The following is a 144,179-nucleotide window of genomic DNA, read 5'->3' as shown; positions in this document are numbered from 1 at the left end:
TCTTAGGAGTAGCCTTGTTCTACTTGCTGTCTCTTCTTGGTTGCAGGATCAAGGCTGCTGTTCCAAGCATCAAATACTGCTTGGACAGTGGAGCCAAGTCAGTTGTTCTTATGAGCCACCTGGGCCGGCCTGATGGTGTCCCCATGCCTGATAAGTACTCCTTGCAGCCAGTTGCTGTAGAACTGAAATCTCTGCTGGGCAAGTATGTTTCAGGCTCTTGTCAACTCTGTGACAGGAGATGTTGTCAAGTATGTTGTTGCTGATTCTTAACTTTCAGACTGTTCAAGTGTTTCTGTGTCATAATCTCTCCAGGGATGTTTTGTTCTTGAAGGACTGTGTGGGCCCAGAAGTGGAGAAGGCTTGTGCTGACCCAGCTGCTGGGTCTGTCATCCTGCTGGAGAACCTTCGTTTTCATGTGGAGGAAGAAGGGAAGGGAAAAGATGCTTCTGGGAACAAGGTAGGACCTGTGATTTTGACATTAGTAGGGTGAGGAGGGCTGAATATATGAGGCTGTGATTGAAGAATAGAAGAAGCTCATGTTTATTTTGACACCTTTTATTGAAATACATATAGAAATGCACAGCTTGATGAATTATCACAAAGTAAGCACACCTGTATAACCACCACCGAGGTCAGAGAATAAGATATTGCCAGCCCTGGAAGCCCTCCTCATCATGCTTAAGTGGTTTTTGAAATACCTTGGAAAGATGTGAACACCATTTGGGTGTAAGAGTATTTGGTGAACATGCTGCTTCTAATTGTCCCTTTGTTACACACCTGGCCTTTGATATATGAAGATGTATTTTTCTAATAGTATATGATAATATCCTATCAGAGTGTAGGCTGTCGTTCCCAAGTGCTGAGAGCAGACATTCACAGGTGATTGTGGGTAGTGAGTATCCATGATATACCAGGTGTTCCTCCAGCAGAGCCATTTCTAGATTTTTTTTTGTCAAGGCTAGAACAGTTTTTGTAAGCAGCAGGCCCTAGTGTATTATGGAAGAATAATCTGCATTCTTTTTAGAAGGGGAATTAACTTAAAGCTTGAGCTTGGTACTTTTAAGACAGTAAATTAAATTTGATATCATTGGGGTTTTCTTATAAAAGAATCATGTGACCAGAAAAAGTACTTTTCGTAAGTCAAGTGGAAAGGGACTATTTGGAACATTTGATTGAGTTAGGTAGATGATGGTCATGATGATATTACCTTGGGTTTAAGGCACTTTTCTTAAGTGTAAAGGATCTTTCTTTGAATTTCTTAAGATAAGGAATGACACGTACCTTAATTTTTTTTTTTTTTAAACCTAGGTCTCAGAAAGGTAGTTACTTGACTAAAGTTAGAAGTAGTAGTACTGTTGCTGGGCTTGATATATAGCTCAGTCCATCAATAAGCAAACTTTATGTAAAGGGTCAGACAACAAATATTTTAGGCTTTGTGGGTCAGACGGTCAGTCACAACCTTACATGGTCTCTGTTGGAACTGTTCAACTCTGCCATTGTTGTACAAAAGCAGCCATAGGGGAAAAAACCAAAAAAATTTTAAAAGGCAACCATAGATACCTACAAAGTAGATTACCGTGACCTGACAACCAGGATTTAAATATTAAATGATAGAGCTGGCTCTTTTGAGGATGATTTCGAATTTGCCTATTCATAGAAAGGAAGCTGGGCTTCTCACATGGCTCAGTGGTAAAGAACCCACCTGCCAGTGCAGGAACCTTGGGTTCGATCCCTGTGTGGGGAAGACCCCCTGGAGGAGGGCATGGCAACCTACTCCAGTATTCTTGCCTGGGAAATCCTGTGAACAGAGGTGCCTGGTGGGCTACAGTCCATAGGGTCACAAAGAATTGGATACAATTGGGCATGCATGCTACTGGAGATCAGTGGAGAAGTAACTCCAGAAATAACTGCCTTTCTGAGACCTAGGTTTTTTTTTTTTTTTTTTTTTTTTAAAATATGAAGGTACCTGTCATTCCTTATCTTAAGAAATAAGAAGGGGATCAGAAATCACCCTTTATACTTTCTACTCTTAATGTCTTTAGTATCTTGGGGAACAAGATGCTCTGAGGCAAGCATCTCAATCTTCTGTTACGCTTCTGACATTTCTTAAGGTCATCAGAGTGCCTGCTTTCAAGCAGTTTCTTTTCTTAGCACTGCAGGCTCAGGTCTTGCCATATCTTGCCTTTGGCATGGTCTTGCTACAGTAGTAGAAGTTAAATGCTGACCTAAAATTTGGTGCCCTTTTAGACTGAAACTCAAGCTGTTCAACACTTGGGCTTAGAAATGGCAGGAAGCAAGTTGAGGCAAAACATTATATACAGTAAGTGATGAACCAACTGTGCTAGTCTATGTCTTTGTGGGTAGTTTACTTTACATTTAGTGTTCAGTGGCTTTTCATGCTTGAAATTTTTGGAACCAGCCATAAGTTCAAAGTGAATAAAAAACAAAGTGAGGCATGAAATTTTTCCTTTATGCAGGATACCTGCATTATCTTTTAGGAGCATTCTCTTCCTTCTGGTTCCTGGCAGATAAAAAATGAGAAATAGGTTCTGATTATTATTAATTTTTATAATACCTTTTTCATAGATAGCTTTTAATTTGTGTCATTTTCCCATGAACAGTTCTTAAATAGAGAAGTTATCTTCCCTTTTTAATAGATAGGAAAGGGTAGAGAAAAACTTGACAAAGGTTACACAATAAATTAGTGTCAGACGTGGGCCTAGAACCCAGGTCTCCTGCCATTTGGGCAGTGTTTTCATGACTACACATCTTGCAGTCACCGTTGGCAGATAATATTCCATTCTAAAGAGATTATGGGGGCTCTACACTTTAGTTTTAGCATTAGTGCCCCTGTATTCTTTGGGCCACTAGAGGAAAGCCCATTCTTTGTGACAGCCTCCTTCACTTCAATGTATAGGAGAATGAGAGTGGACAGTGACTAAACATCTGCTTTGACACTTCTCTGCCATAATCCCCCTCATCTGGCTTTCTATGCATCTTTGCTTTGTTTCCTACTGGAGACTCATTGTTTATTCTGCTGTCCTCCTTTCTTTCCCCTATGAAAAGGGTAGTATCCCTGGATAGCTGACATTCAAAGCCGTATGTTTGACATCAACTTTCTATCCCTCTATCTTTTTTGTAGAAGTATATTGTTTTCTCAGATGCCTAACTTCCAGGGAAAGCTATATGAATTACCTCCTTTTTCTGAGGTGCTTTTCTGTTGTCAGGTTTCCATCTGCCTTCTCTGTCCCAGCTTGTCCTTGTTGCTTTCATGAGAAATATGTATGAGAACTTTTTTCCGTTTGCAGAAAGGTCTTGGCAGCTAGCAGCTTGACTCAAGTATAATCCTAAATTTTACAAGGAGAATGTGTTAAAATGAAGCAGTGAGTCAAAGAGAGAGAAGGATAATTTGTATTTTGTCCTAGGAGCTGGAGAGAGACCAGTGGGATGTGATTAGAGGTTAAGCTGTGATTCAGGAATCTTAGGCTTGCAATTTGAGGGAAGGCAAAGGAGAGCAAAAACATACAGAAATGAGCAAAAGGTCTGGAATATTTGGAAGAAAGAACAGATCCTGTTGCTAGTTTTGAAAACTGCTATCCTGCCAACTCAGGGTCTTTAGATATGTTGAAGAGGACTCTTGGTATGAAATGCTTTTACAGTTTCTTTGGAATCATCAATGTCTCCCTGTTTTGTTTTTCTCTTCAGGTTAAAGCTGAGCCAACCAAAATAGAAGCCTTCCGAGCTTCACTTTCTAAGCTAGGGGATGTTTATGTCAATGATGCTTTTGGCACTGCTCACCGAGCCCACAGGTACTAAAAGTTTTTTGTTCATTGTCAAACTGAGAGCGTTATTTCTCTGTTTACTTAAACAGCCAAAGCTCTGGAATGGTTTTGGAAATTTCTGTGTTGTATTGTGATCTTTTTGGATTCTATCTCTAATTGGAGCTACAAATAAAACTGTGGTTCTTGTTGGGTATCCCTGACCTAAAGATGAAATAAAAGTAAAAAATGTTTAGGATTGTGGAACCTTTTGTCGAGCTTTAGGAAGATGTTGTTCTGTCTTACTTCGGATATTTCATGGAGAGCTCTCTCCCTTTGTGATTGCTGTGGGAGCAGAGTCTTAGGCTATCAGTAGGAAGCAAACTGAGGAATCCTTCCCTGTTGTCATCGCCCAGCTGATAATTTATTGTGGTTAAACCCTTGGCCTGAAGACTATTAATTGGGTATCTTAAATTCTACTTAAGGTAATTGCTTTTCACTTGTTCTCCTTTATCCTGCATTATTAGCCAGAAACCTTATCTTGTACTTAGGTGTTATGTTGTAGTTTGGGGATGAAAACCATGGTGTCCTGGAGTCTCAAAAGTGAAAGTATTTTAGTGATAAGGAGAAGGCCTCTAGAATTGGGAGAATTGCTAAGGATTGACTAAAATTTGAATGTCTCTGTTCCTTTCTAGCTCCATGGTAGGAGTAAATCTGCCAAAGAAGGCTGGAGGTTTTTTGATGAAGAAGGAGCTGAACTACTTTGCCAAGGCCTTGGAGAGCCCCGAGCGACCCTTCCTGGCCATCCTGGGCGGGTACAGAGAACTCTTCAAGATCATGCTTTAAGTAGTGTTTTATGCCTGGTTCAGTTCAGTTCAGTTTAGTTACTCAGTTTTGTCCGACTCTTTGCAACCCCATGGAATGCAGCACGCCAGGCCTCCCTGTCCATCATCAACTCCTGGAGTATACCCAAACTCATGTCCATAGAGTCGGTGATGAAACCAACCATCTCATCCTTTGTCGTCCCCTTCTCCACCTGCCCTCAGTCTTTCCCAGCATCAGGGTCTTTTCAAATGAGTCAGCTTTTTGCATCAGGTGGCCAAAGTATTGGAGTTTCAGCTTCAATATCAGTCTTTCCAATGAACACCCAGGACTGATCTCCCTTAGGATGGACTGGTTGGATCTCCTCACATTCCAAGGGACTCTCAGGAGTCTTCTCCAACATCACAGTTCAAAAGCATCAATTCTTCAGTGCTCAGCTTTCTTTACAGTCCAACACTCAAAACCATACATGACTACTGGAAAGACCATAGCCTCGACTAGACAGAGCTTTGTTGGTAGAGTAACGTCTCAGTTTTTAAATATGGTATGTAGGTTGGTCATAACTTGCCTTCCAAGGAGCAAGTGTCTTTTAATTTCATGGCTGCAATCACCATCTGCAGTGATTTTGGAGCCCCTCCAAAATAAAGTTAGCCATTGTTTCCACTGTTTCCCCATCTATTTGCTCTGAAGTGATGGGACTGGATGCCATGATCTTCGTTTTCTGAATGTTGAGCTTTAAGCCAACTTTTTCACTCTCCTCTTTCACTTTCCTCAAGAGGCTTTTTAGTTCCTCTTCACTTCGTGCCATAAGGGTGGTGTCATCTGCATATCTGATGTTATTGATGTTTCTCCCAGCAATCTTGATTCCAGCTTGTGCTTCCTCCAGCCCAGCATTTCTCATGATGTACTCTGCATATAGGTTAAATAACCAGAGTGACAGTATATAGCCTTGACATATATATTCCTTTTCCTATTTGGAACCAGTCTGTTGTTCCATGTCCAGTTCTAACTGTTGCTTCCTGACCTGCATATAGGTTTCTCAAGAGGCAGGTCAGGTGGTCTGGTATTCCCATCTCTCTCAGAATTTCCCACAGTTTATTCGGATCCACACAGTCAAAGGCTTTGGCATAGTCAATAAAGCAGAAATAGATGTTTTTCTGGAACTCTCTTGCTTTTTCAGTGATCCAGCGGATGTTGGCGATTTGATCTCTGGTTCCTCTGCCTTTTCTAAAACCAGCTTGAACATCCGGAAGTTCACGGTTCATGTACTGTTGAAGCCTGGCTTGGAGAATTTTGAACATTACTTTGCTAGTGTGTGAGATGAGTGCATTGTGTGGTAGTTTGAGCATTCTTTGGCATTGCCCTTCTTTGGGATTGGAATGAAAACAGACCTTTTCCAGTCCTGTGGCCACTGCTGAGTTTTACAAATTTGCTGGCATATTGAGTGCAGCACTTTCAAGCATCATCTTTTAGGATTTGAAATAGCTCAACTGGAATTCCATCACTTCCACTAGCTTTGCTTGTAGTGATGCTTCCTAAGCCCTACTTGACTTCATATTCCAGGATGTCTAGCTCTAGGTGAGTGATCACACCATTGTGATTATCTGGGTTGTGAAGATCTTTTTCGTATAGTTCTTCTGTGTATTCTTGCTACCTCTTCTTAATATCTTCTGCTTCTGTTAGGTCCCTACCATTTCTGTCCTTTATTGAGCCCATCTTTGCATGAAATGTTCCCTTCGTAGCTCTAATTTTCTTGAGGAGATCTCTAGTCTTTCCCATTCTGTTCTTTTCCTCTATTTCTTTGCACTGATCCCTGAGGAAGGCTTTCTTATCTCTCCTTGCTATTCTTTGGAACTCTGCATTCAGATGCTTATATCTTTCCTTTTCTCCTTTGCTTTTCACTTCTCTTCTTTTCACAGCTATTTGTAAGGCCTCCCCAGACAGCCATTTTACTTTTTTGCAGTTCTTTTTCTTGGGAATGGTCTTGCTCTCTGTCTCCTGAACAATGACATGAACCTCCGTCCATAGTTCATCAGGCACTGTCTATCAGATCTAGTCCCTTAAATCTATTTCTCAGTTCCACTGTTTAATCATAAGGGATTTGATTTAGGTCATACCTGAATGGTCTAGGGGTTTTCCCCACTTTCTTCAATATCTGAGCCTACCTGCTAGTAAGGCCATAACTTGGGCTTCCTTGATGGCTCAGTGGTAAAGAATCTGCCTGCAATGCAGGAGCTGCAGGAAATGTGGGTTCAATCCCTGGGTGAAGAAGATCCCCTGGTGAACAGAATGGCTTAACCACTCCAGTATTCTTTCTTGGGAAATCCCATGGACAGAGGAGCCTGGTGGGCTACAGTCCATAGGGTCACAAAGTGTCAGACACAACTGAAGTGACTGAGCACAAGCATGAGGCCATAAATTGGGTGGTTTATTGTCATTAGCACAATCAAACTGGGTGACTGAGGAAAATTTAATAAAGGGAGTATCTGCAAAGGTGTGGTTGGGGTTTAGGGAAACACAAAAGGGATAGTACAGTCATCTGAGGAAACCATCATCACCATCCTTAGACCTGAAGGGCAAAAGGGAAGTGATGGTTACCAGAATCCAGAGAGGGTAGTTGTGTGGAGATGGACCTCTGATAAGAACAGTATAGCCTTTGGTCAAAGGATGGAGGATAGTCATCTAGCAGGGAAAGAGCCAGGGAAATAGATACTCTGATCTCATTTTAATGTCCTATTGATATATCCCCTCTTACCCACAATGGGCTGCAACCCAGCTGGATGTCAGAGGGCAAAGGACCTCCTTGATGCAGTCTATGCAGGTCAGCCTCCTGGGACAGAGAACAGGGCCAGAAAGGATAGAAAATGGTTCTGGGGGGAAGAATTGGAAAGATCCACTATTGCCCACTATTGCTCATCTAACAATTTTTTTGAAGCACTTGAGCCTTTCAGATATGAAAACCTCCTTATATGTGTTGAATATATTATTTGGAACTCATTTTTTCAGATCCCATACCTTTTTATATTTTTTCCTATGGGGAAAAGTACTCTGAATAGTGATATGCTACTGGCTTAGTTAAAAGTAGAAATTTCAGAAGTGTAGGTCAAGAGACTAGGAGGATACATTTTAGGTGATAAAGTAGGGACAGAGACCTGGGACTTCTTGGATAAGATCTTGTCACTTGGCATGACTATCTAGATAGCAGCCTCTTTATGGCTAGATGCTCCTGACCCTTTTATGAGCAGGGTATTTTTTTTCCCATGGGACTGAACACACTCAGCATTTCCCTATGAAAGCTGACTCTGGAGTTGGGTGTCAATTTCAGGTAGCATAGTTGCTCTCTAGGCTTCATGAGCCCAGTTTGAGGGTCCTAAAAATAGTTAAGGTAGGTAGTTGTATCTGTGTCCTGGAAGCATTGTCACTCTTGTGCACTGGATTATAAAGGTCAGCCTCTGATCTTTGCTTCTCTGGAGACTAGGACTTGCGTTTTGTTCTCAGTCCTTCCCTAGACCTGGAATATGGGAGTGAGTGCTACCTAGTGCTTATGATTAGGCTTTGGACTCTGCCTAAAATTGCTATTTGGGGGAAGTTTACACAGAGGGGTTTTTTTGGCCACCTTTCTTGCAATGTAGTGTCCCTGAGAACATTAACAATATAGGGGAAGAATTTACATCTCATTAAAAAAATTATTCTGTTGGGAATTCCCTGGTGGTCCAGTGGTTAGGACTCCTCGCTTTCACTGCCCAGATTCTACCCCTGGTAAGGGAACTAAGATTCCACAAGCCATGCAGTGTGGCCAAAAAAAGAAAAATCCCAAAACATTGTTGTAGAAACATTCAAACATTATAGAAGTTGAAAGAATAGTATAATAAACTCACAGGTACCTATTACCCTGTTCTAATAATTACTGGCATTTTTGCCAATCCAGTTTCATTGGTCCTCTAATCCTTTTTTTGTCAGCAGTATTTGAAAGCAAGCCTTAGAGATCATATAATTTCATTTCTGATACTTCTGTATACATCTCTTAACTTGAGATTTCTTTTAAATAACCACCTGTTACACCTAACAAAATTTAATAATCTTATTATTAATACTGTCATCTAATACCCAGTCTGTATTCAAAAATTCTCCATCATTTCAGAAATGCCTTTTATAGTCAGTTTGTTTGAATAAGGATCCAGATGAAGTCTATGCATTGTTGTTAGGTATATTTTATAATAGTTCCCTCTTATTATTTTCATTCTATTGATTTGTTGAAGAAACAGGGTATTTGATGTATAGAACATCCCATGTTCTTTAGATGTTGAATCTCTTCATCCTTTCTCTTTCCCTCTCACTCTCTGTGTGTGTATGTGTATGTTTTTGTATAAAGCAGTTAATCCATTTTTACCCTTGGTGGTGATCAGTCTTTACAAGTCAGAGATCAGTAGTCTCTTGCTAACCATTCTCCCACATCACTTGTTTTGAACCTACATTTCACAAATCCTAGCATAAGGCCTCTTACAGAGTAGATATCATCTTGTTTATTGAATGAAGAGGCAAATTAAGTCCAATGTGATTTGCTTATTTAAGTGGGATTTAGATATATAGGAATATTTGTGGAAGGCAAGCCATTACTTATGTGAAGGATTTTAAAGGTGCTTTAAGTGAGTTTGTTATTCTTCTGTTTAGATATGTATATTTCTCACAGGGAGGTGAAAGGTATATCTGTGTTTATTATCTTATTTCCCTTTTGTAGAATATAAGCTCCAAGGGGGTGGGGATCTTTGCTTTTGCCCAGTGATGTTTATGTTTCTTAAAGACCTAGAACAGTGCTTGGTACAGAGTAAGTACTCAGTGTTTTTTAAGATTTTTTTTGCTGTGGACCATTTTTAAAGTCTTTATTGAATTTATTACACCATTACTTCTGTTTTACATTCTGGTTTTTTTGGTAATGAGGCATGTGGGATATTAGATCCCTGACCAGGGATCAAACCCACACCCCCTGCATTGGAAGGCAAAGTCTTAGGCACTGGACTACCAGGGAAGTCCCACAACCAATATGTTGAATCAAGTGGTCCAATAGAATAATGAATGCCATAAAGCAAATGTTCCAGCAACTAAACATGGACCTAAGAGCGTGAATATCTTGTCTATTTTTGCTCAGTGTATATTTGTTTGGTATGTAATTTGATACCTGCTTTAGGGTTAGGACAGTTCTCAGTGAGCTTAGGGATCCCACAATTAGCAGCCTTTCTCAAGTATAATTACTAGTCTTGACCTTTGATTTGGGGGCATAAGAGGGACAAAACAGATCTGTTTGGAACTTGTGATTTCTTTGGATGATTGCAAGTCTTCTAAGCCCTTCCTGGCCAAAAGCCACACCTTAAAAAGATTTCTTAGTAATGGATTGGCTTTTTGGTGTTGGAGAAACGTAGGGCAAAGCTAGCCAGTACTTTTTAAAAATATTTTTTTTTTAAAAATTGGAGGATAATTGCATAACAGTGTTGGTTTCTGTTGTACAACAACATAAATCAGCTATTGCTGCTGCTAAGTCGCTTCAGTCGTGTCCGACTCTGCGACCCCATAGATGGCAGCCAACCAGGCTCCTCTGTCCCTGGGATTCTCCAGGCAAGAATGTTGGAGTGTGTTGCCATTTCCTTCTCCTGAATCAGCTATAAGTATTCATATATCCCCTCCCTCTTGAGACTTCCTCCCACCCCCCCCGCCCCATCCTATGCCTATAGGTCTTCACAGAGCACCAGGCTGAGAGCCAGTACTTTTGTCACTTTGTGGGACATTTCTCTGTTCCTGTCCCTTGATATAAAACCTCAGGCTTTGTGTAATACCAGTTCTTTAGTCCTTTGTTCTTTTGGTGATGATTCTTGCTTTCCCTTCCAGAGCTAAAGTTGCGGACAAGATCCAGCTGATCAGTAATATGCTAGACAAAGTCAATGAAATGATCATTGGTGGTGGAATGGCCTTTACCTTCCTTAAGGTGCTCAACAACATGGAGGTAGGAAACCGATGCCAAGTAGATGTGAAATAGCTCTCCATGAGAAATAGGTTATGTAAATTTAAAAAGGAAATTAGCTTATGGCATGAGCCCTAAAAACTCCCATTTTTATTTATTTTGCAAGTTGTTTTTCTGTTGTCTTAGAATTATTCCTTTATATTGTGCTGTATTTCATACTGTCTGCTTTGTGAGGTAACCACATTCTTAGTATATAGGCTGATCTTCATCATCTTGACTTCCCTATATAGATTGGCACTTCTCTGTTTGACGAAGAGGGATCCAAGATTGTCAAAGACCTGATGTCCAAAGCTGACAAGAATGGCGTGAAGATTACTTTGCCTGTTGACTTTGTCACTGCTGATAAGTTTGATGAGAATGCCAAGACTGGCCAAGCCACTGTGGCCTCTGGCATACCTGTTGGCTGGATGGTGAGTCACTTGGGTGGTTGGTAGTATGAGAGAACAAATACATTTTGGTATCATTCATTCAACCAATAAAAAATTAAAGGAAGTGCTCCAAATATGGCAGTGAGCCCTTCCTTCAGGGAGAGTCCATGGGGCAAAAGCAGTGGTATCAGATTGCTGCTAAGACTTTTCATTTGAAAAGTGAGGGCAAAACTGCTTTTTGTTTCTTCATCTATTTAATGTTTATTAAGTACTTAACTGATTGCTGTGAATGATGCTATGTACTTTCATAGTTCGGGCTGTTCTGTTGGATTAAATATTATTATTTCTGTCTAGAAACTTGTATAAGAAATTTTTTGTATATGAAAACATTAAGGTAGTACAATTATTATAAGCAGGGAAAATCTATGTGTATATTCAGGACTTATTTAAATAGCTGATTGTAGTACTCTCCATTTGTTATCGTTCTAATATCTGTAGAAAATTGTTAATGTTGACATACTACTTTGCTTAGTCATTGTTCTTTTGTTAGGCATGTGGCTTTAAGTGTGCTTCCAAGAACCGCAGCATCATTTTGAAGCTTGTTAAAAACTGAAAATTCCTGCCCCCTCTCCCAACCTGCTGAAGCAGAAACTCTGGGAGTAGGGCCCAGAAATTTGTGCTTTAACAAGCCATCCTGGTGATTTTGATGCACCACAAGGTTTGAGAACCACTGATCTAGTTTAGTGTTTTTCAACCTTGGAATTATTGACATCTCAGGTAGTTTTAGTTATGGAGGGCTGTTGTTGCATTGTAGAATGTCTAAGGACTGTTTGCCCACTAGATACCAAGTAGCAACTCCCTACCACCTCTAAATCATGACAGCCAAAAATGTTGAGATATTACCATATGTTCCCTAGGGAGGGGTGGAATTGACCCTAGTTGAAAACCACTGAACTAGTTAAAATCATAAAATAATGTGGCTAAAAATGTTTTTATCAAATAACTTTTGAGGTTTTCCCTTAGACTTGATCTTCCATAAAGGATATGAACAAGTTTGTAATTTTAAAGAATGAAATAAATCTTGCATCTTTTAGTTCTAGAAGACACTCTGGTATTCAGCCTTGAGTTCTGGTCTTGGTGGAGGTGTGGTATTTGTTCCTCTAAGTAGCTTTTCTTGGTAGCTCATCCTCTCTTTTTAAATCTGCCTCTTAGGGGTTGGACTGTGGTCCTGAGAGCAGTAAGAAGTATGCTGAGGCTGTTGCTCGGGCTAAGCAGATCGTGTGGAATGGACCTGTGGGTGTATTTGAATGGGAAGCTTTTGCTCGAGGAACCAAAGCCCTTATGGATGAGGTGGTGAAAGCCACTTCCAGGGGCTGCATCACCATCATAGGTAAAGGGTACAAAGCTAATGCCATGTGAGCTGGCAGAAGATCAGAGGAAAGTAGAGGAGAAATACTTAACTTCTCCTAGGTTCCTTGGTGCTGGGTGGATCTTGAGAGCTAAGTGGGTATATGATTCATGGAGAAACCTCTAAATGAGATGGAGTTGGGGGGTTATCAGCTAGCTACCTTTTGGGCTTGAGAGCACAGTGCCTCATAATTTTGGTGCCAGTCTTTTTTCTCTTCTCTCCCCTTTTTATTTGGCTTTCGTTAAACAGGTGGTGGAGACACTGCTACTTGCTGTGCCAAATGGAACACGGAGGATAAAGTCAGTCATGTGAGCACTGGGGGTGGTGCCAGTTTAGAGCTCCTGGAAGGTGAGGATCTTTAATGTTTTTGGCTTATTTGGAGGAATGACAGGGTTTATGCAGTAAGAGTTAAGTAGAATGGAGTGGAGACAGTAGGTGGTAGTGTTGTCATTAGAAGTCATGGGCAGTACAAATGGAGGAACGTCAAGTAAAGCTCCTGGGTTCCATTTGATGTGGGGAGGGCCAGATGGGAAGACCTTTATTCTCAAAGAGGTTACACACTAGTATACCTGGGGCCCAGAATGTAGAAGTTACTCAACTCCTGGCCATATATCCTAGAGAAGAACTGCTATGTTATTAGGAAGATGGGAGGGAACAGATCTGGCTTAGTGGATCTTATAGTAATGCTGACCGTGTGTGTGTTCTCTCAAAAACAGGTAAAGTCCTTCCTGGAGTGGATGCTCTCAGCAGTGTTTAGTGCTTTTCTGCCTTTTGGTTCCTGTGCATGGCCCCTAAGTCAACATAGCACTGTCTGCATCTCTGCTTGGCATTAGCTAATGTCTTCCCCTTTGTCAAGAATCAGCTAGTAGCCAAGGGATGTAGCGCCAGGAACCCTCAAACAGTTGCAGAACATCTCAGCTCATCTTTGCTGTACCTGGAAATTGCCTATATTCTTCAAGATCCCATTTGAATTTCTTAGAGACTAAACCGTTATGCATTCTTGAGTACATATATTTATATTATGCCTGTTAAAACAAAGTGGGCTGTGTTAGCTTAGTTCTCTTTCTGAAGTAGCTTATTCTGATTCGCTTTGTTATTGTTTCACCACTCAGCATGGAAACAAGATGAAATTCCAATTACTGGTACGGAGGGAGATGAAGTTGGTGATATATTAAATAAATAAAAAGATCCATTGAAACTGGATTTTTTTTCCTGTCATATTTTGTTATTTAGGATGAGAATAGCATCTCGAGGAAGGGATCAGGTCATCTATGTCCATGTTTCTAAGTAACATGCTTAAGCTGTTAACATCTCGATTTCCTAAACAAGGTATCTGTTAATTTCATACATGGGGAGATTTAGCACCCTTATAGCCTCTGTTCCATATATACTTCCCCTATTTGATTCTCCCAGTATAGTTTTGTCATAATTTGAGGTTTAATTAATAGAGCCTACATTGTGATTATAACTACAATTCACAGCTGAACTATGCCATGATTATATTTCCTTATAAAGCTTTTTGTTTGGAGTTAAAAAATAGTTTTAAAAATTGGTGTCTTTTTTTCTGTGTATCTATCACTGATTCATTCCCAACATACTCAAACATACCAGTTGGTTCTTTTTTTCTTTTGGCCGCACTGTGTGGCATGTGGAACTTCCTAAGCAGGGATCAAACCTGGGCCCCCTGCAGCCAGAAAAGTTCCAGTTGGTTCATTTTTATTAGAGATGTCCCTTCTGGAGTCCTTTGTGTTCCTGTTCCAGTTTGTCCTCGATGCCCCCTAGATTGGCTGTATAGCTGTTGCCCTGGGGTTTCTTCTTTCAGAGGAAATCTCTCTGGGGTAACTCTTGGGGATTCCTTTAAACTCCTGTGTTGGGCCTTCCCTTTCCTGGATCTCTTCCCCTCCCCACCCTTTCTTCTTTTACTCTTCCTTTTGTGAAACACAAGACTCCACTAGCTTTATGGGAAATTGAGTGCCTAGGAGGTAAAATTTTTATATTTCTAAAGATATCTTTATCTAACTCTTATATTTGCCTATTTGGTTATATGTAGAATTTCAGCCTACACAGCAGTTTCTCAGAATTAGAGGCTTTGATTCATTGTCATTGCTGAAAATCTAATGACACTGTATGAAAAGATCAAAGTAATTCCAATGATTCTTTTACTGTCCTTGTAATTGTCCCTCCTTTCTTGTTCTGTCATTTTAATGGAATTTCAGGAATTAGCAGAGGTAAACATGTATTTTCAACAGGTCGTGTTTAACCAGAATTTTTCTACTGGGCGTTTTACATAGTCGAGTATATATTTCACCTTTATGGATAAAGAGATAGTTAAAATATTGGCCACAATCACAGAGCCAGTAAGTAACAGTAGGGATTAAAATCCAGGTTTGTCTGACTCCAAAGGCTGGTGATTTTTCATTGTGCCTCTCTGAGATGATTACTGTAGACTATTTTATTAATATTAATAAATATTATTTATTCTACCTTTCGCTTAACTCTGGAGAAAACAGCAAAAGAACATTTTGGTGGCTGCTTTTAAACAAATTTTGAAGGCTTGAATTTTCTTCTAAAAGCTCATTTGTATTTTAATTAATACTGTTCTCATAGCTGTAGTTAATCTTAAAAAACACCATGTTTCTATATACCTCTAATAGTATGCTATAACCTTATTTGAAAAGCAGGAATTCTAGTACAATCTTTTTGTTGGTGAGGCCTAGTGATACTACCCATTGATCCAGTGAATTAATGTCATAGCAGGGCCAGAACTTCAGCCTACTGATGACTTTTTTCCCCTACTGATTACCTTTCCCCCAACATTTTATTTCAGATGTACAGAGGAACTGAAAGAATTGTAAATGCCCATAAACCTAAGACTCTACAACTGCCAATTCATCCATCCATCAACCCAATTGTATGAGTACTTTCTACTAGACTCTGTATCCAGGATCTTTCCCCATTTATTTCAGTCATTAATCCAGAAAATGAATGGGGAAATGCCAACAGCCAAATATTTCAGTACCTGCTATATGCTTAGGACATAATGGAGGCAATATAACACTTATGTCCTAAAGGAATTTACAACTGAGTTAAGGAAGGCAGTACATAACAACTTACGAGTACATAAGGTAGAATTGAACAAAGATGTGCTTCCTGGTTTAATATAGAGTTAGGAATTATTGATAAAATCACTGCAAAGGTTTAGGCTTAAGTGTAGCAAATTCACTTTTAACCTCCAGAAAACATGTAGGGTGGTATATAGAAAAAAAAAATTATGTCATAAATGAGTTTAGTCTTAGTTCAGTGTTTCCAGCTTCCCTTATTTTCCATTTTATGTGTAAAATTTCCTTCTAGTACATGATACAAAAGTCAAAAAGGGGCACACAATGAGAAGACCCCTTCCTACCCTAGCTGCCAGTTTCCCTTCTTAGAAACAATCAGTCACTGTTAAGACTGGTTTCCTTCAATCTAGAGCTACTTAATGCATATACAACAGGTGTGTATCTGTGGGTTATGTATGGTGGTATGTTACACACTGCTTTGCACCTCTCCTGACTAGTTTTTTTTTCCCTTACCTCTTGAGTACTTCTCTTCACTCTGGACCCCTTAGGCCACATCTTCCATTCCCTGAATTCTGACTGTATCCCTATATTCTTATTCCAATTAAAGATACTTGTTTCCTACTTGTAGAAGGAAGACTTAGGATGACAGTTACCTAATTTACTATAGTACATCTTCATCTTAAAAAAAATTCCACCTAGAAGTGCTTGTCTGATGTCATTCTTGATGCTGGAATGGGTGGATATAATTAGGAAAGGGAGATCTGCAAGATAAAGCAGTCTTTATCTGAAAGAGCAAACCACCCACTGGCTGGCTCAGTTAAATGTATAAATTCCCATTAAAGACAGCATGTGTAAATGGGAAGGATTAAAAAGGGAGATTCATTGCTGTGCAGCAGAAACACAACATTGTAAAGCAACTATATTTCAATAAAAGTAATTTAAAAAGAGCATGTTATGTTATTAACAGATTTAAACCCATATTTTCTTTCACATTTATTTTGCTTTCATTATGACAAGTCACATGCTGATTCCAAATAAAAGCAAGCTATTCCTTGATTTATAATTAACTCATCATTAAGCAAATCTTGTCTTTTGGATTTCAGAATTAATGGGCCTTGTTCAACCTCTTTGAATCCCTTCAATAAAATATGAGAAATAAGTTCAATTTTTTATTAATAATCTTAGAACAAATATGTTAACAATTCCTCAGAGTTATATAGCATTTTTACAATTTTGAAAGAACTTCAACATATACCAATTAAACCTTCACAACATCCCTGTGAGGTAGGCAGGGTTGGTGTCAGTTTCCTATTACTAGTGAGAACAAGGCTCATGGGTGAAATAAGGTCCCACAGTTGGTTAGTGATGGAGCCAGGACTAGAACCTAGGCCTTTGACATGCTGCCTCCCTGAGAACATTCAAGTAATGACATCCTATGCTACATAATGAACATTTCTCCTATGATGATCAGATCTAATTTTATAAGTTTGATATCACTTTTTCCTATTATCCAAAAATACTGAATCACAGTTTTGATGAGACATATCTTCCATGTTATTGGACTATTTATCTTTGATGTATCAAGCACCATCCTAAGATGAAATTTCACCTATGTCTTAAGTTTTGAGGATCTTTGGCTAAAAGTTCTAAATTGTGATATGAAAACTTACTGTAGAAGTTTTACAAAAGTATTCCTATGTTGAATATATCAACTTACTTAACAAAAACAACACAAGCCTGTTTATGTTTTTGAAAGCTTTGTAGTTTTTCCCAATAAGGTGTTTAGATGTGTACAAATGGAAAGCAGGGAAAGGTGTTTAGCAATGTTATTGGGAAGCCTATACAGAGTACACCTGAATGCAAGTCACATCACACTAATTTGTTTGCTTTGGCCTTCTATAGGAAGGAAAACCATTAGAAAATGTTCAGGTGTGATCCCATCTTATGTGTGACATTCTCAGCAACAAGCTGAAAATTGATCTGCATTATACACAACATTCAGAAAACTAAGATCATGGCATCTGGTCCCATCACTTCATGGCAAATAGATGGGGAAACAGTGGAAACAGTGTCAGACTTTAATTTTGGGGTCTCCAAAATTACTGTAGATGGTGACTGCAGCCATGAAATTAAAAGACGCTTATTCCTTGGAAGGAAAGTTATGACCAACCTCGATAGCATATTCAAAAGCAGAGACATTACTTTGCCAACAAAGGTCTGTCTAGTCAAGGCTATGGTTTTTCCAGTGGTCATGTATGGATGTGAGAGTTGGACTGTGAAGAAAGCGGAGTGCCGAAGAATTGATGCTGTTGAACTGTGGTGTTGGAGAAGACTCTTGAGAGTCCCTTGGACTGCAAGGAGATCCAACCAGTCCGTTCTAAAGGAGATCGGTCCTGGGTGTTCTTTGGAAGGAATGACGCTAAAGCTGAAACTCCAGTACTTTGGCCACCTCATGCGAAGAGTTGACTCATTGGAAAAGATTCTGATGCTGGGAGGGATTGGGGGCAGGAGGAGAAGGGGACGACAGAGGATGAGATGGCTGGATGGCATCACCGACTCGATGGACGTGAGTTTCAGTGAACTCCGGGAGTTGGTGATGGACAGGGAGGCCTGGCGTGCTGCGATTCATGGGGTCGCAAAGAGTTGGACACAACTGAGTGACTGAACTGAACTGAACTGATACCAATAGTAGGGTTCAAGCAGTAGTGATCAAAAAACCAATACAGTATTGTAAAGTAAAGTAAAAAAAACCAAACAAACATACATGCAAGTGGTAAAAAGGAAGAAAACACTTGCTCTTCAGTGGTTTTGCCTAGGTCCAGTGTAAATATACTTATCAAGGCAGATTTCATATTAAAAAAAAATACCATCTTCTGTGTTAAATTTTGAAATGTGAAATACGGTGGAGTTATCAACTTGGAATATATGGTTGAAACTGAATATAACTGACCCAGAAACTACCTGTCAAAAGCAGAGGAATGCTCAACAGGCATAAAAGGCAAGGGATAAAACAACTGCTCTGATATGGAGAGAAAAACAGCAAATGTAAACCTTCCAGTTAAAGTAAACCACAGACCATTAGGCATGTGAAGCAGGTTTTAAAAATGACACAACTATATTATCAGGAATTATATTCCTAACAGTCCAGTTTTAACCTTTTAAATTTAAGAGCAATAGGGAGAAACCTAAGCCTGTGGAGAGGAGGTAGTGCAGAAAACGAATAGGATGTAGAAATGGGGCTGAGGAGGTGAGAGGTTACAGTTTAAATATATTCAAAATGAATTCAGAATCCCTCTAAATCCATCCCCTCCAAAAAATGTTTGCTAAATTAAGAGATTTGGTCAAAAAAGCTGGTGACGACAGAAGCGACTATTTTATCTTCAAAAGAACTATTTAAATATAGATTAGAAATTAGGCTGTTAAAGATTAGTCCATTATCAGGCTTAGAAACTGACATTTAAGTGCTACATCAGATACATTGCAGAAAGCTGTTTCCAAAAATAGAATTACTGTGGCAGGAGTCGACATTAATGAAACCATTAAAAAACAAGCACTTAGCTTTTTATACTTTAAGCCTAGTGAAAAAACATTGGTACCCTTAAGAAATCTAACAGTTTAACGTGAAAAATACTGCAGTTACATTTAAGTTTTCTAAGATAAACTTGAGATCAAGAATGTTCTAGTTCGGTATATGGATTCAGAACCAACTACAAGTTTGAAATGCATAGAGACTACATTGTATTTCTTACATAGTATCATTGTCATCATCATCTTCATGTTTTCTCTTCAGTGGGTTTGATTCATTGGCCGTGTTCTGTGATGAAACCATGTTGGTGGTAATAAGAATATTTTTGGGCCCAATCATTGAAGGATTAAGCAGAACATTTTGAACTGCAGTTGTTGCAGGAACTGTAAACAGGAGAAAACACACCCAAACTATGAACTACATAGAAACATATGGTAAAAAGTATTCAACAAAGCTGAATGTAATTCTCATAATGATTTCTTTTTTAAAAAAGGTTTTAAAAATAACATTTCTTAAAAGTTAACGTGCATAAAAGAAAATAAAAAAAATGCAAGACACAAAAAACCAAAGTCATCCATAATCACAAGCAGTTTACTGTTTGTGTCCTAGGTCTCGTTTGTGTATCTACAAAATTAAGCATCCACTTTTATATAATTAAGATACTAAAATTATGTATATGTTTCTTCATATATCATGAATATTTACCATTTCAGCATCCAAAAGCTATGAGTATTTTGATAACCAGGAATATACTATACCAACTCAATCTGGAAGGAAAAAATGTAATCCTGCTTTTCTTGGTGACAAAAATTTCATAAAAGATAAAAATGGCAACAGGCCTCTAGATAAAAATATTGGCAGAGTTATGATTAAAATACTACATTCCCTTAATGTTCAATTAAAAAATGAAACACAGAGCAACAGAATACATTAAGTATAATGCTTTAAAGAGTAACAAGTATTCCACAAAGCTGAATGTAATTCTAATAATAATTTTAAAAGCATGAAGTAAAACTATCATAGAAGAAACTGAGGTGATATACTGCATTAAGAGTTAAACTACACTTTTTAATGTTTCAAAGTACTTAATATCTAGTATAAGGTTAAAGAAGTTCTGTGAGGTGTTTTTTTTTTAATTTACCTAAAATTTCAATTAGTACTTAGTCACGGGAAGCAGTAGACTGGATTCATCATGTAACATACTAAAGGCATGTGTTCAAGGTCAGGATACATCCTTCCCTTACAGACCAATATTTTATATAAGTAGTTTATGGTACATGGTTAGTTTCAGAAGATGTGAAATCTAAACTTATTCAAGAATAAACTATGTTAGAATTCTACTTATATTCAAACTTCCTATCTATACTTCCATGAATTGAATAAACATACAGTTTTCATTTGATATACACTAAGTTGTGTTATTTTCTTGAGATTAAATACTATGTTATTTGAGAATCTGAGGATCATGTTGAAATCTCTCCCTTCCCCCCCCAAAATGTTACATATGTAAAATTTCAATTTTAATGGGGTTACAGACCTCCTCTGATGAACCCTGATTTACCTGTTATGATAGTAAAACAATTCAATTATTGCTATGGGAATACAAACTGTTCAATAATGACAATCACTCACAAATTTTAAAATTCAGGAAAATTTAAAAGAACAACTTTCAACCCCCCATGCCCCACCCATCATGTTACCTGGTTTGACAGGTGTGGACTGAGAAGGTGGAATCTGCACCGTGAATCTCTGGCTTGTCACTGACACTGGAGGTACAACTTTATTTGGGACAGATGCTGTTTGTGGGGTTGCTATAGGTATAATTAACAGACCATGTTAGTTAGATGACTTATTACATAAGTTCAATTATTGCTTTCCTTTAACTTACTAGAAATTACCTTCAAAACACATGGAGTTAATGAAAAGTGAAAAAAAAAATCATTGGAAATAAGCAAAAAGTAACTTCAAAAATGTTTACAAGTTCAGTAGTTTAGATGCTAAAAATTCAGGATAGTATAGTGGTAAAGAATGTAGGCTCTGGAGCCTACCTGCTTGAGTTTGAATCCAGGCTTTATCACTGAGTGACCCTGGGCAAGTTATTTAATCTGTTTGTGCCTCAGTTTTCTTATCTGTCAAATGGGGATAACAATACTTATTTCATAGCATTCTTGTGAGAATTGAATAATCCATGTAAAACTCTTCACACAGCATTTGGCACTGAATTTTAGCTACAAGAATTTGTGAAATTGAGCATTTAAATAAACTGCAGAATTAAAGGCCCAAGTTTTCTATTAATTACCTTATATGGCACTTTAATCTCTGTCATTTGTTGGGTATAAGAAGGTGTCTATTATGCCCATGAAGCTAAATCAACATGCATCTAACAAAAGCCTAACATACCTCCATCTCTAGGCAAGTTTTCCCATATATTGAGGAGTGGCACAAAGACTTTGGTGATGGATAATGAAGCAATATTTCATTTTGTCAAGAAAATTCACAGCAGGTGAATGTTTCTTTGTTCGTTATAGATTATAAAATCTCTAAAACATGTACAATAAATGTCTAGGAATAAAAATCACAACTGATAACTAAAAGTGGTTAACTTGCCAACACATGTAACTGATAACCACAGCCTAGAGTTTTTAAAAAGTTCATATTCACTTTAGTAATATGAACCAACAGATAAACAGTATATGATCAAAAAGTTATAGAAATTATATATGCAAACTCCTGCCTATAAAGGACATGCATATAATTACAAGTGTACAATTAATACTGTACCAGGCTGGTTTTAAATGCCAAAATGTGAATTCACACCTTGAAAATATGAAAGACTGTCTACACATCTCAAAAATCAAATGCTGCTTACCCTACAGCTATACAACATCTATAGGATTCAAGTTATAAGCAATGAAAACCAAGAAATCACTACTGGTGAAAGAGAAGGGGATTTTTTTTCTGAAAAGACTGACTATGAAAGAAACCCAGCAGGAACATAGAACAAAAAAAACATGAAATCTAGATCCATTATTTATGTGTTTCTTATTATCTAAATAACAGTGACATTATGGTTTCTAAATACCATTCTATACTAAAAGGAATGAGGGTTCTTTGGAGAAAGGATGATTCTGGGACTGGCGTAAAGAAAATATAAGATGAGCTTGGAACATCTTGTGTCAGAAAGCAAGAAATGCTCAAAGAATGATGGAGACCTGTTAAAACTGACATAGGAGACAGTTTGAAGGGGTGCTCACTGACCAATACAGGATAATAGTACTATTTTTGAAAAGGTTACATTAAAAATGATTTTCTTTGATATTCTTAGGGCTTCCCTTGTGGCTCAGCTGGTAAAGAATCAGACTGTAATGTGGGAGACCTGGGTTTGATCCCTGGGTTGGGAAGATCCCTTGGAGAAGGGAAAGGCTACCCACTCCAGTATTCTGGCCTGGAGAATTCTATGGACTTTATAGTCCATGGGGTTGCAAAGAGTAGGACATGACTGAGCTTTGTGTATTTTAAACTTCTTTTGATTGCATCTCTTCCCAATTTACTCAGGAATTTAATTTCTAATAATAGGTAGGCTACTGCCATGAGTGAGTTTGGCAACTTCATTTGTATAAAAGCCAGAAAGAACACAGCTTAAACTTTTGTTTTTGGTACCACAGTTAGTACATACAGTAATGTTGAATAACATCCAATTCTATTCTCATTTGGGATCAGATATTCCTTGTAGCTGTCTCATTTTGAAATCTGATAAAATATATGTTTACAGCTATACCAGAGGATGAGTAAATGTATTAATGGCAACACATATGGGAATTTCTGACTCTATTTTTGACTTGGATTATAGTTCAAAATCAAGTGCTGGGGCACTTCTTTACCAGCCGAAAAGCCATTTTTCTCTCTCTCACTTACCTATGCTAGGAGTGGTAGGTCTGCTACTAACAGCTCCAACACTTAACCGTGGAACTAGTCGTCCTTGGTTAGGTCCCTAGGGGATTTAAAACACAAATTAGTTTTAATGTTGTTCAGACTTGACACCTAAACTTACCAGGAAATGAAATTAGGATTTTTGATGTGAATTATCAATGGATAACTGATGGCAAGAATGCCTTTTTGTTCAGTGTTCTAATGCAACATTTAAACTAGGGGTTTCATAAATACATATACACACACACACACACATACACACCCACACACTCACATATAAACACAAGTAATAGAAATAATACATATCTATATCAACATGGATATGAATATATATATAATATATAATGCTATATAGTTTTAAAGTTTGAAGTAGAGTCTATTTGGGTATAACAGCTAACTTCCTTATGATTTCTGAATCTTAACTAGTTAATATCTTAATCCAAAAAGAAAGAAACTCCTTATGGTGGAATTTCAGAGGTACAAATGTAGCCCAATGTGGGGAGAACTTTCTCAGTGGTGGGAAAGCCTTAGGTCATATTTTAGAAAGCAAGTCCAATGCCTGATGGTTTATCATTTACTCTATTATGGTGTAGTGTAAAGATTGGGAGTTATGAGACCTGGGAATAACCACAAAGTAACTTCAAAAATGTTTACAAGTTCAGTAGTTTAGATGCTAAAAATTCAGGATAGTATAGTGGTAAAGAATGTAGGCTCTGGAGCCTACCTGCTTGAGTTTGAATCCAGGCTTTATCACTGAGTGACCCTGGGCAAGTTATTTAATCTGTTTGTGCCTCAGTTTTCTTATCTGTCAAATGGAGATAACAATACTTATTTCATAGCATTCTTGTGAGAATTGAATAATCCATGTAAAACTCTTCACACAGCATTTGGCACTGAATTTTAGCTACAAGAATTTGTGAAGTTGAGCATTTAAATAAACTGCAGAATTAAAGGCCCAAGTTTTCTTTTAAAAAAATTTTTTATTTATTTATTATGTACCAAACATTTAATTTTCCTGTCTTTTAAAACTTAAGAGTTATGAAATTTATACAATATAGGCTTTTATTTTTATTATTTTTAAAGTATAAATTTATTTATTTTAATTGGAGGCTAATTACTTTACAATATTATAGTGGTTTTTAGCATACATTCACATGAATCAGCCATGGGTATACATGTGCTCCCCATCCTGAACCCCCCTCCCACCCTCCTCCCCATCCCATCCCTCTGGGTCATCCCAGTGATGACCCAAGTTTTCTATTAATTACCTTATATAGTATTTTATTCTCTATATATTATTTTCTATATTTTCTATTATATACCTTATAAAGTGCCATATATGACACTGTAATCTCTGTCATTTGTTAGGTGTAAGAAGGTGTCTATTATGCCCATGAAGCTAAATCAACATGCATCTAACAAAAGCCTAACATACCTCCATCTCTAGGCAAGTTTTCCCATGTATTGAGGAGTGGCACAAAGACTTTGGTGATGGATAATGAAGCAATATTTCATTTTGTTAGGAAAATTCACAGCAAGTGAATGTTTCCTTGTCCAGAAACATAAGGAAATTGTTAACATTTAACTAAGTATGAAGTTTAGACTTTAAAACTGAACGGAGTATATGCTTAGGTCTTACACTTTAGAAAACTCGTTTTACTTTTTAAAAAATTTTTAAAACTTCCATCTTTAATAATGGTTTTCAGCAGCTCCCTCACTCTAGATTATAAATTTAGTATTTAACTTATCTTAGCCTTTAATTTCCTGCACTATTTACAGGAATTTGATCTCTACAAATTCCCCTAACACATCTTATCCTTTTAAAAAACTAAAAAGACTAAAAATTCTTACCTTTTTAATTAAGGACTTTAGCCTATAGTTCGGAGCTGTCAAGCAGTATCTGTCAGGCGGCAGTCTGGGTCCTGCATATGGCTTAATCAGCGGTAAAGGGGTTTGATTTTTCTGCCTTGCAATATCCAGTAAGAACTAAAAAAAAATGCTTATTATAACAACAATTAAAAACTATAAGTAAAATGAACTTCAAATAAAAGTTTGCTCACATCTCTTGGGGGAGGGGAGGTAAAAGATTGGTCAGCCCGACACTGGATTGCCAGTCTCACATCATCTGCATCAACATTAGGTTTCTTAGCATGGCTTGAATAAATTTTTGCATCATCCAGAATTGAAGTCACGTATCCTTTAACAACAAAACATTATTTTTTAAACATATGAAAATAGCTTCATATTTATGGCCACTTTTCTTAATGAAAAGTTTCACTAATTTCCAGAAAGTTTATGAATTTTGGTTTTAATGTCTAATTGTCTTATCTATACAATCAACTTTAAACAGATGATCACAATATAAATACTGTTCCCTAGCCTGAGCTCCTTTTTATTGCTTTCTGAATTTTATGACATTTTTTTCACATACTTTAAAACTTAATTTTTGTTGAGTAGTTTTAGGTTCACAGGAAAATTTAGGATAATACAGAGATTTCCCATATACTACCTGCAGCCATACATGCAGCATAGCATCCCCTATTATCAATGTTCCCTGCAGAGTGGCACGTCTGTTACAACTGATAGACCTACACTGACCTATCATAATCACTTGTCTGTTGTTTAGTAGCCAAGTCATGTCCGACTCTTAATCAGTAGTTTATATTATGGTTCTCTCTTGGAACTCGACATTCTGTGGGTTTGGATAAGTGTATATAATGACATGTTATGACGTTAACTGTTAAAAGTAATTTTGTTGAAAATGTTCTTACAATGAACGATTTTTCAAATTCAAAATTTAGGCAAATTTTTGATGTTAACTTACGGAAAGCAAATTCCAACATTTGATTTATAACCCTTGGTTCGTACTCCGTAATTCCCATATCCTTCAGAATCTGTGCCATCACCTGTGAATTCAAATAAAAATGTCAGATGCTTAACTGGGGTATAGGAATCAAGACCGGACCGAAGGTAATAACTATATTTGTGATACAAGGTCCCCCCTCTCTGGGTTCCAAACTTGTACTCATCCTTTTCCTCTCAAGCAAGTGTCATGCATGCATGTTAAGTCGCTTCTGTCTGCGACCCCATGGACTGTAGCCCGCCAGGCTCCTCGGTCTGCGGGATTCTTCCGGCAACAATACGTGAGTCGTTTGCCATACCCTCCTCCAGTGATCTCTTAACTCCTGTCTCTTAAGTCTCATGCATTGGCAAGAGGGTTCTTTACCACTAGCGCCACCTGTGAAGCCCCACAAAGACCACACCAAATGCCCTCGGAGTCCTCTTTGCTGAAAACTTTTTTTTTTTTTTTTGGGTGGGGGTGGGGGCGGGGGCAAAGAGAAGAAAAAGTCCCGGGTTGGCGTTCCCTCCCTAGATAGGGGTGCCTACAGCTGGTTGTCACTTTCAGATGTGGCTACCGGGGAAACTTAGCATCAAAACCCTAGACGTACGAGTCAGGATTCGCAGACGGGGAGGGACGGCTAGGCGGCCGGGGCCCAAGGTCCAGGAGATAAAGCTGGGCGGCAGGCCTGCGCATTCGGAGGGCTCCAGCCTCCCTCCAGCCGGGCCGCCAGGGTGCCGGGAGAGAGCCCCGGGGTCCAGGGCACGCCAGTCTACTACTCCTGGCGTCCCTGGCAGGACTGAACTCGGCCTGCAAGCCCATCACCAGGTTCTCCGTACCGACCCATCTCTCGGGCCCTGGATATAGCCTCGCGGAGCCTCGCCCCCCGCCGCGCATCCTTCGCACTCACCAAGGCATCTCTCGGAGCGTTCTTGGGAGGCGCCATCTTCCCCGACTCCATGTTATCCTGCAGCTCGTCATCCGGGGGAGAGAAGGCTGCTCTCGGGTTCCTCGCTCAGGCCCCTCCCCTGCGGGCGCGGAAGGCGGAGTTACCGCGCGGGCCCTTGCTCTGCGGGCGGCCGTTCCCTCGCCTCCTCCCCTCCCGCGGAGGCTGAGGGCGGCCGGTCCTGCGGGGAGTCCATGGCGCAGGAGGCTTGAAGAGACGGGGAAGCCTCCCCTGAAGAGTCCTTGCCCAACGCTTGGACGAGCCGATAAGTTCGCCTTCCCAGAGCTGTTCCCCGGAAAAGTGCACAATATGGCCACCCTTGACTTTTCTGGGGCCCCTCGTTAGCTCCCCTGCCGCCACCCTGGCCCCTTAAGTCTTCTTGAAATGTCGGCAGACGCCCCGCCTCCACCTGCCTCTGGTAGGGCTGCCTGGTCAAATGCAGAAAACCCAGTTAAATTTGAATAAACGACGAACACATTTTTAGTCAGTTAGTTCAGTCGCTCAGTCGTGTCCGACTGTTTGCGACCCCATGAATCGCAGCACGCCAGGCCTCCCTGTCCATCACCAACTCCTGGAGTTCACTCAGACTCACGTCCAGCGATTCAGTGATGCCATCCAGCCATCTCATCCTCTGTCGTCCCCTTCTCCTCATGCCCCCAATCCCTCCCAGCATCAGAGTCTTTTCCAATGAGTCAACTCTTCACATGAGGTGGCCAAAGTACTGGAGTTTCAGCTTTAGCATCATTCCCTCCAAAGAAATCCCAGGGCTGATCTCTTTCAGAATGGACTGGTTGGATCTCCTTGCAGTCCAAGGGACTCTCAAGAGTCTTCTCCAACACCACAGCTCAAAAACATCAATTCTTCGGCGCTCAGCTTTCTTCACAGTCCAACTCTCACATCCATACATGACCACTGGAAAAACCATAGCCTTGACTAGACGGACCTTAGTCGGCAAAGTAATGTCTCTGCTTTTGAATATGCTATCTAGGTTGGTCATAACTTTTCTTCCAAGGAGTAAGCATCTTTTAATTTCATGGCTGCAGTCACCATCTGCAGTGATTTTGGAGCCCCTCCCCCCCCAAATAAAGTCTGACACTGTTTCCACTGTTTCCCCATCTATTTCCCATGAAGTGATGGGACCAGATGCCATGATCTTCGTTTTCTGAATGTTGAGCTTTAAGCCAACTTTTTCACTCTCCTCTTTCACTTTCATCAAGAGGCTTTGACTGTGTGGATTACAATAAACTGTGGAAAATTCTGAAAGAGATGGGAATATCAGACCACCTGACCTGCCTCTTGAGAAATCTGTATGCAAGTCAGGAAGCAACAGTTAGAACTGGACGTGGAACAACAGACTGGTTCCAAATAGGAAAAGGAATATGTCAAGGCTGTATATTGTCACCCTGCTTATTTAACTTATATGCAGAGTACATCATGAGAAACGCGGGACTGGAAGAAACACAAGCTGGAATCAAGATTGCTGGGAGAAATATCAATAACCTCAGATATGCAGATGACAACACCCTTATGGCAGAAAGTGAAGAGGAGCTAAAAAGCCTCTTGATGAAAGTGAAAGAGGAGAGTGAAAAAGTTGGCTTAAAACTCAACATTCAGAAAACGAAGATCATAGCATCTGGTCCCATCATTTCATGGGAAATAGATGGGGAAACAGTAGAAACAGTGTCAGACTTTATTTTGGGGGTCTCCAAAATCACTGCAGATGGTGACTGCAGCCATGAAATTAAAAGATGCTTACTCCTTGGAAGAAAAGTTATGACCAACCTAGATAGCATATTCAAAAGCAGAGACATTACTTTGCCGACTAAGGTCCGTCTAGTAAGGCTACGGTTTTTCCAGTGGTCATGTATGGATGTGAGAGTTGGACTGTGAAGAAGGCTGAGCACCGAAGAATTGATGCTTTTGAACTGTGGTGTTGGAGAAGACTCTTGAGGGTCCCTTGGACTGCAAGGAGATCCAACCAATCCATTCTGAAGGAGATCAGCCCTGGGATTTCTTTGGAGGGAATGATGCTAAAGCTGAAGCTCCAGTACTTTGGCCACCTCATGTGAAGAGTTGACTCATTGGAATAGACTCTGATGCTGGGAGAGATTAGGGGCGGGAGGAGAAAGGGATGACCCAGGATGAGATGGCTGGATGGCATCACGGACTCGATGGACGTGAGTCTGAATGAACTCCGGGAGATGGTGATGGACAGGGAGGTCTGGCGTGCTGTGATTCATGGGGTCGCAAAGAGTCGGACATGACTGAGCGATTGAGCTGAACTGAACTGAAGAGGCTTTTTAGTTCCTCTTCACTTTCTGCCATAAGGGTGGTGTCATCTGCATATCTGAGGTTATTGATATTTCTCCTGGCAATCTTGATTTCAGCTTGTGCTTCCTCCAGCCCAGCATTTCTCATGATATACTCTGCATATAAGTTAAATAAGTAGGGTGACAATATACAGCCTTGACGTACTCCTTTTCCTATTTGGAACCAGTCTGTTGTTCCATGTCCAGTTCTAACTGGTGCTTCCTAACCTGCATATAGGTTTCTCAAGAGGCAGGTCAGATGCTCTGGTATTCCCATCTCTTTCAGAATTTCGCACATTTTATTGTGATCCACACAGTCAAAGGCTTTGGCATAGTCAATAAAGCAGAAATAGATGTTTTTCTGGAACTCTCTTGCTTTTTCCATGATCCATCGGATGTTAGCGATTTGATCTCTGGTTCCTCTGCCATTTCTAAAACCAGCTTGAACATCTGGGAGTTTACATTTTTAGTGTTCCCTATTTTTATTTGCTAAATCTGGCAACTCTAACCTATAGCCTGCTCTCTACCAAGCGGGCATTTGGTCAGCTGTTCTCACACTCAAAGTCCTGTCATTTATTATTTTTTTATTTTAAAAATTAATTTATTTTAATTGGAGGCTAATTACAACATTGTGGTGGTTTTTGCCATACATCAACATGAATCAGCCATGGGTGCACACGTCCCCCATCCTAAACCTTCCTCCCACCTCCCTCTCCACCCCATCTCTCTGGGTTGTCCCAGAGCATCGGTTTTGAGTGCCCTGCTTCATGCATTGAACTTGCACTGGTCATCTATTTCACATATGATAATATACATGTTTCAATGGTATTCTTTCAAATCATCCCACCCTCGCCTTTTCCCACAGAGTCCAAAAGTCTGTTCTTAATTTACATTTATGTCTCTTTTGCTGTCTCACATATAGGGTCGTCATTGCTGTCTTTCTAAATTCCACATATATGCACTAATATACTGTATTGGTGTGTTTTTTTCCTGACTTACTTCACACTGTATAATAGGCTCCAGTTTCATCTACCTCGTTAGAACTGATTCAAATGCATTCTTTTTAATAGCTGAATAATATTCTATATTGTGAATATGTACCACAACTTTCTTATCCTTTGTCTGCCGATGGACATCTAGGTTGCTTCCATGTCCTGGCTCTTGTATACAGTACTGCGATGAACATTGGGGTACATGTGTCTCTTTCAGTTCTGGTTTCCTCAGTGTGTATGCCCAGCAGTGGGATTGCTGGGTCATATGGCAGTTCTATTTTCAGTTTTTTAAAGGAATCTCCACACTGTTCTCCATAGTGGCTGTACTAGTTTGCATTCCCACCGACAGTGTAAGCGGGTTCCCTTTTCTTCACACCCTCTCCAGCATTTATTGTTTGTAGACTTTTAAAATATAAATTTATTTATTTTAATTGGAGGTTAATTACTTTACAATATTGTATTGGTTTTTGCCATACGTCAACATGAATCTGCCACAGGTATACACGTGTTCCCCGTCCTGAACCCCCCTCCCTCAAAACATGTATAATATCATATATGAAATGAATCGCCAGTCCAGGTTCGATGTTTGTAGACTTTTTGATAGCAGCCATTCTGACCAGCGTGTGATGGTACCTCATTGTGGTTTTGATTTGCATTTCTCTGATAATGAGTGATGTTGAGCATCTTTTCATGTGTTTGTTAGCCATCTGTATATCTTCTTTGGAGAAATGTCCATTTAGTCCTTTGGCCCATTTTTTGATTGGGTCATTTATTTTTCTGGAAATGAGCTGCAGGAGCTGCTTGCATATTTTTGAGATTAATTCTTTGTCAGTTGCTTCATTTGCTATTATTTTCTCCCATTCGAAGGCTGTCTTTTCACTTTCCTTATAGTTTCCTTCGTTGTGCAAAAGCTTTTTTAAAAAAAATTTAAATTTATTTATTTTTATTTATTTTAAGTAGAGGCTAATTACAACATTGTAGTGGTTTTGCCATATAGAAATGCAAGAAATTTCTGTGTATTAATTTTATATCCTGCAACTTTACTATAGTCATTGATTAGCTCTAGTAATTTTCTGGTGGTATCTTTAGAGTTTTCTATGTAGAGAATTATGTCATCTGCAATGCAGACAGATTCTTTACTGTATGAGCCACCAGGGAAGCCCGGTCATATAGTAAGGTTGTTTGTAAATAACATTTTGAGGTGTAATTTACATAACATAAAATTAACTCATTTTAAGCATACAGTTCAATGTTTTTTAAGGTTTATTTTATTGAAGTATAGCTGATTTACAATGTTGTGTTAGTTTCTGATGTACATCAAAGTGATTCATTTATACATATATATATTCTTTTTCATATTCTTTTCCATTATGGTTTTTCATAGGATATTGAATCTAGTTCCCTGTGCTATACAGTAAGACCTTGTTGCTTATCCATTCTATATATAAGACTTTGCATCAGCTAATCTCAAACTCTCAATCCATCCCTACCGCATCCAATTCAGTAATTTTTAATAAACTTACCAAGTTATGCAGTTATCACCTTAATACAATTTTGGAACAGTTTCATCACCCTAGTAAGATCTGTTGTGCCTGTTTATAGTTAACCCAGAAAGTGGGTTTTAATCTAAATCTGGTACATGTATTAAAGGGGAAGCAATGCATATCTGTGGGACAAATGTGAGAACCCCCAAGGGGCATGAACATATGCTTGAGTTGGTTGTTGACATCATCTGATTTCTACCAAGAACTACTTTTCATGAGCTTTTCTTTGCTCACATCTTGGGCAATTATGTGCTTTAAGAAGAAAAACATTCACTGATGGGATCTCTTCACACTTCTACTTTCTCAGGTAGTGAGCAGTAAACAGTTCTTAGACAATCAAGAAGCAGTTATAGGTTTGCTGCATGGGTAAGAAAATAGCTGAAATGTTATGGAGATTTTTGGTTTTTCAGTGGTATAGAAGAAAGAAGATAAAAATAGGCAAGGCAAATCTGGGGTCCTCTAAAGAATAGGGACTCCAGTGAATTGGACCCAAGATGGTACCTACTAGGTGTCTACTGTTCTTCATGACTCTGCCTAATTGCTATTTGTCTACCTCTATGTGGAATTACTGACTTAATCTGCGTGAGTTTAGTATACCAGCCTTATAGTTGATGTATTAGGATAGACTCTTAGATGTGAAAAGAACTTTAAAGATCATCTACCTGTAAGTTTTATTTATTAATATTTTATACAGTTGATGCTTATAGAGGGGAAAGGGTTTTCTTTTTTCCCTTTTAAAAATCAATTATAGGGACTTCCCTGGTGGTCCAGTGGTTAAGACTTTGCCTTCCAATGCAGGGGGTGCAGGTTCGACCCTTGGTTAGGGAACTAAGATACCACATGCCTTGTGGCCAAAACACCAAAACACAAAACAGAAGCAGTGTTGTAACAAATTCAATAAAGACTTTAAAAATGGCCCACATCAAAAAACTTAAAAAAAAATTGATTATAGTTCCACTGGATCACAAAGAGTCGGACATGACTGAAGTGACTTAGCATGCATACATAGTTGAATTACATTGTTGTGTTATTTACCGCTGTACAGCAAAGTGACTTAGTTATACACATACATATGCATACTTTTTCATATTCTTTTCCATTATGGTTTATCAGAGGATATTGAATATAGTTCCCTGTGCTATACAGTAGGATCTTGTTGTTATTCCATTCTTTAAAAAAATTTAATTGGAGGATAATTGCTTTACAATGTTATGTTGGTTTCTGCTATACAACTGTGCAAATCAGGTTTAAGTATACATATATCCCCTCCCTCTTGAGTCTTCCTCCCAACTCCGCATCCCACCCCTCTAGGTCATCACAGAGTACCAAGCTGAGCTCCCCGTTTTATACAGAATCTTCTTACTAGTTATCTATTTTACACATGGTAGTGTATGTATGTCAGTGCTACTCTCTCAATTTATCCCACCCTCTCGTTCCCCTACTGTATCCACAAGTCCATTCTCTATGTCTGCGATTCTATTCCTGCCATGCAAATAAGTTAATCAGTACCACTACTCTAGATTCCATATATATGCATTAATATACAATATTTGTTTTTCTCTTTCTGACTTACTTCACTCTATAACAGGTTCTAGGTTCATCCACCTCAGTTCAACTGATTGAAATTCATTCCTTTTTATGGCTGAGTAATATTCCATTGTATATATGTACCATAACGTCTTTATCCATTCATCTGACGATGGACATCTAGGTTGCTTCCATGTCCTGGCTATTGTAAATAGTGATGCAGTGAACATTGGGATCAGCTCAGTTCAGTCACTCAGTCGTGTCCGACTCTTTGTGACCCCATGGACTGGAGCACACCACGCTTCTCTGTCCACCACCAACTCCCGGAGCTTGCTTAAACTCATGTCCATCTACTTGGTGATGCCATCCAACCATCTCATCCTCTATTGTCCCCTTCTCCTCCTGCCTTCAATCTTTCCCAGCATCAGGGTCTTTTCCAAGGAGTCAGTTGTTTGCATTAGGGCCTAAGTATTAGAGTGTGTCAAATAGACCCATTGGGATGTATGTGTCTTTTTGAATTATGGTTTTCTCAGGGTATATGCCAAGGAGTGGGATTGCTGGTCATATGGTAGCTTTATTCCCATTTAAAAATTTTTTTTGAAATTGGAGGACAGTTGCTTTATAATATTGTGTTGGCTTCTGCCATACATCAATATCCTAGTTTTTAAAGGAATCTCCATAGTGGTTTTATCACTTTACATTCCCACCAACAATGTAAGAGGGTTCCCTTTTCTCCACATCCTCTCCAGCATTTATGGTTTGTAGATATTTTGATGATGGTCATTCTGACCTGTGTGAGGTGATACCTCATTGTAGTTTTTATCTGTATTTCTCTAATAATGAGTGATGCTGAGCACTTTTTCATGTGTTTATTAGCCATCAGCATGTCTTCTTTGGAGAAATGTCTGTTTAGGTCTTCTGCCCTCTTTTTTATTGAGTTGTTCTTTTTTTATATTAAGCTGCATGAGCTGCTTGTGTATTTTGCAGATTAATCCACTGTCAGTTGCTTTATTTCCAAATATTTTATCCTATTTTGATTATTGTCTTTTCACCTTGTTTATAGTTTCCTTTGCTATGCAAAGCTTTTAAATTTAATTAGTTTTCATTTGTTTTTGTTTTCCATTACTCTAGGAGGTAGGTTAAAGAGGATCTTGCTGCCATTTATGTTAAAGAGTGTTCTGCCTATGTTTTCCTCTAAGAGTTTTATAGTTTCTGGCCCTACATTTAAGTCTTTAATCCATTTGAGTTTATTTTTGTGGGTTTTCTTGAGGTCATACAATTTTTTAGTAGCAGAGATGAGACTAGAACCTTATTCTTCTGATATTCAGAATATACAATGCCCTAGAATTAGAAAGAAGTCAGAAACAAGATTTATAAAACAATGTTGTAACAGCCAGTTAAAGACATCTAGATATATATGGACTCTAGAAAGATGGTACTGATGAACCTATCTGAAGGGCAGCAATGGAGATGCAGAGAAAGAGAACAGAGTTGTGGACACAAGGTGGAAAGGAGAGGGTGGGAAGACTTGAGAGAGTAGCATTGAACAATATACATTACCACATGTAAAATTAGATATCCAGTGGGATTTTGCTGTATGATGCAGGGAGCCCAAGTCCAGTGCTCTGTGACAACCTTGAGGGGTCAGGTGGGTGGGAGGTGGGAGGAGGTTCAAGAGGGAGGGGACATATTTATACCTATGGCTGATTGATGTTGATTTATAGCAGAAACCAACAGAATATTGTAAAGCAATTATCCTTCAATAAAAATAAATAAATTTTTAAAAAGACATCTTGAATTGGTTTTAATTTTTCTAGTTTCTTTGGGAGGAGATAAATATGTAATATCAAGGGGATAATTATTCCAAATAAATAAACTTGTACAAGTCCCATTTCAAAAATAGCAGGGGAATAATTTTGTTATTTTTTATTGGTATTTAAAATTTTTCTTATGATAGTAATACTTTAATAAGTGTAAATTTTAGGTTCTACATTAGTTTGATGAACGTAGGTATATGGAATATACAAGCTGCAAAACATTTACTTTTAGCAGTAAAAAGTGTATTCAGTTTAATTAAAGTGTATTCAGTTTAATTATCAATCTCACAGTTCAGTTCAGTTCAGTTCAGTTCAGTCACTCAGTCGTGTCTGACTCTTTGCGACCCCATGAATTGCAGCACGCCAGGCCTCCCTGTCCATCACCAACTCCCGGAGTTCACTCAGATTCACGTCCATCGAGTCAATGATGCCATCCAGCCATCTCATCCTCGGTCGTCCCCTTCTCCTCCTGCCCCCAATCCCTTTCAACATCAAAGTCTTTTCCAATGAGTCAACTCTTGGCATGAGGTGGCCAAAGTACTGGAGTTTCAGCTTTAACATCATTCCTTCCAAAGAAATCCCAGGGCTGATCTCCTTCAGAATGGACTGGTTGGATCTCTTTGCAGTCCAAGGGACTCTCACGAGTCTTCTCCAACACCACAGTTCAAAAGCATCAATTCTTCGGCTCTCAGCCTTCTTCACAGTCCAACTCTCACATCCATACATGACTACTGGAAAAACCTTGACTAGATGGACCTTAGTCGGCAAAGTAATGTCTCTGCTTTTGAATATGCTATCTAGGTTGGTCATAACTTTTCTTCCAAGGAGTAAGCATCTTTTAATTTCATGGCTGCAGTCACCATCTGCAGTGATTTTGGAGACCCCCAAAAAATAAAGTCTGACACTGTTTCTACTGTTTCCCCATCTATTTCCCATGAAGTGATGGGACCAGATGCCATGATCTTCGTTTTCTGAATGTTGAGCTTTAAGCCAACTTTTTCACTCTCCACTTTCCCTTTCATCAAGAGGCTTTTTAGCTCCTCTTCACTTTCTGCCATAAGGGCGGTGTCATCTGCATATCTGAGGTTATTGATATTTCTCCTGGCAATCTTGATTCCAGCTTGTGTTTCTTCCAGTCCCGCGTTTCTCATGATGTACTCTGCATAAAAGTTAAATAAGCAGGGTGACAATATACAGCCTTGATGTACTCCTTTTCCTATTTGGAACCAGTCTGTTGTTCCATGTCCAGTTCTAACTGTTGCTTCCTGACCTGCATACAGATTTCTCAAGAAATCAATCTCACAAGGTATTCTAAATTGAGAGAATTTTCCATTTTCCATTAAAAGCAAATTACTATATAGGTAAGATTTTAAATACACCTTTAAAATATTTTCCACTAGGTAAAACTTTAAGGAAATGTTTGCTTGTAGGCGAAGAAAGACTGATAAGATATATTTTTAAAATAGGCTTTAAATATTATTTCTGTGGTATATATAACAAGTTACTACATTAAAATTTTAATTTTTAGTATTCTTTAAAGTTAAAATATGAAGGTAATATTCTTTTAGAATGTGGATTAATATTGTATCACAATTTACTTTTGAAGAAAACTGTTTTATGTTTTTCATATTTAAACAATACATCAAGCTCTAAATTGAACAGCAACCACCTAAATAAATTTTCTGTAACATACCACATATCAGTGAAATGGGTATGCCAAAGTTAGCTGATGTGAAAATGGGCCAGCTTATGATTTTCATTTTTGAAACACAAAGAGCAAACTGAAATAGAGATAATGTTTAAACATTTTCAATAAAGGTAAGAAATATTCTTTGGAGAGGGTGGCATCTCCTTTGCAAGATGGCCAAAACAGCTCCTGAAAGATTGTGAGAATAGAGAGAGATGCTTCATTTATAACTAGAAATAAATATGAATGCATCAATTTTGAGAATAAATCATTTAAATATTCCATGTAAAATATGAATAATCATATGTATCATGTTTAATTATTCCAGTTACAGAATAATCAGCACTGGGTATATTTGAAAGAGCTTAGAATGGTATAAAATGGCTTCCTACTTCCCTACTTCTACTCCCAAAGTGCTGTAAATTACTACTTTCCCACTATCAAAGTAATTATCAGAGCACAAGCCAAACAGCTGAGTATCTTACCTTGAAAAAATTACAGTACAGTACATAAAGTTGGTAGATACTTTTTATTATTTCATATGAATGTAAGTTGACATGTAGAATTGATTTTTACAACTTGGTTCTGTATAAAATTCTGAAATGCTTTTATGCTCTCATAACTCTTAAAACTTTGCAAAATATTCATTTGAAAAATTAAGACGGAATAGTTTTCAAGAGAGGTTTTAGGTCATTTTACATAATAGTGGAGTGTTGCTAAAATTCTCAAATTTAAAGTATACTTGTTTTCTAAAAAAGTCTCTTCTACTGCCACAATGAATTTCTCTTTTTTTTTTAATTAAAAATGAATTTCTTGAAGGCAGTTCTTTTGATGTCAGAGAAAAGTTCATAAGGATTTCTACCCAATAAGATTTACTTTTAAGAACTGAGATGCATCTAGCAATTTCTATATTAGATGTAATTTGTTTTAGAACTTTCTAAAAAAGTAGAAAATGTGTAAAAATAGATTAGTTGATAAGGAGGTACTGAATCATAGTAGCACATTGAATGGCAATTAGTGCAAATCCTATCACAAGGATCAGAACAAAGGTATCATCACTCATCTCTATCTTGGGCTTTTCATGTTTCACTTCACTAGGGCTGCTTCCCTGCCTTCCTCTAACATCTTTGCCAGGCCCTGGCTGTTGCTTATAGGTTGAGAAAAGAGCACTTGGGCTACATTGTCCCCAGAGCTCTTGTATCCCAGCAGAATTCTGATATTGACGTCCAGCGCAGACTTTGAAGCGGTAATGTGAATTTGTGAGAAAGTTGGAAAAGGAGAACGATGTGTTTGGTCCTTTGTAAATCTAAATGAAAAAGACTCAAAATTAAAATTATATTTTCTTACCAAAAACAAAAAGTTTTTGACAACAGGAAACATTGCATGAATATGTTCACAACAAAATAAAAGTTTACTGTTACAGTCTCTAATATCTTGAGAACCCAGTACTATTTAGGTGTAATTTTCTTCAATGTAACAAATAACAAAGACTTGTAACTGTTAAACTTTAAATTGCAGTTGGTTTGAAATGGCTTGGGCTTATGGTCAGTGGAATCTAAAAATAACTACATCCAATAATATTAAGTTAAATACATAAACAAATTGTTACCAAGTAAGGAGAATGTACATAAATATTTAGGACCAGATAGGATTTTTGGATAAGATTTAGTTACTTTCAACATCATAAAAGAATATTGTACTCTTTGACAAGAGCTCAGTCTCCAGAAGGATGTAAATCTATAAATTACAAAGACAAAATTTATAAGAATTTACCAGGTCAGTTCCTCTTCCACTGATGAGCTGAAGACTGTAAACTATGGAATCTCCATTTATTGGCTTCAAAGATTCCCATTTGACCTCACAAGTATTGTTATTCAACTGGTGCAATTTAGGTGCTAGAAAAAGAGAATTTCAGCTTAGATGGTTCCACTTTCCCCAAGTGGTCTTGAAAACGTTGAAATCTCTCATACAGTTCTATATGGTCACCAGGGGCGGCAGCTGGGAGGAGCAACCCCACGACAAAGGAGCGGTGGCTGTACGGGCACAGGAGGGCCTAGAGGAGCTATTCCACGTTAAAGGTCAGGAGGGGTGGCAGTGAGGAGATACCCTTCTTCCAAGGTAAGAAGCAGTGGCTGCGCTTTGCTGGAGCAGCCGTGAAGAGATACCCCATGTCCAGGGTAAGAGATACCCAAGTAAGATGGTAGGTGTTGCAAGAGGGCATCAGAGGGCAGACACACTGAAACCATACTCACAGAAAACTAGTCAATCTAATCACACTAGGAACACAGCCTTGTCTAACTCAATGAAACTAAGCCATGCCCGTGAGGCCACCCAAGACAGGCGGGTCATGGTGGAGAGGTCTGACAGAATGTGGTCCACTGGAGAAGGGAATGGCAAACCACTTCAGTATTCTTGCCTTGAGAACCCCATGAACAGTATGAAAAGGCAAAATGATAGGATACTGAAAGAGGTACTCCCCAGGTCAGTAGGTGCCAAATATGCTACAGGAGATCAGTGGAGAAATAACTCTAGAAAGAATGAAAGGATGGAGCCAAAGCAAAAACAATACCCAGCTGTGGATGTGACTGGTAATAGAAGCAAGGTCCGATGCTATAAAGAGCAATATTGCATAGGAACCTGGAATGTCAGGTCCATGAATCAAGGCAAATTGGAAGTGGTCAAACAAGAGATGGCAAGCGTGAACGTCAACATTCTAGGAATCAGCGAACTAAAATGGACTGGAATGGGTGAATTTAACTCAGATGACCATTATATCTACTACTGCGGGCAGGAATCCCTCAGAAGAAATGGAGTGGTCATCATGGTCAACAAAAGAGTCTGAAATGCAGTACTTGGATGCAATCTCAAAAATGACAGAATGATCTCTGTTCGTTTCCAAGGCAAACCATTCAATATCACCGTAATCCAAGTCTATGCCCCAACGAGTAATGCTGAAGAAGCTGAAGTTGAATGGTTCTATGAAGACCTACAAGACCTTTTAGAACTAACACCCAAAAAAGATGTCCTTTTCATGATAGGGGACTGGAATGCAAAAGTAAGAAGTCAAGAAACACCTGGAGTAACAGGCAAATTTGGCCTAGGAATATGGAATGAAACAGGGCAAAGACTAATAGAGTTTTGCCAAGAAAATGCACTGGTCATAGCAAACACCCTCTTCCTACAACACAGGAGAAGACTGTACACATGGACATCACCAGATGGTCAACACCGAAATCAGATTGATTATATTCTTTGCAGCCAAAGATGGAGACGCTCTATACAGTCAGCAAAAACAAGACCAGGAGATGACTGTGGCTTAGTTCATGAACTTCTTATTGCCAAATTCAGACTTAAATTGAAGAAAGTAGGGAAAACTGCTTTCAGGTATGACCTAAATCAAATCCCTTATGATTATACATTGGAAGTGAGAAATAGATTTAAGGGACTAGATGTGATAGACAGAGTGCCTGATGAACTATGGACAGAGGTTCGTGACATTGTACAGGAGACAGGGATCAAGACCATCTCCATGGAAAAGAAATGCAAAAAAGCAAAATGGCTGTCTGGGGAGGCCTTACAAATAACTGTGAAAAGAAGAGAAGTGAAAAGCAAAGGAGAAAAGGAAAGATATAAGCATCCGAATGCAGAGTTCCAAAGAATAGCAAGAAGAGATACGAAAGCCTTCTTCAGCGATCAATGCAAAGAAATAGAGGAAAAGAACAGAATGGGAAAGACTAGAGATCTCGTCAAGAAAATGAGAGATACCAAGGGAATATTTCATGCAAAGATGGGCTGGATAAAGGACAGAAATGGTATGGACCTAATAGAAGCAGAAGATATTAAGAAGAGGTGGCAAGAATACACAGAAGAACTGTACAAAAAAGATCTTCATGACCAAGATAATCATGATGGTGTGATCACTCATCTAGAGCCAGACATCCTGGAATGTAAAATCAAGTGGGCCTTGGAAAGCATCACTACAAACAAAGTTAGTGGAGGTGATGGAATTCCAGTTGAGCTATTTCAAATCCTGAAAGATGATGCTGTGAAAGTGCTGCACTCAAAATGCCAGGAAATTTGGAAACTCAGCAGTGGCCACAGGGCTGGAAAAAGATCAGTTTTCATTCCAGTCCCAAAGAAAGGTAATGCCAAAGAAATGTTCAAACTACCACACAAGAGCACTCATCTCACATGCTAGCAAAGTAATTCTCATAATTCTTCAAGCCAAGCTTCAACAGTATGTGAACCATGAGCTTCCAAATGTTCAAGCCAGATTTAGAGAAGGCAGAGGAACCAGAGATCAAATTGGCAACATCCATTGGATCATCAAAAAAGCAAGAGAACTCCAGAAAAAACATCTACTTATGCTTTATTGACTATGCCAAAGCCTTTGACTATGTGGATCACAACAAACTGTGGAAAATTCTTAAAGAGATGGGAATACCAGACCACTTGACCTGTCTCCTGAGAAATCTATGCAGGTCAAGAAGCAACAGTTAGAACTGGACATGGAACAATAGACTAGTTCCAAATCAGGAAAAGAGTACGTCAAGGCTGTATATTGTCACCCTGCTTATTTAACTTATATGCAGAGTACATCATGTGAAATGCTGGGCTGGAGGAAGCACAAGCTGGAATCAAGATTGCCAGGAGAAATATCAATAACCTCAGATATGCAGATGACACCACCTTTATGACAGAAAGTGAAGAACTAAAGAGCCTCTTGATGAAAGTGAAAGAGGAGAGTGAAAAAGTTGGCTTAAAGCTCAACATTCAGAAAACTAAGATCATGGTATCCAGTTCCATCACTTCACGTCAAGTAGATGGGGGAAACAATGGAAACAGTGACAGATTTTATTTTCTTGGGCTCCAAAATCACTGCAGATGGTGACTGCAGCCATTAATTAAAAGACGCTTGCTCCTTGAAGAAAATCAATGACCAACCTAAACAGCATATTAGAAAGCAGAGACATTACTTTGCCAACAGAAGTCCATCTAGTCAAAGCTATGGTTTTTCCAGTAGTCATGTATGGATATGAGAGTTGAACTGTAAAGAAAGCTGAACACCGAAGAATTGATGCTTTTGAACTGTGGTGTTGTCAAAGACTCTTAATAGTCCCTTGGACTGCAAGGAGATCCAGCCTGTCAATCCTAAAGGAAGTCAGTCCTGAGTATTCATTGCAGGGACTGATTCTGAAGCTGAAGCTCCAATAGTTTCACCACCTGATGTGAAGAACTGACTCTTGGAAAAGACCTTGATGCTGGGAAAGATTGAAGGCAGGAGGAGAAGGGGGCAACAGAGGATGAAATGGTTGGATGGCATCACTGACTCAATGGACATGAGTTTGAATAAGCTCTGTCAGTTGGTGATGGATAGGGAACCCTGGCGTGCTGCAGTCCATGGGGTCAGAAAGAGATGGACATGACTGAGCAACTGAACTGAAGATTACAACTTTTATTACTCTGGTTGAATCCCTACTGATATAATCTCTTGCACTGTATTTACATGATGTATCATACATTTGGAAGAATCCTCACAGTCATTAATAATTTTAAGATCACAAAAGTGTGTGAGGAAAGTAGGATGGAAACTGACTTAGGAAAGAAAAACAGAAACTTAGTAGGAATGTAGCATCTTTATTCCATGTTCTTAATCTTTCTATATTTGAGGAAAATGGGGCTTAAATATATATAAAGAGAGCAAGGTATTGTTATCTAAATCATGTTTAATTGCAATATGTTCCAGTTAGTTTTACAGTGAAAACCATTTCATAACAGTGCTTGGACTCATGTGTGGATGGATTAAAGCAACTGAACTTCACAACTGGAAAGGAAAAAATCCTCAAAGCTTGAGCTTTCATGACTACTCGGCCTCGTTATGTATTACCGACAACACTTTATTTTACTCCTATAAGGAGAACTAAATTCAGAGTTTGAGAAATTATCAAATATGTTGTTGTGTTTGTTTAGTCATTAAGTTGTGTCTGACTCTTTTGCAACCTCGAGGATCGTAGAATGCCAGACTTCTCTGTCCATGGGATTCTCCAGGCAAGAATACTAGAGTGGGTTGCCATTTCTTTCTCCAGGGGATCTCCTACAGTGGCAGGCAGATTCTCTGCCACTGATCCATCAGGGAAGCCCTATCAAATATGTATTAATTACCAAATATGAAGCTAAAAAATTTGTACTAAATATGTACAAATATGTACCTAATACTAAATTTATGTGGGCTTTTCTCAGCTGTAATCAGTATAACCATGCCTATTAGTTGATGAACTTTGTGTACTAATCCATTTGAGAAAGTATAGATAAAATGGAAAGGAAACTATGATGGGAATCAGTAGCCTACAGTACTAATCTTGCCTTAGCCACTGGTTCATAGTGTTCTTTAGCTAAGTTACCATTTGGGGGACTCAGCTTCTTCCTCTCAAAATGGCACTAGTCGTAGTGTGATTGGCTGGATTAGTTTATCTCAAAATATTAAAAAAAATGTGATTCTGAAGAAGTAAAACTGTCACTGTTTGCAGATGACATGATACTATACATAAAAAATGCTGCTAGAAAACTACTAGAGCTCATCAATGTACTCAGTAAAGTTGTAGGATACAAAATTAATGCACAGGGGGTGGTCCTAAGATGGCAGAGGAATAGGACTGGGAGACCACTTTCTCCCCCACAAATTCATCGAAAGAACATTTGAACGCTGAGCAAAATCCACAAAACAATTTTTTAATGCTGGCAGAGTACATCAGGCACCCATAAAATCAACCCATTGTCTTTGAAAGGAGGTAGGAAAAATATAAAAGATAAAAAGAGAGACAAAAGAGTTAGGGTCAGAGATCCGTCCCGGGAAGGGAATCTTAAAAGAGGAGAAGTTTCCAAACACCAGGAAACCCTCTCACCGGCAGGTCTGTGGGGAGTTTTGGAATCTTGGAGGGCAACATAACCGAGAGGAAAAAAAACGAAGTAAAATAAACCCCACAGATTACATGCCTAAGGGCAACTCCCAGCAGAGAAGTACCCCAGACGCTCGCATCTGCCACCAGCAAGTGGGGGCTGAACAGGGAGGAGCGGGCTGCACTGCTTAGGGTAAGGATCAGACCTGAATTCCCTGAGGGCAATCTGAAGGAGCTAACATGAGATAGCAACCTAAACTGTGGGATAGCCAGAGAGAGAGAAAAAAAAAAGAAGGGAGAACTATCTTGCGAAAAGCCCTAACCTAAGACGCTGTTGGCCAGCTCACAGAACAAAGGACTGAGCAAATACCAAAGGAGAGCTAGAAGGCTGCGACCGGCCCATCCCCTGCCGGAGGCAGGGGGGAGGCGGTGCCAGCCAGAGCCGGAAAGGGGCAAATTTGGCCCCAGAGACAGCATCCCCTACCAAACCGGATGGGCTTGCAGTTTCTAACCAAGACTTCCTGGGATTCTGGATGGTTGACATCCGCTGGGAGGGTCACAGTCAGAGATCAGCTTCCAGGAAGAGACACACAGCACACCAGAGATGGGTGCGCCTGCTGCAACCCAGGAATATGAGCGGCTGGGACTAGGGAGATAATGAGATAATAAGACGCACTCGTTGCTTGCGCTTGCCAAGCACCTGGTTGCCTGAGCTGCTCGGACCAGGGAAGGGCACAAAACGCAGGCCCAACAGAGTCTGCACCTTTGCGGAGTACCCGATAACCTTAACCTGGGAGTGGCTTAGACCTCGGAAGTGCATGCAACCCAGGCGCCGCGCCCCCCCCCACCCCGCCCCCGAGAGCAACTTGGAGCCTGAGCAGTGTAGACTGGGAAAGCACACAGGCCATGAGCGGGGGCAAACCCAGTGTGGCCGAGACACTGCAAGCACTTCCCACACACGCCAGTGATATTTGTTTGCAGTGTTCCTCCCTCCCTACAGCACAACTGAATAACTGAGCCTAAACAAGAGGCCACTTTTGCCCCCTTGTGTCAGGGCGGAAATTAGACACTGCAGAGACTTGCAAACAGAGGAAGCCAAAACAAAGAGGGAACCGCTTTGGAAGTGACAGGTGCAAAAGGTTAAAATCCCTGTAGTTAACACCGACTACATTGGAAGGGGCCTATAGATCTTGAGAAGTATAAGCTGGAACAAGGAACTATCTGAAACTGAACTGACCCCACACTGCACACAACAGCTCCAGAGAAATTCCTAGATATATTTTTTACTATTATCTTTTTTTTAAATTAAAAAATATTTTTTCTTATTTAAAGTCCTTTATTACTCCTTTAATTTTCATTTTTATAACCTACTATTACCTGGCAAAAAACCCCCTATCTTTAAAGCAAACTTCATATATATTTCTTATATTTTTGTAATTTTTTTTTAATGTTGTATTTTTGAAATTCTAAACTCTACTCTAGATTTTTAATCCTTGATTTATGGTATTTGTTATCAATGTTGTACATTTAAGAATCCAACCTTCAGTACCCATTTTTACTTCGGAGTGTGATTACTGGCTTGATTACTCTCTTCCCCTTTTGACTCTCCTTATTCTCCCCCAGGCCACCTCTATCTCCTCCCTCCCCCTTCTCTTCTCTACCCAACTCTGTGAATCTCTGTGTGTGTTACAGGCTGTGGAGAACACTTAGGGAACAGAGTCCTGCCTAGATCTATCTCTCTGCTTTTGACCCCCCCTTCTCCTCCTGCTCACCTCTATCTCCTTCCTCCCTCTTCTCTTCTCTATGTAACTCTGTGAACCTCTCTGAGGGTTCCAGACTGTGGAGAGCACATAGGGAATTGTTTACTGAGATATGGAGGAGATAGCTAGATTGCTCTCTCCCCTTTTGATTCCCCCTCTTCTCCTCCTGGTCACCTCTATCTCCCTCCTCCCTCTTCTCTTCTCCATGTAACTCTGTGAACCTCTCTGGGTGTCCATCCCTGTGGAGAATCTTTTTACCATTAAGCTAGAAGTTTCATCATCAGTGCTGTATGGATGGAGAAGTCTTGAGGCTACTGTAAGAATAAGACTGCAAACAAGAAGCAGGAGGCTTAAGCCCCAAACCTGAGAACACCAGAGAACTCCTGACACCAGGGAACATTAATTGATAAGAGATCATCCAAAAGCCTCCATACCTACACTGAAAGCAAGCACTACCCAAGAGCCAACAAGTTCCAGAGAAAGATATACCACACAAATTCTCCAGCAATGCAGGAACATAGTCCTGAGCTTCAATATACAGGCTGCCCAAAGTCACACCAAACCCACAGACATCTCAAAACTCACTACTGGACACTTCATTGCACTCCAAGGAGAAGAAATCCGGCTCCACCCACCAGAACACCAATGCAAGCTTCCCTAACCAGGAAACCTTGACAAGCCACTCATCCAACCCCACCCACAGGGAGGAACTTCCACAATAAAGAGGAACCACAAACTGCTAGAATACGGAATAGCCACCCCAAACACAGCAATCTAAACAAGATGAAAAGGCAGAGAAATGCCCAGCAGGTAAAGGAACATGACAAATGCTCACCAAACCAAATAAAAGAGGAGGAGATAGGGAGTCTACCTGAAAAAGAATTCAGAATAATGATAGTAAAAATGATCCAAAATCTTGAAAACAAAATGGAGTTACAGATAAATAGCCTGGAGACAAGGATTGAGAAGATACAAGAAATGTTTAACAAGGATCTAGAAGAAATAAAAAAGAGTCAATATATAATGAATAATGCAATAAATGAGATAAAAAGCACTCTGGAGGGTTAGAGAATAATGGAGGCAGAAGATAGGATAAGTGAGGTAGAAGATAGATGGTAGAAATAAATGAATCAGAGAGGAAAAAAGAATTAAAAGAAATGAGGACAACCTCAGGGACATCTGGGACAATGTGAAATTCCCCAACGTTTGAATCATAGGAGTCCCAGAAGAAGAAGACAGGAAGGAAGGCCGTGAGAAAATACTTGAGGAGATAACAGGTGAAAACTTCCCTAAAAGGGGGTAGGAAATAGCGACCCAAGCCAAGAAACCCAGAGAGTTCCAAACAGGATAAACCCAAGGTGAAAAACCTGAAGACACATGTTAATCAAATTAACAAAGATCAAACACAAAGAACAAATATTAAAAGCAGCAAAGGGAAAACAACAAATAACATACAAGGGGATTCCCATAAGGATAACAGCTGATTTTTCAATAGAAACTCTTCAGGCCAGAAGGGAATGGCAGAACATACTTAAAGTGATGAAAAAGAAAAACCTACAGCCCAGATTACTGTACCCAGCAAGGATCTCATTCAAATATGAAGGAGAAATCAAAAGCTTTACAGACAAGCAAAAGCTGAGAGAATTCAGCACCACCAAACCAGCTCTCCAACAAATGCTAAAGAATCTTCTCTAGACAGGAAACACAGAAAGGGTGTATAAACTCAAACCCAAAACAACAAAGGAAATGGCAACAGGATCATACTTATCAATAATTACCTTAAATGTAAATGGGTTGAATGCCCCAACCAAAAGACAAAGACTGGCTGAATGGATACAAAAACAAGACCTGTATATATGCTGTCTACAAGAGAACCACCTCAAAACAAGGGACAATACAGACTGTAAGTGAAGGGCTAGGAAAAGATATTTCACACAAATGGAGATCAAAAAAAAAAAAAAAAAAAAAAGCAGGAGTAGCAATACTCATATCAGATAAAATAGACTTTAAAACAAAGGCTGTGAAAAGAGACAAAGATGGACACTACATAATGATCAAAGGATCAATCCAAGAAGAAGATATAACAATTATAAATATATATGCACCCAACATAGGAGCACCACAATATGTAAGACAAATGTTAACAAATATGAAAGGGGAAATTAACAATAACACAATAATAGTGGGAGACTTTAATACCCCACTCACACCTATGGATAGATCAACTAAACATAAAATTAACAAGGAAACACAAACTTCAAATGATACAATAGACCAGTTAGACCTAACTGATATCTGTAGGACATCTCACCCCAAAACAATGAATTTCACGTTTTTCTCAAGTGCACACGGAACCTTCTCCAGGATAGATCACATCCTGGGCCATAAATATAGCCTTGATAAATTCAAAAAAATTGAAATCATTCCAAGCATCTTTTCTGACCACAAGGCAGTAAGATTAGATGTCAATTACTACTTTGCCAACAAAGGTCCATCTAGTCAAGACTATGGTTTTACCAGTGGTCATGTATGGATGTGAGAGTTGGACTGTGAAGAAGGCTGAGCACTGAAGAATTGATGCTGTTGACTGTGGTGTTGGAGAAGACTCTTGAGAGTCCCTTGGACTGCAAGGAGATCCAACCAGTCCATTCTGAAGGAGATCAGCCCTGGGATTTCTTTGGAAGGAATGATGCTAAAGCTGAAACTCCAGTACTTTGGCCACCTCATGCGAAGAGTTGACTCATTGGAAAAGGCTCTGATGCTGGGAGAGATTGGGGGCATGAGGAGAAGGGGACGACTGAGGATGAGATGGCTGGATGGCATCACTGACTCGATGGATGTGAGTCTGAGTGAACTCTGGGAGTTGGTGATGGACAGGGAGGCCTGGCGTGCTGCAATTCATGGGGTCACGAAGAGTCAGACATGACTGAGCGATTGAACTGAACTGAACGGAACAGGAAAAAAACTATTAAAACTTCCAACTATGGAGGCTAAACAACACGCTTCTGAATAACAAACAAGTCATGGAAGAATTAAAAAAAGAAATCAAAATATGCATAGAAATGAATGAAAATGAAAACACAACAACCCCAAACCTATGGGACATTGTAAAAGCAGTGCTAAGGGGAAGGTTCATAGCAATACAGGCTTACCTCAAGAAACAACAACAACAACAACAAAAGTCAAATAAATAACCTAACTTGACACCTAAAGCAAATAGAAAAGGAAGAATTGAGGAACCCCAGGGTTAGTAGAAGGAAAGAACTCTTAAAAATTAGGGCAGAAATAAATGCAAAAGAAACAAAAGAGACCATAGCAAAAATCAACAAAGCCAAAAGCTGGTTCTCTGAGAGGATAAATAAAATTGACAAACCGTTAGCCAAACTCATCAAGAAACAAAGGGAGAAGAATCAAATCAGCAAAATTAGAAATGAAAACGGAGAAATCACAACAGACAACATGGAAATACAAAGGATCATAAGAGACTATTATCAGCAACTGTATGCCAATAAAATGGACAACTTGGAAGAAATGGACAAATTCATAGAAAAGTACAACTTTCCAAAACTTCTATGAGGCCATAATTACCCTAATACCAAAACCAGTCAAAGATGCCACAAAAAAAGAAAACTACAGGCGAATATTACTGATGGACATAGATGCAAAAATCATTAACAAATTGCTAGCAAACAGAATCCAACAACACATTAAAAAGATCATACATCATGACCAAGTGGGCTTTATCCCAGGAATGGAAGGATTCTTTGCTGCTGCTGCTAAGTCGCTTCAGTCGTGTCTGACTCTGTGCAACCCCAGAGACGGCAGCCCACCAGGCTCCCCCATCCCTGGGATTCTCTAGGCAAGAATACTGGAGTGGGTTGCCATTTCCTTCTCCAATGCATGCAAGTGAAAAGTGAAAGTGAAGTTGCTCAGTCGTGTCCAACTCTTAGCGACCCCATGGACTGCAGCCTACCAGGCTCCTCCATCCATGGGATTTTCCAGGCAAGAGTACTGGAGTGGGGTGCCATTGCCTTCTCCCAAGGATTCTTTAATATCCGCAAAACAAATACACCACATTAACAAATTGAAAGATAAAAACCATATAATTATCTCAATAGGTGCAGAGAAAGCCTTTGACAAAATTCAACATCCATTTATGATAAAAACCCTCCAGAAAGCAGGAATAGAAGGAACACATCTCAACATAATAAAAGCTATAGATTACAAACCCACAGCAAACATTATCCACAATAGTGAAAAATTGAAAGCATTTCTCCTAAAGTCAGGAACAAGACAAGGGCCCCCATTCTCACCACTACTATTCAACATAGTTTTGGAGGTTTTAGCCACAGCAATCAGAGCAGAAAAAGAAATTAAAGTAATCCAGATTGGAAAAGAAGAAGTAAAACTCTCACTGTTTGCAGATGACATGATCCTCTACATAGAAAACCCTAAAGACTCCACCAGAAAATTACTAGAGCTAATCAATGAATACAGTAAAGTTGCAGGATATAAAATCAACACACAGAAATCCCTTGCATTCCTATACACTAACAACGAGGAAACAGAAATAGAAATTAAGGAAACAATTCCATTCACAGTTGCAATGTAAAGAATAAAATGCTTAGGAATAAATCTACCTTAAGAAATAAAAGACCTGTATATAGAAAACTATAAAACACTGATGAAAGAAACCAAAGATGACACAAATAGATGGAGAAATATATCATGTTCATGGATTGGAAGAATCAATATAGTGAAAATGAGTATACTACCGAAAGCAATCGACAGATTCAGTGCAATCCCTATCAAGCTACCAATGGTAGTTTTCACAGAACTAGAACAAATAATTTTGCAATTTCATGGAAATACAAAAAACCTCGAATAGCCAAAGCAGTCTTGAGAAAGAAGAATGGAACTGGAGGAATCAACCTGCCTGACTTCAGCCTCTACTACAAAGCCACAGTCATCAAGACAGTATGGTACTGGCACAAAGACAGAAATATAGATCAATGGAACAAAATAGAAAGCCCAGAGATAAATCCATGCACCTGTTGTCACCTTATCTTTGACAAAGGAGGCAAAAATATACAATGGAGAAAAGACAATCTCTTTAACAAGTGCTGCTGGGAAGACTGGTCAACCACTTGTAAAAGAATGAAACTAGAACACTTTCTAACACCATACACAAAAATAACTCAAAATGGATTAAAGATCTAAACAAAAGACCAAAAACTCTAAAACTCCTAGAGGAGAACATAGGCAAAACGCTCTCGAACATAAATCAAAGCAGGATCCTCTATGACCCACCTCCCAGAGTAATGGAAATAAAAGCAAAAATAAACACATGGGACCTAATTAAACTTAAAAGCTTCTGCACAACAAAAGAAACTATAAGCTAAGTGAAAAGACAGCTTTCAGAATGGGAGAAAATAATAGCAAACAAAGCAACTGACAAAGGATTAATCTCAAAAATATACAAGCAACTCCAGCAGCTCAATTCTAGAAAAATGAATGACCCAATCAAAAAATGGGCCAAAGAACTAAACAGACATTTCTACAAAGAAGACATACAGATGGCTAACAAATAGATGAAAAGATGCTCAACATCACATCATTATCAGAAAAATGCCAATCAAAACCACAATGAGGTACCATCTCACGCTGGTCATAAGGGCTACTATCCAAAAATCTACAATAAATGCTGGAGAGGGTGTGGAGAAAAGAGAACCCCCTTACACTGTTGGTGGGAATGCAAACTAGTACAGCCACTATGGAGAACAGTGTGGAGATTCCTTAAAAAAAGAAATAGAACTGCCATATGACCCAGCAATCCCACTGCTGGGCATACACACCGAGGAAACCAGAACTGAAAGAAACACGTGTACCCCAATGTTCATTGCAGCACTGTTTATAATAGCCAGGCCATGGAAACAACCTAGATGTCCAACAGCAGATGAATGGATAAGAAAGCTGTGGTACATATACACAATGGAGTATTACTCAGCCATTAAAAAGAATACATTTGAATCAGTTCTAATGAAGTGGATGAAACTGGAGCCAATTATACAGAGTGAAGTAAGCCAGAAAGAAAAACACCAATACAGTATACTAACGCATATATATGGAATTTAGAAAGATAGTAACAATAACCCTGTATGTGAGACAGCAAAAGAGACAGAGATGTATAGAACAGTCTTTTGGACTCTGTGGGAGAGAGAGAGGGAGAGGGTGGGGTGATTTGGGAGAATGGCATTGCAACATGTATAATATCATGTAAGAAACGAATCACAAGTCTAGGTTTGATGCAGGATACAGGATGCTTGGGGCTGGTGCACTGGGATGACCCAGAGAGATGGTATGGGGAGGGAGGTGGGAGGGGGGTTCAGGATTGGGAACATGTGTATACCCATGGCGGATTCATGTTGATGTATGGCAAAACCAATACAATATTGTAAAGTAAAATAAAGTAAAAAAAAAAAAAAAAAGAAACATACATATCATGTGTGAAACAGTTCGCTAGTCCAGGTTCGATGCATGAGACAGGGTGTTCAGGGCTGGTGCACTGGGATGACCCAGATGGATGGGATGGGGAGGGAGGGGGGAAGGGGGTTCAGGATGGGGAACACACATACACCCATGGCCGATTCATGTCAATGTATGGCAAAAACCACTACAATATTGTAAAGTAATTAGTCTCCAATTAAAATAAATAAATTTTAAAAAAATTGAAAAAAGAAAGAAAATTAACTCAAAACAGCTCATGGATTTAAATGTATAACCTAAACCTATGAAACCTTTGGGAAAACAAAACAAAACAAAACAAAACACCATGGGAAAAATTCTTCAGGATTTAGAGTTTGGCAAAGAATTTAGACTTGACACCAAAAACACAATAAAGAAAAATAACTTCATCAAAATTAAAGTCTTTTGCTCAGCAAAAGACCCTGTGAAGAAAATGAAAAACTACAAAGTGAGAGAAGATATTATCAAGCCACATATCCAAAAAAGGACTAATATCTAGAATGTAAGTGCTCTCAAAACTCAATAGTAAACAAAAAATCCAATTGGAAAATAGGAGAAATTATGAAGACATATCACCCAAGAAGATACCCAGATGGTAAAGAAGCACATGAAAAGACGTTCAACATCATTAGCCATGAGGGAATGGCAAATTAAAATCAAAATTGAATACCAATACACACTTATCAAGCTGACCAAATAAAAAGTAATGACAATCCCAAATGCTGATGAGAAAGTGTAGAGACTGGCTTGCTCATACATCACTGGTGGGAATGTATAATAAATTGGCACAGCCTCCTTGAAAACAATTTGGCAGTTTCTTAAAAAAATTACATATGCAACTTCCAGCAATTGCATTCCTAGGCATTCATCCCAGAGAAATGAAAACTTGTGCTCAGACAAAAACCTATAAATGAATACTTATAGAAGCTTTATTCATAATAGCTAATAACTGGAAACAACCAGGTATCTTTCTTTGGGTGAGTGTTTAAAAAAATTATGGCTATTCTATATCATGGAATACTGCTCAGCTGCAAAAAGAAATGAACTACTGCTATATACACACCCAGCTGAATGAATTTCCAAAGAATTATGTTGAGTAAAAAAATTCCCAAAGACTAAAAAAAAAAAAAAAACCCAAACTTAATACACAGAAATCTCTTGTATTTCTATACACTGACAATGAAAAATCAGAAAGAGAAATTAAGGAAGCAATCCCATTCACTCTTGCAACAAAAAGAATAAAATATCCACTTAAGGAGACAAAAAACCTGTACTCTGAAAACTGTAAAATCAAAAAATCAAATTTTGATTTGAGAAAAATCAAAGGTTACACAAATAGATGGAGAAATATACTACATTCTTGGATTTGAAGAATCAGTATTATGAAAATGACTATACTACCCAAAGTAATTTACAAATTCAATGCAGCCTCAATCAAATTAAAATAGCATTTTCCACAGAATTAGAAGAAAAAAATTTACAATTTGTATGGAAATACAAAAGACCCTGAATAGCCAAAGCAAGCTTGAGAGAGAAAAATAGAGCTGGAAGAATCAGGGTCCCTGACTTCAGATTATGCTACAAAGCAACAGTAATCAAAATAGTATGGTACAGGCACAAAAACAAATATAGATTAATGGAACAGGATAGAAAATCTAAAGATAAACCCATACTCCTGTGGTCACCTAATCTATGACAAAGGAGACAAGAATATATAATGGAGAAAAGACAGTCTCTTCAGTAAGTGGTGTTGGGAAAACTGAACAGTTGCATGTAAAAGAATGAAATTAGAAATTCTCTAATACTATACACAAAAATAAACTCAAAATGGATTAAAGATCTAAATATAAGACTAGATATTATAAAACTCTTAGAAGAAAATATAGGCAGAACCTCTTGGATGCAAATGGCAGCAATATCTTTTTCAATCCATCTCCTATAATAATGAAAATAAAAACAAAAATAAGCAATGGGACCTCATTAAACTCAAAATATTTTGCATAGCAAAGGAAACCATAAACAATATGAAAAGACTACCCACAGAATGGGAGAAAATATTTGCAAACAAAGCATCCAACAAGGAACTAATCTCCAAAATACACAAACAGCTCATGCAGCTCAATTTCCAAAACAAACAAACAAACAAACAATAAAAAACCAATAAAAAATGGGCACAATATCTAAATACACATTTCTCTAAAGAACGCATACAGATGATCAAAAAGCATATGAAAAGATGCTCAACATCACTATTTGTTAGAGAAATGCAAATCAAAATTACAATGAGGTATCATGTCACACCAGTCAGAATGGCCATCATCAAAAAGTGTACAAACAAATGTTAGAGAGAGTGTGGAGAAAAGGGAACCCTCCTACACTGTTGGTGGGGATGTAAATTGGTACATCCACTATGGAGAACAGTATGGAGATTCCTTTAAAAACTAAAAACACAGCTACCATATGTTCCAGCAATCCCACTCCTGGGCATATATCTGGAGGAAACCATAATTTGAAAAGATATATGCACCCCAATGTTCATATCAGTGCTATTTACAGTGGCCAGGGCATGGAAACAACGTAAAAGTCCATCGACAGAGGAATGGATAAAGATGTAGTACATATACGATGGAATATTGTTTGTTGTTGTTTAGTCACTATGAGTTGTGTCCAACTCTTTTGTGACCCCATGGAGTGGGGCCTGCCAGGCTTCTCTGTCCATGGAATTTCCCAGGCAAGAATACTGGAGTGGGTTGCCATTTCCTTCTCTTCCTTCTCCAGGGGATCTTCCTGACCCAGGGATTGAACCTGAATCTCCTGCACTGGTGGGTGTGTTTTTTGACACTGAGCCACCAAGGAAGCTCATTCAGTCATAAAAAGAATAAAATAATGCCATTTGCAGCAACATGGATGGACCTAGAGACTGTCATGCTAAGTGAAGTCAGAAAGACAAATATTTTATAATATCACTCATATTATAAAAGACACAAATGAATTTATTTCAAAAACAGAAACAGACTTACAGATATGGAAAGCAGGCTTATGGATACCAAAGGGAAAACATGGGGGGAAGGGATAAATCAGGAACGTGAGATGAATACACACACACTACTACATATAAGATAGATACCCAACAAGGATCTGCTGAATAGCACAGGGAACTCTACTCAGTTTTCTGGGATAACCTATATGAGAAAAGAATCTAAAAAAAGAGTGGATGTATGTATATGTATAGCTGAATCACTTTGCTTTACACCCAAAACTAACACAACATTTTAAAAATCAACTATATGCCAATAAAATTAACATATAAAAAATCATGATTCTGGGACATCATTAACTTTTATCTTGCCCTTTTAATCTGTAATTAAGTAATTTTGGTGTTCTATTTTTGAATATTTAAAATAAACCTTACTGTGAAATTTTATATATGAGCTACTGGAACTCAAATTAACATAGTCTTCATTATCATGGCTTATAATATTTACCTTTAAGTGTGGCTGGTGGGGTTTTGGTTGTAGTGAAAGTATAGATACCAGACAGTGGCCCCTCACCAGCTTCATTACATGCTTGGATTTTAAAATTATATTGCGTATGTTCACTCAATCTTTGTACTTTGTGACTTTGACAAGGTCCATGATAAATAATAGAAAATCTGGAAGTGGGAATCAAGATGGAAGGAAGCAATATTATTAATCAACTGGCCTACAGGTACAAATAACTCTATATGACTGACTTAAAACTGTTTTTAAAACTACAATAAGCCTTAAATAAATAAACTTGAAGCCATAAAGGTAAAACACAAAAGAAAAAAAAATCAAATTGTAAATATCACAATGTGAAAGTGCAGGCTTTCATATTTCTTTGGTAACTCTATATTCCATAGTATTAATATCTGTTGTATAAGGGAAGAAATGTTTTGAAAGAGGCAAAAATAGAGAGCTGAATTATCACCAAGAATTTAAGAAAGTAATAAAGTATTGCTAGCATGTTAAAGGGCTGCTTTATTAGTTCATTGAAACCACTTTGGATTATGAATTAAAATAGGAAAATTTTAAATATCTTTATTATAATACATGCTAAATAGTAAAAAATAGTTTACCTGTCAGATCGATCTCCCATTAATAAATTATAGCTTGTAAGGTTAGAAAGTAATCTTTTGCTTGAAGAGTTACCCCATTTCAGTTTGAGGCTCTGGTGCCCATAGACCACACAGTCAAGTCGTGGAGGCTCAGGTGGCAGTGGCTTGGTTTTGGTTCTTATTGATTGGCTAAAAGGGCTTAGTCCATAATGATTGATAGCTTGAATTCTGATTCTAGTGGTGAGAAAAAAAATAAACTGTATTAATCTAGATTTAGAAAAGAAAATACATTTCTACATTTAAGTTAACCCCCTAGTAACTCTATGTAGGATATTAACTATTCAGTTCAGTTCAGTTCAGCTCTATTATACTAATTATTAGAGACAAATTTCTGAAACAAAAATCTTGAATTTGCATAGTCACTATTGACAATTATTAATGAGGAGGAGAAATTGACTTTTAGTAATGCCCAATGTTTCTAAAACAATAGAAATCCGTTTCAAAGAAAATGCTATGTAGATTGTATAAACCTACAAATGCAGAACTGCTCAAAAGTCTCAAAAAGCTTTCCATCTACCTAAGTAAGATATAAGCGACTTACCTGTATGTGGTATCAGGCTGTAGATTTTTCAGAAGACATTCTGTTACTCTACTAACAGTCACAATTTTTCTGTCTCCATATTCAATGTTATAGCCGGTGATTGCAGAACCATGGCAATCTGGTTCCTCCCATTGAATAGCGATGCAAGATGATGCCAATTTGGCAGGAACTTTGTTTTCAAATTCTTGTAACACTGTTACTGCTGCTGGTACAGTTGCTGGTGTGGTTACTATGCCAGTTTCTCCAAACATTCCAACTCCAACTATATTTACAGCCTGAAAAAGTATATTCTGTTAGAGATTCATTATTACTTTGGTTTTGTACATAAACCATTTTGTTGCATAGAAACAAATTTTCTTTTTTTTTGCGTGTGTATGTGGTTTGGATTTTGCTTGTGGCTTTATTTTCACATGTGAGATCTTCTCATACCCAAGAAACCAGGCCTTGCCTAAGTGACATCACATTTGCAAGAATGCATGCCATCTTGTCCTTCTTTACAGTTTTCATGGATCTCTCTTAAGAGGAAGCAGAGAGAACGTTGGGAATGGGAGTAACAGGTGATTAGTTTTTTCATTTCTTTATATATACAAATTCACAAAATAAACTTTCTTAAACTCCAGTTCTAACAATATGGAATAAAAATTCTCGATATAATTGACACATAACATTGTGTAAGTTTAAGGTGTATAACATTGATTTGATACATTTATATACTGCAATATGAAACAATATGGTTCTAAAATGCTGACATATACACGGAAATCTGTAGGTTGCGTATTTAAGAAGGTGAAGAGTCTAAAACTGGGAAGGTAAATGAAGAGTGCTAATATGGACAGTTCAGGAAAAATATACCAAAACCAAACTCATTTATCCCATCAAGTTCAGTTCAGTTCAGTTGCTCAGTTGTGTCCAACTCTTTGCGACCCCATGGCCTGCAGCACACCAGGCCTCCCTGTCCATCACCAACTCCCAGAGCTCACTCAAACTCACGTCCATTGAGTCAGTGATGCCATCCAGCCATCTCATCCTCTGTTGTCCCCTTCTTCTCCTGCCCCCAATCCCTCCCAGCATCAGAGTCTTTTCCAATGAGTCAACTCTTCACATGAGGTGGCCAAAGTACTGGAGTTTCAGCTTTTGCATCATTCCTTCCAAAGAACACCCAGGGCTGATCTCCTTTAGAATGGACACCCGTGGTGGATTCATGTCAATGTATGGCAAAACCAATACAGTATTGTAAAGTAAAATAAAGTAAAAAAAAAAAAAAAAAAAAAAAGAATGGACTGGCTGGATCTCCTTGCAGTCCAAGGGACTCTCAGGAGTCTTCTCCAACACCACAGTTCAACAGCATCAATTCTTCGGCGCTCAGCTTTCTTCACAGTCCAACTCTCACATCCATACATGACCACTGGAAAAACCATAGTCTTGACTAGATGGACCTTTGTTGGCAAAGTAATGTCTTTGCTTTTGAATATGCTACCAATCACCATCTTCAGTGATTTTGGAGACCCCCCCAAAATAAAGTCTGACACTGTTTCCACTGTTTCCCCATCTATTTTCCATGAAGTGATGGGACCAGATGCCATGATCTTCGTTTTCTGAATGTTGAGCTTTAAGCCAACTTTTTCACTCTCCTCTTTCACTTTCATCAAGAGGCTTTTTAGTTCCTCTTCACTTTCTGCCATAAGGGTGGTGTCATCAAACTTTCTTCCTTTTCTTCAACTTGTAGTTTCTACCTCTGTTGGTGGTAGCCCCAAGTCCACATCTATTCAAGTTTCACTGACTTTGTAAAAATTTTTATTTTGAGATCATTGTAGATTCTATTGTATCCTTTACCCACTTTCCCCAAAGGTAATATTTTGCATAACTATAGTAAAATATTATAATCAGGAAATTAACATTAATACATTCTATCGATGTTACTCAGATTCCACCAATTTTACATGTGCTCATTTGTGTGTATATTTATTTCTATGACATTTTATCACATGTTTAGCTTCATGTAATCATCAACCCAGTTAAGATAGAAGCTCCATCACAATTTACCCTTTTATAGCCTCAGTGATCTTTCCCTCCCCCCTTTTTCTAAGCCCTGACAACCAGTAATTTGTTCTTCATAACTATAATTATGTTTTTTCAAAAACATTATTTACAAAAATGTAAATAGAATAAAGCAGTATGTGAATTTTTCAGATAGGTATTTTTTGGTCAGCATAATTCTGTGATCCATCAAAGCTGTTGTGTGCATCAATAGTTTGATTCCTTTTATTTTCAAATAGTTAGCCATGGTATGGATGTAGTACAGTTACTTTAATCATTTACCTGTTGAAGGACATCTGATCTGTTTCTAATTGTTTATCCTTACAAATAAAAGTGCTATGAACATCCATGTACAGGTTTTTATTGTGGATATATATTTTTATTTGTCTAAGTGCCCAAGAATGTTGGAATATAGTTAAGTGTATGTTTAATTTTGTAAGAAACTGCCTTACTCTTTTACAGAGTGGATGTAATTCCCATCAGAAATATATGAGTAATCCAGTTTCTCCATGTCTTTGCCAGCATTTAGTGTTATCACTATATTTATTTATTTTACTATTTTTTATTTTAGCCATTCTGATAGGTGGGTCATGATATCTCATCATGCATTTCCCTAATGGCTAATGATGTTGAAAATCTTTTCATGTGCTTATTTACCCTCTGTATATTCTTTTCTGTGAATTGTATTTTCTAACTAGGTTGTTCAGGTTTAAAACTGTTGAGGTTTGAGAGTTCTTTATATATTCTAGATATTACTCCTTTGCTGGATATGTGTTTTGTAAAGATTCTCTCCCAGCCTGTAGCATAGCTTTATTATCTTCTCCACAGGGGATTATGCAGAGTAAGTTTTTAAGTTTAAGGAGCTCAAATTTATCAAATTTTCATTTTATGGCTTGTGCTTTTGATATCAAGTTTGAGAACTCTTTTCCTAGCTTCAGGAAATCCTGAAGATTTCCTCCTGTGAGTTTTTCTAAAAGTTTTGTGTTTTAATTTTCAGTTTTCTGTGGTCCATTTTGAGTTAGTTTTTATAAATATAAAGTGAGAGATTTATGTTTTTTTGGCTATATATTCAATTTCCCCAGCATAATTTTTTGAAAAGGGCATCCTTAACTTATTTGCATCTTGCCAAAAATCAGTTGGGCATATTTGTGTAGGTTGATTTCTTGGTTCTCTATTCTGTTCCATTGACTTATGTGTCCCTTCACTAATACTACACTGTCTTTATTACTATATCCATACAGTAAGTTTTTAACAGTAGATAGAGTGGTTTCTTCCACCTTAGTTTTGTTTTTCAAGATTGAGTGATCTATTTTAGATGCTGTGAATTTCCACATAAATTTTAGAATGAGATTGTATTTATCTATCAGTAATTTTGCTTAGATTTTGATAGGATTTGTATTAAACCTACACATCATTTTGGGGAAATTAAACATTAAACATCTTTACAGTGTCATGTATTCCAATTTTTTAACACAATATGTCTCTCTAGTTATTTGGGTCTTTGATTAATCAGCATTTTGTAAAGTTCAGCACATATGTACAGTACATGTTTTGTTGGAATTATACCTACATGTTTCATTTTCTCTAGAGTTATTGTAAACATTATTATGCTTTAAATTTCTGTTTTTACATATTTGTTGTTAGTATATAGAAATGTGATTGATTTGGGGGTGTTGATCTTGTGTCATGAAGATCTTGCTTATTTCACATATTGGTTCTACGAGGTTTTTTTGGTACTTTCCTTGGTATGGTCTGTGTAGATAAACATGTTATTTGCAGAATGTGATGGTTTTATTTATTCCTTTATAGCATGTATGTCTTTTATTTTCTTTACTCACCTTATTTCAGTGTCTGAAAATTTCTGGTTTTATGTTGGGTAAGAGTGCTGAGATTATCTTTGTCTTGTTCTTAATCTTGGGGGAATCATCTTTCACCATTAAATATGATGTCAGTTATAGGTTTTTTGTAGATGGCCTTTATCAAGTTGAGGAAGCCCCCATCCATTCTTAATTTTGAGATTTAAAAAAAGCATGAATGATTGTTGGATTTTGTCAGACATATTTTTGGTCAATTGATGTGATCATACGATTTTTTTCTTCTTCAACTTGTTTGTATAGTACATCACGTTGGTTGATTTACCAATTTTGAACCAGGCTTGCATACCTGGAATAAATTCCACTTGGTCAAGGTATACAATTCTTTTTATACAATGTCAGATTTGAAATGCCAACATTTTGTCAAGGGAGTTAAAAAAAATATGTTTCTAAATTAACAATCTATTAATAATCTGTCTGCAGATTTCTTTTTTTTTTGTATTATCTTTGATTTTGGTTTTGGGGTAATACTGTCCTCATAAAATGAAGTGGGAGCTCTCTCATTTTCCATTTTCTGTAAGAGATTTAAAATTAATGTTAATTTTTCTTTAAATGCTTTGTGGAATTCTCCAGTAGAACCATCTGGGCCTGGAGATTTCTTTTCCAGGGCTTCTTTATTTATGAATATTTCTTTGATGAAAACCTATAGGGGTATTCACATGGTCCATTTCATCTTGGCTCAGTTTTAGCAGATTGTGGTTTTCAAGAAATTGGTCCATTTATTCTATATTGTTGCACTTATGAGTGTTAAGTTGCTCAGTCATCCCTAATTATGCTTTTAATGACTGACAAGTCTGTAGTGACATCTGATGTTTTGTTCTTTTAGTGATTTGTATCTGCTCTTTTTATCTTTGTCTTGCAAGTGGTTTATCAACTTTATTGATTTTTTTTCAAAAACCAACTTCTTGTTTCACTGACTTTTCTCTATTGTTCTCCTGTTTTTTATTTCATTGACTTCTGATCATTTCCTTCTTTCTGCTTGCTTTTGGTTCATTTTACTCTTCTGTCTACTAATTAAGGTAGGAATTTAGATTATTGATTTGAGTCTCTTTTTTTCTTTTGCAAGATAAGTGTATAATGCTATAAATTTCTCTTTGGCACTGCTTTAGGTACATCCCACCTATTTTGGTATGCTGTATTTTCACTTTCATTCAATTCTATGTATTGAATTTTTTTCTTCTGACATTTCCTCTTTGGTAAATGGATTATTTAGAAGTGCATTGTTTAACTTCTGCCTCTTTTCAGTGACATTCCTGTTATTTTTCTGTTGCTGAGTTCTAGTTTGATTTCATTATGGTCAGAACACACACTTTGTGTGATTTCAATTATTTTACATTGTTATGGCTCAGGATATGGCCTATTTTGGGGAATGTGCTATGGATACTTGAAAAGAGTATGTAATCTGATGTTGAGTGGTGTGCTAAATATGTCTATTAGATCCTGTTGGTTGATTGTGTTGTTCAGTTGTTCACTATCCTTGATCATTTTCTACTTAGTAGTTTTATCAGTTGCTGAGAGAGGTGTTGAAGTTCCCTATTGTAAGTGTGTATTTGCCTAATTTCTCCTTTCTGGTTATCACTTTGTGCTTCATATATTTTAAGGCTCTGTTGCTTGATAATATACAAGTTTAGGATGCTTATGTGTTTTGGTGCATTGATCCTTTTAGCATTACTAATGTATCTTTTGGTCTCCAGTAATTCCTTTGTTTTGAAGTCTTCATTATCTATATACATGTAATCACTCCTGCTTTTTTGTTTTATTAATGTTTACATGATATATCTTTTTCCCTTTTACTTCCAACTTTCTTATGTTATTGTATTTGAAGTAAGTTTCTTATAGACAGACTATTGGTCTGTGATTTTTTTGAGTCATTATGCCATTTCTGCATTTAATAATAAGTATAATTAGGCTGTTTTACATTGAAGTTAATAATTAGTATGCTACAGCTTAAGTCTGCCTTTAATTTTCCTGTTTGTTACTTCTGTTTCTCTTTCCTCTATTTCTTACTTGGCAGGTGGTGACCTAATTCCTCAAAGGACACCTCCCCCTAGGCTGGGGGTATTTCAGCTGTGTCTCTGGCCTCAGCAGATTTTTTAATGGCAAGGAGTGGGGATAGGGACTTGTGTAACTGAAGCCTGGTTAACAGACCACTTCCCTCTTCCCTGAACATTTCTGGAGTTCAAGTCACAAGTTCCTTGGCCAATTTCTAACCTTTCTATGGGATAACTTGAATACTTTTTGGAAAACTAATTTCATTTCACTTATTTATACTATTTTTGTGTATGTTACTTTATAAAGTTTTCTTAGTAGTTTCCCAGGTATTAAAATATACATATGTAAGTTATTAAAGTCTGTGGGTATTAATGTTTTACCACTTTGAGTGAGGCCCAGAAACATTATTTCAACTTATGTACCTTTACCTTCCTCATTTAAAAAATATGATTTTCTCAAGTATTTCTTCCCTGTTTATTGAGCACCACAATAGATGATGTTATAATTTTTGCTTCAAAAATCAAATATATTTTAAGAACCTGTGAGTGGAAGGGTATTCTACTATATTTATCCCTGTTTTTAACCAATTACAATTTTACTTTTCAGGTTTATTGAGATATAAATGACAAAATTATTACAGTATTTAGATGGTATGCTGTGGTGATTTGATATAAATATACATTATGTGAGGATTCCTACACCTGCCACCTCACACTTTTTTCTTCTTTTCTGGAAAGGACATTTAAATTATACTGTTTTGGCAAATTTCAATTATATGATAGTGTTATCAAATATAGTCATTTTCATTTACATTCAGTTCAATTCAGTCAGAATCAGTTCAGTCGCTCAGTCATGTCCGACTCTTGCAACCCCATGAACAGCAGCATGCCAGGCTTCCCTGTCCATCACCAACTCCTGGAGTTTACCCAAACTCATGTCCATTGAGTCGGTGATGCCATCCAACCATCTCATTCTCTGTCGTCTCCTTCTCCTCTTGCCTTCAATCTTTTCCAACATTAGGGTCTTTTCAAGTGAGTCAGCTCTTCGCATCAGGTGGCCAAAATATTGGAGCTTCAGCTTCAACATCAGTCCTTCCAATGAACACCCAGGACTGATTTTCTTTAGGATGGACTGGTTGGATCTCCTTGCAGAGTCCCTTGGACTCTCAAGAGTCTTCTTCAACACCACAGTTCAAAAGCATCACTTCTTCTGTGCTCAGCTTTCTTTATAGTCCAACTCTCACATCCATACATGACTACTGGAAAAACCATAACCTTGACTAGATGGACCTTTGTTGGTAAAGAAATGTCTCTGCTTTTTAATATGCTGTGTAGGTTGGTCATAACTTTCCTTCCAAGGAGTAAGCGTCTTTTAATTTCATGGCTGCAGTCACCACCTGAAGTGATTTTTGAGCCCCCCAAAATAAAGTCAGCCACTGTTTCCACTGTTTCCCCATCTATTTGCCATGAAGTGATTGGACTGGATGCCATGACCTTAGTTTTCTGAATGTTGGCTTTAGAGAGATGCAAATTAAAACTATAATCACGTCACACCAGTCAGAATGGCCATCATAAAAAAAATCTACAAACAATAAATGCTGGAGAGGATTTGGAGAAAAGGGGACCCTCTTGCACTGTTGGTAGGTATGTAAATTGATATAGTCACTATGGAGAACACTATAGAGATTCCTTAAATAACTAGCAATAAAGCTATCATATGACCCAGCAATCCCACTCCTCAGCATATACCCTGAGAAAACCATAATTCAAAAAGACACATGGACACCAATGTTCACTGCAGCACTATTTACCCTAGCCAGGACATGGAAGCTACCCATATGTCTATTGACAGATGAACAGATAAAGATGTGGTACATATATAGAATGAAATATTAGCCATAAAAGGAATGAATTTGAGTCAGTTGAACTGAGGCTTCTGAACCTAGAGACTGTTATACAGAGTGAAGTAAGTCAGAAAGAGAAAAACAAATATTGTATATTAACACATGTATATGGAATCCAGAAAGTGCTACTGATGAACATATTTGCAGGGCAGGAATAGAGACACAGATGTAGAGAGTGGACTTGTAGACACTGTGGGGAAGGGGGAGAGTGGGATGAATTGAGAGAGTATCATTGAAACATATATGTTATCATGCATAAAATAGATAACTAGTGGGAAGTTGCTGTGTAACACAGGAAGCTCAGCCAGGTGATCTTTGATGACCTAGAGGAGTGGGATGAGGGGGTGGGAGGGAAGTTCAAGAGGGTGAGGATATATGTAAACTTATGACTGATTCATGTTGTTGTGTGGCAGAAACCAACATAACAGTGTATAGCAATTATTCTCCAAATAAAAATAAAATAAAAGCAAAATACATCATTGGAGTATAACTGATTTATAATGTTGTGTGTTAGTTTCAGGTGTACAGCAGAGTGATGCAATTATGCATATACTTATATTCATTGTTTTCCAGATTCTTTATCCATATAGGTTATTACAGAATATTGAGTAGAGTTCCCTATGTTATATAGTAGGTACTTGTTGGTTATCTATTTTAAATATGGTAGTATGTATATGTTAATCCCAACCTCCCAATTTATCCTTCTCTGCTTCCTTTCCCCTTTGGTACACATAGGTTTGTTTTCAGAATTTGTGAGTCTGTTTCTGTTCTGTAAATAAGGTCATTTGTATCATTTTTTTAGATGGCACATGTAGCTGTTATCATATGATATTTGTCTTTGTCTGACTTACTTTACTGTATGATAACTTCTAGGTCCATCCATGTTGTACAAATGTCATTACTTCATTTGTTTTGATGACTCAGTGTTAGTAATACTCCATTTTATCTATAGCTATATCTATCTATCTACCACATCTTGTTTATCTTATTCATCTGTTGACAGACATTTAGGTTGCTTCCATGTCTTGGCTATTGCAGTGAACATTGGTATCCATGTATCCTTTTGAATTATGGTTTTCTCTGGATATATGTCCAGAAATGGGATTGCTGGATCATATGGTAGCTCTGTTTTTAGTTTTTAAGGAACTTCCATACTGTTCTCCATAGTGGTTGTATCAGTTTGCATTCCCACCAACAGTGTAGTTTATTGCCTCTTCTTCACACTCTCTCCAGCATTTATTGTTTGTAGAGTTTTTGACAATGGCCATTCTGACCGGTGTGAGCTAATACCTCATTGTGGTTTTGATTTGCATGTCTCTAAGAATGAGCCACATTGAGCACCTTTTCAAGGGCTTGTTGGTTATCTGTATGTATTCTTTGGAGAAATGTCTATTGAGATCTGCCCATTTTTTTGATTGTGTTGTTTGCTTTTTTGATATTGAGCTGCATGAGCTGTTTGTATATTTTTGAGATTAATCGCTTGTCAATCCCTTGATTTACAAATATTTTTCCCATCCTGTGAGTTGTTGTTGTTTTTTTTTTTCCCCATGGAAAACTCTTGATCTTGCTTTCAGTTCTGAAGGATAACTTTGCTGGGTAAAATATTCCTGGACTTCTTTCAGGGAGAGTTGTTACTGTATAGCTATAGTTTTGGTGTGCCTGTGGGAGGAGGTGAGCTCAGGACTCATATGTCACCATCTTGAGTCAAAATCCCAATGTTATTTATTTCCTGAAGTTCTAAACCTTTTTCTGTCATCTTTTCCTTTTTATTTAGAGTACTTTCTGTAGATATTTTTTAGGGTAGTTTTGCTGGCAACAAATTCTTAGTTTTCCTTCATCTGAGAATGTCTTTATTTTCTTTTCATTCCTGAAGAATATTTTTGACTGGATATAGCTCGCAGTTGCCAATTCCTATCTACTTGAAAAATGTTGTGCCATTTCTTGCTGGTCTTCATGGTTTCAGGTGAGGTATCCTTTGTCATCTGGATTGATGTTCACCTATAAGTAGTGTACCATTTTTCTCTAGGTACTTTTAAGATATTTTTCTTTCTTTTTTGTTTCCAGAATTTAGTTAAGATGTGGCTTAGTTGTGTGGGTTTATTCAGGTTTATTTTGGATTTATCCAGCTTTTAAAAACTTTTGGATTATGTTTTTCCCCAAATTGTAATGCTTTTTATTGTTTTTTGAATAATTTTTCATTCCTTCTCTTTCTCTTCTCTCCTACTGGGGTTTAATGATATGGACATTAGGTATTTTGTTATTTCATATATCTCTGAAATCATTCTTTTTTTTTTTTCTAAATCCTTCCTGGTGTTGAGAATGGGTAAATTCTACTATCTGTCCTCAAGTTCACTAACTATCTTTTGTCATCTCAAGTTTACTATTAAGCCCATCCAATTAAGCTTTTATTTTGTTATTGTATTGTTAAGTTCTGTAATTTCCATTTGGTTTTTTTCTACAACTTCTATTTCTTTGTTTAGATTTTTAATATTTTTTTTATTTGTTTCAGGATAACTCACAATTACTGGTCAGAATATTTTTTTGATGGCTGCTTAAACCCTTTTCAGATAACTCAAACCTCTGACTTCACAGAGTCTGTTGTTTTTTGTCATTGGAGTTGAGATTTTCCTGGTTCTTGTTATGACAAATGATTACTTATTCTGGACATTTTGAGTATTATACTTTGAGACCTGGATCTCATTTAATCATATTTTAGTAGACTATTAAAAAAAAAACAAAAACAAAAACAAAAAACAGATGATGACTGCAGCCATGAAATTAAAAGAAGAAAAGCTATGACCAACCTAGATAGCATACTAAAAAGCAGAAACATTACCAACAAAGGTCCATCTAGTCAAAAGCTATGGTTTTTCCAGTGTCATGTATGGATGTGAGAGTTGGACTAGAAAGAAAGCTGAGCGCTGAACAATTGATGCTTTTGAATTGTGGTGTTGAAGAAGACTCTTGAGAGTCCCTTGGACTGCAAGGAAGTCCAACCAGTCCATCCTAAAGGAAATCAGCCCTGAATATTCATTGGAAGGACTGATGTTGAAGCTGAAACTCCAATACTTTGGCCACCTGATGCGAAGAACTGACTCATTTGAAAAGACCCTGATGCTCGGAAAGATTGAAGGCAGGAGGAGAAGTGGACAACAAAGGATGAGATGGTTGGATAACATCACCAACCCAATGGACATTAGTTTGAGTAGGCTCTGGGAGTTGGTGATGGACAGGGAAGCCTGCCATGTTGCAGTCCATGGGGTTACAAAGAGTCAGACATGACTGAGTGACTGAATTGAACTGAATTTAGTAGACTTTTTCCCTCCAGAGGTATAGTGCAAAAGTTGGGTAGGGTGGAAGTTCAGCTCTTGTCTAGACCCCTTTCATTTCTTTCTAGCAAAAGTAGGGCAACTATTTATACTGCATCACTGTCTCTGAGTGTGGGTGTAAACTCAACTCCTCACCGGGTTGTGCCGATACCATGGAGAAGGGAAGTGCAGGACTAACACCTCTATTTATTAACGGTGGAAGTTTAAACTTGGCTACCAGCTAGGTCTTAATGACACCAAGGGAAGAGAATGGGGAGAATGAGGCACCAAGTAGCATAACTTTCTCAACACCTAGATCCCTCTCTAATGGCTGAGAAGATATGGAGACTGAGCTCTCCACTGGAACCTACTGACAGCAGGTGAAGGCGGGTGGGCCTGAGTGCTGACTAGCTCTGCTTCCCATATTGTCTTTCGGTCTCAGGGCTGGTAGGTGCACATGTAAGTTGAGCTTCACTCTGGGTCTCACTGACACAGGGGCAGGAGGAAAGTAGAGAGCTAACTAGCCTGAATCATACCACTTTGTTCAGTACATTGCTGCTGGGTGGGGGTGGAGGCTGAGCTTGCCAACACTACCCTTACAGGGGAATTAGAGAGCTGCTGCCTGCTTCCATGAGAGAGGTGTGGAAGACTGGAAGCTCCCTGCTTGGCCATGCTGACACCAGTTAGCAGGGGAATGGAAGCAGAGTACTGTCTGCTTCTGCCAGGCAGAGGATGGAAGTTAATTACCTGCTTGGCCCTGCCAAAACTGATACCTCTGGCTAGGGAAATTAGAGCATGTTGCTTGCTTCTGGGGTAAATTGGATAGTCAGCTTCCTACTTGGCCTGTTGAAATTTCAGCGGTGGGGAAGGATAAGGATATGTGTAATTTTTCTGTTGATGTTTGGGTGGAGTAAAGTGGGTATTGTGAACAATATTTTCTTTTGTTAGGCCACCCTATTGCCAGTCATTTTGCTGGGGCTGAGGTGGAACAGGCTTTTCTTGGAGTTTTTGTTCTGTCTGTCCCTTTTGGAAATTTTGAGTTGGAGACTTCTCTCACACCCTTTTTGGGCTATATGAGAGATGATAAGGAAGTCCAGGGGCTCACCACTGTGTTATTCAAGTTGTGAGTTCCCCAGGATTTTTTTCCTTCCACATTTTTCTTTCTTTTCACCATTCAGAGTTTTCCTATGTTTGCTTGTTGTATTATGCTCAGGATTTTTTGGTTGTAAGAGGGAAGACCTGGGAATTATGGGGGTACTCTGTCTTGGCTAGAAGCTAGTCCATTGATTTTTACCTCTCTAATATCTTTTAAATTAATTAATGTCTCACCATTAATGTCTGACCCACTACAGCAACCTTAATGTTCATAAACTCCCCTATTCTTTGAACTATTGTGGTGGCTGTCTAATAAATGTATATCATGAGAGCATTTTTACAATACAAAAATAAGAGTATCCAAAAATATTACAAAGGATTCTTTTCTAAAAAAATAGTTAAACACCAACCCCCCCCCCCAACTTCCAGTTATGCAAGGCAATCTGGAACATGCAGCTCAGGTACCAGTATTAGGGTTCCTAGGATTTGATGGCTTAACACTATATGGACAACATATCAGGTAATTCTAAATGTAGGCTGTTTCCCCAAACTTTAAAGTTATAAATTTTCTAATTCTAGTAGAAGATGAAGGGATCACTTCTACCTGAGGTATTCAGGGAAGCATTCATGCAGAAGCTTGGCTTTATGGAACAAGATAGGCAAACAACCAATATGAACAAATGTACAAAACATACTTGGGGTGGCAGTAGACTTGTTTGGTATGGTTTGTGCAGTTTTTCCTAATTAACGATAATTATCACTTTGGATGCTTTTATAATATACAGATTAGTAGATCTCTGGATTAAAAAATTTGATTCAGTAGGTCTGAGTGGAGGTTCAGAATTCAGTATTTTATAAAAGCATTTCAAGTGAGTTCAGGGAAATTTGGGAAATATAGAACTGAAGAGAAAATAATGTCGGATCAAGTTGGAATAGAAAGTAGGTGCCATCATGTTGATGTTTGAAAGAAAACAACAAAATTATGTAAAGCAATTATCCTTCAATTAAAAAATAAATAAATTTAAAAAGAGAAAGTAGGTACCAGATTATGTGAGGCTTTAAAAGCAAGGTAAAGGAACCAAGAATGTTGTTGCTGGATATGATGAATATTTAAGATTTGGAAGTCTATGACTCCTTTCTGGTCTTTACACTGGAAATGGTATATTATGAATGTGAATAGCATAGCTTAATACTTTGCTTACATTGGAAGAACTGTTAGGATTACCTGAACTCTGCAAAAATACATAGTGGCAGGAATGAGACCTTTAACTTCATAGCTTAAACAAGGGCCAGTGTAAATCAAGTGCATTGAATCTTCAGTTTGTCCCCACTCTAGTCTGTAATCAGTGATTTCTGCAACATTACATACAGGAATCTGGAAAATGCAACAAAAACAAAAAATTTAGCTCTTTCTATAAAGAGTCACTATATTCAATACTATGGAAAGTAACAATATGATCCTTTCAGTGTCAAAACCTATAATCTATTAAATGGAATGAAATATAGACAAGTACAGAAATAAACATAATGTTGAACACTATAATTAACATTAAATGGCTCAAATAAAATTAAGAGGAATGATTGGATAATCCAACATACTAGTGGGATCAAACACAAAGCCCAGTACTGTCTGGCTTTTATACAGGGGTGTGAACAGATCAATCACTTATTATTATTTTAAAAAAATTTTATTGTAATACAGTTGATTTATAATGTTTCATTTCAGGTATACAGTAAAGTGATTCATATCTCTCTATATTTTTACATTCTCTTTCATTATAGGTAATCATTTATTATTATCAGACTAAAGGTTTTTTGTTAATGCTAAAAATTCTCTGCTAGAATTTGGGAAAAAGCGAAGAAAAAATCAAAGATACCTAGGGGGCTTGATAACTAGGCCAATTCTTTTTGAGTTTGATTAGTTTGAAGGGGAAGATATTCAAATGGATGTACATTAAAAAAAATCTTCATTACTTCACAGCCACATTTCTTACGTGTCATACTGTGGGTATATGCAAAAAGACTACCAGAGGTTTCCCAATGAAACTTTAAAAAAACTATAAATATATTTAATTTTACTATCTCTTATTTTAGTTTAAAAAATTCAATTGGTTGCATATTGATTGTCTCTTTGGTTTTCTAAATTTATTATCCTTCAAAAATATAAGATTTGGAAAGCAGGATTACCATAGCCTTAGCCTTTCTAATAGCACTAGCAACAGGTCTTAGGTGTGTTCTAAAACCATGGTCCAAGATTTATGGAACCCTAATCTAGACTCTGAATCCTTAGGGAGTTATAGACTTTAAAAGCAATTTCTAAACCAATTATTGTGCTTTTATATCACCAAAATTAATAAACTGATAACGTACTTCCCAACTAACAACAACACAGGTTGGACTCTTGCAGGTTAGCACAGGTATACCACATTGAGTAGGAGGGCTTGGGACTGGAGCAGTTTCACATGTCACCGAATGAGACCCAGACTACAAATAAACACAAACAAACAAATAAGCAGACATATAAATGATTGTGCAGGTATGTTTACTCCCCACCTTGATAAGAAGTAGAAGCATGTATTCATCCAAAGTGAAATGAACTACAAATGGTTAGCTGAACAATTTAGTTTCCCCAGATTTATTTGTTGCTTTTAACCAGAAACTGAATTCTCTAGGAAAGAATTTACTCACTGTGCCTCTCACTTCTGAGCCAGAGTGCCCTTGTGCATCATCTTGGTTACCATTTGCCTTTTTGATATTTGTAAGTGCTTCAGTGTTTCCTTTTGTAGGAGAATTGTCTGTAAAAATATACAATTTTTTTAATTTTTCTTTTTTAATGGATGAAAAACTACAATTTTGTGTTGATTTCTGCCACACAACAATGCAAATCAGTCATAATTATATGTTTTTCAGTTGCCAAGTCATGTCCAACTCTTCACGACCCCATGGACTGCAGCATGACAGGCTTCAGCATAATTATGCATGTACATATATATATATATATATATATATATATATATATATATATATACACACACACACACACACATATGTATGCCTTTCTGCTCTCTCCCCTCTCTCTTTTCCCCTCATTCCATCTCTCTGGGTCATCACAGAGTGCCAGACTGGGCTCCCTGTGTTATTTAGCAACTTCCTGCTATCTGAAAAATATACAAAATAGCTTAAAAATTGCAAATTTTAAGGATGGTACTTAAAAACACAATATAATTTAAGAAGATATGTTAAACATATAACAGTTACTTTATGCTAAAGTAACAAAAAGTTCAAATTATACCAATTTGTGTTAGTTAACTTTTAATTCCCAGACATTTAAATTTTTTCTGATCTTAATTACCAAGAAATAACTTTCTAGACATTATTTGATTTTACACTAAAAGAAAACCATTTATTCTGTTTTAATAGATTTAATATTGAGTTGGCCAAAATGCTCATTTATTTTCTGTAAGATGGCTCTAGTAGGGCTTCAGTTCAGTTCAGTTCAGTTCAGTCGCTCAGTTGTGTCCGACTCTTTGTGACCCCATGAATCACAGTATGCCAGGCCTCCCTGTCCATCACCAACTCCCGGAGTTCACTCAAACTCATGTCCATCGAGTCGGTGATGTCATCCAGCCATCTTATTCTCTGTCGTCCCCTTCTCCTCCTGCCACCAATCCCTCCCAGCATCAGAATCTTTTCAAATGAGTCAACTCTTCGCATGAGGTGACCAGAGTACTGGAGTTTCAGCTTCAGCATCATTCCTTCCAAAGAACACCCAGGGTTGATCTCCTTCAGAATGGACTGGTTGGATCTCCTTGCAGTCCAAGGGACTCTCAGGAGTCTTCTCCAACACCACAGTTCAAAAGCATCAATTCCTCGGCACTCAGCTTTCTTCACAGTCCAACTCTCACATCCATACACGACCACAGGAGAAACCATAGCCTTGACTAGATGGACCTTTGTTGAGAAAGTAATGTCTCTGCTTTTCAATATGTTATCTAGGTTGGTCATAACTTTCCTTCCAAGGAGTAAGCGTCTTTTAATTTCATCGCTGCAATCACCATCTGCAGTGATTTTGGAGCCCCACAAAATAAAGTCTGACACTGTTTCCACTGTTTCCCCATCTATTTCCCATGAAGTGATGGGACCAGATGCCATGATCTTCATTTTCTGAATGTTGAGCTTTAAGCCAACTTTTTCACTCTCCTCTTTCACTTTCATCAAGAGGCTTTTTAGTTCCTCTTCACTTTCTGCCATAAGGGTGGTGTCATCTGCACATCTGAGGTTATTGATATTTCTCCTGGCAATCTTGATTCTAGCTTGTGCTTCTTCCAGTCCAGTGTTTCTCATGATGTACTCTGCATATAAGTTAAATAAGCGGGGTGACAATATACAACCTTGACGTACTCCTTTTCTTATTTGGAACCAGGCTGTTGTTCCATGTCCAGTTCTAACTGTTGCTTCCTGACCTGCATATAGGTTTCTCAAGAGGCAGGTCAGGTGGTCTGGTATTCCCATCTCTTTCAGAATTTTGCACATTTTATTGTGATCCACATAGTCAAAGGCTTTGGCATAGTCAATAAAGCAGAAATAGATAGTTTTCTGGAACTCTCTTGCTTTTTTGATGATCCAGCGGGTGTTGGCAATTTGATCTCTGGTTCTTCTGCCTTTTCTAAAACCAGCTTCAACAAGAGCTTAGTTGCCTTTAATTTCATTGAAAACAATTTTGTAAGCTTGTATTGTAACAGCTATCATGTCAGCATGCATTTAAAAAGATTTAATGAAATTGGTGTTTTTGTAGCTATTTTAATGTTGAAGATGGAAGAAAAAAGCAACGTTTCAGCACATTATGATTTATTATTTCAAAAAAGGTAAAAACACCAAAAAAGATTTGTGAAGTATATGGAGAAGATGCTGTGGCTGATTGAACACATCAAAAGTGGTTTGTGAAGTTTCTCATTTGAGATTTCTTCCTCAATGATGCTCCATAGTTGGTAGATCAGCTGGAGTTGATAAGGATCAAATTGAAACATTAATTGAGAACAATCAATGTTATACCTTGTGGTATATAGCTGACATACTCCAAATATCCAAATGAAGTTTTGAAAATCATTCACACCAGCTTGGTTATGTTAATCGCTTTGATGTTTGGGGTCCACAAAAGTTAAGCGAAAAAAACCTTGATCATAATTCCTCACGTGATTCTGTATTTAAACATAGTGAAAACATTCTGTTTTAAAAACAGATTGTGATGGGTGATGAAAAGTGGATACTGTACAATAACGTGGAATGGAAGAGATCATGAGGTAAGTGAAATGAACCACCATCAACCACATCAAAGGCGTCTTCGTCCAAAGAAGGTGATGTTGCGTACATGGTGGGATTGGAAGGGAGTCCTGTATTATGAGCTCCTCTGGCAAGCCAAACGATTAATTCCTATAAGTACTGCTCCCAATTAGACCAACTAAAAGCCACACTTGATGAAAAGCACTGGAATTAATAAACAGAAAACATATAATCTTCCATCAGTATAACACAAGACTACATGTTTTTTGATGACCAGGCAAAAACAGTTACAGCTTGTCTGGGAAGTCCTAATTCATCTGCTATATTTACCAGATATTTCACCTTCAGATTTCCATTTATTTCAGTGTTTATAAAATTCTCTTAATGAAAAAATCTTCAATTCCTTGGAATACTGTAAAAGACACCTGGAACAGTCTTTTGCTCAAAAAGAAAGTTTTGGAAGATGGAGTTATGAAGTTGCCTGAACAATGGCAGAAGGCAGTAGAAGAAAACGGTGAACCTGTTGTTCAATTATGTGTCTTTAATTTTTACTTAAAACCAAAGAAACTTTTTGGCCAACTGAATATATCAATATAAAAATCAGAAGTTACAAAACAGGAAATTTAAGTCAGTAATTCAAATCACAGAAGAAGCCTTACTGCATTGGATGTTGGTTTCTTTGGACTGCACTTTACCATTCAAGGGTGGAGGACGGCAAGATGCAGGAGAAAGATTAGCTGTCTGAACAGTCAATATATCTGAAGGCTAAGAAAAATACAAAGTACCTTATGGCTACTGAATTCAAGTTTAGTTTTGTAAAACGTTTAGTAATATTACACAATTCATTTCAACACTCAATTTAAAAACTTTTCTTTCTCTCTTTTCTCACCTGGCTACGGCCTATAGGTGAAGTGCAAAAGACTCTTAATTTATATGTAGTACCAGGTTGCAGGTGATTGTATAGAAATTCCCTTGTGGTTCCATTGTAGATTATGTTCCAGAAATTCACTGAAGGGATAGAAGTAAATTTGTCCAATTATTATAGGTAGCTTATACATCTTTTCTCATGTATATACCATTTTGGAAGTTAACTACTGTCCAATCACCTATTTGCAGTAATTAATTATATTCCCCATAGAATTAACCATAAAATCATACTAGATCAGTTAGTAAATATGATTTGTTATCAAAAACTGGAGAAATCCAAGTAAGTTCTGGGGTTTAGTTAATAGTATTATACCAGTGGCAATTTCCTGGCTTTGATAATTGCTCTATGATATTGCACTAAGATATTAATATTAGAAGAAGCTAAGTGAAGGTTGCACATGGGAATTCTCTATACTATTTTTTGCAGCTTCTAGGAAAGTCAAAAATTATTTCAGAATGAAACGTTAAAAAATCATGATGCCTTACCATCCAAATTCTCCCTAACTTCTAAACTGTAACTTGAAATGTTTGTCCCACCATTATCTTCGGGTGGTTCTGAAAAAGAGAAATAAAATTAAAATTATTCTTAAGTAAACTTAAAAGTCTTTCATTGCAATGTTATCTCATAAATTAAGATTTTTCATGGAAGAAAAATGCAAACATCAAACTTAACAGGATATTAATATTCAGATATTAATAAAGATCATAAGAACATAATCAAATTACATTGTTAGAATGTTACTTTAGTAACATTTTAAAGTTATTTGCAAGAGACTGAAATGCTAATTATATGTACCTTAAAGTGGATTTTTCCAGTTTAGAGGCAAAATAATTTGCATAATATCCTGTCAAGTTGATATTTACCATCAGCGTGTCCTAATTACTGCGTTTATATTAGATATAATCTTACTTGTAATAACCATAATTTTAAAGGCTCATATAAAGTTCAGTAATTTGTTCATATATGAATTAATGAGATAGCAATAGAGAACTAGAAAAAAGAACATAGTTTATAATGGAACATTTATATGGTAAAATATTTAACATACAAATGATTAAGAGACTACTTTGTAAAGTTGAGGGCAATTAGAGGAAGATTTTTTTCTCAATAGTTAATATTTAGAGTAAGTTTTAAAATAGAAAAACATTACTTACCCCATCCAATTTTTACTCTATGTGCATGGATCTTTCCCTTTATATATGGTTTTTTAGGGGATCCAGGCTTATCTGGACAGGTAGCATATTTTACTTCTCTACTAGGGTTGCTTATTCCTTCTGTATTGCATGCAAAGATCTGCTTGAGTAAAAGAGAATACTTTGGTTGACGATTGGAAATAAACGTGTGATTTGAAAATGTGCAGTTTGCAAATAACACTGTAAAGCAAGTTACTTGAAAATTTCTGAGAACTAAATACAAAAAGGTTTCATTTCAACCCCCAAAGACACTCATTTTTATCTTTAGTGAAGTGTATACTTTTATATTAAAATATGATACAAGTTATAAATTATATCCACATACCCTGAACTTGTATGTAGTACTTCTCTGAAGGTTTCTTATAGTGCATGAAAGATCTTCTCCGTTGTATTGAGGTTTAAAACCCAACCCCTGGAAATGAAAGACAATGGATTTAGGAATGAGACAGGCCTGGGTTCAAGTTCCAACTTCAACTTATTTTCCATCTGGGTGGTCCTGACAAAGCCCCTTAGACTCTGAAATTCAGTTTCTCTGTATTAAAAAAATAGACATAATTTCTACTTTAAAGGGCTCCTTTTTTCAGGATGTAACGAGATAATGCATATGAAGGCACTTAACGTATTACACAAAAATCTAATTAGTTATTTTATTTAAAATGTGATAAAATATACATAACATAAAAGTTACAGTTGCTTTTTAAGCTGACTAGTCTATTCAGTATAGACTTGAAAGTTTGGAATGGAATGAAACAATTTGCCCTCCACCCACATCAAAGATTCAGGGAGATGAGGAAATGGCTTGCCCTGGTGAAGTATGTAGGAGAGCTGTGTGACCATGCAAGTTTGTCCAGGATAGGTGCAAAGTTGAAGAACTAACACACTTCTCTGAGTCTCTGTTTTGCTGTTATGGCTGTTGCTGCTTCTAACTTATTTGTAGGAACTTGGGTACCTTAAGATCTCCCTGTATAGGCTTGCTTAACCTTGGCTCTGCACTGGTCCCATCCAGAACACTGAGACTCAGGAATCATGTACTTTGATCAAAGTAAGTTAATTAAATTAATAAAATCTTATTTTTTTCAGAGTAAAATGCATATAAAATATACCTAAGACTGAAGTTGAAGATTAAAGGATATGAAAGAAAAACTTACCAATCCTGCTTCCTCCATTTCTAGTACATAAGTAAGACTGTCATTTGGATTTGTGTTAGTTGGGGCACACCATTCTAGTGACAAATTACAGATTCCCGCTTCTTTCAGCTTAGGGGGTGAAGGTGTTGGAGGCATAGTTCCTGATGTGTGGAAGACTGCTATTTCACTGAAATCACTGAAAAATAAATGAAGATGGAAAAATTAGTTTCAAGTTCTTATTGAAGTATAGACTTTTAAATATTGTAGTAGTTCAATGTACCTCAAGCCGAACTTATTTTTTTCAGCTAATCTGAATGAATATTTTGTAGAAGCATTCAGTTTAAGGATCTTGTGCTGTTTCATGGTACCTATATAGCAAGTTTTGAAGTCTTCACCTTTGCCCTTAATAATATACATAAAATATTAGAACATTATAAAATATTTCAAATAAAAATCATAATATTAATAATTTACAAATAAGTGCTTTAAAAAAGTAAAACTGCTTACCTCATCCCATTCCAAAAGGAAGCTGTTTATTTTGGAACCATTACCATTGGAACCCTAAAAGTATCAGAAAGATAAAATTATGATGAGCTATTTTTACACAGTATACCCACCCACCCACAGACACGTATACATGACTAAAGTAAAAGAAATCACTGTAAAAGTAATCTGTTTGCATTTTATTTTTGAAGTAATTCAGATATTAAAGTTAAAATGTACTTTTTACAGTCTATAGGACATGCCAAATTTTATGTTTTATTGTGCTTCCTAAATTTTATGCAAGGAAGAAAGTTAGTACTCAAAGTAAATTGAGAGGAAGACTTATTGGTAGCCACAATTACAAATGTATTTAGGTTATAGAAATTGACATTTCAACTTTCATTAGTTATTGAAATTCTGATTGACATTTATCATTTACTTGATGCTCTATATAGACAGAAAGAGAAAGATGATTATGGAGATGGAAAAGTGCTAGGGAAATAGGTCAGATGAAACATGCAAAATTTCATATTTAACATTCAAGACAAAGTAGAAAGAATGTTTTTAAATTAAAAAACATTTTGAGGTAGTTTTGGCAATAAAATTCTTACTTTCCACTGTAAATTCAGGCTGCTCTTGGATCGGTTAATCAGTTTGGGTGCAAGTGGAGGGTCTGGTTTGCAACCTGGAGTTGTGAAGCTAACCACTTTAGACACAGTTCTGTGTGCTGAGCCTCTTACAGCTGTAATTCTAAAAATGTAATGACAATTGTTGTAAGCATTCAAATATTTATCCTAACATATGTACTAAATTGCATACTTGAGTTTCCAGATACATTTCTTAGGAGCTAATTATAAAAAATTTTCCAATTGAACAAAGCTATGTCCTTGCAAAGAAACCACCCTCTTACTTGTTTTAAACGAAAGACAGTGAACTAATGGTGGATTTGTAGGGGCTTGTTTTGAAACTTGAACGAAAGACCACTCTGTTAGCAAGTAGCAAGGCTGACTATAGGAATCATAGGTAGTGAACTGATACAGACTCAGGAGTGGGACTGGCTATATGATGGAGGGAGATTGTGTAGGGTGGAGTGCTTACCTTACAAAATACACCATGAATGGCTGTAGATCAAGTAGTGTAAATGTAAATTCATCACCGCTGTGGAGATAACCTTTGATTATAACAGATCTCACACACATTTAAAAGCTAAGTAACAATCTTAATCTTATATATTCAACTGATAATGAAGCACAATTCTCCTTGAAGTTTAGATAATTTTAACAGATCTTATAAGAATGCAGAATATGTGATATTAATAATTCAAAATTCTTTATTTGCATGCCAAGTTAATATATCTCTAGAAAGTGGAATTTTATTTTATTGCTACAGCTTCTTCACACTGTAATAATACAGATTTGTCTTTAGCTTATTTTAAATTATGTTCACATGAAAAGCCTCAAAGACACCATGCATCATGCAATTTATTTGTTCACACAGAGCAGTCTTTTCGGGGTGGCCATCTATCTGCTACAGTGGATAGAGTGGCTGTGCTCCTATAGCTACATCTTCCTGAGCAAATACTCATAAGAACTTTGGTGTACTCTACCACCTCAAGGAGCTTCCTGAGCTTCTAAACCCTGAAATAGCCTCTGAAAAGAGCTAAAAGATTATTACTTCTAAGCAAAGACCTATGCTTCTAAGTGAAGGTCTCTCAAGGTTGTAGGGTGATAAGAGGAATAGACAAAGTATATTTTTATAAAAAACAATGACTTTTGTGGAATACATAATATCAGAAAAAGACTATTATGTAAATTCATTCAAAACAATTTTATACATAGCTTTTCATCACATTTTACATCTTTTCATCACTCTACTCAATATAGAAGATTGTGTATTATAATTTTTAAATTAAAATTTCTAGTTGTTAATTATAAAAGAAATAAAACTTTACATAATTACATTTAAATTTTCACTTTGAGTCTCTGAATAAAGATGACAAATTCTAGCAAGTAAAATTTAAGATGTTTATGATTTTTAAAGTGCTGTAAGACAGCTCGAGATCTCTGACTTATTTCTTGCCTAGTTGTTTAGTAGGCAGAAGAACTTCTCTTTCTTTCCTGTGTAGGATTTCCTTTTCATTGTGCCTCTCTCATCTTGTTCTCTTTCAGACTTCATGTCCCTATCCAGTTGAGAAGGTGTTGGAAGTGTTTGGTTATGCTCTTGCTGTATCCTCCATTGTATTCTCTCTAGTCCTGGCTCTGTCTTCTAAGCACTTTCCTAAACTCGTTCTCCTGTTATCATGTGCTGAGTGCTCAGTTGCTCAGTCATATCTGACTCTTTGCGACCCCATGAACTGTAGCCCATCAGACTCCTCTGTCTAAGGGATTTCCCAGGCGAGAAGACTGGAGTGGGTTGCCATTTCCTTCTCCTTATGCTACCATAGTTCCACATTATAATGAGCGCCTGTAATGAAATTCCCGGGAAAGCTCGAGTCTTATATTTCCATTGCAATGCAAATTCCTCCCTTGTGTACACAAAGGCCTACCATCATGCTTCCTTAAGTGAAAAAAGAGAAGGGAGAATTAGAGGAAATCTTTTCTTCCCCAAGTCTAAACTTGTCATATAAGACATCTGTAAACTGAAGAGAATGCAGCAGTTGATACCTGATTCCCTTCAGCTCTAAAATACCTATGATTCAACGAATTTTGTGAACTGACGCGGCAACCTACCACCACTTATAAAACTATTTCTGTAGAAAATTACACCCAAAGCTTGAAAAAAAACCTGCAGAAAAATCTTTAGTACTTAGCTTAGGTATAAGCTAAGGTTTAGAGAGCATATTTGAATTGAATTATGAGAAACGAGAGATGATTAAAAAGAGACTTACGTATATACATTTATATATTCTCCATTTTTACCACTGTTAGATATTGCTAATTCAAATGTTACAGGGGATTTAGTATGATTGCATTTCTCAGAACCATGTGTCTTCCATGAAATAACAGCAGAGCTTGTCTGAATATCAGAAACCTAAAACAAATAACAAGAATTCAAGTAGGATACTTAAAAATTATAATTTGTAATTTATGGTGTAATCTTTCCATAAACCTTGTTTGATGCTAAGTATATCATTCTTTTCATATTAGGTGCTTAAATACTGTGACTAAACAATGAGCTATTAATATTATCTTTAACAATGCCACACTGGATCTTTATGTACTTAACAGCTAAAGAAGATTATGAAATTATATCCAGGTAAAGGCTTCAAATTAAAATTGTGCTAGGGAAGAATATCAGTGAATTTTCATGTTTTACAGTGACAAAGCAAATGAAAATAAATACTTAAATAGTCTCTTTAGTTACTTACTACAGGTTTCTCAATGCTGAAACAGCAAGACTTTCCACGTTCTGTTCTGCATTCTAAAAGAAAAACAACCCCCCAAAAATATTACATTGGCAAAAACAAGATAAAGGTAGATGCCCATTACCCAACTACAAATATATCATCACCAAGAGATCTACTAACACCTATTAGCAATCTACATTAAAAGTTTTAAAAAAAGAAAGCAGTCTAAAACGTATGCAATTAAATAAACTCTAACAAAAGGTGAACTGAAGTTCTCAATTTAAATAAAATCATGTGAACTTTTTAGGATGATAGAGTAATTTTCAATGTTTTACTGGCAGATAACTAGAAACGATTATGTGATATGTATATAAGATACCTGACATGTTTTGCATGAAGATGGTCATTTCTCCATAATTTAAAAAGGCAGCCTAATTGTGGTTTTATTAAGAATTGGGAAGTAAGGGTACAAAAAAGGCAACCGGAAATGGAAGCAGAAAATGGCACCTAGATATTTAAAATGCCCTGAGACTCCTAACATTAGGATGTCTGTTCACTGGTGACAGAACCAAAATCCTCACCTTACCTTTTTCTGCAGTATTTGATGATGGACTCTTGCTTCGTTTTCCACCTGGTTTCTGCTTGATGTCTTCGCTTCCCGGGTTGATGCATTTGTTTCCATGACTAATTTCAACATGAGCACTAGCAGTGTTGGAAGTGCTGGTCGCATTGGCTGTATTGAGAGCAACATCAATGGCAGAAGTACTTGGAGCACTTTCAGAGATGGGAGGGTTGGGAGCACTGTCAGAAATGGAAGAGCTTGGAGTACTGTCAATAGGTGGTGGTGTGGGAGTGCTGTCAGAGGTGGAAGTCTTGGAGGCATAATTAGTGCTGGAAGGGCTCTGAACATTATTTTCACTGGTGGAAGGGTGCAGATCAGTGTCTGTGGTGGAAATATTAGAAGCATGGTCAATGGAAAAATTCAAGGGAGTATTGTCAGTAATATAAGTGCTTGGAGGGTGGTCAACAGTGTCAGTACTGGGAGTATTGTCAGCAGTGTAAATGTTCAGAGCATTGTTCACAGTGCAGGTACTCAAGGTGTCTTTGGTAGTATAAGTGCATGGAACATTGTCTACAGTGTAAGTGCTGGAAGTATTGTCCACAGTGTAGGTGCTTGAAGTATTGTCCACAGTGTAGGTGCTTGAAGTATTGTCCACAGTGTAGGTGCTTGAAGTATTGTCAACAGTGCAGGTGCTTGGAGCATAGTCCACAGTGTAAGTGCTCAGAGTACCAGGAATATTGGAAAAATCATTAGCTTGGTTCAAAAGCAGTGAGGTGTTGGTAATCATACAGCTATTTTTGTGTCCATCAATCTGGCTTTCTTGCAGTTCTTTCTTCATATGTTCTTCCATTTCACCAGCCCTTTCATCAAGTTGGTTATAATTTGCTCTCCCATGGGAATAGGTTTCTAAAAGAATAATGAATACTGCTTAATAATTACAATAATTACATATCTCAAAATCTTTTAAATCTTTTTCAAACCACCAAAAGCACTCATAAACCATGCTTTACTTAAAAAAAGTCTACTTTGCTTTAATACAGATGTTAATGTGTGTATTTATTATGTACTGAAGTATACAGAAAGAAAACATGAGCAAATACAGATAGTATTTTCCTAGGGAGTAACTCTACTTCCAAATTTTAAGGTTTTAAGATGATTATAATGTGTCTTTTATAATACCACTCTATGCCATTAATAATGAAAACATTCCTTTATGATTTGTCAATATGATTCTATAGATCCAGTCAGTAAAATAAATATCATAAATTACATGCTAAGTCAAAGTACAAAAAATTTATAGAAAATTCTTTTTATGGGCATTTTGCATAAGACATAAACCAATGCCTCTTATTATCCATCATAATATATATGCATGAAATGCAATTTATTGAAATATGTCTTCTACTTTAAAAATTTTAATAGTTGCCCACAGCTGTTAATTTTAACAAACTAAAAAATCTCCTGTTTAAGAATATTATATACTACCATGCTGCTCATGATATATAAATGCTGCTGGTGGTGGTGGCAGTGGTGGTGGTGGTGGCAATGGTGGTGGTGGCAGCAGTGGTGGTGGTGGCAGTTGCTGTGGCACAGGCTCTTGAATGTAAGGTGGCAGAAATTCCCCTTGAGATGTGGGATATATCAGTTGAGTGGCTTGTGGATACATAAAAGTTGGTGCTGTGAGGTGTGATAATTGTGTAGGAGCAGACGTGGTCGTGTAGTAGTCGATTGTCTGAGGCACAATAATAATTTTTCGAATCCCATTTTCTTCCACCACCTAAGATGGAAAACAGAGTCATAAACATATTAGAATCCATAAAAATCAGAATTTTCCTACTATGTTTTAAATTTTTATTCTATGCTCTAAAACCATAAAGGATCAAACACCAATAATGAAGTAAAACTGTGTCAAGCGGGAGGCAAGATATTTCTTCCTTTTCCGTACATTTTTTAAAAATGTAACTTTTGACAATAGATAATATATTGTCATGGTTCAAAACCATAATGTATTAAAAATACATGAAAAGTTTCCCTCCTAAACCTTATTTCCCTCCAGTAGATTACTACTGTTCTTGGTTTCTTATGAAAACTTCCAGAATTTCTTTATGCCTTACAAGCAAATAAGGATACAGATTCTTGCTTTTCCTCCTTAAATTACATACAAGTAGCATTATTTGCACATTCTGTAGTTTGTTTTTTACACATAGAAATATAACTTGAAGATCTTTCTATATCATACATAGGGCTTCCCCCTCCCTTTTTTGTTTTTTGCATTGCTGCTTATTTGCTTAGTGGTCCATTATCTCGTTAGATGGATATACTTCAACAGTCCTCCAATGACAGGCTTGTGGGTTGTTTCCAGCCTTTTGTGATTACAAACAGTATTATAACAAATAATTCTTTTATTTGCTATTTATTTGTTACATTTTACATTTTATTTGTTACATTTATTATTCCACATTTATAAAAATACATCTTTGGATAAATTCCACAATGTAGAACTGCTGGATGAAAGGGTACATACATTTATATTTTTGTTAGACATTGCCTAAATAGATAATTCCATTTAGAATTAAACCATATTATATTGACTTTTGGGCTTCCCTGTTAGCTCCGCTGGTAAAGAATCTGCCTGCAATGCAGGAGACCCCCAGTTCGATTCCTGGGTAAGGAAGTTCCCCTGGAGAAGGGATAGGCTAACCACTCCAGTCAGTATTCTTGGGCTTCCCTGGTGGCTCAGATGGTAAAGAATCCACCTGCAATGTGGGAAACCTGGGTGCTATCCCTGGGTTGGGAGGATCCCCTGGAGGAGGGCATGGCAACCCACTCCAGTATTCCTGCCTGGAGAATCCCCATGGACAGAGGAGCCTGCAAAGCTATAGTCCATGGGGTTGCAAAGAGTCGGACATGACTGAGTGACTAAGCACACATACACATATTGACTTTACTATGTTCTTGATCTCCACAGCCAAGCAATAGAAAAAGACATATTCTCAATTGTAAAATTTCTGAGGCCATGTAATATCCTATTAATCTCTATAGGAGCCAAAGCCCTCTGCCCATTTTAGGTACTTGATAAACATTTGAGGAAGTTTTAAAAAGTGCCCATTGTAGGCTGCCATCACAAAGTCTACAAGCAATAAATGCTGGAGAGTGTGTGGAGAAAAGGGAACCCTCTTACACTGTTGGTGGGAATGAAAACTAGTACAGTCACTATGGAGAACAATGTGGAGATTTCTTAAAAAAAACTGGAAATAGAACTGCCATACGACCCAGCAATCCCACTGCTGGGCATACACACTGAGGAAACCAGAACTGAAAGAGACACATGTACCCCAATGTTCATTGAAGCACTGTTTACAACAGCTAGGATATGGAAGCAACTTAGATGTTCATTGGCAGACTAATGGATAAGCAAGTTGTGGTACATATACACAATGGACTATTACTCAGCTATAAAAAAGAATGCATTTGAGTCAGTTCTAATAAGGTGGATGAAACTGGAGCCTATTATACAGAGTGAAATAAGTCAGAAAGAAAAACACCAATACAGTATATTAAAGCATATATGTGGAATTTAGACAGATGGCAATGACAACCCTATATGCAAGACAGCAAAAGAGACATAGATGTAAAGAACAGACTTTTGGACTCTGGCGGAAAAGGCAAGGGTGGGATGATATGAGAGAATGGAATTGAAAGGTATATTACCATATGTAAAATAGATGACCAGTGCAAGTTTAATGCATGAAGCAAGGCGCACAAAGCTGGTGCTCTGGGACAACCCAGAAGAATGGGGTGGGGAGGGAGGAGGGAGGGCGGTTCAGGATGGTGGGACACATGACATATACACCCATGGTTGATTCATGTCAATCAATGTATGGCAAAACCCACCACAATATTGTAAAGTAATTAGCCTCCATATAAAATAAATAAATGAATTTTTAAAAAAGTGCCCTTGTAGTCTGACAACTGACAATGAAATACTACTGAACTAAAAATACTAAGTAATTTTAGGATAATGCCCACAACTGTCAGAAGCCTTTACAGTAGCAATTGTAATAGATAATTAAGACTGGTTAAAATATATAGAAACAAACAAAAACAATGAAGTATTAACGAATATGAAGAGATCCAAGTTTATTAGATGAATAAGGCATTATTTACAAGACAGTCTAGAGAGCGGTCATGGTCAGGAGTGGTGGCTGAGAGGAGCTACCACATGTCCAAGGTCAGGAGTGGCAGCCGAGAGGAGCTACCCCACATCCAGGGTCAGGAGCGGCGGCCGTGAGGAGATATCCAACGTCCAAGGTAAGGAACAGTGGTTGTGCTTTGCTAGAGCAGCTGTGAAGAGATACCCCATGTCCAAGGTAAGAGAAACCCAAGTAAGACTGTAGGCTCTGAGAGAGGGCTTCAGAGGGCAGATAGACTGAAACCACAGTCACAGACAACTAGCCAATCTGATCACATGGACCACAGCCTTGTCTAACTCAATGAAACTAAGCCATGCTGTGTAGGGTCACCCAAGACAGATGGGTCATGGTGGAGAGGTCTGACAGAAAGTGGTCCACTGGAGAAGGGAATGGGAATGGCAAACCACTTCAGTATTCTTTCCTTGAGAATCCCATAAACAGTATGAAAAGGCAAAAAGGTAGGGCACTGAAAGATGAACTCCCCAGGTCGGTAGGTGCCCAATATGCTACTGGAGATCAGTGGAGAAATAACTCCAGAAAGAATGAAGGGATGGAGCCAAAGCAAAAACCACATCCAGCTGTGGATGTGACTGGTGATAGAAGCAAGGTCCGATGCTGTAAAGAGCAATATTGCATAGGAACCTGGAATGTCAGGTCCATGAATCAAGGCGAATTGGCAGTGGTCAAACAGGAGATGGCAAGAATGAACATCGGCATCCTAGGAATCAGCGAACTAAGATGGACTGGAATGGGTGAATTTAACTCAGATGATGGTTATATCTACTACAGTGGGCAAGAATCCCTTAGAAGAAATGGACTAGCCACCATAGTCAACAAAAGAGTCTGAAATGCAGTACTTGGATGCAATCTCAAAAATGACAGAATGATCTCTGTTCGTTTCTAAGAGCAGCAAACCATTCAATATCACAGTAATCCAAGTCTATGCTCTGACCAGTAACGCTGAAGAAGCTGAAGTTGAACAGTTCTGTGAAGACTTACAAGACCTTTTAGAACTAACACCCAAAAAAGATGTCTTTTTCATTATAGGGGACTGGAATGCAAAAGTAGGAAGTCAAGAAACACCTGGAGTAAAAGGCAAATTTGACTTTGGAGTACAGAATGAAGCAGGGCAAAGGCTAATCGAGTTCTGCCAAGAGAACACACTGGTCATAGCAAACACCCTCTTCCAAGAACACAAGAGAAGACTCTACACATGGACATCACCAGATGGCCAACACTGAAATCAGATTGATTATATTCTTTGCAGCCAAAGATGGAGATGCTCTATACAGTCAGCAAAAACAAGACTAGGAACTGATTGTGGCTCAGATCTGCTGCTGCTGCTAAGTCACTTCAGTCGTGTCCGACTCTGTGTGACCCCATAGATGACAGCCCACCAGGCTCCCCCGTCCCTGGGATTCTCCAGGCAAGAACACTGGAGTGGGTTGCCATTTCCTTCTCTAATGCATGAAAGTGAAAAGGGAAAGGGAAGTTGCTCAGTCGTGTCTGACTGTTAGCAACCCCATGGACTGCAGCCCACCAGGCTCCTCCATCCATGGGATTTGCCAGGCGAGAGTACTGGAAGTGCGGTGCCATTGCCTTCTCCAGTGGCTCAGATCATGAACTCCTTATTACCAAATTCAGACATAAATTGAAGAAAGTTGGGAAAACCACTATACCATTCAGGTATGACCTAAATCAAATGCCTTTTGATTATACAGTGGAAGTGAGAAATAGATTTAAGGGACTAGATCTGATATACAGAATGCCTGATGAACTATGGACAGAGGTTCATGACATTGTACAGGAGACTGGGATCAAGACCATCCCCAAGAAGAAGAAATGCAAAAAAGCAAAATGGATGTCTGAGGAGGCCTTACAAATAGCTGTGAGAAGAAGAGACGTGAAAAGCAAAGGAGAAAAGGAAAGCTATATCCATTTGAATGCAGAGTTCCAAAGAATAGCAAGGAGAGATAAGAAAGCCTTCCTCAGTGACCAGTGCAAAGAAATAGAATGGGAAAGACTAGAGATCTCTTCAAGAAAATTAGAGATACCAAGGGAATATTTCATGCAAAGATGGGCTCAGTAAAGGACAGAAATGGTAGGGGCGTAACAGAAGCAGAAGATATTGAGAAGAGATGGCAAGAATACACAGAAAACTGTACAAGAAAGATCTTCATGGCCCAGATAATCACGATGGTGTGATCACACACCTAGAGCCAGACATCCTGGAATATGAAGTCAAGTGGGCCTTAGGAAGCATCACTACGAACAAAGCTAGTGGAGGTGATGGAATTCCAGTTGAAATCTTTCAAATCCTAAAAGATGATGCTGTGAAAGTTCTGCACTCAAAATGTCAGCAAATTTGTCAAACTCAGCAGTGGCCACAGGACTGGAAAAGGTCAGTTTTCATTCCAATCCCAAAGAAAGGCAATGCCAAAGAATGCTCAAACTACCACACAATTGCATTCATCTCACATGCTAGCAAAGTAATGCTTAAAATTCTCCAAGCGAGGCTTCAGAAATACATGAACGGTGAACTTCCTGATGTTCAAGCTGGTTTTAGAAAAGGAAGAGAAACCAGAGATCAAATTGTCAACATCTGCTGGATCATGGAAAAAGCAAGAGAGTTCCAGAAAAACATCTATTTCTGCTTTATTGACTATGCCAAAGCCTTTGACTGTATGGATTCTAATAAACTCTGGAAAATTCTGGAAGAGATGGGAATACCAGACCCCCTGACCTGCCTCCTGAGAAACCTGTATGCAGGTCAGGAAGTAACAGTTAGAACTGAATATGGAACAACAGACTGGTTCCAAATAGGAAAAGGAGTACGTTAAGGCTGTATATTGTCACCCTGCTTATTTAACTTATATGTAGAGTACATCATGTGAAATGCTGGCCTGAAGGAAGGTCAAGCTGGAATGAAGATTGCCGGGAGAAATATCAATAACCTTAGATATGCAGATGACACCACCCTTATGGCAGAAAGTGAAGAAGAAATAAAGAGCCTCTTGATAAAAGTGAAAGAGGAGAGTGAAAAATTTGGCTAAATGCTCAATATTCAGAAAACGAAGATCATGGCATCTGGTCCCATCACTTCATGGCAAATATACTGGGAAACAGTGGAAACAGTGTCAGACTTTATTTTGGGGGGCTCCAAAATCACTGCAGATGGTGGTTGCATCCATAAAAGCTTACTCCTTGGAAGGAAGTTTATGATGAACCTAAACAACATATTAAAAATCAGAGACATTTCTTTACCAACAAAGGTCTGTCTAGTCAAGGCTATGCTTTTTCCAGCGGTCATGTATGGATGTGAGTGTTGGACTATAAAGAAAGCTTAGTGCAGAATAATTGATGCTTTTGAACTGTGGTGTTGGAGAAGACTCTTGAGAGTCCCTTGGACTGCAAGGAGGTCCAATCTGTCCATCCTAAAGGAGATCAGTCCCTGGTGTTCATTGGAAGGAATGATTTTGAAGCTGAAATTCCAATAGTTTGGCCACCTGATGCGAAGAGCTGACTCACTTGAAAAGACCCTGATGCTGGGAAAGATTGAGGGCCGAAGTAGAAGGGGACGACAGAGGATGAGATGGTTGGATGGCATATCTGACTCACAGGACTTGAGTTTGGGTAAACTCCGGGAGTTGGTGATGGATAGGGAGGCCTGGAGTGCTGTAGTTCATGGGGTCACAAAGAGTCAGACATGACTGAGCAACTGAACTGAACTGAGCTAGGGAGGTTTGGTTAAACATCACTGCAATTGCTTTTTAGCATTCATGATAACAATAAATTGAATAAATAAATGGTATTCTAGAATTTCTCTTATCATACAGTAATGTACAAAGAACTGTTAAATGATGGCCTAGTGCTAAATACCAAAGAAAGCTACAGTAGTATACCTGAGACATGTAACCAGGAGGAAGATATATTGGTGGCAAAGTACCACTTGGTGACATCAAAGGTACATCAGCAGGTCCTAAAAGAGAATTATTATTAATAAAATTTTAAATAAATTTTAAAAAATCCATTTAACTTTGCACAGTGGAAACTAGTTCCAAGTGTTAACAAGTCAGCCATTTTGAAAGTGTATTTTGTTTACTTACATAGGAGACTAGGTAGGAATGCAGATAAGTCAATACAAATTCATCACAATGATGAAAAATAACCAAGGCACATAATGGGGATTGGGTGAAATTTATATCATAAAAATTTTGGCCAAATACACAGCTAGTATGTTTACCTCCAGTATAATTGTTTTTGCACTTTTCAGGTGGTGCCAGTGGTAAAGAATCTGCCTGCCAATGTAGGAGACACAGGAGACATGGGTTTGATCCCTGGGTTGGGAAGATCCCATGGAGGAGGCCATGGCAATCCACTCCAGTATTCTTGCCTGGAGAAACCCATGGACGGAAGAGCCTGGTGGGTTACAGTTCATAGGGTCGCAAAGAGTCGGACATGATTGAAGTGACTTAGCACATACACATAACTGTCTTTTACTTACCCATTTTACTCACCTATCATAGTTGTATGTTGAATAATAGAAGTTTTACTCTGTATCATAAAATATATTTTATAGTGATATTATATAAAAAACTTAAATCAATTTTAACATGAAGGCTTTTAACTAATATTAGCAAAGTGAAATAATTTGGGAGGAACAACATAACATAAAGGACCCAATGCTACTTATGTGATGCCTTATATTTATACTAGGTAGTCTTACTATCTTAAAGACACACTACATAGGAAATAAAAATATAACACAGAATATGTCATCATTCTTTTGTTTATCTGAAATTATTATAATTAGTGCTTAGTTGTAAAAGTATATGTGGCTTTTTTTCAAGGCCTAGAATGGTAATTAGCTGTTAATAAGGGGGAAAATAATAAAGATGAGTTTATGGTAAACTGTATATAGCAGCCATATGGAACCCAATGCTAAATGATGTTTCAAAGCATTTTGAGACATAGCTCAAAATCACCTTCAGATGCAAAATAATTGGCATAAAAACAGAAACAATCACTGCACTTTGAAATAATTAGTAGTAAATCTTTTAAAAAAGTTATTATTATTATTTATTTATTTATTTTATCTGTGCTGGGTCTTTGTTGCTGTGCAGGCTTTTCTCTAGTTATAGCAAGCAAGGACTACTCTCTAATTGAGGTGTGTGGGCTTCTCATTGTGATTGCTTCTCTTGAGCACAAGGTCTAGGGTGTGCAGACTTCAGTAGTTGCAGCACACGAGCTCTAGAGCACAGGTTCAGTAGTTGTGGTGCATGGGCTTAGTTGCCCTGTGGCATGTGGGATCCTCTGGGGCCAGGGATCGAATCTGTCTCCAGCATTGGCAGGCAGACTCATTACCACTGAGCCACCAGGGAATCCCCAGTAATAAATCTTAAATGAAGTAAATATTTATTAACTTTGTACTACTACTGAAATAATTCTGTATGCTGCACATTTGCTATATACACATGTATATAGATATCAAACTTTTAATAGTTATATATAAATAATTTCCTCATTTTTATACATTTTTCTATCTTAAATGTTTAGTGTAGTGCTGGAATGGGCTTCCTAGGTGGCTCAGTAGTGAACAATCTGCCTGTAATGCAGGAGTCGCAGAAGCAGGTTCGATCCCTGGTTAGGGAAGATCCCCTGGAAGAGGGTATGGCAACTCACTCCAGTACTCTTGCCTGGAGAATCTCATGGACAGAGGAGCCTGGTGGGCTACAATCCATAAGGTCACAAAGAGTCGGACATGACTGAAGCAACTTAGCTTAGTGCTGGAATAGGCTAGGCATTAATGAAATACTTGTTGAATGTATGAATGAATGAGTTGTCTGAAGCACTCACCAGTCTCCTATCAGAGGATAGTCTAAAACTACCAGTGGTTGTTCAATTCAGTTCAATCACTGAGTCATGTCCGACTCTTTGCGACCCCATGAATCACAGCACGCCAGGCCTCCCTGTCCATCACCAACTCCCGGAGTTCACTCAAACTCATGTCCATCGAGTCGGTGATGCCATCCAGCCATCTCATCCTCTGCCGTCCGCTTCTCCTCCTGTCCCCAATCCCTCCCAGCATCAGAGGCTTTTCCAATGAGTCAACTCTTCGCATGAGGTGGCCAAAGTATTGCAGTTTCAGCTTCAGCATCAGTCTTCCAAAGAACACCCAGGACCGATCTCCTTTAAGATGGACTAGTTGGATCTCCTTGCAGTCCAAGGGACTCTCAAGAGTCTTCTCCAACACCACAGTTCAAAAGCATCAATTATTCTGCACTAAGCTTTCGTCATAGTCCAACTCTCACATCCATACATGACCCCTGGAAAAACCATAGCCTTGACTAGACGGACCTTTTTTGGCAAAGTAATATCTCTGCTTTTCAATATGCTATCTAGGTTGGTCATAACTTTTCTTCCAAGGAGTAGATGTCTTTTAATTTCATGGCTGCAATCACCATCTGCAGTGATTTTCAGTTCAATTCAGTTGCTCAGTTGTGTCTGACTCTGCGACCCCATGAATCACAGCACGCCAGGCCTCTCTGTCCATCACCAACTCCCGGAGTTCACTCAGACTCACGTCCATCGAGTCAGTGATGCCATCCAGCCATCTCATCCTCTGTCATCCCTTTCTTCTCCTGCCCCCAATCCCTCCCAGCATCAGAGTCTTTTCCAAAGAATCAACTCTTCGCATGAGGTGGCCAAAGTACTGGAGTTTCAGCTTTAGCATCATTCCTTCCAAAGAAATACCAGGGCTGATCTCAGTGATTTTGGAGCCCCCCAAAATAAAGTCTGACACTGTTTCCACAGTTTCCCCATCTATTTCCCATGAAGTGATGGGACCAGATGCCATGATCTTAGTTTTCTGAATGTTGAGCTTTAAGCCAACTTTTTCATCAAGAGGCTTTTTAGTTCCTCTTCACTTTCTGTCATAAGGGTGGTATCATCTGCATATCTGATGTTATTGATATTTCTCCCAGCAATCTTGATTCCAACTTGTGACAATATACAACCTTGATGTACTCCTTTTCCTATTTGGAACCAGTGTGTTGTTCCATGTCCAGTTCTAACTGTTGCTTCCTGACCTGCACACAGGTTTCTCAAGAGGCAGGTCAGGGGGTCTGGTATTCCCATCTCTTTCAGAATTTTCTACAGTTTATTGTGGTTCATACAGTCAAAGGCTTTGAATAGTTCCAAAATCTGGACCTTTTCAAATGGAATTCTTCAATTAATTGTTAATTTTTATAAATACTTTACATGAAGGTTTGTAGTAACACTAGCAAGATGAGTCCTGGTTGTTCTTGTGATATTATGCTCCTATGAGAAGATCCAGCCAGTCCATTCTGAAGGAGATTAGCCCTGGGATTTCTTTGGAGGGAATGATGCTGAAGCTGAAACTCCAGTACTTTGGCCACCTCATGTGAAGAGTTGACTCATTGGAAAAGACTCTGATGCTGGGAGGGATTGGGGGCAGGAGGAGAAGGGGATGACAGAGGATGAGATGGCTGGATGGCATCACTGACTCAATGGACGTGAGTCTTAGTGAACTCTGGGTGTTGGTGATGGACAGGGAGGCCTGCTGTGCTATGATTCATGGGGTCGCAAAGAGTTGGACATGTCTGAGTGACTGAACTGAACTGAACTGAACTGATGAGGAGTATATAAACTTAAGAGCACTCAATATGGCTCAAGCAAAAAAGGATATTAGGGAATTAGATTACTAGTAAAATCATCTCACACCAATATTTAAATTCACCTCTATTTGATATCAAACAACATACATACTTTTACTGACCTTGAATATTTTGAATGCTCCCATCATTGGACTTGATGGTGAGGATCTCCCCAGGGTTAACGTGCACCAATATAATCTAGAAACAAACCATTCTTTAATGGCATATTTTCTATTAATCTATGAACAAATCATTATTACCTTTTTGAAAAAATATTCAAAATCACTAATTGGGGTCGAAAATGCTCAAGGAGTAGAGTACAACTAGGCACTATGTAAGAGCAGGTCCTCCCTCACCCAAGTAAAACTTAATATAATAGGATAATAAGAAATAGGTATATTGAGATGGAGGAACCAAATTCCACCCCTCAAAAAAAAATCTGCAAAAAAAAATAAAAAAAAACAGAAAACTAAGCTTATCTGAAGGAAAAATTCAGACATACTTGTTGTACCCAGTATTGAGGACAAGAAGGCCATCTGGTATATCTCTTGGGATGAGTCATCATTTGTGAATAATTAGTAGTACACTGTGTTCCAACAGTGGTATCCAGATAACTCTCCATCTAGTAAAAAAGTAATTTTAATTTTAATAAGGTCATTTTTATACTGGCTGCTTTTGAAATGGTGATGTCAAAATGATAAGCTAGAAGTACAATATTTGCTCATTTTTTTTAAGCTCTGAAGAAAAACAGAAACCTTTTCACATTCAGTTCAGTTCAGTTCCGTCGCTCAGTCATGTCCAACTCTCTGCGACACCATGGACTGCAGCACGCCAGGCTGCCCTGTCCATCACCAACCCCCAGAGTTTACTCAAACTCATGTTTGTCGGGTCAGTGATCCAACCATCTTATCCTCTGTCGTCCCTTCCTCCTCCCGCCTTTAATCTTTCCTGGCATCAGGGTCTTTTCCAGTGAGTCAGTTCTTCCCATCACGTGGCCAAAGTCAGGTAGTCTGGTATTCCCATCTCTTGAAGAATTTCCCACTGTTTATTGTGATCCACACAAAGGCTTTGGCATAGTCAATAAAGCAGAAATAGAAATTTTTCTGGAGCTCTCTTGCTTTTTTGATCCAGTGGATGTTGGCAATTTGATCTCTGGTTCCTCTGGCTTTTCTAAAACCAGCTTGAACATCTGAAAGTTCACAGTTCACATATTTCTGAAGCCTGGATTGGAGAATTTTGAGCATTACTTTGCTAGTGTGTGAGATGAGTGAATTTGTGCAGTAGTTTGTGCATTCTTTGGCATTGCCTTTCTTTGGAATTGGAATGAAAACTGACCTTTTCCAGTCTTGTGGCTACTGCTGAGTTTTCCAAATTTGCTGACATATTGAGTCAGCACTTTCACAGCATCATCTTTTAGGATTTGAAATAGCTCAACTGGAATTCCATCACCTCCACTAGCTTTGTTCATAGTGATGCTTCCTAAGGCCCACTTGACTTCACATTCCAGGATGCCTGGCTCTAGGTGAGTGATTACACCATTGTGATTATCTGGGTCGTGAAGATCTTTCTTGTACAGTTCTTCTGTATATTCTTGCCATCTCTTCTCATATCTTCTGCTTCTGCTAGGTCCATAGTATTTCTGTCCTTTATTGAGCCCATCTTTGCATGAAATGTTCCCTTGGTATCCCTAATTTTCTTGAAGAGATCTCTAGTCTTTCCCATTCTATTGTTTTCCTTTATTTCTTTGCACTGGTCACTAAGGAGGACTTTCTTATCTCTCCTTGCTATTCTTTGGAACTCTGCATTCAAATGGGTATAGCTTTCCTTTTCTCCTTTGCTTTTCACTTCTCTGCTTTTCACAGCTACTTGTAAGGCCTCCTCAGACAGCCATTTTGCTTTTTTACATTTCTTCTTCTTGGGGATGGTCTTGATCCCTGTCTCCTGTACAATGTCACGGACCTCTGTCCATAGTTCATCAGGCACTCTGTCTATCAGATCTAGGCCCTTAAATCTATTTCTCACTTCCACTGTATAATCAAAAGGGATTTGATTTAGGTCATACCTGAATGGTGTAGTGGTTTTCCCTACTTTCTTAAATTTAAGTCTGAAATTAGATTACATATGTAGATAAGACTTTTCTTCAATAGATTATCTTAAATGGGTAAATGCTAAATCTAAATCACGCCCTCTTTCTTTCTGGAGACCAAGTCTGTGGGTAGATGTCATTGTTGCTCAAAATGATACTTTTAAATATTAGCAAGTTGAACTTACAGCTATGAATGAGTATGAAGGAAATTGAATCTACTTTAGAGTCATATTTAAAATCATTCAACAGAATAAACTCTGGGCCGTATAACTTTCAGACACATTGCCAGGACTTCTGAGCCTGCCAGTGGAGGCTACAAAAGAATCTAAATCCACTCAAAAGGAGGTTAAATATCACTCAAGCAGTTTTAAGAAGACGATAAGTAGATGTTGATAAAAAGACTAAAAACTTACAAGATAAGTGACCAATCATTAAAAGTGACACAGTTTTTCTAAATAAAAGCTAATACTGAATTCAACAAAAATTTGAACAGTTTTAATGAAAAAAAAAAAAAGCAAAACCACCCTTACCTGATGTATAGGATCTCCATTGATCAGTGGAGTTAAAAGAGGCATTTCAGTAAGAGTAGATGCAAGCCCATGTTCAGTCATGTCTAAAAAGTTTGGCTTTCACAGAAAGTGATGTTTCTAAAAAGGGAGTGAAAACTTAGATTAATCAAATTAAATCACAGTGATTTTATTTTATTTTTAATATAAATTTATTTATTTTAATTGGAGGTTAATTACTTTACAATATTGTATTGGTTTTGCCATACATCAACATGAATCCACCACAGGTATACACGTGTTCCCCATCCTGAACCCCCTCTCTCCTTCCTCCCTGTACCATCCCTCTGGGTTGTCTCAGTGCACCAGCCCCAAGCATCCAGTATCATGCATCGAACCTGGACTGGTGATTCATTTCATATATGATATTATACATGTTTCAATGCCATTCTCCCAAATCATCCCACGCTCGCCCTCTCCCACAGAGTCCATAAGACTGTTCTATACATCTGTGTCTCTTTTGCTGTCTCGCATACAGGGTTATCATTACCATCTTTCTAAATTCCATATATATTCCTTAGTATACTGTATTGGCATTTTTCTTTCTGGCTTACTTCACTCTGTATAATAGGCTCCAGTTTCATCCACGTCATTGGAACTGATTCAAATGTATTCTTTCTAATGGCTGAGTGATTTTAAATGACAAAACCTGATGAAATATTCCTAGGAAAATCCATCAAATAATTTTTCCCTCCAGAAATATTTACTTAACTGAAATTGTTTTATGGCTACATTTCAAAATAATCATTTGTTTTCATAAATGAAAAAATCGAAAGTTAAGAGTAGAGCTTTGAGTGTTCACTCCTCACTCATTAAATAAAGATAGCTTCATTTTACAGTGTGAAGAATGATTTAAACAAGTTATTGGTCATTTGATTCACTCAGATCAAGTTCAGTTAATTTCCAATCTATGATAACTGCCAAATAAGACTTCATATTGCTTAGAAGGCTTTAAAAATTAACTAGATCCCTTTTAAAATGATAGGACCACAGATATTTATCTTAACTGTTTCAGATACTAAAATCAAGTATCTTAAATATAGCTCAAATCTTTAAATCCAAACCTTTAAACTTAGAATACTTTCCAGGTTCAAATACTGCATGTGTAGATGGAATCAAGTGATAAAATATGGTGTAACAGTCCAGATCCTTGGGTCCATATACACCTGGACAAAAATCAGAAAGAAAAATATGATGTTTTTGAAGGTGGAGAAAGAGGATACTCAAGAAGAAACCACTTGGAGCTAGGCAGGTCTCCAAATGAAGTGTGTTGCTGTGGTTCTACATCTCCGTGGTAACTACTGATGCAAAAGAATTTTCACTATGTCATAATTCTAGTCACTGCTTACATCATTTCCTTACCAAGTTTTTTTTTTTTTTAATGCAGTCTTTGGAGACTTTTTACTTGTGAATATAGCTTTTCAAAAATGAAAGATTTAAAGAAGTATGGAATGCATCTAGCAGGAAAATGCATATATTCTCTTAGCTTAGGATTATAAGAAATAGTTACAAACTTAATGTTTTAAATACTATTCAACTGTGAAAAGCACCTTAGACTAATTTATTGTTTTTTTTTTTTTTTCATGTTAGCTATGATATCATTGTATTCATGTAACATGTCAAAATCTGGATCGGTTTGACTTTTTAAAACAATTTATTTTTAATTGAAGGGTAATTTTTTTTACAATATTGTGTTGGTTTCTGCCATACATCAACATGTATAGCCAAAACTTTGTTTCATTCATGACTAGTAATTGTTTTCTTAGGCTATTTTAATGATGGAATTGATCAAGATTTAAAACAACCTACAATGACATTTAAAAAATGGAGACTGGCAACAAACTATTTATGTGTGTGTGTGTATGTGTGTGTGTATGTGTGTGTGTGTATATGTATATATATATATATCCTCCCATTCCTACTGTTCATTTCCACTAGAACTTACAATTATTGGTGCCCATGGTATGTCATATTAATAGAGTTTGTTATTCACTTCTTTATCTTTGCTATAGCTCTGCACCAACTTAGACCTAGGATTAATTTAATCATTGAGTCAATCTTGGGTGACATCCATTCATTAACAGATTCTAAGCAGACGGATAACTATCTCTCAGTAAAAATTGAGAAGGGAGTTTTAATTACTTTGAAACTAAAATTTATTGGAATTAGATTCCCTAACGTATAAGTGTTTTAAATATTCTTATTTGTTAATAAGTCAATGTTACAGATGATTAAATGCCCCATTTAGATAGATTGTTTCAAGTATTTCAGTATTTCAGTTTCCACTGTTTCCCCATCTATTTCCCATGAAGTGATGGGACCAGATGCCATGATCTTCATTTTCTGAATGCTGAGCTTTAAGCCAACTTTTTCACTCTCCACTTTCACTTTCATCAAGAGGCTTTTTAGTTCCTCTTCACTTTCTGCCATAAGGGTGTTGTCATGTGCATATCTGAGGTTATTGATATTTCTCCTGGCAATCTTGATTCCAGCTTGTGTTTCTTCCAGTCCAGCATTTCTCATGATGTACCCTGCATATAAGTTAAATAAGCAGGGTGACAATATACAGCCTTGACGTACTCCTTTTCCTATTTGGAACCAGTCTGCTGTTCCATGTCCAGTTCTAACTGTTGCTTCCTGACCTGCATATAGGTTTCTCAAGAGGCAGGTCAGGTGGTCTGGTATTCCCATCTCTTTCAGAATTTCCCACAGTTTATTGGGACCCACACAGTCAAAGGCTTTGGCATAATCAATAAAGCAGAAAGAGATAGTTTTCTGGAACTCTCTTGCTTTTTCCATGATCCAGCAGATGTTGGCAATTTGATCTCAGGTTCCTCTGCCTTTTCTAAAACCAACATAACCAGGAGTAAAAATAAATAAATAATTACAACCCACAGATTACGTGCCCAACAATAACTCCCAGCAGAGAAACAGTGCAGACACCAGCATCTGCCAAGAGCAAGTGGGGACTGGGCAGGAAGGCTCAGGCTGCCTTGCTTAGGGTAAGAACTGGGCCTGAATGCCCCAAGGGCAATCTGAGGGAACTAACTTGAGATAGCAAACCAGACTGTGGGATAGCTATCCCGTGAAAAGCCCCAACCTAAGACACCACCAGGCCTGCTCACAGAACAAAGGACTGAGCAGAGCTAGCTGGCTGCGGACTGGCCCATCCCCTGCCTGAGACAGGCAGGCAAGGGCAGCCAGAGCCAGAAGGGAGCAATCACTGCCACAGAGAGGCATCATCTACCAAACTGTAAACAGGCTTTGTTGCTAACCAAGACTTGAGATTCTGGATGGTTGACATCTGCCGGGAGGGTCTCAGACAGAGATTAGCTCCCCAGAAGAGACACACGGCACACCTGAGAAGGCGCACCAGTTGTACACCCAGAAAACCGAGCAGCAGGGACGGGGGAAGTGATAAGTTGCAGTGACCGCACTCGCCAAGGTCCTGGTCACCTGAGCTGCTTGGACCTGGGAAGGACACAAAATGCAGGCCCAACCAAGTCTGCATCTTTGTGGAGTACCTGAGTACCTGAATCTGAGCAGCATAGACCTGGGAAGTGCATACAACCGAGAACTGGCCTCAGACATTTCCTGGCAAAGCAACCTAGAGCCTAAGCAGTGTAGACAGGGAAAGCGCACATGCTGTGAGTAGGGGCAAACCCAGTGTGGTGAAGACACTGCGCGCATACACCAGTGTTATTTATTTGCAGTGTTCCTCCCTCCCCACTGAACAAGTGAGCCTAAAGAAATGTCCACCACCGCCCCCTTGTATCAGGGCAGAAATTAGACACTGAAGAGACCAGCAAACAGAAGAAGCTAAAACAAACAGAGGGAACCCCTTGGAAGTGACAGGCGCAATAGACTAAAACCCTGTAGTTAGCACCGACTGCATAGGAAGGGGCCTATAGATCTTGAGAAGTATAAGCTGGATCAAGGAACTATCTGAAAATGAACTGACCCCACACTCTCCACAACAACACCGGAGGAAGTCCTAGATATATTTTTACTATTATCATTTTTTAAATTAAAAAAAAAAACTATTTTGAAGTCCTCTATTACTCCTTTAATTTTCACTTTTATTACTTACTATTACTGTGCAAAAAAGAATCATTTTTTTAAAGAAAATTCATATATATATTTTATAATTTTTGTTACTTTTTTCTTTAATATTGTATTTTTGAGAATCCAACCTCTACTCTAGATTTTTAATCTTTGCTTTTTCATATTTGTTATCAATTTTGTACCTTTAAGAATCCAATCTTCAGTACCTATTTCTACTTGGGAGTGAGATTACTGGCTTGACTGCTCCCTCCCACTTTGGACTCTTTTTCCTCCACCAGGTCACCTCTATCTCCTTCCTCCCCCTTCTCTTCTCTACCCAACTCTGTGAATCTCTGTGTGTGTTCTGGACGGTGGAGAACACTTAGGAAACTGATTACTGGCTGGATCTGTCTCTCTCCTTTTGATTCCCCCCTTTATCCTCCTGGCCACCTTTGTCTCCCTCCTCCCTATTCTCTTCTCTATGTCACTCTGTGAACCTCTCTGAGTGTTCCTGACTGTAAAGAGTACACAGGGAATTGATTACTGGCTAGCTTGCTCTCTCCTCTTTTGATTCCACCTCACCTCATCCTGGTCACCTCTATCTCCCTCCTCCCTCTTCTCTTCTCCATGTAATTCTGTGTACCTCTCCAGGTGTCCCTCACTGTGGAGAAACTTTTCATCTTTAACCTAGATGTTTTATCAACGGTGCTGTATAGATGGAGAAGTCTTGAGGCTACCGTAAGAATAAGACTGAAAATTAGAGTCAGGAGGCTTAAGTCCAAAACCTGAGGACACCAGAGAACTCCTGACTCCAGGGAACATTAATTGACAGGAACTCATCAAACGCCTCCATACCTACACTGAAACCAAGCACCACCAAAGGGCCAGCAAGTTTCAGAGCAAGACATACCATGCAAATTCTCCAGCAACACAGGAATATAGCCCTGAACTTCAATATTCAGGCTGCCCAAAGCCACACCAAACCCACTGACATCTCATAATTCATTACTGGACACTTGATTACAGTCCAGAAAGAAGAAATCCAGCTCCACTCACCAGAACACAGACACAAGCTTCCCTAACCAGAAAACCTTGACAAGCCACCCATCCAACCCCACCCACAGTGAGGAAACTCCACAATAAAGAGAACTCCACAAACTGCCAGAATACAGAAAGGCCACCCCAAACACACCAATATAAACATGATGAAAAGGCAGAGAAATACCCATCAGATAAAAGAACAAGATAAATGCCCACCAAACCAAACAAAAGAGGAAGAGATAGGGAATCTACCTGATAAAGAATCCTGAATAATGATAGTGAAAATGATCCAAAATCTTGAAAACTAACTGGAGTTACAGATAAAGAGCCTGGAGACAAGGATTGAGAAGATGCAAGAAAGATTTAACAAGGACCTAGAAGAAATAAAAAAGAGTCAATATATAATGAATAATGCAATAAATGAGATAAAAAACACTCTGGAGGGAACCAATAGTAGAATAACAGAGGTAGAAGATAGGATAAGTGAGGTAGAAGATAGAATGGTAGAAATAAATGAAACAAAGAAGAAAAAAGAAAAATGAATTAAAAGAAATGAGGACAATCTCAGAGACCTCTGACAATGTTAAATGCCCCAACATTCGAATCATAGGAATCCCAGAAGAAGACAAAAAGAAAGAACATGAGAAAATACTTGAGGAGATAATAGTTGAAAACTTCCCTAAAATGGGGAAGGAAATAATCACCCAAGTCCAAGAAACCCAGAGAATCCCAAACAAGATAAAGAAAGAAAGAAAGAAAATGAAGTCACTCAGTGGTTTCTGACTCTTTGTGACCCCATGGACTGTAGCCCACCAGGCTCCACCGTCCATGGGATTCTCCAGGCAAGATACTGGAGTGGGCTGCCATTTCCTTCTCCAGGGGATCTTTCAGACCCAGGGATCAAACCCAGGTCTCCCACATTGCAGGCAGAGGGTTTAATCTCTGAGCCACCAGGGCAGACCCCAACCCAAGGCAAAACACCCCAAGACACATATTAATCAAATTAACAGAGATCAACACAAAGAACAAAGATTAAAAGCTGCAAGGGAAAAGCAACAAATAACACACAAGCGGATTCCCATAAGGATAAGAGCTGATCTTTCAATAGAAACTCTTCAGGCCAGGAGGGAATGGCAAGACATACTTAAAGTGATGAAAGAAAATAACCTACAGCCCGGATTACTGTACCCAATGCCCCAAGCAAAAGACACAGACTGGCTGAATGGATTAAAAAAAAAAAAAAGACCTCTATATATGTTGCCTACAGGAGACCCACCTCGAAACAAGGGACACTTATAGCCTGAAAGTGAAGGGCTGGGAAAAGATATTCCATGCAAATAGATGCCAAAAGAAACCAGGAGTAGTAATACTCATACCAGATAAAATACTTTAAAGCAAAGGCTGTGAAAAGAGATAAAGAAGGACACTACATAATGATCAAAGGATCAATCCAAGAAGAAGATATAACAATTATAAATATATATGCACCCAACATAGGAGCACTGTAATATGTAAGACAAATGCTAACAAGTATGAAAGGGGAAATTAACAATAACACAATAATACTGGGAGACTTTAATACCCCACCCACACCTATGGATAGATCAAACTAAACAGGAAATCAAGAAGGAAACACAAACTTTAAATGATACAATAGACCAGCTAGATCTAATTGATATCTATAGGACATTTCACCCCAAAACAATGAATTTTACCTTTTTCTCAAGTGCATGCAGAACCGTCTCCAGGATAGATCACATCCTGGGCCATAAATCTAGCCTTGGCAAATTCAAGGAAATCAAGAGATACCTGGAGAAACAGGCAAGTTTGGCCTTAGAGTAAAAAATGAAGCAGGGCAAAGGCTAACAGAGTTTTGCCAAGAGAACACACTGGTCATACCAAACACTCTCTTCTAATAACACAAGAGATGACTCTACACATGGACATCACCAGATGGTCAATATGGAAGTCAGACTGATTATATTCTTTGCAGCTGAGATGCTCTATACAGTCAGCAAAAATAAGACCTAGAGCTGACTGGCTCAGTTCATGAGCTGCTTACTGAAAAATTCAGACTTACATTGAAGAAAATAGAGGAAACCACTAGGCCATTCAGATATGACCTAAATAAAATCCCATATGATTATACAGTGGAAGTGATAAATAGATTAAAATGATTAGATCTGGAAGACAGAGTGCTAGAGAACTATGATGGAGGTTCAAAACATTGTACAGGAGGTGGTTAGCAAAACAATCCCCAAGAAAAAGAAATGCAAAAAGGCAAAATGGTTGTCTGAGGAGGCCTTACAAAAAAAAGAAGAGAAGGAAAAGGCAAAGGAGGAAAGGAAAGATATATTCTTCTGAATGCAGAGTTCCAAAGAATAGCAAGGAGAGATATGAAAGACTTCTTCAGTGAACAATGCAAAGAAATAGAGGAATGCAATAGAATGGGAAAGACTAGAGAGCTCTTCAAGATTAGAGGTACCAAGGGACCATTTCATGCAAAGATGGACACAATAAAGGACAGAAATGGTATAGACCTAACAGAAGCAGAGGATATTGAAAAGAGGTGTCAAGAATACACAGAAGAACTGTACAAAAAAGATCTTAATGACTGAGGAAAACACAATATTGTGGTCCCTCACTTAGAGCCAGACACTCTGGAGTGTGAAGTCAAGTGGGCCTTAGGAAGCATTACTATGGACAAAGCTAGTGGAGGTGATGGAATTGCAGCTGAGTTCTTTCAAATCCTTAAAAATGATGCTGTGAAAGTGCTACACTCATTATGCAAGCGAATTTGGAAAACTCAGCAGTGCCACAAGACTAGAAAAGGTCAGTTTTCATTTTAATCCCAAAGAAGGCAATGCCAAAGATTGTTAAAAGTACCACACAATTGTGCTCTTATCACACGCTATCAAGGTAATGCTCAAAATCCTTCAAGCCAGGCTTCAACAGTATATGAACCAAGAGCTTCCAGATGTACAGGGTGGATTTAGAAAAGGCTGAGGAGCCAGAGATCAAGTTGCCAACATCCGTTGGATCATAGACAAAACAAGGGAATTCCAGAAAAACATCTACTTCTGCTTCATTGACTACACTAAAGCCTTTGACTGTGTGGATCATGACAAATGGTGGAAGATTCTTAAAGAGATGAGAATATCAGATGGCCTTACCTGCCTCCTGTGAAACCCATATGCAGGTCAAGAAGCAACAGTTAGAACCCTACATGTTACAATGGACTGGTTCAAAATTGGGAAAGGAATACATCAAGGTGGTATATTTTCACCTTGCTTATTTAACTTATATGCAGAGTACATCATGCAAAATGCTGGGCTGGAAGAAGCACAAGCTGGAATCAAGATTGCAGGGAGAAATATCAATAACCTCAGATATGCAGATAACACCACCCTTATTGCAGAAAGTGAAGAGGAACTAAAGAGCCTCTTGATGAAGGTGAAAGAGGAGAGTGAAAAAGCTGGCTTAAGACTCAACATTCAAAAAACTAAGATCATGACATCTGGTCCCATCACTCCATCACAAATGGTTGGGGAAACAATGGAAACAGTGAGAGACTTTATTTTCTTGGGCTCCAAAATCACTGCAGATTGACTGCAGCCATGAAATTATTATTATTATTATTTTTTTAGTCATTTCAAAACATCAAGTTTATTGTCTCATCTAAATTACTGCTAGTTTATACCCAGCTTGGGTATAGTCTTTTTTTTTTTTTTTAAGATGATCAAATTTGTGTTTTATTATTATTATTATTATTATTTTTAATTTTAAAATCTTTAATTCTTACATGTGTTCCCAAACATGAACCCCCCTCCCACCTCCCTCCCCATAACATCTCTGTGGGTCATCCCCATGCACCAGCCCCAAGCATGCTGTATCCTGCGTCAGACATAGACTAGCGATTCAATTCTTACATGATAGTATACATGATAGAATGCCATTCTCCCATATCATCCCACCCTCTCCCTCCCCCTCTGAGTCCAAAAGTCCGTTATAGACAGCTGCGTCTTTTTTCCTGTCTTGCATACAGGGTCGTCATTGCCATCTTTCTAAATTCCATATATATGTGTTAGTATACTGTATTGGTGTTTTTCTTTCTGGCTTACTTCACTCTGTATAATCAGCTCCAGTTTCGTCCATCTCATCAGAACTGATTCAAATGAATTCTTTTTAACGGCTGAGTAATACTCCATTGTGTATATGTACCACAGCTTTCTTATCCATTCATCTGCTGATGGACATCTAGGTTGCTTCCATGTCCTGGCTATTGTAGACAGTGCTGCGATGAACATTGGGGTACATGTGTCTCTTTCAATTCTGGTTTCCTCGGTGTGTATGCCCAGCAGTGGGATTGCTGGGTCATAAGGGAGTTCTATTTGCAATTTTTTAAGGAATCTCCACACTGTTCTCCATAGTTGCAGCCATGAAATTAAAAGACACTTGCTCCTTGGAAGAAAAGCTATGAGAAAGCTTGACAGCATATTAAAAAACAGAAACATCACTTTACAGACAAAAATTCATATTCAAAGATATGGTTATTCCAGTAGTCATGTACAGATGTGAGAGTTGGACCTTAAAGAAGTCTGAAAGCCAAAGAATTGATGCTTTCCAACTGTGGTGCTGGGGGAAGCTCTTGAGAGTCCCTTGGACTGCAAGATCTACCCAGTCAATCCTAAAGGAAATCAACCCTAAATATTAACTGGAAAGACTGATGCTGAAGCTGATGCTCCAATACTTTGGCCACCTGATATTAAGAGGGTAACAGGCAGGAAGGTCAGGGGTCTCCAAAGAGAGGAAATAGGCTGCAAGTGTCAGACATTTTCCTCTCTCTTAAATTTAAAAGAAGGTTTCTCTTAAAATACTGTGTTGCCATAATGACACCTGGTTCCACCTGAAGTTAACTATTCTCAAACCTTGAGTTAACCAATGCATTTTTCTTATGGAAATGTTTGTCTTAAGCTATGTTAATGTACTGTGTATTTACCCCAGACTCTGTCTTCAAGTCAGTTGCACCTAATGGCTCAGAACCTACTTGACAAACCATTATGTTATACTCAGACATTGTTCCCCTAATCTATGTAAACGAAACTATTTGTATATTAATCTGCCCTTCTACAAGATTCAAGTCAATCATTTTATGGCCTGGGATGACTCGTCTGGTGCAAGGTTATCCCCAAATACATCTTATGGATGAGGGGCCTGGTGCCATTTTGAGTTTTAAGACATTCCTTTCTTTCATTAACAAACTGCTAGTGACTATATAACATCCAGCTGAAGACTAGCAGGGGGGTACTCTTTCTGCCCCCTTCTGATGCCTATGTCAGAAGCTTTCTCTATCTCCTTTATACTTTAATAAAACTTTATTACACAAAAGCTCTGAGCGATCAAGCCTTGTCTTCGGCCCCAGATTGAATTCCTCTCCTCCAGAGGCCAAGAATCCCGGCATCATTTCGTGGTTCAGCAACAACCTTTCATCTTGGGGGCTCACCCGGGATCCTTCAGGACAAGGTAAGAATGCTTGGAGCTCTAGTTCTTTGTTCTAGCGAACACATTTTCTGCTGTACTTTACGAACTCTATGGTGTGGTTGTGTGAGTGAATGACATGCCCTGTGCGAAGCAAGTGAGGAGCCCTGCTCTGCGGTTCCACAGTGATCTCATATGGCTTATGGCAAAAACTTGTAGAGGTTTTATACCGACCTGCCAATGCCAAGAGGCACCCAATGTCTCCTTCAGGGACAGACCAGAAATGGACAAAGCGTGTGGACCGAACTCTCCTTTCTCAGTCAAACTTTTTGATCTCTTTGACCATTTCATAACTCCTTGGGAATTAGAAGTACTAACCTAATCTATCAGATCATAGGCTTTCGAGGGACTTGTGATCTATGCTGTTACTGTGTACTGTGACTTAGGTCCCAAACTTAGATTGGTAGTTAGGAAGTGCCTAGCTTTGCTAGGAATCAAAAGTTCAGAAGCTAGATGGAGCTCTAGCTCCAAGAGCATCTCTGAGGTTAAAGGTTTCTCAGATTGGAACTACAATGTTTTTTTTTTTTTTTTTTCCTTTGGTAATGCTGGCTCTTAGTGGACCAGAGGAGGCTCTTATACTGATGTGATGATGCTTGAAAGAAACATCTCAGTTTTATGTTTGTATTGGTCTTATTGTGGTCAAGAATATACTCAGGGTCATGCACAGGCACTCAGGTGACAAATGTTTCCCTCAGTGGTCTTAGCATGAGAGGTATTCTGGAAGGTTACTCTGATTGCACCTCGGGTGGCATCAGAGACAAACAAGGTTTTAATGGTGAGGAGCTGGACGTCAGTCAGGGATGCCATCAGGTCTGCCCCTGGTGCATCCCCACCCTGTCTTGGTGATAAAACCAAGAGGGATGAGTATGACGCCTGCATTGGTAAGAGATGGACTAAGTCTGACCAGAAAAGAAAAGCTTTGGTGTAAAGTCTGTCTACACCCCTATCTAAAACAGGGAGGGACACCTCTGATAAACAAATGGCGCTGGTCACTTTTTTCCTCTCTTACAGATGGGAGCTAACAATTCCAGCCTCACTCCTTTGAACTGTATCCTGAAAAGCTGGGATATATTTGATCCCCAGGGCTTAAAGAAGACTCACCTGGTTTTCCTATGTGATACTACATGGCCGTGGTAGCCACTGGAAGATGGTGAATGGTGGCCAGTTGGAGGGTCTCTTAAGTATAATACTGTTTTACAATTAGACCGGTTCTGTAGAAAACATGGGAAATGGGTAAAAGTAACATATGTGTTGCCCTTTTTCTCTCTGTGAAATATGCCAGACTTATGTTCTAAGGGTACAGATTTGGGTGTGACACCTTCAGCTCACTCCTGTCCTCCTACTTTGCCCTTGTACCCGGGGCTCCCAACTGAACAAACTAAAAGCCAGAACCACCCCCCCCCCACCAAAAAAAAAAAAAAAAAAAAAGGATTGCCTTGGTCTCAGTGGAAACCCAAACTGAGATTCAAACTGCCCAAGTAGGGGTCCCAACAACTCCTGTCTCAGTACGACCTCAGAATTCTCTGGTTTTGATAGAGACTCAGACCATTAAAGTAAGAGAGGAGATGGAGGACAGGAGACAAAGAGATAAACAAACAAACAAACAAACAAACAGGTTTCTCCAATCTATCCCCGAGATCATATGTGCAGAGCAGCCAGAGAGACTGAGGAACAGCCACACAGGCTGTTGCTTCTTCATGAAGCACCCACTGAGAGAAATAATCAGTCTATGAGAATTAATAAACATTTTTCTTATCAAAAAATACAAAGAATCAAGGAAGATCTGGGAGACTATTTAGAAGACCCCAAAAAATACATTAGAGCTTTTAAAGGTGTTATTCTGCTTTATGACCTTACTTAGAAAGATGTGATGTATATATTGGGACAAACGCTGACTCCTGACTCAAAAAGTCGAGTTTTGGGAAAAGTGGTTGCCTACGGAGATAAATGGCTTGGTAATGAATCAGGAAGAAAGAGAGAGGATGAGATAACCACCCTCCCACTGGAAATCAGGCGGTCCAAATTACAGAACCAGATTGGGACAACAACACAGCTAAGGGAAGACGAGATCAGAGTCATTTTGTCAGATGTATTCTTGAAGGACTCAGGCAGGTGCATGCTAAGCCTTTCAGTTCAGTTCAGTAGCTCAGTTGTGTCTGACTCTTTGTGCCTCCATGAATTGCAGCTGGCCAGGCCTCCCTGTCCATCACCAACTCCCGGAGTTCACTCAAACTCATGTCCATCGAGTCGGTGATGCCATCCAGCCATCTCATCCTCTGTCGTCCCCTTCTCCTCCTGCCCCCAATCCCTCCCAGCATCAGATCTTTTCCAATGAGTCAACTCTTCGCATGAGGTGACCAAAGTACTGGAGTTTCAGCTTTAGCATCATTCCTTCCAAAGAAATCCCAGGGCTGATCTCCTTTAGAATGGACTGGTTGGATCTCCTTGCAGTTTAAGGGACTCTCAAGAGTCTTCTCCAACACCACAGTTCAAAAGCATCAATTCTTCAGTGCTCAGCCTTCTTCACAGTTCAACTCTCACATCCACACATGACCACTGAAAAAACTATAGCCTTGACTAGACGGACCTTTGTTGGCAAAGTAATGTCTCTGCTTTTGAATATGCTATCTAGGTTGGTCAGAACTTTTCTTCCAAGGAGTAAGCGTCTTTTAATTTCATGGCTGCAGTTACCATCTGCAGTGATTTTGGAGCCCAAAAAATAGTCTGACACTGTTTCCACTGTTTCTCCGTCTATTTCCCATGAAGTGATGGGACCAGATGCCATGATCTTCGCTTTCTGAATGTTGAACTTTAAGCCAACTTTTTCACTCTCCTCTTTCCCTTTCATGAAGAGGCTTTTTAGTTCCTCTTCACTTTCTGCCATAAGGGTGTTGTCATCTGCATACCTGAGGTTATTGATATTTCTCCTGGCCATCTTGACTCCAGCTTATGCTTCTTCCAGTCCAGCGTTTCTCATGATGTACCCTGCATATAAGTTAATTAAGCAGGGTGACAATATACAGCCTTGACGTACTACTTTTGCTATTTGGAACCAGTCTGTTGTTCCATGTCCAGTTCTAACTGTTGCTTCCTGACCTGCATACAGATTTCTCAAGAGGTGGGTAACGTGGTCTGGTATTCCCATCTCTTTCAGAATTTCCCACAGTTTATTCAGATCCACACAGTCAAAGGCTTTGGCATAGTCAATAAAGCAGAAATAGATGTTTTTCTGGAACTCTCTTGCTTATTCCATGATTCAGCAGATGTTGGCAATTTGATCTCTGGTTTCTCTGCCTTTTCTAAAACCAACTTGAACGTCTGGAAGTTCATGGTTCACATATTGCTGAAGCCTGGCTTGAAGAATTTTGAGCATTACTTTACTAGTGTGTGAGATGAGTGAAATTGTGCAGTAGTCTGAGCATTCTTTGGCATTGCCTTTCTTTGGGATTGGAATGAAAACTGACCTTTTCCAGTCCTGTGGCCACTGCTGAGTTTTCCAAATTTCCTGGGATATTGAGTGCAGCACTTTCACAGCATCATCTTTCAGGATTTGAAATAGCTCAACTGGAATTCCATCACCTTCACTAGCTTTGTTTGTAGTGATGCTTTCTAAGGCCCACTTGACTTCACAGTCTACTATGGCAAATTGACAAACATAGAGCAGGAGGAAAAGGAAGCTCCTGGTAAATTCCTAGATAAACTGAGAGAAGCCCTTCGCAGATTCCCTGAATTTGATCCCGAAAGTGAAGAGAAAAAAGTGATCTTAAAAGATAGATTTCTCACTTAGTCTGCTCCAGATATCCGCTGTAAGCTATTAAAATGGGCATATGGACCAAATCAGCCTTTAGATACTCTGTTACAACTGGCTCAGACAGTCTATTATGGTAGGGAATATGAAAAAAAAGAAAAAAAGACAAAAAAAGACAAAGAAACACATGGAAGCCTTCACAATGGCTGTGAAAACTGTTCTTAAAGAGCCTGAAAAAAGTGCCCAGTGGGACCCAGGTAAAAAGAGATGGGCTTGCTATTACTGTAGAAAGCAGGGACACCTCAAGTGGGATTGTCCTCAGGCATCCAAGCCACCCCTGGCTTCATGTCTGGTGTACAAGGGACCACACTGAAGGAGAGACTGCCTCCAGAGACGTAGGTTTCAGGGGTCAGAATCTCAAGACAATCAGGAATGAAGGTGCCTGGGGGTCCCCACACAAGCTCCCATCCTAATTACACCTGAAGAACCCTGGGTATTAATAACTGTGGGGAGCCAATCTGTCGATTTCTTTTTAGATACTAGGACAACTTACTCTGTGCTTACTGAAGCCCCTAGCCCACTTTCTTCCTGATCTGCTTCTGTAATGAGACTGTCTAGGTGAGCCAAAAGATATTATTTCAGTTATTCTTTAAGTTGTAACAGATTCTGTGCTATTTTCACACGAGTTTCTGATTGTTCTAGAGTCTCCCTCACCCCTTTTGGGGAGGGATTTACTGAACAAGGTCCATGCCTCTGTTTTCATGAATATGGGGCCCTCCCTTTCTCTCCCTTTAATTGAACAAAATGTAAATCCTAGAGTGTGGGCTGATCAAAAGTCTGTGGGTCAAAGACAAAATGCTATTCCTGTAGTTGTCAAGCTCAACGACCCACACATTTCCTTATAAGAAACAGTATCCACTAAAACTTGAGATTAAAAAAGAGTTAAAACCCATCATCAAAAATTTAAAGGAACAGAGACTATTAATTCCCTTTAACAGTCCATGCAACACTCCTATTTTAGATATAAAAAATGAAATGATAAATAGAGACTAGTTCAAGATTTACAAATAATAAATGAGGCTGTATGTCCTTTACACCCTGTCTAATCCTTATACTCTATTGTCCAAAATTCCTGAACGAGCCAAATATTTCTCAGTTATTGATTTGAAAGATGTCTTTTATTCAGTGCCTTTGGCTGAAAAAAGTCAATTTCTATTTGCCTTTAAAGACCCTACACAGCCAGCTTCTCAGTTAACCTGGATAGTTTTGCCCCAGAGATTTCGTGACAGTCCTCATTTATTTGGACAAAGTTTGTCATGAGATCTATAAAACTTTAATGATTGTGAAATAGTGGTGTTACAATATGTAGATGATATTCTGCACTGTGCTGAGACAGAAAAAGCTTGTTCACGAGCCTCAAAAGATTTCTTAAACTTTCCGACAGGCTGCGATTACAAGACATCAAGAGAAAAGGCTTAGCTTTGTCAACAATCTGCTAGATATTTGGGCCTAATCATATCAAAAGAGACTAGGGCCATAGGCTCTGAGAAAATTAAACCTAAACTAAATCACTCCCTACTTATAACTTTGGCTTCCCTGGTGGCTCAGACGGAAAAAGCGTTTGCCTGCAATGCAGGAGACCTGGGTTCGATTCCTGGGTCGGGAAGATCCCCTGGAAAAGGAAATGGCAATCCACTCCAGCACTCTTGCCTGGAGAATCCCATGGATGGAGGAGCCTGATAGGCTACAGTCCATGGGGTCGCAAAGAGTCGGACACAACTGAGCGACTTCACTTCACTTCACTTCACTTCACTTATAACATTAAGACAACTGAGAAGATTTTTGGAAATCAGACTGCTGTCACATTTGGATTCCGGGTTATGGGGAACTTGCCCAGCCTTTATATAAACTTATAGCTGAGACTCAGCAGGCCCAAACCAACAAACTGGTTTGGTCTCCAGATACTCAAAAGGCTTTTAAGGTTCTTCAGACTGTTCTCCTACAAGCTCCCACTTTGAGCTTGCCCACAGGGTCAAAATTTAATTTGTTTGTCACTGAAAGGAAAGGTATGGCCTTGGGAGTTTTGACACAACCCTGAGGGCCTCACCAGCAGCCTATTGCTTATCTAAGCAGAGAATTAGATGTAATTTCACATGGGTGGCCCCACTGCCTAAGGGTAATTGGGGCAGCGGCTTAATTAGCACCTGAAGCTTTAAAAATAATTAATGGACGAAACCTCACTGTACTGACTTCTCATGATGTGAGTGGAATCTTAAATTTTAAGGTTAATATTTGGATGACAGACAGTAGGCTTCTTATATCAGTCATTGTTGTTAGAAAGACCAATAACTAATCTTAAAGTTTGTGGAAATTTAAATCCTGCCACTTTCCTTCCTGAGAAAGGAAAATGAAACATCCAATCACGACTGTTCCCAATTTCTAACTTTAAACTATGCAGCTTGGGAAGATCTAATGGATACCCCATTAGACAATCCTGACATGGAAATATTTACAGATGGCAGTTATTTTGTTCGGGATGTAAAGCGTAAAGCAGTTTACACCGTGGTGACTGCTGAACAGGTTTTAGAAGCAAAATCTCTCCCCCAGGGAACCAGTGCTCTCAGTTAGCGGAGCCTGTGGCTCTGACCCGAGCTCTAGAGTTAAGCAAAGGGCAGTGAGTAAATATCTACACTGATTCTAAGTATGCTTATTTGACTTCACATGCTCATACTGCAATATGGAAAGAAAGATAGTTTAAAACAGCAACAGGAGAACCTATTAAGCATTTCAGAGAGATGAGAGACTTTTAACTGCTATATATTGTCCTAAAGAAGTAGCTGTTATGCATTGCAAAGGACACAGCAGGGATAGGAGTAGAGTAGCTGAAGGTAATCAGCTGGCTGACTGTCAAGCCAGAAAAGCAGCACTTTACGAAACCCCTTTACTACAGATGCCTTTGATTTGGACAGATCCTGTGGAACAGGAAAAACCACAATATACTGAGGAAGAATTAGAAAGATATAAGAAAAGAAGAGCAAAGATTACTGATAAAGGATGGTTACAGTCTGAGGATGGACAATTAATAATTCCTGAAAATGCTCAGTGGAAAATTCTTAAGGGTTTACATCAGAGTTTCATTTGGGTGCAGAGAGTACTTACCAGATGGCTTCTCATTTGTTTGAAGGTAAAAATGTAATAAATACTTTAAAGAACATTATCAAAAGGTGTGAGGTTTGTTAGAAAAATAACCCAAAGACAAAAGCTAGCAAAATCTGGATTACAAGGAAGTGGGAAGTATCCTGGATAGGACTGGGAAATTGATTTTACTCATATGCCAAAAGCTAATGGATATTCTTGCTTACATGTTTGGGTGGATACTTTTACTGGATGGATTGAGGCTTTTCCCTGTCGTAGTCAACAGGCTAAGGAGGTTATAAAGATTTTAATCCATGAAATTATCCCCAGGTTTGGGCTGCCACAGAGCCTTCAGTGTGACAATGGCTCCGCCTTTAAAGCTAATGTAACTCAGGGTGTGTCTAAAGCTCTAGGAATAGAATATCACTTACACTGTTCTTGGAGATCCCAATCCTCAGGGAAGGTTGAAAAAGCTAATGACATCAAAAGACATCTACGCCAATTAACTCAAGAGACGCAGGACAATTGGATTAAAGTCCTACCCATAGCTTTAATGAGGGCTCGAACTGCCCCCCAAAGGGAGGGACTGTCCCCCTTTGAATGTATTTATGGAAGGCCTTTCTTATACACAGACATTGTTATAGACCCCGAAGCCTTGGGATTAATTAGTTATGTAACTCAGCTCTCAGCTTTTCAACAGGCATTAACAGAACTCTGGGAGACGACTCCTGACCCAGCCTCTGAGTAAAGCAAGACTCTATTTGAGCCAGGAACCAAGGTCCTCATAAAAACACTGGGGTCTGGGGGCCCATCCCTCAAGCCCCTCTGGGAAGGCCCTTACCAGGATATTCTTTCTTCTCCCACAGTTGTCAAAGTGCCAGGAATTGATTCGTGGGCACATCACACTCAAGTTAAGAGGTGGCACCCTGACCAGAACTAAGTGACGTCATTTATGTCTTTACTTTCTCTGCTTTGATTTTGTACTTTTCAGATGGGCCTGATAATCTATGTGAGCCTACTTCTGCTGACTCCAAAATTCTGAATCTACCATTTGATCCTCAAGACAATGCCTTCCTGTCCTGGGCTCACTCCTACGCTGCATTCCACAATCAGTCTAACTGCTGGGTCTGCGGAGCACTCCCCTCTTCATCAGTGGAAGGCTTCCCATGGTGGACATCTCCACTTCAAGGAAAAGACTTTCTCCAAGTCTGCGAATACCTTTGACAGCAATCATATGTGATGCCTCTTCTTCATCTGATGACATCTAACAACCCTAAAATGGGCTGGTGCAACACTTTGTACTTTAACGATGGACATAATGTGACTTTTAATTTTGATAATACATTGTCTTGGTTTAATGACCATTTTGCTACACATACGGCAAATAGTTCTAGATCTAATGGTTTTTTACCTGACGTTTATCAAATATGGGATGAGGTTATATGGCTAACTCCTGAAAAAGGACGTCTAATATCTACTGCTCCTATATGCTGGGAACAGAGCCATCCCCAAAAGTTAGCCAACAACTTAATTACAATGACTGGAAACAATTGGGATTTTTGCCTCAGGAAATATGCAACATAATCATTCCCCTGTTTTCCAACCCCAGTTCAGGTCCTCCCTTTGTCTGGCCAGGCACTAATTGGGACTGGATATCTCAGTCACACTGGCTTGGTCCAAACGGGACTTATTGGATATGTGGCTGTTGCCTATGAACATGGCTTCTCCCTGGTTGGATAGGGAGATGCACCCTGGGTCTAGCCTTTACTCATGGCTTTATATTTTCAGAGCTTCCAGAAAAGCCTGCTAATTTACCCCACCTTAAAATTCAGTGGGCAAGGTCGGTATTTCACTGATATGATTATTTGGCTGCAGTGTTTGTTCCCTCTTTGGGAACTACAGGTGTTATGTTATGAGTGGATGCTTTGACTAATTTTACTCAACAGGCATTACAAGATTCTCAAAAAGCTATTTCAGCTCTAATGCTGAACAATCACAAATTAGAAAGGTGGTTTTACAAAACAGATTGGATTTAGATATTCTGACAGCTGTACAAGGAGGAACTTGTGCCATTGTTCATACCCGATGCTGTACATATATACCTGATATGAGCACTAATGTTACTCATTTTACTAAACACATGAACAAGATGATTGGGGCTATGGATACTTTTGAAGCCTTGTTATGCCTGCAGTCCAAGTCCCCACAGCTGAGAAAACAAGACATCCACGGCAATGCAAATGCAAAAAGGGAATTTATTGCTAGCTCGAGCCAGGGCCCTGGCCACATCCAACACAGTGGAATAAAGCCAGAGCCCAGAGCCCTGTATTACAGTAGTATTTATAGGTTTAGGACAAAGACAGGGAATTGGCAAGGTTGGATTGGTTACAAGGGTTTCTTTGCATCTACTAATTGGCTAGATTCTCGCACGCGTGGGCTTTCTTAGGAGATTTCTATCCCCGTCCCGATTGGCACAGACCAGGCTATGGGGAGCATGCTGACAGGCTGAGTCCTCCCGTCAGGGGTAATTAATTTTGATCCCGCCTGGGCAGTGTCTCAGCTGTTTCTGGGATGCTTGCTCCAGCCTATTTTAGTCATGGCCTCTATCAGGCCTCAACAGCCTCAATTGCCTCACTTTGGGAGACATTAACTAGTTCCCCATGGTGGAAAATCATCTTAATAACAATAATTCTGATTGTTTTGTTTTTGCTGTTTGCTCCGTGCATCTGTAACTGTGTAACTGATTTGTTTCTAGTCACATGAAAGCTTTTAAGTTACAAATGGTTGCTCAAACTCCTGCTACTGCTACAGCTTCTTCCAACTACTACTTGGGGCCCCTGGATCAGAAATCCTCGGTATCCTCAGTATGAGGGTTAGGAGAAGATGTTGCCTCACCAATTTAGGGACAATGCCCCTTGTCAGCTCAGAAATAATTATGGAATGAGAACAATGCCCCTTTTCCCTAGGCAATAATTTCTCCTAAAAGAAAAGGGGGTAATGAGAGGGTAATAGGTAGGAAGGCCAAGGCTCTCCAAACAGAGGAAATAGGCTGCAAGTGTCAGACATTTTTCTCTCTTTTAAATTTAAAAGGAGGTTTCTCTTAAAATACTGTGTTGCCATAATGACACCTGGTTCCACCTGAAGTTAACTATTCTCAAACCTTGAGTTAACCAATGCATTTTTCTTATGGAAATGTTTGTCTTAAGCTATGTTAATGTACTATGCATTTACCCCAGACTCTGTCTTCAAGTCAGTTCCGCCTAATGGCTCAGAACCTACTTGACAAACCATTATGTTATACTCAGACATTGTTCCCCTAATCTATGTAAACAAAATTATTTGTATGTTAATCTGCCCTTCTACAAGATTCAAGTCAATCATTTTATGGCCTGGGATGACTGTCTGGTGCCAAGATTATCCCCAAATACATCTTATGGATGAGGGGCCTGGTGCCATTCTGAGTTTTAAGACATTCCTTTCTTTCATTAACAAACTGCTAGTGACTATATAACATCCAGCTGAAGACTAGCAGGGTAGTACTCTTTCTGCCCCCTTTTGATACCTATGTCAGAAGCTTTCTCCATCTCCTTTATACTTTAATGAGATTTTATTACACAAAAGCTCTGAGCGATCAAGCCTCGTCTCTGGCCCCAGATTGAATTCCTCTCCTCCAGAGGCCAAGAATTCTGGCGTCGTTTCATGGTTCAACAACAACCTTTCAATATGAAGGGCCAACTCTTTGGAAAAGACATTAATACTGAGAAAGATTGAAGACAGGAGGAGATGGCGTTGAAAGAGGATGCAATGGTTAGATGGCATCACTGACTCAATGGACATGAATTTGAGCAAATTCCAGGAGATAGTGAAGGATAGGGAAGCCTGGCATGCTGCAGTCCATGGGATCACATAGAGTCAGACATGGCTGAACAACTGAAAAACTACAGCCTTTTAAAAGTCCAATTTCAAAGTCACAAATATTTTTAAAACTGGAAATAAGTTATTAAAAGTCTTCTACAATATACTCTTGCCAAGAGCTGCTTTTTAAAATTAACTTCTACCTTGATAAAGGTATATTCTTTATTCCCTTGAAATAAATATTAATTGGGTAAGCCACCAATAAGGCAAACTGAATATTTCTGCAAGAAAACATGTGATCTTATTATCATTATTTTAGTTTTCTAAATAATGTAAAATTGCATTGTTTCATAGCAATAAGTCTGAGTCTAAGGACCTGAGGTCAAAGTCCTGCTTTACCCCTGATTATGCAAGTCTTCCTGTTTTTGTATTCTGCATTGGTGAACACACAGTAGGCACTTTAGAAATGTTAGATTGAGTGATGCCACCAACATGGCAGACTTAGAGTTTTTTTACTATCCTTCCCCTGCCCCTGGTGGCTCAGAAGGTAAAGCATCTGCCTGCAATGTGGGAGACCTGGGTTTGATTCCTGGGTTGGGAAGATCCCCTGGAGAAGGAAATGGCAACCCACTACAGTACTCTGGCCTGGAAAATTCCATGGATGGAGGAGCCTGGTAGGCTATAGTCCATGGGGTTGCAGAGTCAGACACGACTGAGACACTTCACTATTTCACTTCCCCTGACCCAAAGAGCACCCATTTTGACAATCACTCACAGTCAAGTGTGCCATTATGGAAGTCTGGGAGGCATCACTTCACACTTGTTAGCATGGTTATTATTGAAAAGACGAGATTTAAAAAGTTTTGGATGACATTGAAAAAAAAGTTTTGGTGAGGATATGGAGAAAAGGGAACATACACACATACACACAGAATGGAATATTATTTAGCCATAAAAACAAAAGAAATTCTGTCATTTGTGGCAACATGGATGGATCTTGAGGCCATTATGCTATGTGAAATAAGCCAGAAAGAGAAAGACAAAAATTTATGATCTCACTTACATGGAATCTAAAAAAAGTCAAATTAATAGAAACAAGGAGTAAATTGGTGGCAAGAAACTGGGGAAATATTGATCAAAGGTTACAACCTTCCAGCCTTAAAATGCATGAATTCTGGGAATCTAATGTACTGCATGGTCACTACAGTTAACAATACTGTATTATATACAGAAAAGTTTCTATGAGATTAACTCTTAAATGTTCTTACCACTAAAAAAAGGTAATTATGTAAGGCGATGAATATGTTAATTACCCTTATTGTGGTAATCATTTCTCAATATATACATGTATCAATTATGTTGTACACTTTAAACTGGATCTTTCTGAGCCAGGGATCAAACCCAGGTCTCCCGCATTGCAGGCAGACACTTTACCTTCTGAGCCACCAGGGATAGGGAAAAGATAGTAAAAAACTCTAAGTCTGCCATGTTGGTGTCACAATGTATGTGACAATTATATCTCAGTAAAGCTGAAAAGAATAAATTTTGAATAAATGACAAATATTTTACCTGAAAACATCACACTCCAGTAGGCAATCATTAAACAATATTCCTACTTACAAACTATTCAAAATCCAATATTTAATTTTCAAGGAAGGGAGAACACTAAAAAATAAAAATACCTTACTATCTAAAGGAGTCATTGTTTCTAAAATACCCAATTTATTGGTGTCTAAGATTAATGGATGTGTGTTTTTCAAAGATAAGAATTAAATATTATAATTTTGGAGATGAGTAGTTGTATAAAAACCATCCAGTGTATTTAATGTGCATTTTAAAATTGATAAATGGCTTATTTCAGATAAATCTATTTTATTTAAATGACAACATTAAAAAATAAAGTTGTCTACTATTGTCTATTAGAGGCACACTCCCGGTAAAATTTTTCATGAGTAAATGATTGGATTGGGGTCATAGAAATGTGTTGTGAGAGATGCAACCATGAAACCAAAGTTTTTCAATCTTTCTTGCTTTTCACTAAATAAGAGGGCACAGAGAGGTCAGTCAACCTTAGACAATGTAGTCTGAGCTTACCTCTATGCTTCTTTCAGCCCAACCTCAGTCCCTCCTTCAAAACACCAGTTTAATTCTGAGGTCAAGGCTGGAGTCTACTCCTATTGTATGGTAACTTCTAAAGGGATTGGCCAGCCAAATTTCATCATCTTTGTAACTATCAGGGATGTGTGTAAGAGGTTGAATGAAAGAAAGCTAATAATAGTAGTTACTAATAGTAAAGACAGTAGTAAACACACATTGCTCTTTTACCATGTGCCAGGCACTCTTCTAAGCATTATACATACATTAACTCTTTTAATCCCCATAATAAGGATATGAAATAATGTTGGTCCTGCATGTTTATCATCGGTTATGTATTGGCTGGTATATTCTTTTGTGTGGAACACAAAAGAAAGACACTATATGCTTCCTGACCTCAAGGTAAGTTCTCCTTTTGTGGAAGGGCGTTCAGAAATAAAACAAGACAATTCAGTATAGTCATTTTCTGAGTCCTGTCTGTCTCCTGGACTGCCCACACCCCTTCAACCTAACTCGGGCCTGATCATAATCTGGTAGCCAAAATAGATAACTGACCTAAGATAATTTTCCTTGCACTTTAACACTGACTAGTATCTATAGCCTATAGTTTCCCTACTTAGTTAATTATATTACAGACAATATTTTCCTCACATGTCTTATTTCCTTGGTCTTTTAACTCTTGCACAATTCCCACAGAAAATTCCTCTGTAATTTGTGAGCCTAAGGAGGAAAAAAAGCTTTCCATAGTCCATTAATAAAGAATAGAGCTGGTAATAAATATAAAGCAAAGTGTTAAGTTTAAAAGTGAAATTATATATGACCAACAAATAGCATCCACTTGCTTGCCCAGAAGTTTCTTAAGAATTCCCATGACTTTACCAATTATGTTTTCACTGTCTTTTAATTTAGTCTCGTTCCTTCCTCAAGTACGAGTGCTAAATTTTCAAAGAGAAAGGATTTTTTAAAATTTAAATTTATTTATTTTAATTGGAGGCTAATTACTTTATAATATTGTATTGGTTTTGCCATACATCAACATGAAGCCGCCATGGGGGTACACATGTTCCCCATCCTGAACACCCCTCCTACCTCCCTCCCTATACCACCCCTCTGTGTCATCCCAGTGCACCAGCCCTGAGCATCCTGTATCATGCATAGAACCTGAAGTGGTGATTCATTTCATATATGATATTATACATGTTTCAATGCCATTCTCCCAAATCACCCCACGCTCGCCCTCTCCCACAGAGTCCATAAGACTGTTCTATACATCTGTGTCTCTATTGCTGTCTTGCATACACGGTTATCATTACCATCTTTCTAAATTCCATATATATGCCTTAGTATACTGTATTGGTGTATTTCTTTCTGGCTTACTTCACTCTGTATAACAGGCTCCAGTTTCATCCACCTTATTAGAACTGTTTCAAATGTATTCTTTTGAATGGCTGAATAATACTCCATTGTGTATATGTACCACAGCTTTCTTATCCATTCATCTGCTGATGGACATGTAGGTTGCTTCCATGTCCTGGCTATTATAAACAGTGCTGCGACGAATATTGGGGTACACGTGTCTCTTTAAATTTTGGTTTCCTCAGTGTGTATGCCCAGCAGTGGGATTGCTGGGTCATAAGGCAGTTCTATTTCCAGTTTTTTAAGGAATTGCCACACTGTTCTCCATAGTGGCTATTCATTTCATTTCAGTTCAGTTCAGTCGCTCAGTCATGTCCGACTCTTTGCGACCCCATGAATCGCAGCATGCCTGGCCTCCCTGTCCGTCACCAACTCCCTGAGTTCACCCAGATTCACGTCCAACAAGTCAGTGATGCCATCCAGCCATCTCATCCTCTGTCGTCCCCTTCTCCTCCTGCCCCCAATCCCTCCCAACATCAAAGTCTTTTCCAATCAGTCAACTCTTCACATGAGGTGGCCAAAGTACTGGAGTTTCAGCTTCAGCATCATTCCTTCCAAAGAAATCCCAGGGCTGATCTCCTTCAGAATGGACTGGTTGGATCTCCTTGCAGTCCAAGGGACTCTCAAGAGTCTTCTCCAACACCACAGTTCAAAAGCATCAATTCTTCGGCGCTCAGCCTTCTTCACAGTCCAACTCTCACATCCATACATGACTACTGAAAAAACCATAGCCTTGACTGGACGGGCCTTAGTCCACAAAGTAATGTCTCTGCTTTTGAATATGCTGTCTGGGTTGGTCAAAACTTTTCTTCCAAGGAGTAAGCGTCTTTTAATTTCATGGCTGCAGTCACCATCTGCCATGATTTTGGAGCACACACAAAAAAAGTCTGACACTGTTTCTACTGTTTCCCCATCTATTTCTCATGAAGTGAATGGACCAGATGCCATGATCTTCATTTTCTGAATGTTGAGCTTTAAGCCAACTTTTTCACTCTCCTCTTTCACTTTCATCAAGAGGCTTTTTAGTTCCTCTTCACTTTCTGCCTTAAGAATGGTGTCATCTGCACATCTGAGGTTATTGATATTTCTCCCAGCAATCTTGATTCCAGCTTGTGTTTCTTCCAGTCCAGCGTTTCTCATGATGTACTCTGCATATAAGTTAAATAAGCATGGTGACAATATACAGCCTTGATGTACTCCTTTTCCTATTGGGAATCAGTCTCTTGTTCCATGTCCAGTTCTAACTGTTGCTTCCTGACCTGTATACAGATTTCTCAAGAGGCAGGTCAGGTGGTCTGGTATTCCCAGCTCTTTCAGAATTTCCCACAGTTTATTGTGATCCACACAGTCAAAGGCTTTGGCATAATCAATAAAGCAGAAGTAGATGTTTTTCTGGAACTCTCTTGCGTTTTCCATGATCCAGCGGATGTTGGCAATTTGATCTCTGGTTCCTCTGCCTTTTCTAAAACCAACTTGAACATCAGGAAGTTCACGGTTCACGTATTGCTGAAGCCTGGCTTGGAGATTTTTAAGCATTACTTTACTAGCATGTGAGATGAGTGCAATTGTGCGGTAGTTTGAGCATTCTTTGGCATTGCCTTTCTTTGGGATTGGAATGATAACTGACCTTTTCCAGTCCTGTGGCCACTGCTGAGTTTTCCAAATTTGCTGGCATATTGAGTGTAGCACTTTCACAGCATCATCTTTCAGGATTTGAAATAGCTCAACTGGAATTCCATCACCTCCACTAGCTTTGTTCATAGTGATGCTTTCTAAGGCCCACTTGACTTCACATTCCAGGATGTCTGGTTCTAGCTGAGTGATCACACCATCGTGATTATCTTGGTTGTGAAGATCTTTTTTGTACAGTTCTTCTGTGTATTCTTGCCACCTCTTCTTAATATCTTCTGCTTCTGTTAGGTCCATACCATTTCTGTCCTTTATTGAGCCCATCTTTGCATGAAATCTTCCCTTGGTATCTCTCATTTTCTTGACGAGATCTCTAGTCTTTCCCATTCTGTTCTTTCCCTCTATTTCTTTGCAATGATCGCTGAAGAAGGCTTTCTTATCTCTTCTTGCTATTCTTTGGAACTCTGCATTCGGATGCTTGTATCTTTCCTTTTCTCCTTTGCTTTTCACTTCTCTTCTTTTCACAGTTATTTGTAAGGCCTCCCCAGACAGCCATTTTGCTTTTTTGCATTTCTTTTCCATGGAGATGGTCTTGATCCCTGTCTCCTGTACAATGTCACGAACCTCTGTCCATAGTTCATCAGGCACTCTATCTATCAGATCTAGGCCCTTAAATCTATTTCTCACTTCCACTGTATAATCATAAGGGATTTGATTTAGGTCATACCTGAATGGTCTAGCGGTTTTCCCTACTTTCTTCAATTTAAGTCTGAATTTGGTAATAAGGAGTTCATGATCTGAGCCACAGTCAGCTCCTGGTCTTGTTTTTGTTGACTGTATAGAGCTTCTCCATCTTTGGCTGCAAGGAATATAATCAATCTGATTTCGGTGTTGACCATCTGGTGATGTCCATGTGTAGAGTCTTCTCTTGTGTTGTTGGAAGAGGGTGTTTGCTATGACCAGTGCATTTTCTTGGCAAAACTGTATTAGTCTTTGCCCTGCTTGATTGCGCATTCCAAGGCCAAATTTGCCTGTTACTCCAGGTGTTTCTTGACTTCCTATTTTTTCGTTCCAGTCTCCTATAATGAAAAGGACATCTTTTTTGGGTGTTAGTTCTAAAAGGTCTTGTAGGTCTTCATAAAACCATTCAACTTCAGCTTCTTCAGCATTACTGGTTGGGGCATAGACTTGGATTACTGTGATAATGAATGGTTTGCCTTGGAAACGAACAGAGATCATTCTGTCGTTTTCGAGATTGCATCCAAGTACTGCATTTCGGACTCTTTTCTTGATCATGATGGCTACTCCATTTCTTCTGAGGGATTCCTGCCCACAGTAGTAGATATAATGACCATCTCAGTTAAATTCACCCATTCCAGTCCATTTTTGTTCGCTGATTCCTAGAATGCCGACGTTCACTCTTGCCATCTCTTGTTTGACCACTTCCAATTTGCCTTGATTCATGGACTTGACATTCCAGGTTCCTATGCAATATTGGTCTTTACAGCATTGGACCTTGCTTCTATCCGCAACTGGGTATTTTTTTTGCTTTGGCTCCATTCCTTCATTCTTTCTAGAGTTATGTCTCCACTGATCTCCAGTAGCATATTTGGCACCTACTGACCTGGGGAGTACCTCTTTCAGTATCCTATCCTTTTGCCTTTTCATACTGTTCATTGTGTTCTCAAGGCAAGAATACTGAAGTGGTTTGCCATTCCCTTCTCCAGTGGACCACATTCTGTCAGGCCTCTCCACCATGACCCGCCCATCTTGGGTTACCCCACAGGGCATGGCTTAGTTTCATTGAGTTAGACAAGGCTGTGGTCCTAGTGTGATTAGATTGACTATTTTTCTGTGAGTATAGTTTCATTTTGTCTGACCTTTGATGCCCTCTTGCAACACCTACCATCTTACTTGGGTTTCTCTTACCCTGGGCGTGGGGTATCTCTTCACGGCTGCTCCAGCAAAGCACAGCCGCTGCTCCTTACTTTGATGAGGGGTGTCTCCTCACTGCCACCCTTCCTGACCTTTAACGTGGGATGGCTCCTCTAGGCCCTCCTGCGCCCAGGCAACCACGGCTCCTTGGACATGGGGTTGATCCTCCTGGCCACTGCCCCTGGCCTCGGGCACGGGGTGGCTCCTCCCAGCTGCTGCCCCTGGCCTTGGACATGGGGTGGCTCCTCCTGGCTGCTCCCCTTGGCCTTGGTCGCCGGGTGGCTCCTCTGGAAGTCACCCCTGACCTCAGACGCAGGGTAGCTCCTCTTGGACGTCGCCCCTGACCTCAGCCGCGGGGTAACTCTTCTTGGCCGTTCCTGTGCTGTCGCAGCCTGGCACGCTCGGCTTCTTCTCCTGACCTCGGACGTGGGGTAGCTCCTCTTGGCCACACAGTGCACTGGCCGGGCCCAGCTGCCTGTGCTTAGTGTGCTGGCCAGTTGCAGCCGCCTGCTTGCATTCCCACCAACAGTGTAAGAGGGTTCCTTTTTCTCCACACCCTCTCCAGCTTTTATTGCTTGTAGACTTTTGGGTCACAGACATTCTGACTGGCGTGAAATGGTGCCTCATTGAGGTTTTGATTTGCATTTCTCTGATAATGAGTGATGTTGAGCATCTTTTCATGTGTTTGTTAGCCATCTGTATGTCTTTGGAGAAATGTCTATTTAGTTGTTTGACCCATTTTTTGATTTGGTTGTTTATTTTTCTGGATTTGAGCTGCAGGAGTTGCTTGTATATTTTTGAGATTAGTTGTTTGTCAGTTGCTTCATTTGCTATTATTTTCTCCCATTCCGAAGGCTGTCTTTTCACCTTGCTTAGAGTTTCCTTTGTTGTGCAGAAGCTTTTAATTTTAATTAGGTCCAATTTGTTTATTTTTGCTTTTATTTCCAATATTCTGGGAGGTGGGTATAGAGGGTCCTGCTGTGATTTATGTCCGAGAGTGTTTTGCCTATGTTCTCCTCTAGGAGTTTTATAGTTTCTGGTCTTATGTTTAGATCTTTAATCCATTTTGAGTTATTTTTGTGTATGGTGTTAGAAAGTGTTCTAGTTTCATTCTTTTACAAGTGGTTGACCAGTTTTCCTAGCACCACTTGTTAAAGAGATTGTCTTTAATCCACTGTATATTCTTGCCTCCTTTGTCAAAGATAAGGTGTCCATAGGTGTGTGGATTTATCTCTGGACTTTCTATTTTGTTCCATTGATCTATATTTCTGTCTTTGTGCCAGTACCATACTGTCTTGATGACTGTGGCTTTGTAGTAGAGACTGAAGTCAGGCAGGTTGATTCCTCCAGTTGTATTCTTTCTCAAGATTGCTTTGGCTATTCGAGGTTTTTTTATATTTCCATACAAATTGTGAAATTATTTGTTCTAGCTCTGTGAAAAATACCATTGGTAGCTTGATAGGGATTGCATTGAATCTGTAGATTGCTTTGGGTAGTATACTCATTTTCAGTATATTGATTCTTCTGATCCATGAACATGGTGTATTTCTCCATCTATTAGTGTCCTCTTTGATTTCATTCATCAGTGTTTTATAGTTTTCTATATGTAGGTCCTTAGTTTGTTTAGGTAGATGTATTCCTAAGTATTTTCTTCTTTTCGTTGCAATGGTGAATAGAATTGTTTCCTTGATTTCTTTTTCTATTTTCTCATTATTAGTTTATAGGGATGCAAGGGATTTCTGTGTGTTGATTTTATATCCTGCCACTTTACTATAATCATTGATTAGCTCTAGTACTTTTCTGGTGGAGTCTTTAGGGTTTTCTATGTAGAGGATCATGTCATCTGCAGACAGTGAGAGTTTTACTTCTTCTTTTCCAATCTGGATTCCTGTTATTTTTTTTTCTGCTCTGATTGCTGTGGCCAAAACTTCCAAAACTATGTTGAATAGTAGTGTTAAGAGTGGGCACCCTTTCCGTGCTTGTGATGGGTCTGTTAAGATTTTCTATTTCTTCCTGGTTCAGTTTTGGAAAATTGTACTTTTCTAAGAATTTGTCCATTTCTTCCACGTTGTCCATTTTATTGGCATACAACTGCTGATAGTAGTCTCTTATGATCCTTTGTATTTCTGTGTTGTCTGTTGTGATCTCTCCATTTTCATTTCTAATTTTATTGATTTGATTTTTCTCTCTTTGCTTCTTGATGAGTCTGGCTAGTGGTTTGTCAATTTTATTTATCCTTTCAAAGAACCAGCTTTTGGCTTTGTTGATTTTTGCTATGGTCTCTTTTGTTTCTTTAGCATTTATTTCTGCCCTGATTTTTAAGATTTCTTTCCTCCTACTAACCCTGGGGTTATCCGTTTCTTCCTTTTCTAGTTGCTTTAGGTGTAGAGTTAGGTTATTTATTTGACTTTTTTCTTGTGTCTTGAGGTATGCCTGTATTGCTATGAACTTTCCTCTTAGCACTGCTTTTACAGTGTCCCACAGGTTTTGGCTTGTTGTGTTTTCATTTTCATTCATTTCTATGCATATTTTGATTTCTTTCATGATTTGTTGGTTATTCCACAGTGTGTTGTTCAGCCTCCATATGTTGGAACTTTTAACGGTTTTTCTCCTGTAATTGAGATCTAATCTTATTGCATTGTGGTCAGGAAAGATGCTTGGAATGATTTCAATTTTCTTGAATTTACCAAGGATAGATTTGTGGCCCAGGATGTGATCTATCCTCGAGATGCTTCCGTGTGCACTTAAGAAAAAGTTGAAATTCATTGTTTTGCTGTGCAATGTCCTATAGATATCAATTAGGTCTAACTGATGTATTGTATCATTTAAAGTTTGTGTTTCCTTCTTGATTTCCTGTTTAGTTGATCTATCCATAGGTTTGAGTGGGGTATTAAAGTCTCCCACTATTATTGTGTTATTGTTAATTTCCCCTTTCATACTTGTTAATATTTGTCTTATATATTGCAGTGCTCCTATGTTGGGTGCATATATATTTATAATTGTTATATCTTCTTCTTGTACTGATCCTTTGATCATTATGTAGTGTCCTTCTGTGTCTCTTTTCACAGTCTTTGTTTTAAAGTCTATTTTATCGGATATGAGCATTGCCACTCCTGCTTTCTTTTGGTCTCTATTTGTGTGGAATATCTTTTTCCAGCCCTTCACTTTCAGTCTGTATGTGTCCCTTGTTTTGAGGTGGGTCTCTTGTAGACAACATACATGGGGTCTTGTTTTTGTATCCATTCAGCCAGTCTTTGTCTTTTTATTGGGGCATTCAATCCATTTATGTTTTGTTGGGACCTGACCTGAGCCATGACAGGCTCAACAGGCCACACTAGGCCTAAGTCTCAGGTTCTTGTAAGCATGAGTCATAATTCTGGGAAGCCCCACCAAGGTCCCCGAAGACACCAAGGTCCTCGATAACACCAAGGTCCCCGGTGACACCAAGGTCCCCCCCGATGATGCCAAGGTTAAATCAATCACCACGATGACCCAAGGTTGAGTCAATCACCACATGCCAACTACACTATTGCTGAGACAAAAGACTGCCTGTATATAAGCAGCTGTGATTCAGAGCTCAGAGCTCTCGTCAAGACTCCACTGCACTGGATGAGACTTGAGCCCTAGTTCGAGCTAGCAATAAACCCCTTTATGCTTTTGCATTGCTGTGGAAGTCTTATTCTCTCAGTTTTGGGGACTCAGACACTGGGCATAACATTTGGGGGCTCGTCTGGTATTCCTTTTAACTGAGGGGAATAACACCCTTCCGGCAGAAGGGGTTCCTTAACCTGAAAGAGGTCGACCTAGCTGGCATAAGGCCGAGGCCCGGCATCATGCTGGGAAGGCGGCTGGCTCTGTGGACACCTTGTTGGTAAGATAACCTCAAGGGAAAGAAGTTTCAGGGGGGCCCAGGTAGACCTAGTGCTGTGTTCTCGGCCGATGTGTATTTGTTATCTGTTTGTCGTGTCTATGTGAGTGCCGGCATTGTCTCTGCTCTTTGTGTGTTCATTTTGTCTCCTGTGTTCTTCTCTGTAATCATGGGGCAAGCAACTTCTACTCCTTTGTCCCTTATGACTGACCACTTTTCTGATTTTAAGTCTAGAGCATGAAATCTATCGGTGTTGGTGAAGAAGAACAAACTAATGATTTTTTATTCCGCTGAGTGGCCTGCCTCTAATGTCGGCTGGCCACAAGAGGGAACCTTCAGCCTGCCAATTATTCAAGCAGTTAGAGAGAAAGTACTTGCTCCTGGCCTGTCTGGACACCCAGACCAAACTCCCTATATTTTGGTCTGGCAGGATTTGGTAGAAAATCCACTGGCTTGGCTGAGACCTTTTATTCCCCAGCCCTTTACTTCCCCTTCCCCCACTTCATCTATCCCACAGGTACTTGTTGTGGAAACATCCAAAGAGGAAGAACACAAAGAGCGCAACGGCCAAATAAAGCCAGTATTCCAGGAATCCTCAGTGTATCCTAACCTAATTGACCTAGAAACCGATCTCTTCCCACTCCGCTATGCACATCCACCTTTGCCCCCTCAGGTACCTCAGATTTCGTCTGGAGGAACACGAAGGGATACCAAACCTTCAGCCCCAACCCAGGAAGGGGGCCCCACCGAGGGAAATCGAGGAAGAACTAGGGGAGTCCCCAATATGGTGGACGAAAATAACCCAAAAGCTCCCACCTCCACGGTCTGGGCACTTCCTGTTCGGGCGGGGCCAGCCCGCCTGGACGGGGAACGAGCGTACCAATACTGGCCCTTTTCCACTAGTGATTGATATAATTGAAAAACTCAAACCCCTTTGTTCTCGGAAAAGCCTCAGGGCTTCATTGACCTTTTAGAATCCATTCTTTTCACCCATAACCCCACTTGGGATGATTGTCAGCAGCTATTACAAGTGCTTTTCACCACAGAGGAACGTGAATGGATATTGTCGGAAGCACAGAAGAATGTTCCAGGGGTAGGTGGGAGACCTACAATGCAACCTAATCTGATTGATGAGGGATTCCCCCTGATGCGCTGAAGGTAGGGAGCATCTCCGAGTGCACTGCCAGACTCTTATGGCTGGATTCTGCGCAGCTGCCAGGAAACCAACGAATTTGGCAAAGGTAAATCTGGTTAGACAGGAGCCAAATGAGAGCCCAGCAGCCTTCCTTGAGAGATTAATGGAAGCTTTTAGGCAGTATACCCCCATGGATCCACAGGCCGATGAGTCATGCATGGCAGTTATGCTAGCATTTGTAAATCAAACAGCCCCAGATATCAGGAGGAAACTGCAGAAAATAGAGAGATTAGGGGAACAATCCATACAAGACCTGGTGAGGGCAGCAAAGAGGGTTTTTAAACATAGGGAAACTCCAGAAGTGCCGGGGTCCAGCCCCGGTGGATCCAGGGAATTCGAAGGGTGGATGGCGTTGGCGTGGAAAGACTTGTTTATTTATTAATATAAGATTAGATTAAGAAACTATAGTGCAGTAAGAAGATTAAGTGGAGGAAGAGGGCTGAATAGCTTGGTTTACGCGGAAGACCAATAAATTTCCAGACAAGGAATTTGCACCATCTACGTTGGGCCACCGGCGCCTGCTTGAATATCTAAGGGTGCCTTGCCTTAAGCTCCCTTTCGCGCGGGTCTTAACAGCCAGGGCAAATAAGTAGACCTGGCGAGGCTCCGTGCCCCAGATGGAAATTCAGCCTGAAATAAAAGTAAAGAGCAGAGGGAGGGAAAGGGAGAGAAAAGGAGAGAGAGAGAGACACGGGGGGAGCCAGATTCCCAAGAAACCAGGCCGAGACTAGTCCAAGAAGCTGGTCCGAGAAACTGGTCCCATCCTTTATTGTTCAGCAGGCCTTTTATACTTTTGATAAAACATGGAGATCAATGGGTAACACAAAGTTATGCAGCGTTAGCAGTCCAGACTCTTATCAAAACCAGGCTTTTCTCTCTGCATACCTAATTGTATACACAAGTCTTAGGTAATTTACATCATCTTCCAGCCAAAAGGGCCAATTAACATTTTACAGCCTTTTTTTCTGATAAGGGTTTGTCAACCACAAGACTTATTTGTGTTGATCTTCCCAAGGTCTGGTGCCACTCTCAGAAAGCACTAAATAAAGTTACATTTTTACATAGCAAGGATACAGCAACTTATAACAAGTAGAGGGAGTACAGTGATTTACAGCAAAAGAGAAGCAATTAACTCAAAAGTCTAGTGTTGCTAACATCAAAACTACTATGTATCTTTTTCTACATCCTGCTTACATCAGCATCCTTCCAGGTGCCTAAAAGATAAAGAATATGGAGGTCTGGCAGCAATCCTTGAATCAACAGTGAAAACCCTCTACCAATATAATTTTTAACTCTTTAGAAAAGGCTCTGTATCTTTAAGATGCTTTTAAGCTTTGTGCCTCCCGCGGTTGGGGGGCTGTAAGCAATTCACAAGCTCTAAGAGGTCTGGGGAACCTGTTAGGCAGCCTAGAGAGCTATCAGAGGGGTTTAACTGAAACATCCCTTTCAAATGCAGAAGACTAAAACCCTGAATTGGCTTTTTTCCAGAGAATATCAGAAAAGTGGAGAAGCAGAGCACAAAAGCCAGCAGATTTTTGTTGGGGTACATGCTTAGGAATTTCCAGAGGGGTCCCTGAAGTCTGAGCACGCCTTGCATATGTCAGCTTCCTTCCTCATGACCTTGTCATGGGCGGGATTCCTCACACTGGCTCCCAGCACCAGAAGAAAGAAAAGAACGTGTTAGATGGGAAGAGAGAGAGTTCAGGGCCAAGGAAAACCACAGGAATCAGAAAGAATTAGCCCAGATATTCTTTGCAGGGGTAAGACAGGGAGCTAATTCTCAGGGAACTAGTAAAGTCAGGCCGAGAGACGAAGGAAAGCAAGTTGGACAAAGACTAAGAAAGGACCAATGTGCATATTGTCAGGAGCGAGAACACTGGAGAAGAGAGTGCCCTAAAAGAAAACCGGGGGAAAAGCCCACCAGGGAAAGAAGCACCTTCCCCACATCTTATATGCAGGAGATGATAGCGATTAGGGGGTCAGGGCTCAGCCCCCCTCCCTGAGTCCTGGGTAACTATATATGTGGAGGGGAAACCAGTTGGCTTCATGGTGGACACAGGGGCCCAATACTCAGTCCTTAACCAGAAAGATGGACCAATGTCCGAGAAAACCAGCTGGGTACAAGGGGCCACCAGAACTAAACGATATGGATGGACTACTAAGCGTCAGGTGGACTTGGGGGCCCAACGAGAGTCCCACTCATTTCTTGTGATACCAGAATGCCCGGCTCCCTTACTAGGGAGGGATTTATTATCTAAGGTCAATGCTCAAATCCACTTTGACCACGGAGGGATATCAGTTATGGATGGGACCGGGCACCTTACACAGGTTTTGTCCTTGGCACTGAGGGACGAATATAGACTGTACCAGCCGAGGCCTCCCATGGCTATTGACCCTAATGTGCAGCCTTGTGTCCAAAAATACCCTATGGCTTGGGCAGAAACAGCAGGAGTAGGACTAGCCAAACAGAGACCCCCCATCATTGTTGAACTGAAAGCAGATGCCACCCCTGTATGGGTGAAACAGTACCCCCTGAGTCTGGAGGCCCAACGAGGAATCACACCACATATTCAGTGGCTCTTGAAGGTAGGGATTCTCAGAAGGTGTCGATCTCCATGGAATGCTCCCCTGTTACCTGTGAAAAGGCCTGGGGGAATGGACTTTAGACTGGTCCACGATCTTCGTGAAGTCAACATATGGATGAGTGACATTCATCCCACCGTCCCTAACCCGTACACCCTCTTGAGTGGCCTGCCACCAGACTATGTCTGGTATACAGTCCTGGACTTGAAGGATGCCTTTTTCAGTTTGCCACTGGCCCATTTGAGCCAAGATATCTTCACTTTTAAGTGGGCTGAGGAGGGCAGCCAGACCACAGGACAACTAACCTGGACTCACCTCCCGCAGGGCTTCAAAAACTCACCAATGCTATTTAATGAGGCTCTGGGTGAAGACCTCCGTGAGTACCGGGCTGATCACCCCAACGTTGTCTTGTTGCAGTATGTGGATGATCTTATGCTAGCCACTGCTACCGAGGAGGCATGCCTAGAGGCGACAGGCAACCTCCTCCAAACTTTGGGGACATTGGGATACTGGACTAGTCCAAAGAAAGCCCAAATTGCTAGACAGGAGGCCACCTATTTAGGATATAAGATAAAGCGGGGGGCAGAGACAGGCTATGAAAGAGACTATTTTGCAGATCCCTGAGCCAGCAACTCCTCATCAAGTGAAAGAATTTCTTGGGACTGTTGGATATTGCAGACTGTGGATCTTGGGGTTTGCTGAAAAGGCCCGGCCATTGTATGAAGGGAGCAAAGAGAATAAAAACTGGACTTGGACTGAGCCAATGAGACAGGCATTTCAAGAACTTCCGCAGGCTCTGCTGAAAGCCCCGGCCCTTGCTCTCCCTAACCCATCTAAGCCCTTCCAACTGTTTGTGGACAAAAAACAGGGAATAAGAAAGGGAGTCTTGATGCAGCAATAGGGGCCCTGGAAGCGACCTATAGCCTACCTCTCTAAAAGACTGGACCCAGTGGCCGTGGGGTAACCACCCTGCCTCCGAATCATTGCAGCCACTGCTCTCCTGGTCCATGATGCCGACAAGTTAACATAAGGACAACAGCTCCTGGTCTACACTCCCCATGCCATTGAAGGGATTCTCAAGCAGCCTTCGGAGACTGTAAAACCCCCATATTGACTGTGGGATTGCCACCCCCGGGAATGGGAACCCTGCCCCTAACCTCTGAGTATTCCTCTTCCGATCTAAGTTGGATCCAAGAGAATACCAACTGTCCGGAGGGCAAAGACAGATGGTATCGAGACCAAAATGACAACTTGTTGCTTCTGGCTTACTTGGGTCGACACCTTTGCACGCACCTACATCAGACCACCCATTTGGGAGAAAAAAAAGACTCTAGCACTCTTACAGACAGTGCGTCTGCGATTTCCCAGACAAAAGGCAACTATACAAGACATAGTCTGTGCCTGTAAGGCGTGCCAGATGATGAGACCAGGAAAGAGACAGCACACGGGTATAAGGTACCTGGGAGAAAGGCCGGGACAACACCGGGAGATAGATTTTACAGAGGTAAGACCAGGCAAGTATGAGTACCGTCATCTGTTAGTTCTGGTCGATACTTTATCTGGGTGGGTGGAAGCATATCCCACTAAAAAGGAAACAGCAACAATGGTAGTTAAAAAACTCCTAGAAGAGATAGTGCCTAGGTTTGGGCTGCCAGTAACCATTGGCTCTGATAATGGACCTGCTTTTGTGAGTCAAATTGTTCAGGGACTGGCCTTAGCTCTGGGGACCAAATGGAAACTACATTGCGAATAAAATCCCCAGAGCTCAGGACAGGTAGAAAGAATGAATCGGACTTTAAAAGACACTTTGGCAAAACTGGCAATAGAGACTGGTGGGGACTGGGTGATTCTCCTTCCCTTCGCCCTCTTCTGAGCGCATAATACCCCCTACAAGTTGAACCTGACCCCCTTTAAAATTGTTTATGGGGGGCCCCCTCCAGTGTGTCCTATCTTCGAAGGAAGAATCCAGCCGCCTCCTTCATTGTGGCAGTTCCAAAAAGCTCTATTGGCCTTAAGCAAGGTGCATGTGCACATCTGGACTTTACTCAAAGAAATCCATAAAGGCCAAGAGAAGGGAACAATTCCTTCACACAACATTGGTCCGGGGGACTGGGTTTGGGTCAAACGGCATCAAGTCAAGACATTAGAGCCTAGATGGAAGGGCCTTTATGTTGTTCTTCTTACTACCCCTACTGCCCTGAAGGTCGACGGCATTGGACCTTGGGTGCACTGTAACCATGTGCGCTGTGCCACTCAGGAGGAACAGGAAAAGGCCCAGAGAGAATGGAAGGTGACACCACATCCCTCCAACCCTTTAAAGATAAAGCTCACCCGTCAACAGGACTCAGACGAATCACCCTGACCCTCCTGTTGGTGACCATCCTCCTCGACCTGGGAGCCACCAATGGAAACCCGCACTAGCCAGCCAGGATCACCTGGAAACTTCAAAACGGACTGATGCGAGAGGTACTTAACTTAACCTCAGGAACACACCCCCCGAACACCTGGTGGCCAGATCTGTACTTTGACCTAAAAAAGGTGGTGGGTGTACCCTGGGCAAAGGGTCTCCTCTGACTTTACGGGTTCTGGGCATGTCCTGGCCACCAAAGGAGCAACCGGAAGACTTGTGGGGGTCTACAGGACTACTTCTGTAAGTCCTGGAGTTGTGTAACTTCTAATGATGGAAAATGGCTTTGGGAGGTAGGAAACCGAGACCTACTCAACTTCTCGTTTGCAGGGCCCTTGGCCCAAGCCCTCGGAGACCCATACCATCACTGTGTTGACTATTCACAAGTTAAAATAAGGTTCAATCAAGAGGCTGTGAAAAAAGAGAGGTCTTGGGTTTCCAGTCTGTCCTGGGGAATACAAACTAGCCCCCAGTGGACCCATGGGTATTTTGGAGGAATTATAATTGTCAGCCAGATCATAGAGCCAACACAGGTGCATAGTATAGGTCCCAACCCTGTCGAAAAGATTGATTTACTAAAAATAGCTGAGACATACCCAACACCGAGCCTTGCTACACTGGATTCCACATCCTCCAGTTCCCTCGGTTCCCCAGTCCACATCCCCAAACTCGGGAAATCAGACCCATTATGGAAATTAGTTAGGGCAGCCTATACAACCCTAAACCAAACCAACCCAGAAGCAACTGAATCCTGTTGGCTCTGCTACACTCTATACCCTCCCTATTATGAAGCAATAGGCTTAAATGCTTCTTACAGCCTGACCACTAGCATAGATCCACCTAAATGCCACTAGGGAGAACAAAAGGTGAGCCTCACGATGAGAGAAGTATGGGGAAAAGGACTTTGTGTAGGTAAAGTCCCACCAGAGAAATCTCCCTTGTGCACTCGATCAGCTGAACTCACAGAGTTAGATAAGACAAAATGGATTGTGCCAGAGGCAGGGGGTTGATGGGTCTGCTCTCATGCTGGACTGACTCCATGCTTACATGTCTCAGTTTTTAATCAAAATAGAGAGTTTTGCATATTGGTGGCTGTCGTGCCCAAAATCTTATACCACCTTGAAGAAGTTATGTATAGCTATTGGACTGGAGAAATATCAAATCAGATGGCAGGAAACAGAATTAAGAGAGAGCCCATTATGGCCATCACATTAGCAACCATGTTCAGCCTTGGGGTTGCCGGAGCGGGAACCGGGATAATGGCCTTGTCCCTCCAAGGCCAAGGGTTTACGTCGTTGTGGGCAGCTGTAGATGAAGACATTACCCACACAGAAGAGTCAATTAGTCACCTAGAAAGGTCATTGACTTTCCTGTCCGAGGTAGTCTTGCAGAACAGAAGGGGGTTAGATCTGGTTTTCTTGCAACAAGGGAGGCTCTGCGCAGCTCTGGGAGAAGAATGTTGTTTTTACACAGACCACACCGGGGTAGTGAGAGAATCTATGGCCAAAGTAAGGGAAGGACTAGCTCAACGGAAAAGAAAACGAGAAGCCCAACAGGGATGGCTTGAGTCTTGGTTCCAACAATCTCCATGGCTAACAACACTGATTTCCACCCTGGTGGGGCCTCTTATGGTGCTATTATTAATACTCACTTTTGGCCCATATATCCTAAACAAGCTTGTAACTTTTGTAAAGGAACGTATTAATACAGTTCAACTACTCGTACTCAGGCAACAATACCAGGCCTTGCCCCAAAACAAAGAGAAAGATTCCTCTATATGATCAAAAGACAAGGGGGAATGTTGGGACCTGACCTGAGCCATGACAGGCTCAACAGGCCACACTGGGCCTAAGCCTCAGATTCTTGTAAGCATGAGTCATAATTCTGGGAAGCCCCACCAAGGTCCCCGATGACACCAAGTTCCCCCCCGATGATGCCAAGGTTAAGTTAATCACCACGATGACCCAAGGTTGAGTCAATCACCACACGCCAACTACACTATTGCTGAGACAAAAGACTGCCTGTATATAAGCAGCTGTGATTCAGAGCTCAGGGCTCTTGTCAAGACTCCACTGTGCTGGATGAGACTTGAGCCCTAGCTTGAGCTAGCAATAAACCCCTTTATGCTTTTGTATTGCTGTGGACGTCTTATTCTCTCAAGTTTTGGGGACTTGGACACTGGGCATAACAGTTTAAGGTAATTATTGATAAGTATGATCCTGTTGCCATTTACTTTATTGTTTTGGGTTTGAGTTTATATACCCTTTTTGTGTTTCCAGATGAAAGGTGCTAGCGACGGAATGAAACACCAACACTGCAGAGTGGTTTGAATTTTTCTGCTGCTTCTTGCAGCTGCTTTATTTTATATCTTTTGCACAACAATCTACAGGGCAAGTTGCCAAGCACTATGATTCAGTGACTATACAGTGCGCAGGCACGGGGCGAGATAACCTTTTCCTTAACTTATTTACTGCAGCTAAGACTTTGTTTTGAGAACTTCCTTATCAACTTAGAATCCGTTTTGTCCCTGGGTCTGTTCCTTTTGAGGAATCAGAGAAACATCCTTGTGTGCAAGAAATGTTCTTTTCCCACGGGAACAAACAGAGGATTCTGGGCAGAACATCTCGTTTGCAAGAATATTCAGCCCTGGTTGAGAGTCTTGTTTGCAAGCACTTCCCAACCTTCCTTATACCTTGTTCCCTACATTTCCCCCTTTCTTTTCTTGCAGTTGCTGAATAAGCGCTTGAATACCCAAAGCTTTTTCTTTCGATTGTTTCCCTTTTCGCCAGCGTCGGTAGACTATAAAAGCAATGAAACATAAAGCAACAATTAACAAAGTATTCACAAAGGATGTTGTTAACAATGTAGATACATGCCCTAAAGTATTGAGGTTATCTAATCCTTCTTGAAGACTCTTCAGTATATCAGAACCAATAAGACCAGGCAGTGTCTTACTAAAAGTTGACAATATAGTTTGTTCCAGTTCCATAATTTCAGCAGTTAAATTCTGATGTCCCACCAAAGATCTTTTCACCTTTTCCCAACCCTCACTCATATTAAAGGGAACAGGGGTTACACATAGGTGGGATGAATTCCAATCACATTTTAACAGACTCCTTGTAGCTAACACAGTCACTTGATCTCCTAACCAGAAAACAGTGTGTTGTAAATTCAATACATCAGTAGCCAATTGAGAGTCCAAATCATGCTGTTGTTGCCATAATAAATAAGCATCCTTATGCCACTCCCTGACAAAATCAGCAGTCTGTATGCCCTGATGCAAAGCAAGACCTGCTACAGTTGCTGTTGCTGTTACTGAAGCCACGGCAAGAATTGATGCGATGACGATGCCAAGCATTCTTCGGGATCGATGGAGAAGAGTTTGTACAGCGTTCACAAGATGAGTGACAGCAAAAGAGTCCAACCAAGGCTGAGTAAGATTAATAGGTAACCAAAGTTCAGTCCGTGCTTTCACAATGACCAAAGAGTAATTACTGGAATGAACCGTCTTGTTTTCAACATTTTTCCCACCAGGAACGGTTTATACATTGAGTCAAGTTACAATCAGAACATGATATAACTCCCAAAATTTCATTCCAAATCCATTGCCCATACAATAAAGAATAAGGAAATTTTACACATGCTATAGCAGAGTAAGATTTATTAATATGCAAATGAACTTGAAACGGCCCTCTAGGATCATTAATATTCAAAGTAAAATTTCCCGTTCATATAATGATAGAGAAGACAATTAGAAAATTGTCACCTCACAGTGATAAGAGCACGATCAACAAACTCCTGACAAAGTGCAGGGCTATTAATCATTCCTTGAGGCAACACTGTCCACTGATAACGTTTTACGGGCTGCCCATGATTATACACTGGAATAGTAAAAGCAAATTTATTTCTATCTTCCAATTGCAAAGGAATAGTAAAAAAGCAATCCTTCAAATCTAAAACCATCAAAGACCAATTCTGTGGAATCAAGGCAGGAGAAGGGAGACCTAATTGCAAAGCCCCCATAGGTTCTATACATTTGTTAACTTCCCTTAAATCAGTCAACATTCTCCATTTACCAGATTTTTTCTTAATGACAAAAACAGGGGAATTCCAAGGAGACGTGGAAGGTTCGATATGGCCAGATTGAAGCTGTTCTTCTACTAATTGTTCTAAAGCCTTGAGCTTCACTTTTGGAAGCGGCCACTGCTCAACCCATTTAGGGACATCAGTTAACAATTTCAATGGGAGAGCTCGAGGAATCTGAGCAGTGGCTACAAGTTTTCCGACGAGATGGTGAGCATTGTTCCTAAAGAAAATAAAAGATCCCTTCCCCAGATATTAATAGGTATATTAACAATGTAAAAAGAAATAAATACTTTCTTTCCATTAGACAATTGGCATGACAAAGGTTGAGCGCTTCTCCACACATCTGCTATAGATCCTAAGCCTGTTAAAACAAGAGGGCTTTTTTCTTTTTTCCAGTCATTAGGCCACTGCTGGAGAGAAATAACTGAAACATCTGCTCCTGTATCCACTAATCCTTCAAATTGTCTATCTTCAATAATCAGTGACGTTAAAGGACGAGAGTCATTATTAAGCATTTCCCAAAATATACTTTGTCCCATACTTCCAAAACCATTGACTCTCTCTCCCTACCTCAGCCTTGTTGGCAGCTACTGGAAATAAGGATGCGTAAGGTGGTGCAGAAGACTTAACAGCCTTGAAAGTTTGTTTTCTATTTAATAAAACCTTCCAAAAGGCAGCAGTCATTGCCTCTACAGAATCTGAATCCTCCCCCGAACTCACATCTCTATCTGGCTCAGTGGATGAATCTGTACTATCATCCGGAGGTTTGGGCGGAGGCCGAGGTGAAGCCCCCCTTCACATTTGCCTTCCTTCTCCTCACTCACAGGCACATCCTCATACAGGGGATCATCCTTCTTAAGAAAACATGAGGCAGCCTCACTGTCAGCAGCCATTAGTTTTAAAGCCTGTGTTATAGCGCTACATAGAGTCCACAGCTTTAAAGGAATCACATTTCCTTTTTGATGCTGCCTTCTTAACTCCTTTTGTACCACTTTCCATTCTTTCAAATTTAGCTGTACTTTTGTTTGATATTGAAACCAATAGCAATGCTGCTTTATAAGGCAGAACAACTCACTCAAGTGGTGAGTAGACGTTTTAATTCCTATAGAATGCAGGAGCCCCTTAACCAGCTCCATATATTGTGACTTTAAAGACGGGGAATTCCCCAATGTTTTTTTCTTTTCTCTTGTTTTTATTCTGTCTCTCTCTCTCTCTTTTTTTTTCTGTTTTCCCAAAAGTCCCCCTTTCAGCATCCCGCCCTGGGGTGCTTACCTTTTTGGTTCCGTCGTGCCCCGTGCTGGGCGCCAGATGCTAGCGACGGAATGAAACACCAACACTGCAGAGTGGTTTGAATTTTTCTGCTGCTTCTTGCAGCTGCTTTATTTTATATCTTTTGCACAACAATCTACAGGGCAAGTTGCCAAGCACTATGATTCAGTGACTATGCAGTGCGCAGGCACGGGGCGAGATAACCTTTTCCTTAACTTATTTACTGCAGCTAAGACTTTGTTTTGAGAACTTCCTTATCAACTTAGAATCCGTTTTGTCCCTGGGTCTGTTCCTTTTGAGGAATCAGAGAAACATCCTTGTGTGCAAGAAATGTTCTTTTCCCACGGGAACAAACAGAGGATTCTGGGCAGAACATCTCATTTGCAAGAATATTCAGCCCTGGTTGACAGTCTTGTTTGCAAGCACTTCCCAACCTTCCTTATACCTTGTTCCCTACAAAAGGTTGTTGTTGAATCATGACGCCAGGATTCTTGGCCCCTGGAGGAGAAGAATTCAATCCTGGGCCAGAGATGAGGCTTGATCGCTCAGAGCTTTTGTGTAATAAAGTTTTATTAAAGTATAAAGGAGATAGAGAAAGCTTCTGACATAGGCATCAGAAGGGGGAAGAAAGAGTGCCTGCTTGTTAGTGTTAGCAATGAGTTTATATAGTCTCCAGTGAATGCAAAGAATGTCTGGAGGTTGTAAAGCCCTCAACAGACCTACTTCCATAATTTGCATTTTAAGATAACAGAATTAGCCAGAAGGTTTAACCCAGAGACTGTCCTCAGGCAGAATATATTGTTGTTATATAATCCTTGTTATCCAAGTCTATGCCCCAACCAGTAAGGCTGAAGAAGCTGTGTTGAACGGTTTTATGAAGACCTACAAGACCTTTTAGAACTAACACCCCCAAAAGATGTCCTTTTCATTATAGGAGACTGGAATGCAAAAGTAGGAAGTCAAGAAACACCTGGAGTAACAGGCAAATTTGGCCTTGGAATGCGCAATCAAGCAGGGCAAAGACTAATACAGTTTTGCCAAGAAAATGCACTGGTCATAGCAAACACCCTCTTCCAACAACACAAGAGAAGACTCTACACATGGACATCACCAGATTGTCAACACCAAAATCAGATTGATTATGCAATGCAGGAGACTTGGGTTCAATCCCTGGGTCGGGAAGATGCCCTGGAGAAGGAAATGGAAACCCACTCCAGTATTCTTGCCTGGAGAATTCCATGGATGGAGGAGCCTGGTGGGCTACAGTCTATGGGGTCGCAAAGAGTCAGACACGACTGAGCGACTTCACTTTCATTACTACTTTCATATTCTATGCAGCCAAAGATGGAGAAGCTCTATACAGTCAGCAAAAACAAGACCAGGAGCTGACTGTGGCTCAGATCATGAACTCCTTATTACCAAATTCAGACTTAAATTGAAGAAAGTAGGGAAAACTGCTAGACCATTCAGGTATGACCTAAATCAAATCCCTTATGATTATGCAGTGGAAGTGAGAAATAGATTTAAGGGCCTAGATCTGATAGATAGAGTGCCTGATGAACTACAGACAGAGGTTCATGACATTGTGCAGGAGACAGGGATCAAGACCATTCCCATGGAAAAGAAATGCAAAAAAGCAAAATGGCTGTCTGGGCAGGCCTTACAAATAGCTGTGAAAAGAAGAGAAGCAAAAAGCAAAGGAGAAAAGGAAAGATACAAGCATCCAAATGCAGAGTTCCAAAGAATAGCAAGAAGAGATAAGAAAGCCTTCTTCAGAGATCAATGCAAAGAAATAGAGGAAAAGAACAGAATGGGAAAGTCTAGAGATCTCGTCAAGAAAATTAGAGATACCAAGGGAACATTTCATGCAAAGATGGGCTTGATAAAGGATAGAAATTGTATGGACCTAACAGAAGCAGAAGATATTAAGAAGAGGTGGCAAGAATACACAGAAGAACTGTACAAAAAAGATCTTCAGGACCCAGATAATCATGATGATGTGATCACTCATCTAGAGCCAGACATCCTGGAATATGAAGTCAAGTGGGCCTTAGAAAGCATCACTACGAACAAAGCTAGTGGAGGTGATGGAATTCCAGTTGAGCTCTTTCAAATCCTGAAAGATGATGCTGTGAAAGTGCTGCACTCAATATGCCAGCAAATTTGGAAAACTCAGCAGTGGCCACAGGACTGGAAAAGGTCAGTTTTCATTCCAATCCCAAAGAAAGGCAATGCCAAAGAATGCTCAAACTACCGCACAATTGCACTCATCTCACATGCTAATAAAGTAATCCTCAAAATTCTCCAAGCCAGGCTTCAGCAATACGTGAACTGTGAACTCCCTGATGTTCAAGCTGGTTTTAGAAAAGGCAGAGGAACCAGAGATCAAATTGCCAATATCTGCTGCATCACGGAAAGAGCAAGAGAGTTCCAGAAAAAATATCTATTTCTGCTTTATTGACTATGCCAACACCTTTGACTGTGTGGATCACAATAAACTGTGGGAAATTCTGAAAGAGATGGGAATATCAGACCACCTGACCTGCCTCTTGAGAAATCTGTATGCAGGTCAGGAAGCAACAGTTAGAACTGGACATGGAACAACACACTGGTTCCAAATAGGAAAAGGAGTACGTCAAGGCTGTATATTGTCACCCTGCTTATTTAACTTCTATGCAGGGTACATCATGAGAAACGCTGGACTGGAAGAAACACAAGCTGCAATCAAGATTGCTGGGAGAAATATCAATAACCTCAGATGTGCAGATGACACTACCCTTATGGCAGAAAGTGAAGAGGAGCTAAAAAGCCTCTTGATGAAAGTGAAAGAGGAGAGTGAAAAAGTTGGCTTAAAGCTCAACATTCAGAAAACGAAGATCATGGCATCTGGTCCCATCACTTCATGGAGAATAGATGGGGAAACAATGGAAACAGTGTCAGACTTAATTTTTTGGGGCTCCAAAATCACTGCAGATGGTGACTGCAGCCATGAAATTAAAAGACACTTACTCCTTGGAAGAAAAGTTATGACCAACCTAGGTAGCATATTCTAAAGCAGAGACATTACTTTGCCGACTAAGGTCTGTCTAGTCAAGGCTATGGTTTTTCCTGTGGTCATGTATGGATGTGAGAGTTGGACTGTGAAGAAGGCTGAGCGCCGAAGAATTGATGCTTTTGAAGTGTGGTGTTGGAGAAGACTCTTGAGAGTCCCTTGGACTGCAAGGAGATCCAACCAGTCCATTCTGAAAGAGATCGGCCCTGGGATTTCTTTGGAAGGAATGATGCTAAAGCTGAAACTCCAGTACTTTGGCCACCTCATGTGAAGAGTTGACTCATTGGAAAAGACTCTGATGCTGGGAGGGATTGGGGGCAGGAGGAGAAGGGGACGACCGAGGATGAGATGGCTAGATGGCATCACTGACTCGACGGACGTGAGTCTGAGTGAAGTCCGGGAGATGGTGATGAACAGGGAGGCCTGGCATGCTGGGATTCATGGGGTCGCAGAGTCGGACACGACTGAGCGACTGAACTGAACTGAATCCTTGTTAAGAGCCGGTCTACTCCCATAATTTACAGAATTAGCCAGAAGGTTTAATCCAGAGACTGTCCTCAGGCAGAATACAATGTTGTTATATAATCCTAAGGAATGTAGAGAAGGAAAAAAATGTTTGTCCTTTCTTCCTCCTTCAGAAAACCAGACCCTTCTCTCCTTGAGGACCCCTAGACTTCTTATCAACCTGCCTATGAAATGACTGTCTCATTTCCCCCTTTTCTTTAAGAGAATTATGTTGCCTAGGGAAAAGGGGTGTCGTTCTCATTCCATGACTGCTTCCAAGTTCAGAAGGGGCGTTGTCCCTAAATTGGCAAGGCAACATATTCTCCTAATCGTCATATTGACTATATTTGATCCAGGGGCCCCAAATAGTAGTTGGAGGAAGGTGCAGCAGTAGCAGGAGTTTGAGCAACCATTTGTAACTTAAAAGCTTTCATGTGGCTAGAAACAAATTCAGTTATACAGTTATAGATGTAAGGCAACATAGTCATTAAAACAAGTTAAAATCAAAATTAAAAGACACATTAAGTCCATAGTTAAAGTGCAACGTATTGCACCAGTCCATTTTAGTGTTGGTAGATGTCATCAGATGAAGAAGAGGCATCGCATGTGATTGTTCTCGAAGGTATTCACAGACTGGGAGAAAGTCCTTTCCTTGAAGTGGAGATGTCCACCACGGGAAGCCTTCCACTGATGAAGAGAATCTTTATAACCTCCTTAGCCTGTTCA

The 144,179-nt window shown here is 39.3% G+C and overlaps 3 protein-coding genes across 3 annotated transcripts in view; 1 reads left to right on the top strand and 2 right to left on the bottom strand.

The window, feature by feature from the left end:
• PGK1 (phosphoglycerate kinase 1) overlaps positions 1-13,572 on the top strand; it is a 22,627-nt gene extending 9,055 nt beyond the window's left edge. The window contains exons 3-11 of the mRNA XM_052662888.1: positions 47-202; positions 313-457; positions 3,706-3,809; positions 4,454-4,573; positions 10,461-10,575; positions 10,824-11,003; positions 12,174-12,351; positions 12,619-12,717; positions 13,086-13,572. Coding sequence (XP_052518848.1) covers positions 47-202; positions 313-457; positions 3,706-3,809; positions 4,454-4,573; positions 10,461-10,575; positions 10,824-11,003; positions 12,174-12,351; positions 12,619-12,717; positions 13,086-13,126 — 1,138 coding nt within the window. The 3' untranslated portion in view covers positions 13,127-13,572. The remainder of the gene's footprint in view (positions 1-46; positions 203-312; positions 458-3,705; positions 3,810-4,453; positions 4,574-10,460; positions 10,576-10,823; positions 11,004-12,173; positions 12,352-12,618; positions 12,718-13,085) is intronic.
• Positions 13,573-18,649: 5,077 nt separating this feature from the next.
• TAF9B (TATA-box binding protein associated factor 9b) lies at positions 18,650-26,693 on the bottom strand. The gene is made up of 7 exons (XM_052663499.1): positions 26,634-26,693; positions 25,709-25,790; positions 24,945-25,081; positions 24,736-24,870; positions 22,870-22,945; positions 20,655-20,765; positions 18,650-19,337 (listed from the first exon to the last, which is right to left on the bottom strand). Exons 1-7 carry the CDS (start codon positions 26,682-26,684, stop codon positions 19,174-19,176), a joined length of 756 nt encoding a protein of 251 aa, XP_052519459.1. The 5' UTR covers positions 26,685-26,693; the 3' UTR covers positions 18,650-19,173.
• Positions 26,694-37,512: 10,819 nt separating this feature from the next.
• On the bottom strand, positions 37,513-96,099 carry LOC128069525 (fibronectin type III domain containing protein 3C1-like). The gene is made up of 26 exons (XM_052662688.1): positions 96,019-96,099; positions 93,905-94,024; positions 93,525-93,600; positions 89,629-89,705; positions 83,096-83,310; positions 81,558-82,420; positions 80,993-81,045; positions 80,513-80,655; positions 78,724-78,783; positions 78,237-78,375; positions 77,650-77,703; positions 77,423-77,544; positions 77,164-77,338; positions 76,341-76,427; positions 75,977-76,115; positions 75,308-75,376; positions 74,784-74,902; positions 74,554-74,659; positions 71,303-71,409; positions 70,985-71,098; positions 69,840-69,989; positions 56,406-56,680; positions 55,826-56,038; positions 55,212-55,378; positions 38,319-38,440; positions 37,513-37,851 (listed from the first exon to the last, which is right to left on the bottom strand). The coding sequence occupies exons 1-26, from the start codon at positions 96,097-96,099 to the stop codon at positions 37,513-37,515; spliced, it is 4,185 nt and encodes a 1,394-aa protein (XP_052518648.1).
• Positions 96,100-144,179: the final 48,080 nt, after the last annotated feature.

This window comes from Budorcas taxicolor, chromosome X (genome assembly GCF_023091745.1).
Source record: "Budorcas taxicolor isolate Tak-1 chromosome X, Takin1.1, whole genome shotgun sequence".
NCBI lineage: Eukaryota > Metazoa > Chordata > Mammalia > Artiodactyla > Bovidae > Budorcas > Budorcas taxicolor.
This window is presented reverse-complemented; position numbering and strand designations above follow the sequence as displayed.

Coding starts and splice junctions, on each gene's coding strand:
- TAF9B (XM_052663499.1), bottom strand. CDS start 26,684: ATGGAGTCGGGGAAGATGGCGCCTCCCAAGAACGCTCCGAGAGATGCC. Junction 24,871..24,944: donor CCTCCCCTCCCCCAAGAGAT/GTGAGCAAACTT, acceptor ATTTTTTTTTAG/TTCTTACTGGATATTGCAAG. Junction 20,766..22,869: donor ACCTACCACTCCTAGCATAG/GTAAGTGAGAGA, acceptor TTATACCTATAG/CAACCCCACAAACAGCATCT.
- LOC128069525 (XM_052662688.1), bottom strand. CDS start 96,099: ATGACTGAACATGGGCTTGCATCTACTCTTACTGAAATGCCTCTTTTA. Junction 77,545..77,649: donor TCCTTTTGGAATGGGATGAG/GTAAGCAGTTTT, acceptor TATATTATTAAG/GGCAAAGGTGAAGACTTCAA. Junction 55,379..55,825: donor ATGGGAGATCGATCTGACAG/GTAAACTATTTT, acceptor TCCCACTTCCAG/ATTTTCTATTATTTATCATG.